Below are 144,179 nucleotides of genomic sequence, written 5' to 3'. Positions count from 1 at the left end.
ACATATGCGTCTCTCTATATATAGAACTTACAGTGGGTATATATATGTGTGTGTGTGTGTATTTATACATATACATACGGCTGATCTGGAGAGGGAGGGAGGGACAGATGTTTACTGACCACCTACAAGGTTTCTCAAACTTAATTTTTCCAACATTTGAAATGTCATTTTTTTAAACTTAATATATGTTTCAATAATACATTTGTATTTTAATGTGTTATACCAGTATAATCCCAGCATTTTTAATTTGTTCATTAACGGCAGAATTCTCCAGCTTGTATGCATTCTCTTGATGCTGTGATGTAATAGGCTGGGCGCTGACAGCCTCCCTTTTGTATTCCAGAGGTTGTGTGAAACCTCAAGTTTGTGGTCTCTCTCTGGCCTGCGGATTTGGACCAAGTTTCTGCACGTGCTCACTAGCTGTCCTCCAAAATTCACTCTAACCACCACTGTTGGGAGCATACACAGGGAAGAAGCCCTAGGGTGGAGGTGTGTGTATGTGGGGCACGCAGAGCACTGGGGGTGCCTAAAGGCCAGCTGGGGAGATCCATGGGTGAGGTATACCCCACAAGTCGTGGGAGACTTCTTGATGGAGTGCTCAGTGCAGTTACAGGATCCACATCCTTTAAAGCCCTCTAAGAGTACCTATCTGCCAATGCCCCCAAACTCTTCAACCCATCCACACTCATATTTTTGTGCTCCAACAGAGGGCTGGAACTTCTCTTCTTGAAACCTGGACTTCCACAAAGGCCCTCTCCTCTGTGTGTCATGATCTAAGACAGTGTTTTCAGGGGTTTCCATGCAGCAGCTGAAAGGAGCTTGAGCTGCTTCACGGGCCACTGCAGGGTCCAGAGCTGGGACCGAGGTCTGTCTGCCTATTACCAGATGCATGGCTGGGTGAGACTCCCTCTGGGTCCCTTGCCATATGGTGCTGGATCCCACTTCTCCCACAAAGGCACTTTTGTCTATGGATGGATGCCAAAGCATTGTTAGTGCAGGAGTAGAAAAACAGGAGGTGTCTTCTTCCACCATGATGCTGATATCACTCTCCTTCTTTGAATTACAGAGATTCCAATTTGACTCAGTTTTTCAGAAGCCTGCTATTTGCCTACAATTCTCTACAACCTCAGACCCTCCCAGACCCACTCTATGAAGAACATAGAAAGAATGTTCTCAGATCTACTTACAAGGGGCAGGCAAATAAAAGCCAACAAATTGGTTCTGGTCATTCTGCTGGGAACAGAGGGCAGTGGACGTCTCATACATTCTGGTTTGGAAGCAAGACTTCTTGTTCTCTGTGGATGAATAAACAACAAGAAAAGAGAGCCTGTGGTAGGTAAATACATGCTTGATTCATCTGAAAAGATGATCTCCTCCCCTTCAACTTGAAGGTTAGTGTAGGGAGAGAGCATGGGTAGTTCCCACTGTTCACCTTCTCCCTTAATATTCAGAACAGAGAATCAGTTTTATTTCGGGTGGCAATTCAAGAAACTAAAAGATAAAATTCCTAACCCCTCTTGCACATAAGAGTGACCAGACCAAATTCATGCCAATGATGTCTGACAAGAAGTATGGAGTGGGGGTTTGTGGAGGCTGCACAGATGGAACTGACATAGATGGGAGGTTCAGCATTAGACACATGTGACAGCAATCCACAGGTGTTGTAGGTATTATCTCATATACACCTGACGATGTTCCTAGAAAGCTGTTTTGAGCACCATCCCCATTGTGCAGGTTGGGAGACTGGGGAGATATTGAGAGGCACAGTGGCTTTTCCAGGACACAGAACTGGTAGGATAAAAGAGGTGTGACTTCAGCTCTGTCTCCTCAAAGCTGGCCACTGGTTCCGCTCCCAAGGAGCTGTGGGGAGGGTGGTGATGGATATTTGTGTACAGTGATGGAGATGACATGGGCAAGGAGGGAGAGTAGCCAACAGCCTAGCAGGGTCTTTGGGTGGGTCTGATTGAAGGAAGGGGCCAAGTAATAGAACCTTGAAGAAGTGACCTCACTTCCTCGGTGACAGCCCCCAACAGAACTTAGAACTCTGGTTACCAGGCACCCACATTGTAACCACAGCCTCCTGTCCAGTTCATTTGAGTGGAGACACTGGACACAGCAGGATGTTCTCGTGTTGTCCCGTGACTTTCCGAGGCTCTGGCCCCCGGAAAGCCAAGAATGAGAGCATGTTAAGTCGCTTTAGACATTGGCTCAGCCCTCACCTCGAATGTCTGTGGCCTTTTGGCAGGAGGAACCATCAGGTAACAGCATAGCCCAGGGCAGGCCACTCTAGGTCAGGCCACAACTGTGATCCCAAATGGACAGCCCCACACCCCTTGACCCTCATTGTGTGTGTGTGTGTGTGTGTGTGTGTGTGTGTGTATGTATGTGGGAGGTGGAGTTAGAGAAGGTAGTATGAGGAGGAACCACCCTGAGCAGGAGCAGGTAGCTAAATGGTGGAGATCTGGTGGTGTGTCATGTTCATACTGAAGATTTGGCTGCAGGAGAGGATGGTGAGTGCTGGGGACCAAGCTCTTCTACCCACATGTGAATCCCAGGCCATCGAGGTGTCATCACATTCCTTCCCTCATGGAGACTATGCAGATGCCCCTCTGTGCCTGAACTGTGGTGGGGTTTCCCTCTGTGGCAAAGTCCAGGCAGGCCCCTGATGCCTCCTGGCCTGACTTCTGGGCACTGTCACTGCAGAGCTGCACCAAAGTGATGGTTGAGGAGCTGGTAGATAGTTTCCAGTTCGCCATCTCCCTGGAGAGGACACAGGTGCACCAGTCCATCAATGAAGAGGGCTGGTCTGAGGTGAGTGTGGGTGCAGAGGGGTCTTCATACCCAGGACTCTGAGATGACCAAGGCACTACTAGAATGCAGACTCAAATCTGAGTCTCCCCTGGAACCCCCCAGGGTTTTCTCATTAGAGTGTTCCACAGTCTCACTCCCAAAGGAATCTGGACCTCCACTCCTTCCCACCAGCTACACAGGAGGGTAGAAAGTCACCTCAATCCTCCCGGTGGTTCACCATGATGTCATTGAGTGTATGTACCTCCTCCTCTCCCTCAGTGTGAGCATGAGTCCACCGTGAATTTCAATGAGGCCTGCAGGATGCGGGCCCTCCAGACAGGCATGATGGAGAAGCTGACAGAGTCCATCGCACCAGCTTTCCTGAGGAGGAACATCTCTAGCTTCACCACCTTCATGGTCAACTACTCGGCCTTAGACACATCCCACCAGGTCCTGGACCAGCTGTTTACTAGGTGAGTGGCCACTCCCTCCTCAGCACAGTGGTGACTCTGCCCCCTGCCAGCTGTGTGTCCTGGGAGTGTCACCAAATCTCTCTGAGCCTCAGTTTGCTCCTCTGAAAAGTAGGTTGGGAGAGGATAAATTTCATGGGGATCTTGTAGGAACTAATGGGATCAGCCATGGCGGGTGCTTACCTGGTGCCTGGCTCTGCAGAGAGGGCTGTGGACGTGCTGTGGTTGTTCATGTTGTTTATTTCTCTCTTCCCCGTGAAAAGTAGTCTGCCTCACCCATCTCTGAGATGCGGCCTTTCTGAATTTGGAAAAGCACATGGAAACCACCCTGTCAAGGAGTTGGAGAGTCCATCCAGCTGGTCCTGGTCCTTTTCCTTGGGGCAGCCAGTCAAGGATCTCTGGGGCAGCAGAGAGGCCCTAGGCCCACTCAGGTGTCTGGGATGGTTCTGGGTGGACTACATTCATTCAACCATGTAGATTAAGCACCTACTGCATGCAGGACATTTGGAGACAGTAAACTCAGTGAATGAAGGAGACACAATGCGTGGCCTCAATTTCCGTCTGAGAGTCAGACATTGACATTAGACATCATTCGCAGGTCTTGTCATCCACCGTCCGTCCCAAGGGATGCCCTCATAGCCTCCTTGACATCTGGAGGCATCTCCCCTTATTCCAGCCAGGAGGGCAGAGCGCAGGACCACCTAAAAAAGTGAGTGGTCTTTGGGTCCAGAAGGGTGGCCTCCTGTCTCTGAAGAACAAGCTGTGGGGGGAGAGATGGAGGCTGTGGCTGAGGGGAGCCTGTCAGAAGCCGCATCTCACGCATCTTTTGATTCCCACGGGAAGGCAGAGGCCCGGTGGCTTCCACTCCAGGAGGACAGGAGTCAAAGAGCTATGGATGGGTGCCAGGACCCCTGGGAACCAGAGGGGTGGCTGGGCTGAGTTCTCCCCTAGAAACCCATTCCCACCACAGACCCATTTGAATCTGCCTCCCCTTCTCCACATCTACCTCTTCTGACCACCGCCTCCAGGCCCAGAACAGGAGGTGTGTGAGGAACCTGGTCACAAATCTGTCTCAGTGCTCAATCCAGTTGCACAAGTGCATGGAGGGCTGGGGTGGGCTGTGTCCCAGACCTTCAGGAGAAGAGTGTCCGTGGGAAGAGAGTCACAACAGACTCTGTGTCAACCTGCTGGATAAGCAGGCCTGCCACTGCCAGGACAGCCTCACAGGGGTCAGGGCTGCCAGGTGGCTCTCACCTGGATGGAGCGGGGCAGGCATAGGGCCCAGACCCAAGCCAGGGTGCCTTGGGTGAGAAGTGTGGAGGGAAAGGCCAGGCCTCTGACTCTCTTGCCCCATTGTTTCCCCCAGTGCCATCTCTTCTCTGGTGGAAACCTGCCTGGACCCATTGCAGGATTTCTGGGAGCTCCTGCACTATCCCTGCTTCAGCATGAAGCTGGCCTCTCTGCATCTCAGCTTGCCTGGCTCGGGGCTGCAGGGCCACGCCTACCTTCTCCAGGTCCAGCTGGAGCATCCACGGCCCATTGAGGCAGAGCTGGAAGGTGAGGCGACTGCAGTCTTGGAAGACAAGTTGCAGAGTGTTCAGAGGCTTGGTTCACTTCAGGGCAGTGGGGTCTTTCCTGGCTTTGACAGGAACAGGGGAAGTCAGCTACTTGAGTGACACTGTTTCTTTCTCCTGCTGCAGTACCATCTCCAGAACTCCCTCCAGCTCCAGAGCCAGAGCAAGGGCCAGCTCCACGGCTAGATCCAGCTCCAGCTCTAGTTCCACCACCTGTGCTAGAGCTGGAGCCAGTGTCACCTCCATCAGTCCTTCCAGGGCCAGAGCCACCACCAACCTCAGCTCCAGCCCCAGTGTCAGCTCCTGAACTGGAGCCAGCTGGACCATTGGCTCCAGGGAGAATCCTCCCTCCACCTGGAGAGATAACAGCAGAGCCAGATCCAGCCCCAGAGCCCACCTGCCCCTGGGATGTGACCACCAAGAACCTGCTGAGGGAGGAGAAGCCTGACTTCTTGGAGTTCCCTCCCCGGCTGGTGGCAGAGCAGTTGACACTGATGGATGTGGTGAGCAGCGGGGCTCTCAGGGCAGGTGGGGCCGGCCTTCCCTGTGCCATCAGCTGCCCCCGACCTGCCATTTCCTCATCCAGAATCCCATGATCTCGGTCCAACCTCTTGCTTCCCCACTTACCCTCATGTGACCTGAGCAGCCTTCTTAACTCCCAAGCCTTTGCTGTCCTCATGTGGACAGTAGGGATGGACTGTGAGAGCAGCTGCCATGCAGAGTGGCTGTGCAGGTGGAAGAGGTGGAGCAGAGAGGAAGTTGGGCAGAGTCTGCGCTTTGGTGGGGGAGGGGAGCACACGAAGTGCTGTCTCGTCCTTGGGTAGTTCACTCATTTGCCCAGGAGGCCTCAACAGCCTCAGCACTAATTGGGCACCTCATGTGTACATGACTACAAGGCAGACAAACAAAGCCCGTAGTTGTTGCTGCCTTGCGGGAATGTGCATCTGAAAGAGGAGTCAGACCCCAGGATGGTCAGAATGGGTGGAAGATGCCCCTAGAGATGGTCAAGCAGGAGCCGAGTTCTGGTGCTTGGAGGAAGTGAGACTGGGCGGCGAGCAAATGCCACTTCCCTGCGCCACAGTATCGGTTCCTGGGTCATCCTGTGCTGGGTGCCCTCAGGGCACACAGGCAACACCCAGGGACTCCACAAGCCTCAGGCCACATTCTCAGCTTCCTGAGCTCCAGCTCTCACCACTGACCCGGCCTGGGACTGGGGGCTGCGGAAGCTGACCTGGGCTGTGGCAGGGCTGGGTGACACTCCCTGTCCTCCCCAGGAGCTCTTCAAGACAGTGAGGCCCCACGAATTCCTGGACTCCATCTGGTCCCAGTGTGACAACAGGGGCATTGAGCACCTGGCACCGACCATCCATGCCACCATGACCCACTTTAACAGAGTGGTCGAATGTATTGTCACCACCTGCATTGGGGACCCGAGCATGACAGCCCAGGACAGGGCCAGGGTGGTGGAGCTCTGGATCCAGGTGGCCAAGGTAAGATGTGGGAGGCCCTGGGAGCCCCTCTCTGGAGTCGGTGGAACTGCCCCTTCTGCTTTCTCAGCTCTCATGTTTGAAGTCCGTGGTCTGAGCCTTTGCACAATCCTTAGGCCCCTCCTGCCAGGCCTCGATGACCTGACTCCTGGTCCCAGTGGTGGGAAGCTCACCCCTTCCTGGGCTCCTCTCTTGGCTTGAGCTGAAATCCTCCTCCCTGGAAGTATTCCTCATCAGGTTCCAGCTGTGCCTTTCCCAGGTTCCCTGAGCCACTGTCTCATCCAGGACAGGAGACGTCAATGAGGCGACAGAAGCCAGAGGAAGCAGGGCTCCAGCTCCCCCTCACAGCTCATTCTCTTCCCTTCCCCAGGAATGCCACGGCCTGAGGAACCTTTCCTCTCTCCATGCGATCTTGTGGGCTCTGGAGGGCCCCTCCATTAAACGTTTAAAAGAGACGTGGAGACAGGTGTCCAGGTGGGTAGGCCTCTCTCCATGCGAGCACCACCTGGGTGGACCAGACACCCCCCACAGGGCTGGCATTGCCCTTCAGTCAGTTGGGACCCCCTGGCAGACAGCAAACCCTGGGGATAGGGTCTGACCTGGTTGGCAGGCTTCAAGTCTTTCTGAAAACTTAGGCCAGTCGTTCTGCCTCAGGAATCAGTTTCCCTAAGTGACAGATCATGGCTTGAACCAAATTGAAGATTTTCAAGTGTTTGCAGCAACAGAACTCTCTGTCCACATGAAATTAAGACTGTTTAAAACACATCTGCTGAGAAAATAAGAGAATGGAGGCCCCAGGTGACAATAGGAGAGCCCCCTCCTCAGTCCCAGACACCTCAGGGCTCAGACGACACAGTGAAAATGCTCATCCAGGCTGTCTGGATCTTCTGGGTTTTCAAACAAAAGGGATTTACCCTCAAACCACTCCACAGTGTTTCTTTCCTTTTTTCCCTCCTCAGGAAGAACTGTCAAATAGTTAAAAAGATCTTCCAAACATGCCACCGGGAGAGCAGGAAGCTTCTCAAGGAGGTGAGTGGAGTCTGGAGATCTGGAAGGATGGGAGGTGAGGTGGGGAGGGACCAGGCAGGATGTGCTTTGGTAAGTTTTTCACTTAAGGTTCCCCGAGAAATAATGGTCTGTCTTATCCAGCTGGACAGGAAGCGGGGGTGTGAGCTGCAGGGTCAGGTGGGGACTGTTTGGGGCAGGAGGCCTTGGTCACGGGATACAGTGGTGTCGCCTGGACTGTTGCAAGAGGTGAGGAGGTGGCAGAATGAGCAGGTGTCTGGCTTCCATGCAGACCCATCAGCTGGCCCTCACCATCCTTCAGGCTGGCGGGTGGATGGAGTGGGTGGGGGTTCCTTTCTTCCTAAAGCAGCCCAGTCTGTCCTCAGGAAGCCAGGCCCCTGCTGCTCCTTCTGTCTTCACTGCAGCTCGCAGGGGAGGGCACTCAGGCCTTGTCGACAGAGGGGCTGCACAGCCTTGGGCCAAATGGTGGATCTGGGACAGAACTGTGTGCTCTCTGGGACTGTGCACTCTAGCCCGATAGTGGTCACTGCTGACAAACCAGTGAGTCTCCCCCGGTGCCTTGTCGACAAGGATACGCCCCAGATGGCAATGAGAATTATCAGGGAACCTACAGATTCTTAATGGACCTTCCTGACAGATTCTTAATGGCCTCCATCGAGGCCCTGGCAGGAGGGGCCTAAGGATTGTACAAAGGCTCAGACCACAGACTTCAAACATGAGAGCTGAGAAAGAAGAAGGGACATTAGAAGTTTCCAAGTGAAAAAGGATGCAAATGTCACCATTACCCAGTGCCGTGGTCAACTCCTACACTGTCACTCAGATGTGGCACACGGGGGTCCCCTTCCTGAGTGAGTGAAGGAGGAGTTCTGTGCAGGGAGATCCTGAGGGGATCCTAGGGAGCTAAGGACTTTGGCATGGCCTCAGGGCCAGCCTGGTCTCAGAGAATCCCAGGGGGCTGGAAAACACAGAAGCCACTTGCATGGGACCCCGAGACACCTTGTGCCTCTCCATCCATGGCTCAGGTTGACTGAGGGCCTCAACAAACCCCGAGAGTCCAGAGGACAGGACATTGGTCCGAGGTGTGTCTGGAGGAAGAGTGAAGGCCGGGGGCCAGGGCCTCTGGCTGGGAGGGGGAGCGGTCTCTTCTGTGGGCCCCTGAGCAAGTCACTGCCCCTCTGTGGGCCTCGGTCTCCTCATCTGGGAAATGGAGAGAGATGATCTGTGGTGCAGGCCTCACAGGGGTGATGAGGTACAAGGGGGAGAGGAACGTGCAGGAGCTTTGTGCTCCTCCTCCTCGATGGGGGAGGGGACAGCACTGGTGACAGTCAGATGATACTGAGTCCTCAGGGGACCCTGGGATGCATGGGGAGTCCTCCTCACACTTTCCTGATGAGGAGAGAGGCTTAGGGGCCTGGGCAGGCCTGAGGGCACAGAGAAGGGAGTGTTGGAGCTGGGAGTGATCTAGCATCAGGGCACCCTGGAATGGGAGCAGCCATAGATACCAGATGGCCAGGGTCCAAGATCAGGGGCCTGGGAGCCATGGGGAAGGGAACATGGCCTCCCTGAGCCTGTCCTTGACCCCGCAGGAGGTGATATCTGTGAGGGCCACCCTGCAGATGGACCCCCAGGGAGCCCAGGAGAGACAGCAGCAGCAGGTGAGGTGGCCTGAGGGGGAGGGTCTTAGGTGTCAGAGGAGAGGTCACTCACCTCACGGCTGGAGGCCTCCCTAAGAGAGGGGTCCCTCCTCCTGCAGCCCAGCTCCAGGAGCCCAAGAGCCTGAAAGGCCTGCCCTGGAAGTGACCAGGAGGAGGCCTGGAAGGGCTGGGCCCAGGATGGGTTAGGGTGGGGAGGGGCAGGGACCACATACCCTGGGATTTGCCAAAAGCCGCCCCTGGGAGGTGACTGGGGAAGTTGGGTGGCCCTGGAGGGGGCAACTGGGGGGAGGCCGCTGAGGGTCCTAGGCTGTTCTCTGTGGGAGTCTGTGGTGGGCAGGAGGCTGGGGTGAAGGGATTTGGGGGAGGGTCCATGGGGGCACCTGAGAGGAGGGACTCATCTCACCACTCCCACCCTGATTTCACAGGGTGTTGTCCCCTTCCTGGGCATGTTCCTCTATCACCTGAAGCTGCTGGACATTGGGATGGAGGATGATCTGGAAGTGAGTGAGTCTGGAGGTGGGGCCAGGGAGCAGGATCCTGAGGTTTGGGAGGCGAGAGCCCTGCACTGGGACCTGAGCTCTCAGTACCTGGCAAACCTCCTCTCATGAGAGCCCCATGGCCACCCCTGGGAGTTGGGCAGTCAGACCCATCTTAGCAATGTGTCAATAGACGCTCCGCATAAGCCCCCCACCAGTCTACCTGGGCTGGGGAAGCTCATAGCTGCCTGCCTGCAGAGCTGCAGGATGCTGTGTCTGAGATGGATTCAGCCTCCCCCTCAGGCCCTGCCCCTGGGGGAGTGCCATCAGCCCCTGCAAGTGAGGAAGCACTTCTGTGTTCCAGCTGTCCCTTCCTCCCTGAGGCCTCAGTCTCCCCGTCTGTCATGAGAGAGGGTGTGCTACATAAGGTCTCTGGCCTCAGCTCCCCTGTCCCTCCTGCTCTGGAGCCCAGAGCCTGGCCCAGTGTCAAGTTCTCTTTGTGGAAGGTCTGCCCTCTGCTGGGCCCTCACATTCCTGCAGCCTGAGAAGGGGTGGGATGGGGGTTGGTTCTGGGCTTAGGGGGCTGTTTCTGATGGACATTGGCTGTCTCCCTTCCAGGGAAATCGGGTCAACTTTCAGAAATGGTGTGACGTGAGCAGCTACGGGGAGGGTGGGGATGTGGAAATCAGAGACCTCCCCTGGCAAGACTTTCTCTGGCCTCATCCCTTGGGTCTAACATTTATTGGGAGAGTCAGATCCACAAAGCTGGGGATCCCATCACGTTGGCGGGTGTGGGAGGGACTGGCATCAAGGACACCTTCCTGGATGAGGAACTAATTCAAGCCAAGCCAACTGTGAGGACAGGCAAGTCCTGAATGGAGTGGGAAGGAAGGAGGGTTCCCGAGTGAGCACAGACCCCAGACCAGATCCTCACTCCACACAAGTCCCTGGCAGCGTTCCCCACCCAAGCCCTGTCTGCATCCTGTCCTTCCTCCCAGAAATTCAAACTCATCCGGAGGATCCAGCTGCTCCAGCAGGCTGCAAATGCATATGACCTGGAGCCCGACGAGCGATTTGGGGCCTGGTTCCAGGCCATGGAGCCCATCAGTGTCCATGAGAGGTGAGGGGGACAGGAGTTGGGTGAGGGCAGGACAGACTATCTCTGATGGCCAGCTCCAGAGCCTGTGGCCTGGCTCGCTGATCAGCCTCAGAACTCGTAGCGTGGTGACCCATGGGGCACCAGGACTCAGCTGCTGGCAGGCTCTGGGAGGGGCACCTGAGGTGTGGCTCCTGGTAGCTCACAGGTCCACTCTGTCCTGTAGCTACTGGGTCTCCTGCCGGCTGGAGCCCGCACACCAGAAGGCGAGCAAAATGCGGCTCTTCAGGAGAAAGAGGAACCGGACATCCTCCAGTTCAGGGCCGAGTGAGTGTTGGGACCAGGAGCGACTGAATCCAGGGGCTCAGTACAGCTTCGGGCTAAGCATGGGCCTCGATCCCAGCTCCACTGCTGAGCAGGCCTGGGACAGGCCGCTCCCCTCTCCTCTCTGGGATTCAGTTGCATCCACTGAAATGGGTGATGCTAAATGATGCCTCCTGCATCAGGGACAAACGGGGTGCTGTTGATGGACTGAGCACTCGGTACAGGGTTTGAATCAGAGTGCAGTGGGGCAGGGAGTTGTGCCATGAATCACAGGGAGGGACCTCAAAATAGTCTGTTTCTTCTCTTCAGCCACCATGCCCTTGGTGATGAGCCGTCACACTCTGGAGACCACAAGTGCAGCTCCTCCTGACCAGCAGGGACACTGGGACCCTCGGGGTGCACCGGGCCAGCTCTTGCCACCCTGAGTGAACGAGGACATCCTAAGACTTTCCCTGGTTTCCCCTAAAGACCCAGAGGGAGGGCACCACCCCCTCCAATTCCCTGACATCTCCATGCCAGCCACTGTTAACCCATTGGGGAGGAGTGATATTATTTCTTTAATAGTAAATGGTAGATTTGACTCTTACGTTATATCCTGTTTCTGTCACAGCCTGGGTGTTGTGGTGTGGTTCTTTCACTTCTTATGCTCATGTAAATGAGACACAGAATCTCACTTTCCTCCTTGAATTAACTTGTGTATGGTCACAGCTTATTGTATGTGGGAGAAGGGAGGAGGGCCAGCCTCCTCCCTGGCTACTGAATGTAACCCTCAAGTCCCCCTTCCTCAGAGGACAGGTGGATTTCAGTGTGGTTCACCTGGGCCAGGAGAAGAGACAGCCCCTCAGATCTCCCTGGATGCAGAGGTTGGAGGGACTTTCCCAGGCAAAGCAATAACCACTGAAATGTGGGTGTCTTTCAAATAGCACTTACCAGGACCATGTCCTTCCCCAGGACAGCGGCTGTCTTTCTACAGCTTTCCAGGAAGAAGGAATGTTTTTTGCTTCTCTTGTTGAGGTTTCTTTGATCAGATATTGGAACTTGCCGTTTTCTAATCAGTGTCTGGATTCGCATCAACACTAAATGAGGAAAAAATGTAAAAAGATAAAAGTTTGCATGTGGAACGGACAAGGACAGAGGAAGACCATGTGCAGATGGACTAAGGGCCAACAGGACATCCCCATCAGGCCGCCTCTAGGGCTCCCTGTTCACCCTTCGCCTAGACTGGAATCCTCCTGGGATCCTGGCCCATGCCATGGAAGTCCTTTTCCCGCTTGTTTCATGTCTAGAGGGAAAGACTCATGATGCAGCTTTTAAACCTACAACAAGACTTTGTTCTATAAACGTCACTGCTCCCTGTGAATTAGGAGTTCCAGCATCCCTGCACTTCACTGTAGGATTCTTTTAGGGTAGAAATTCCCTAGAAGGCCCCCAGCCTCTCTGTCAGGTACATCGTGGCCATTCCTCCCCAGTTGGGCCTGATGGATCAGGGGTGAGCTCTGGTTTGCCAGGACAATAGACCTTAATCTTGTCCACGGAATGACCCACACCAGCCCTTGCTGCCCTGGGTGACATCTGGGCCCATGAGGTTCTCAGGTCCATGGTCTCAGACAATCACTAGTTTACACACTCAGTCGTGTTGTTACTGACTTGTCCCAAAGGGGCAGCTTGGCCTGAGCGCATAGAGCACGTAACCCCTGGGACGGCTGTGTTCTTTTCCCCAGTCTGTGCTGTGGTTATATGGATTTGTGTTACAGGGATGTGAAACTTTCCTGTTGGGAGTTTTGAAAGATGAGGCAGGAGAGGGGCAGGTATAGAAGTGGGTCCAGCAGGGGAATGCCACGAATCTTAGACACCACAGACACAACAGACATAACCTTACCAATTAAAATACTGAAATGCTCCCCACGTGGGTGGTTAACAAACACTGCTCAGAGCTCATGCCGAGAACCCACCCGACGACCTGGACCTAAAGTGTTAGCACCCGGCATTTTGAACATCATGCCCTGGAAACACCCTGTAAGACAAGGGCCATTGTCTTGAATTCCTTGGTACTTCTTCCCCCTCCTTTCTGAAGGCTGCAAGTGTCACCCAGGGAGGCCTTTTCAGTTCAGCCAGAAGCAGAGTAGAAATCCTGGTTCCCACAGCCCAGGTCCTTCCTTTCAGGGCATTCCCATCCAGGAAAGAAAGAATTCACACATCGGTGTAGACACACAAACACACACACTCATATTCCACCCAAATCCCAAGATGCATGAACCAACAAGAGATTAAAAGTGACTTCAGAAACAGATCAACCAATTGCAAAAGAAGGGTTTCATTAAGATCCTGACTCAAAGAAAATGTAAAACCAGGAAATAACCTTGAGAAAACTGGGAGACTTTGGATACTGACTAGATAGTTGATTATCCGAATGACATTTTTATTTTTGTGTGTGATAATGTTATTTTGTTTGTGTTCCAAAATTCCCTCATCTGTACCAGAAACGGAAATATTTACAGCTGAAATGATGTGCTCTCAGCCATCTCAGCTGGTTAATTCTTGGGGTCTTGGTGTGAGGATAAACAAAGCCAGATGGTATATGAGTTGACAATCTTTGAAGCAAGTAACAGATTCACAGAGATTGATTTTTCTCTACTCTGAGATTTAGAGATTTTTGAAAACCTTCAGAACACAATTTTGATAAAAATAGTATACTTGCTGTTCACATTACAATGTTACAAATTAAAACCTCACAAATATAAAGGAATGCTTCTCCTTCCTGACCTAAGGAAGCTCTCTCTCAGTCTGGCTTCTGTGAATGACCTGATGATGCCACCAATTATTCACTTATCACGTGTTTGTGGAGTAATTCCTATGTGCTCTGTGCTGTGTGCAAGGCGAACCCATTTCCACGACTCTGGATCTCGTGTGGGAAGGAAGGCAATGAGCCTGCTGCAAGCTTCTCTAAGTGGAAAATAATGCCCGCAGGGGGTGTGCTCATTCTGGAGATTCCAAAATCAAAGCTACACAAGTTTGCCAGGTAACAGATAAGAGATACTTAATTCATGATATAGAAATCACCTATGTCTGAATTAACATGTGGCAGTGAAGAGAAAGATTGATGCATTTTATGTTATAATTAGATGCAAATTCATAATGCTGGCCCCTGGCCGAGTGGTTAGTTTGGCATGTTCTGCTTTGGTGGCCCAGGTTCAGTTACCAGGCACGGACCTACAATACTCATTAGCAGCCATGCCGTGACGGTGACCCACACACAAGGTAGAGGAAGACTGGCAACAGATGTTAGCTCACGGTGAATCTTTCTCAGCAAAAAAGAAAAAAACCAAATTAGATGCAAAATCGTAATAAACATTTATGGCATCAGATTTAATATACATTAAAAGACAAATCTCATTCAAGTAGGTATCATCTCTTCATTGAGTGTCAGTTCTAGAAAAAACAAATCTAAGTTCAAAACACTAATTCCTCAGCTACAATTATCCTATCAATTTTAATATAAAAAGGAGAAAACTCATGGTAAATAAAAATTGAGGTTTAACATGAAATGTCAAGATCACGATGGATGTTACAAAGAGATGCTGTGAGAGTCAAGCCTGTCTCATGGGGAATCTCTCAATGGCACCACTCTCCTTTTCTTCAGCACCAATGTTGCCTTCCTCACTGTGTTTTCAGGATGCCTTTCTTGGCTCCTTGCTCTCTCTGCCTCCCCGGCAATCTCGTCTGTCCTCGAGGCCACAGTCAGTCTCTCCCATGCTTTTCTTCACTTTCTGTGTCTGTCTCCTGATATCTCTAGAAGATGCCCGTTGCCTGCAGAGGGGCTGTGAGTGGCCCAGACCCATTCCTGGACTCATCTCTGCCCAATATGGACAGTGGCCCGGGTGGGCTCAGGGCTGGTGTGCAGATCCCTCGGCCCCAGCATGGTCCAGAGATTCACATGGACCAGCCTGTGCCACTGTTTCAAAGGTATTTGCGACTCCAAAGAACTTAAGAGTTCTCCTTCACTGCTGCAGGCCTGGAGTCCCTGCAGTCTACTGTATCCACAGACTTGCTGGGGCTTCTCCAAGTTCTCCTCCCACTGACTGCATCTGACCTCACCGCCAGGATGGGCAGTTAGTCCAGTAACTGGCCTCTGGAATATGCAGCTACTTAGGATTCAGGGTGCGTAGAACTTCAGTTTTCTGATTGGGTTTAGTTTCATGGTCTTACTGTTTCCACTATGAAGCCTGGGCATATTTTTTGAGCTTTCTCTTTCAGAACAAAATAAAATGTGAAATTTGAACAAAATGGATGATGAAGACTACCATCCACGGAAAACATCCTCAGCTCACGTGGATATTCCACCCTCCTTCTCTCCCTGGACACAAGTGTCTCAAATCGCACTGTGCATCACAATCATTGGAGGGTTTTTAAAACTCAGAGTGCTGGATCTCAACCCAAGTAGGTCTGGGGAAGAAATGGAGAATTTTCATTTCTAAGAGGTGATGTTGATGTTGCTGGTACAGGGACCACATGTGGAGAACAGGCTTCAGTGACACCATCAACTGATGTGAGACAAGGACAGAAAGCTCAAGGTCATTATCCAGTGTCAAATCCAGACCAACTTCCCTCCGCCATCTTGCTTCAGGACTTTCCTCTCCTCCTCTCTCTGTCATGGTCAAATACACACATGCTGGTGCCCCACAGCCCACTGTTATTGGGACACAGAGTTCCAAGGACTCCACAGCTCCTTTACGGCCTCATCTCTAATGAAATTATTCACTATTCCATCCTTAGTCATTCACTTCCACACCCTGATCCTATCTTCACCCAAAATTCTCCTGCTCCCAAATCAGTAACTCAGAAACACCATATTCCCACCACAAATTTCCACATTTCTACTTTTGGCACAAAGAACTCCCCTCTAAGTAACCATTCTTCGAGAAAGTATATTACTCCAGTAAGCAGATCTTCACAACCATTTTGCTTCTCTTCTCCTACTCCTCTCTATTAATCCTGCATTCCACAGTCCATCATTTCAAGCACCCACTGACCATACTCGCAGATTCCTTATTGCCATTATATCTGCCTTGCAAGCCGCCCACTTCAGATGATTTCAAATACCTGCCATGCCATGTTGACACTTGCACTGAAGAGAGAATGCACCAGGAGCCTGTGGATCCCAACAGAAAATCACAGCAACCAATGGACCTATATGCATTTCTCTAATGCTCCCTAACGCTCTGCTCATTTCTTTCCATTTCTTGAGTTCCATAAATCTCTATTCCGACCTCCTCCATTTTTCACAGATAAATTGTTAACCATCAAACAAGAACTATTTGACTCTCTAGTCATCAGATCTACAAATATTCCTCATAAGGAATTGATTTATCACACCTTTTCTGTTGCTATATCCAAAGAAATTTCTTTCTTGTGGAAACCACTCTGATTTTTATCTCATTCTTCAATTTCAATGACATTATGCCCTCCACATTTGTTGCACTTTCCATCACTTCCCTACTGCAATCATCCCTCAGGTTTCAAATATGCACAAATCTCTACCATCTACAAACCAATCCCTCATCCAGCATTCCTAACAGTCCTCACCCCCCATGCCCCTCCTCTTGTCCTCCTGCCAGGGATCCGCTGTGAAAAGTTCACATATATCCAAATGCCTCTGTTTGCACAGTGCACACTCAAGCCCATCCCCATTCTGTGGATTTTTCTCTTACTAACCTTACAAGCCATGTCTCTTACCAATCCACTGGGGACTTTTCATGATTTGTCTGACATGCTCTGCAGTAGCATGTGACCTTGTGGACTTCAACGTCATTTTAAAAGCCTATTTGTCCTTGGGATCCACCACCTTACACTGTCCTGCTCTTGCCTGTCTGAACTTCCTGAGCCACTTTCTGGCTTCTCTTTATGACCACCCCACAATGACTGATCCTTCCCGGAAGTCAGCCCTGCTCAGACACCTGTTGCCCATCTGCACCCTCCTGGGGCAACACCATACATTTCCCTTGCTTCAAATACCACTAATGAGCCAAATATGTCCAAAGAATCAGCAGAGACCTAACTCTGACCCCCAGACCCATTTATCTACCTGCACACTCACGGCATCAGTGATGACTCAACTCACAATGACCAGGTCCCAAGTTGAGCAAACCACTTCCCCAAAATAATTTGCTTCTCTCTCAGTGTTCCCAAACTCACTTGTTTGTGCTAATAATGCGTCTAGCCCTGGGTGTCACTCTGGACACCCTGGCACCCCACACTCAGATATCAATAAACCACCCATCCACCCTCCTGAATCTACGTACAGGTTTTCCACTTTTGAATTATTTCTAATCATCTTTCAGATCTCATACAAAATATCATTTCCACACAGTGAACTCTTCTACTCTAGTAAGCCAATTTATAAAACTCCATTTTTCCTCTTTGTTGATTTTTTTTTCTATTTTAGTTATATGTGCATTATTATCTATTTCTTTCAAGATTTAGTTCTTTCTCACTAAACTGGATACTCCATGAAGACAAGACCAATATGGATTTTCCAAATTTTCCCACAAGAGTGTTCACATATGGCTTTGCACACATAAAGGGGTCACATATATTATGTGTACAATATATATTTTATATTTATATACATATAAAATTGAAACATTAAAAATTCACTTCCTGAAATATTTTAAATCCATCCACTTAACTACTCTTATGCAAAGACACCACCTTTAGAGTGGTACACTGCAGTAAATTAGCAAGAATAGTTTAAGATTCCAAATCCTTTCTCCTCGTAATAAAATCATGAGATTCTAGTCACAGTGATCTGTTTAAAATGCAAAAGTGATCAGTTCATCTTAACTTTTAAATCCCCCATTTCTGTCTTCAGCACATATTTCTCCTGTTGTCTTATCATAATTATTAATACTACCCTTTTCATTCCCTGATATGTTCCAGTTTGGAGGGAAAACTATTTGGTCATTCTATTTTTAGAGCACTTACTACATGCAAAGCTCTGGTATAAAACCTGTGATCTACAAAATAACTCAACAGACAGACTGCCTCTGTTTGATTTAGTCTTAGTGGGAGGAAAGAGATAATAAATGGCAAAGGATGTATAACATGCCATGTAGAAATCACTGCTGTGATGAACAATAAGGCAGAGAGTGAAAGTTTGAGCTTGAGCACATTTTCAAATTACTTGTGTTTGTGTGTGTGTGTGTGAGCGCTCATGTGTGTTGCCTGGATGGGAAGAGTTGCTTCCTCCTGCGGGGTTGGAGGAGCCTCCTATGCCTTGGGAAATGTCCTCCATGTGCACTTAATATGCATTTTGTTATCCATGTGTATTAGTCAGGATTCTCTAGAGAAATAGAACCATAGAATATATATAAATATATAGAAGTGGAGATTTATTGTAGGAATTGGCTCACAAGGTTATGGAGTTGAGAAGTCCCACAATCTGCCATCTGCAAGCTGGAGAACAGGAAAAACCAGTGATATAATTCAGTCAAAGTCTGAAGGCCTGACAGCCAAGACCTTTGATGTCCAAGTGCAGGAAAAGATGGATATCCCACGTCAGGAAGAGACAGTGGACTCAGCCTTTCTTTGCTTTTTGTTCTATTGAGCCCTCAACAGATTAGATGATGCCCACCCACACTAGTGAGGGTGGGTTTGTTTATGTAGACCATGGAATCAAATGCTAATCTCTTCAGAAACCTCCTCACAGACACACCCAGAAATAATGCTTCACAGTCCAGCTGGGCACCCCTGCAGCCAGTCAAGCTGACACCTAAAATTAATCATCACATCATGGCTTTATCCAACCAAGACCAACAGAGATATCACAATGTGACCTATGTCATTTCAATTTTCCAGAACACATGTTAAAGAAAGTAAATACAAACAGATGAAACTGGATTTTATAACATTTTTATTTAACCCAAGAAATCTAAATATTATCATTTCAAAAGGTAGTCCACATCAGTACAAAGAACAAGATACTCAGGTTTTATGCTCCCTCTGTCTTACTGTTGAATTTCAATGAATACTGGCTCCTCATATAACTTAATATGATCCAATTTATAATTTTCTCCTACCTATTTTAGCTTTATTGTATCAAAAGGAAATCATTTTCTCCTTATTGTCAAACTGCTCCGCTATCTCTTTTTTAAAAAATTAAAGCTGTATATTGTGTTTATGTTAGAAATGAAATTAAAAAATTAAGTAATTAAGAAGGATTTGATTCCAGCAAAAGGCTGGTTTATTAAAACAGCAGACTGTTCAAGAGCAAATCTTCCAAGAAAACCACAGGGTCAATGACATTGGAAAATTCAGGGTAGAATTAGAATACACATGGGATGTGATTAAAAGGGGAGTAGTGAGAATGTGGAGAGGAATTGATATCAGAAGTGAAAATACACAAGCATGTTCCAAGTTGATGAAAGACATCAATCTACAGATTCAATTAATTCAACATTCCCTAAGCAGAGTGACTACACAGGAAATATTAATGAACTGAACTATGGTCTAAAAACCAAAGTTAACGTAAAGGATTTTAGGGACTATAGATGCCAAATAAGCAAGAAAAAGGCCAACTGGTGATTTCTAACCATAAATAAAATAAGATAGACATCAACAGAGCAGTATTTTTTAAATGCTAAACGAAATCTCATGTCAAACCAGAATTCTACACCCAGCAGCAACAGTGCCCCAAATAAAGATGTCCTAGAAAAACTTAAAGTGAAACTTTTGATTGTCAGCAGCCTTGAATTAGACAAAATACTGGAGTGAGTTATCACACCCAAAGGAATATAATCTCAGGTAGAAAACCAGGAACGGAGGAAGGACTGAAGAGGAAAGGAAAGGATAATTTATAGATAAATATAAATGAATTTTATTTTGTGAAGTAATTCTAGCAATCTCTCATGGAGATTAAAATATATGTAGAATAAAATGCATGAAAACAGTAATACAAATGTCAGGAAGGTCAAAAATAGAATTGAAAGTGTTTAAGTTATTAGCATTTGAGGGAGGTGGTAAAAGTAATTATTCTCATTAGACTGTATTAAGGATTCAGGATTTAGCCATTAGTGCCATTAAACAAAGATTTCTATATGATTTCAACTAATAATTTTATAGACAAAATAACGGAATAATAAAAGAGTTAAGTCAACATCAGTGAAGTAAAGAGAGTAAAGGAACGTTAATTATTCAGGTCAAAGGGAAGGGAAAGAGTAAGATGGTTGAAATAATTACAAGTTTACTGGTAATTACCTGAGATGTAAATGCACAAAGTACTAATTTATTTTTAATGGCTGTGTGATCTATTCTAGAGACTTATTAATAAATATTTTGGACATTCTTTTATTGATAAATGTTTACACATTCTCTATTTTTTCCTATTAAAACATATGTTGTATGGACATTTTTGTACATATAAACTTCCATTCCTATTTTTACAGAAAATATCAATAGTGGAAGACAAAGGAAATATTAAAATGTTGATAGAAACTGCAAATACCACCTCCCCACACAACTGTATTAAATTTTTTCATCTACCAACAGTATCTGACAGTGTCAATAACCCCACATTTCTCTGTTTATGTATAAAGCTTTAGGAATCGCTCAAATCCCATTGATAAGAGACAGGAAGTCTCCTCTGGATTATCCACTGATTGGATTATCCACTCCCTCCATAAAAGGGGAATCAGAGGCAGAACTCACTGCATTTTCCAGCAATCCACGGGCTGTCTGCACATCAGGAGTGGGGTCAGCAGGACAACTCTGCAGCCATGGAGGAACCTGCATCGGCCTATTTTCCAAGCCAGCCTGTTCTGGTGAGTGTGGAATCCATACGGACAGCAAGAGTGTCCATTTGTACACTTGGTCCTTCTGTGAAACCTCTTTAAGTGAGCAGGCAGTAGCTGTTAAAACAAGAAGATACCTTATTGAAAGTTGTTTCCCAGGTGTCAATGTTTGTTAAGTAATGTTCAAGGTATTGCACTTATTTGTACAGAGAGCTTTCTTGGGATAATAGGCCAGACCTTTTTTTTTGTTTTGTTTTTACCCAACAACATCACTGGGAAGTGGAAGTAGTATTCGGCTCTGCACTGTTTACATTGTTCCCTTCTCTGGAAAAATTTTTACCCACAATGTGATTGGTCTTTTTTAAAAAATATTCAGTTCTGTGCTCAAATATCACCTCATCAGTTAGTCCTTCCCTAAACTCTTCATCATCAATAATTGTAGGTGGGCCGGGCCCGTGGTGTAGGGGTTAAGTTCGAGCACTCTGCTGCTGGTGGTCTGGGTTTGGATCCCGGGCGCGCACCAAGGCCCCACTTGCCAGGCCATGCTGTGGCGGCGTCCCATATAAAGTTGAGGAAGATGGGCACAGATGATGGCACAGGGCTAGTCCTCCTCAGCAAAAAAAAAAAAAAGAGAGAGAGAGAGAAGGATTGGCATAGATCTTAGCTCAGGGCTGATCTTCCTCACAAAAAAATAAATAAAATAATTGTAGATAATTTCCTTCCCCTTTATCCCTCCTTACTGTTCTTCCTCCATCTCTCCCTGTCTCTCTATCTCTGCGTAGCCCTTCCTGTTTATCACAGGATCTAATTATACCTAACACTGTATTAGACATTCATTAGTCTCTTTATTAACTCATTCCTCTCACCAAGATTAAAATAAACAGAGGCAGTCATGTTTTTAAGTTAAATTCTGGATCATGGGTTTTAGTACATAACTTGGCTTATAATAGGTGCTCTATAAATGGGAGGATCAAATAATTTTTCCTCCAAACTGGGACATGTTGGATAGTGAAAGGGATGGTATTAATAATTATGGCAGGACAATAGGAATGAAGTGAGATTTATGACTTCACTTTTAAAAAGTATCTGAAGACAGAAATGAGTGATTGTAAAGGAAAGGTGTACTGATTAGGTTTACATTTCAAATAGATTATTGTGACTAGAGTTTTATAATGGATTACAGAGAGAAAGGATTTGCAATCGTAGTGATAATTTATTGCAGTATATCACAAAAGAGATTATATGCTTGTATAATTGTAGTTGAGGGAATTTATTTGAAAACTTTAGAAAGTATCTTTTGGAGTTTGAATAATTTCTTTCGATAAATATATTGAGCACCTTTCAAGGGCAAAGCAATGAGTGAATACGGCAGTGTAACACATTACAGTCCACATTAGTCTTCAGTTCATGGAGTATCCAATTTAGTGAGAAAAACACTATGAGAGAAATAGATGATAATACACATACAATTAAAAATTTTAAAAATTAACACAGAGAAAATGTGACATTAATTTTGATGGCTGGATCAGGAAAGGTCACTCTGTGGAAATGTATTTTGTAGGAATCTGAAAGGTGCTCAGGAATTATTCAAAAGCGGAGAATATTTAGCTGGATTTAGGAGGGTGGATGGATGGTTCATTGATGTACGAGTGTTGGGTGGCAGGGTGTCCAGAATGACACTCAGGTGTAGACAGGATATTAACACCAACAAGTGAGATTAGGGGACCCTGAGATATGGGTGATTATTTGGAGAACTGCTTGGATCAACTTGGTACCTGCTCATTGCAAGCTGGTCATCGAGTTATCACTGATGTGGTGAGTGGGCAGATGGGTATTTGGGTCTCAGGGTTCAAGCCAGATCTGTCTGATTCTATGGGCATTTCGAGTTCATTAATGGTATGTGAAGCCAGGGAAATTGATGGGCTGGCCTAGAAGAGGGTGTGGATGTGTAACAAATGTGAGAGCAGGATTGACTTCTAAGAAGCATCAATTGTGTTAAGTCCGATGGTGGAGACCAGATTAACAGGGAGGAGTAGGAGGAGAGAGGAAGAGTCAGGGGAGGAAAAATGGTTATTTACAGTGGATAGAACTATGTGATGGGAATATGGCGTGTGTGAGTTATTTACGTATGTACAGGAGAATATTTGAGTGAAGATGGGACATGGGTGTGCAAGTGAAGTGAGCATCAAATTGTTGAGAGAAACACGATTTCATTAGAGATGAGGAACTAAATTACTATGCTCTGGGCACACAATCATCTAAAAATAGTCCTTTCTGTCCGTGACTCATCAGTTTGGCGTCCCAGAATCTACATCTCAGTGTGTGGTGCCTGTGCCGGCAGCATCAGCATCATGCGGGAACACTTAGAAGTGCAAATTCTTGGCCCTCCGCAGGCCTACTTGGGTTGAGGTCCAGCAATCTGTGTTTTAACAACCCTCCAGATGATTGTGATGCACAGGGCAGTTTGAGAGATATTTCTCCAGGATACAGGAGGGTGGAAGACCCAAATGAGGTGAGAAAATTCATGACTGGCAGTCTGCATCCCACATTTTATTCAAATTTCACATTTCATTTTGTTTTCAAAGGGAAAGCTCAAAAGAAATATGATTCCCCAGACAGCAGAGAAGAAAAGACAGGTTCATTTAGCCAAGACCAAGCGGAGACAGCGGGAAAGGTCTGCACTTCCTATAAGACTCACCAGCTGCATTTTCAAGAGGCCAGTTACAAGGATGACTTCCCACCCTGGCAATGAGGTCAGGTACAGTCAACGGGAGCAGACCTTGCAGAAGCCCCAGCAAATCTGTGCATACAGGAGACTGCAGGGTCTCCAGGCCCGCAGCAGTGAAGGAGAACTTTTAAGTACTTTTGATATCACAAATACCTTAAATATAATTGCACCAGGTGGTCCAGGTGAATCCCTGGGCTGTGTTGGTGCTGGGTCTCTAGACCCCAGCCTCAAGCCAACGGCCACACAGTCTTCAGACTGGGCAGAGACAATACCAGGAGTGGGTCTCGGTCTCTCCCACCCACTCTACAGACAGCCCGTAACTTATGGAGACATCCGCAAACAGAGTCAGAAAGTGAAAAAAGCAAGGGAGAGACTGGCTGAGGCCCTGAGGGCAGACAGGTTTGCCAGGGAGGCAGAGAGAGCAAGGAGCCAAGAATGATGTTCTGAGACCTGATGGAAAATAGGAGAAGGTCATGTGGAAGAAGCCAAGAAGTGTGGCCCTGGGGAAGTGGTTCCCCATGAACAGCCCCCAGTTTCACTCGCCTCATTTAATGTCAACCCCACTTCTTGCTCTGGACTGTGATGCTTTGTCATTTTATAATTGTACTTCATTAAACTCTTTTGAGAGACATAAATGTGAAGAGTAGACTGTTGTGTGGGTGAGAGATCGTGTTTCATGTGACAGGAAAGAAGATCTTTACTTGTCCTGGTTTACTGCAATTTCTGCTTACCATGATTTTTATTCACTTCTATATTAAAGGTAATTTGGCCTAAGGGATCATTTAGTGTTTTTAGTTATATTTGTTTAGAATACTTGTACTCAGGAAAAGAGGATACCTACTGTAAAGAGCTTATTTTTTAACATTAAATTAATTTGATTCCATAAAAGTCTTACTTTACTAAGCTTGATTTTATATCTCATTCTAACATAAGTTCTATCCTTTTATTTCCAAATACTAACTCAAATATAAGACATTTTTATATAATTTAAGTAGTCCTTAGACTACCTGTTACAGCCTTATCTGTTACCTAAAATTACCTCGGTGATTTTTTAAAATAGAGTTCACCTTAGATTCCTAACAAGGACAATGCTGTGTGGGAGCATTCAGCGCTGAGAGAATCTTGGCAGCAGGCTTGCTGCCTTCGCCTTGACACTAGGTCCTGAGTCAACGAAGCTTGTCCATCTGCCCACAGAGTCGGGCACATCGTAATTATTCAACAAATATGTGATGAACAATATTTGGTGGAAAAAAGGGTCAAGTTACAGTAGTCAGATGGTAGGAATCTTACTGGGTCAGGAGGGGAAAGGACTGATGTGGTTTTGGAAGGATCTGGAATTTTCTGGACTTTCTTGAAGAGCTTTGATAGAGCAGTCTTAGCAGTCATGGGGAAGGAAGCCTATTTCAGAGGGTCAAAGAGTGACTGAGAAACAGAAGGGCAGAGAGGGAGTGGAGGTGGACAGCTGTGCCTTGTGCCTCCTAACAATGGCCTCTGGATTTAACACAGTGATGTCTCCCTCCCAGAGCCCACAGCTTGGTGTGGGGCTGACTCCTCACTAGGACTAGGGTGTTCTAATTCCTCAGTGTGAGCTACTCTGCGTATTCAAAACCCCCGATGTCCTAGGACAGGGAGTGTCAAATGGCCCTCTCTGACCCTACAGGATCCAGGCACAGGACCCTTTATGGAACAGGAAGAGGATCTGGGTATACACGGGGTTCTTACTTGCCAGACCTGGAGTTATGGGGAGTGGAGCTGAGTGAGGTCACAGCGTAGGAGTCGCTGACAGGGTCTGAGTCCACCTGGGAGGAGAACAGAGTAAGAGTGGCTGAGGGGGATGGTCAGGACAAGACCTGCCCCCTCATTTGTATGCTGCATCTCTGTGCTTGGTCACAATCTACTCCTCAAGTCTCATTAACATGAGCTGATCTCTTCCCTCATTGCATCATTTCTTCCCTCGTACATTCTGTTAAATTGTTTTAGGTTAACGTCAGTTGGGTTTTTGCTCCAATATCTTTAAATTATTCCTGACGAATTCGTAGATGTAGACCATGATTTCAGTGAGTTACATTGAAAAATGAAGGTGTTCACATGTGATAATTGTAGACCTGAGAAATTTAAATGATGGCATCGGGCGTGGTCCATGATCTTCAGGACATCCATATGAGCCATGTGACAATCAGAATTTTTAAGACAAGGGACCATTAGGTTTTGATGGTTTGAGTGAGAACAAAGGGGAGCCCTACAATTGCTTCACAGTTTATCAGCAGCAGAGAATCCTCCCTCACCTCTTCCAGCTCCTGGGGGTTCCTGCTTCCCTGTCTGGTGGCAGCAGATCTCCAATCTCTGCCTACGTTTTTCACGTAATCTTCTTCCCTCCATGTCTCTGTGTCCTCTCTTCTTCTTATAAAGACACCAGTCGTTGAATTGAGGGCCCCCCCTAAATCCAGGATGAGTTCATCTGCGGATATTTAATCACATCTGCAAAGACCCTGTTTCCAAATAAGGTCACATTCTAAGGTTCTGGGTGAACTTGAATCTTTGGGAGACATTATTCAACCGACTACATCACCTACCCTCAAGTTGAGGTTGGGAGCTGGCTCAGGCAGATCTGAACATTAACAATATTAAAGGAGTTGTTTTCACCAACAATATTGGAGTTGTTTTCCTCAAAAGTACTTGATTCAATGTAATAAACTTAAAAATCATAATTATTTGAAATCGTGATGGTGATTCTTAAATCATATGCAAGAGAAAGTTTACAAAATGAAAGAAGAATTTTTGAGAACCAACCACCAAACAAAATAAACAAGATTGAGAAAAAGGACAAAGTGACATATCAAAACATTTCCCCAGTTCCGTTAAGAAAATCGGCAAATTAACTTACACACAGAACCAGTCTCTCCACTGAAGCAACCATTCAGTTGAACAAAACTTGACAGAATCAAGTGTTTCAGAAATCGGAAATATAATAAAAAACTTACAGCATCCAGAGGAGTGATTAATGATGGAAAATGGGGCTGAATTTGGGTAAGAAAGCACTGTGGTGTTTTTGGTTAATGCCTACCCGCTGACATTCTCTGGTACCGCGGAAGATGTGAAGATGGGAGCCAGAATCCTTGCACGGCTCCCTCATGCCAGGAGACAAATACTAACCTGCTTCTTCAAATAGGGTGATTCTGTGACTGGGTGGTAGTGATCTGTCTTTTGGGTCCCTGAGGGACCAGCACAGAAGTTGACAGGTATTTCTCCCCCTCAGGGTGGAGGGACTTTCCAAGTGGTGTCAATGTCTGATGAAAGACTTAAAGATCTATGCTACCGGTAGATGCCTGGGCCAATGGCTGGGGGAGGAGACAGACATAAAAATCTGGAAAGGAGGCATCTGAGGAGGAAGTTTTTTGGGGAACGAAAGCTTAGAAGGGCCACTGCATCTACCAGGGAAGGTGGAGTGCAATGTGCATGCCCAGGATTGGACATGTGCTCAGACAAGACCTGAGAAGACCTGGGGTTGCACCTCTGGCAGATTTGTGGGCTCCATGCAGGTAGGGGGTGAAGTCTAAGGTAGAGCTACAGGGGACCAGCTGCAAACACTGGAGAAATTTTAATTTTTTCTTTTTTTAAAATGTGTTCTTTTGGATACTTGCATTTAAAGACATCTCTGTCAGTTCACTTGCTGATTGTTAAGATAACTGAAAAGAGATTTCAGTGACCACACACATCAAAAAACATAGTCTTTGTAAAAATAGTTTGAAAAGTCACTAAACAAAAGGATGATTGCAGCTCATAAAAAGCCACAACAGCAACACCTGGGGAGCGAGGAGAATCTGATTCTCACAACAACAACATTGTAATACGGAAAATGTCCAGTTACCACTACAAAATTACAAACGATATGAAGCTACAGGAAAGTATAGCTGGTTCATATGGAATAGAAGGAATTTGACAGAAGTTTTTCCTGAGGAAGCCCAGGCATCAGACTCATGAGACAAGGACTTTAAAACAACTCTCTTATATATGCTCAAAGGGCTAATGGAAAGTAGGGATAAAGGACCAAGGAAAATAAAGAGAATGATGTCTCAATTCAGACAGAATATCAATAAAGAGATAGAAATTGTAAAAAGAACCAAATAGAAATAATTGAGTATTACCCCTGCACTTCTCCCACCTCCAACCTTAAACAACCACGAATTTACTTGCCTGTATTTGACATTCCATGTAAATGGAATCATATAATAAGTAGTCTTCTTTGACTAGATGCTTTCACTTCGCAGAAGGTCTTCAAGGTGCATCCGTGGTCTAGCACGTGTCCTTCATATCTTTATGGCTGAAGAACATGCAATGTACAGAAACACGGATCACATTGTGTTTATACATTCATCAGATGATGGATATTTGGGTTGCTCTGGTCCAGCTTTTGCTGGTCCCACTCTCACCTTCAGTGGCCCAACATCAATGTCTTGGCATTTGTGTTGGAAGTGGGGAGACGGTCAGGAGGGGCCCACAGTTCGCATTCCAGCCTCCGTCTAGGATGGGGGCCTCTTCCCAGACCCCCGGTCATCCGGCGTGGTCACTGCCCCCCAGCGGCTTCCCCACCGGCTGGGTCCGCGGGCTCAGCGCGGGTCAGAGGCTGCACCCCCGGGGTCAGTCCCCGCGCGGACACCGGCGCCAGACTCCACGCGGCCATCACGTCCGGAGGACGCAGCCGCGGGGACACGCGGGTCCTCGTCGTGGGCGGAGGACACGCCGCTGTCCGGCCAGAGCGCCCCGCGCCGTGGGCAGCGGCGGGGCCGGGGGGAGCGGGGAGGAGGGCAGCGGGGACCGCGTCCACGACCCTCCGTGGGGGCGCTCGGGGCGGCTCGGGCGCGTGGAAGGCTCCGGACTTTACATCCAGGGCCCCATGCAGCGCGGTCCCCTTCATCGTCGCCGTCCTCGCCTCCGCTTCCTTCTGAGGCGCCAACCGCCTGTTCTCGCTTCACCGCCCACGACCTGACAGCTCTTCCCAGCGGCCCCGGGGCTCGGCTCTCTCCGCCGCCTCTCGCCGCTTTTCGGCTGGGCTCGGCTCTTCTAACCAGGCGTCGGGCCCTTCCGCCTGGCCTCCGCTGTGTCTTCACATCTTCGGCTCTTTCCGTTTATCTTCGTCTTTCTCCGCCTGGTTTCGGCTCCCTCCGCCTGTCCCCGCCGCTCCTCGGCTCAGTGGTTCGGGATCGTCTCTCTCCGTCTGGTTTCGGCTTTCTCCGATTTCACTGCCACAGTTCGGCTCTTTCCGTCTCTCCCCGCCAAGTCCCGGGCTTCGCTGGTTGTTCAAGTTCACCCCGTCTTCACTGTGCTGTCGGAGTGTCACTTTCTCTACATCCTAATAGATCAACATATTAAACAAACAGTAAGTGTTCCTAATCTGATAAATAAAAACAAGAATTTTGGTGTTTTACTTATCTTTCCTTTGGTGGGCGAAGTTGAGAATCATCTCTTATACTGAGAGCATTCTCTATTTTCTGTGAACTGTTCTTCGCCATTTGTCCATTTCTCCAACGGATTCTTGGTCTTTTTTGGTTGGTAAGAGTTCCTTAATATTAAAAAATTAGCTTTTTGTGATGAGTTGCCAACATCCTCCTCTTTTCCTTTTTTTGTTTTTGCCTCTAGTTGTTGCTGCCATGCAGATTTTTTGAAAGGAAATCAAACGTGTTAATTTCGGTTCTTGTTTTGTTATAGTTTTAAAAGACCATCTCTTCTCTGAGATTATATATAAAATACTTATCCTTTGGTTTTTTATAGGACTTTCACAGCTTTAATCTTTAAGCCACCCTGTCTGTGGTACTTTAAATCTATGATAATCCCTATTCCACAGAACAACTGGGGGTTCCAACATGATTTTTTTGTTAACAATTCATTTTTTCTTTCCTGCCTTAGCACACCACCTGCACCCACTTTATTAGGAAAAATGTTCAGGCAGGGAGATAATTTGAAAGAGTTTTGCAGTGAACAGTCACGTTATGGACAGAATTCTGTCCCCTCAACAGTCATGTGTTGAAGCCCAAATCCCTAGTACCTCTTATTGTAACTTTATTTGGAGTTTGTGACTTAAAGAAAGTAACTGAGATAAAATAGGGCCATTAGGGTGGACCCTAATCCAATTTGACCAGCGTCCTTATAAGATGAGATTAGGACACACAGACCAAGAGACGCCAGGGGCACGCATGCACAGAGGGATGACAACGTGAAGAGGCAGCTAGACGATGGTCATCTGGAAGCCAAAGAGAGAGGACTTAGGGGAAACCAATCCTGCAGGCACCTTGATCTTGGACTTCCAGCCTCCAGAATTATGAGAAAGTAAATTTCTGCTGTTTAAGCCACCCTGTCTGTGGTACTTTACTACAGCAGCCCTAATGAAGACAGTCCACCACCTAGATTCCATCAGTTACAATTTACTATGTTTACTTTGCCACCTCCATCCATTTATCACCCAAGAATCCATCTCTGTTTAATGCATTTTGAAGTACGTTGCAAACAACAGTAGACTTCACTCCTAAACATGTTAGCATACATAGTCATTAAAGTTCAAAATTTGGCTGAGGCTGGAAGATCTTCCCAGGTGGCTCACTGAATGGTGAGCACTTGGTGCTGGCAAGTTGGTTCCTCTCCACGTGGACCTCTCCACAGGGCTACTGGAGCATCCTCATGGCATGGTGGATGGCTTCCCCTAGAGAGGGAGCAATCTAAGAGACCAAGGAGGCAGCTTCAGTGTGGTTTATGATGTAGCCTCAGATGTCAGACACTGTCATTTCTGCAGCACTGTATTGACCACTTGTGTTCATGACAATTCACGGCTAATCGAATGTAGGAGGGGGCTGCACAGGGCATAAACACAGGTGGAAGTTACCATTGGTGGCTATCTTGGCTGCTAGCCTACACACCCCCCTTTCCTCCAGGCCGCCTCTCCTCATAAGCCCAGAATTCCTTTTCTTCTGCTCCTGCTCACCCCTGAGAACCTGGTTTGATTGGAGCTGTTTGGGGCCTCTGGAATTCATGGCTGTGTTTGGGACAACATGGAAGGTCTCATCTTTCCCTTTACTCTTACTCCTCTCCCCTCTCTATCCTTCTCAGCCTCTCCCCCAGCTCCAGCCTTTCTTGGCTCCTAGTGACTCTTTTAGCAGTAGAAGTTATTCTGAAGGTCAGCAGGATGTGCAACAGATAAGAGGGGTTTGGTGGAGCAGGAAATGTTGGGGGAAAGTTTGTTTCCTGGGCTCCTGTCACCTTCTGTAGAAGGGGAGCTTGGGGGTTGTTGGTGGCTTGTCAGGACAACTACTGTGTTTCTTATTCTGAGACTGGGTCCTCAACATTCCCCAGGGCAGGGGATTTTAGGTTGAATGGGGTTCTATCTATCCACTACAGTTGGGGACAGAGACATCTACACAGCAAGAGGAAGCTGACGAGTTGCCAGCTGGGGCTCAGAATGTTCCTTGTGTTTGGGATTAGGGAGGATTCCCCACAGGGGCAGTCATCTCCTGTTGGGAGGGACTTGAGGGACTTGCATTGTGGTCTCCTCTCATTTGTGTTGAGTACTGCTTGCTGATGCTTCTATAGACTCTTATCTTTTGATAATGGGAAGAGAGGGAGTTTTCTGAGGATCTGTTTGACACTTACACTGGAGAACCTGGTGTGTTGCCTAGTGAGACTCTGGTCATTGCTTTTCTGGGGGGAGACTGGGTTACTCCTTGCTGGGTATACTCATATCTAGTCTTAGTAGTCAAGAGGCGAGCTGGGCTTTGTGTTGGGTGAAAATGGTGTGGTATTGGTTGGGGCTCCTTTCTTCTTGGTGTAGAGGGGGTTGTAAGTTGGTTTTTGGGGTTTCCAACATCTCTAATCTTGCAGGAATATGAGGGAGCACTTGCTGAAGCTTCCGTCATTTGATGGAGCCCTCGTTATTTTGGGGATAACTGGGAGGCATGAGACTGAGGTTCCTGTTGTATCTGGTGCTTGGAGACTGGAGGACCACTGCTTGTACGAGGATCCCACCTTTCAAGTGTTGGGGTGACAGGGAGGGGTCACTTCATGGAGGGCCATTGTCTCTAATTCAGGGAGAGGATTGGGTTAATTGCATGAGATTCCATGTATCTTTAGTCAGGGGGCTCTGGAGAGGTCTTTATAGAACTTTTTTCTAGTGTTGGGGGAGATCGGAAGTCTACTTTCCGGGTCTGCCCTTGTCTGTACTGTTGGCATAGACTGGGTGGGTCACTGGGCTGGGCCTTCCCATTGTCTAGTGTTGAGGAGCAGCTAAGGGTGTTACTTATGGGACTGCTGTCATTTCTAGAATTGGAAGTGACTAGGGGGTGCTTGCTGGAGTCCCATAATTTCTAGTTTTGGGGGAATGGAGGTCTTGATGCTCAGACCCCAGCATTTGTGTTTGTGGATGACAGTTGTTATCTGAGGTCTGGTTGCCTCTAATTTTGGAAGGAACTGGTGATGTCTCTCTAGGGCTTCTGTCACATCTGCTGTTGGATGCAGACTGTGAGCACCATTTGCTGGGGCTTCATAATCTCTAGTCTTGCGAGGTGGAGTGAAGATTTTCTTGGAGGTGCTTCCATCATCGCTATTTTTTGGGTATCAGTTCAACATGTTTTTAAAAGCATTATATTTTGAAAATGTTTAAACTTACATAAAAGTTGTAAAAGTATACAGGGTTATTTTATTCAGTCAATATTCATTATATTTACATACATTTCCTTCCTGCTGATGATCATTCCTAACATTATGTGTCTTTGTGTGGAATTCTTTTCCTTCAGCCTAAAAATTCTCTTTAGAGTTTCTTGAATTTCAGTTCTGCTGCTGTTTAATTGTTCTAGCTTGTTTTTTTTAAACCCCATTTGAAAAATATCTTTAATTTGTCTGCATTTTTGAAGAATATTTTACTTAAGTCAGAGAATTTTAAATTGGCAGCTTTTTCCCCCCTCCCATTCAACCCTTTAGCTGTCAGATGTCATTCATGTCTTCTGCTTCCAAAGTTTCTTTTGAAAAGTTTCCAGACTTACTATTGCTCTTTTGAAAGAAACATGTCCTTTTTCTTTGGTTGCTGTAAAGATTTCTAGTTTGTCTTTCATTTTCTACAATTGTTCATGTTTCTTTCCTTTTATTCATAGTTATTTTGAAGTCCTTGTCTGCTAACTCAGGTATCTGGATTGTCTCTGCGTCTGCTTCTACTGATTTATATATTCATAATTGAGAGCATTTTCCTGCTGCTCTGCATGTCTGTTAAGCTTTTATTGTGTGCTGGATCTTGTGAACAATACCTCGTAGAAGGTCTTAATCATGTTGCCTTCCTCTAATGATTAGGTTTCTAGTACGAATGGATCACCCTGAGCCTCTGAAGCCTAGGTTTTAGACCCTAAAAGGACATATATATTTCAGTTTTGCACTGACTCCCAAGATGTAGTCCTTACTCTTAGTGTGTGGCACTGACTCTCAGGCTGTGACATTTCTAGGGTCATAATTGAAAGCTAGGGCTTTTTTTTCTTTTATCAAGGTCGTTCCACTCCAGATGAATCCAAAAGCCAACCTCCCACTCCTGACATGTGTGATCTCTGAAATTTCTGCACAATATTCCGTTTTCAGTGGCTTTTCTCTTCTAAGTCTCCTAGATTCGTTCCCTGCACGTGCGCAAGTTAGGTGTTATTCAAGGACCTGAAGGGGGATTTTTAGTCAGATTTTGGGGGTTTCCTTTTGTGAATCTTTATTTTACACTAGAATATCCTTCAGAGATATTTCAGGGTCAGGTTGTGTTTCCTCTACTATAGCCCTGGAATCCAGTGTTCCTCAAGAGAGCCCTGGTTCCTTCCTTTTTCTTTAGAATAGTATCTTAGTAACCAGTTTCTGGGTGGTTTATAGGTATTCTCATTATTACTGGTGTATCGTTCTTCTAGGCCTTCTGAGCTGTCAGGCCTTGGAAAAATATGAATCTATACTGTCCTCTACATACACACATTAACTATCTATCTCTCTATCTATCTATGTATCTATGTATCTATCTATTATCTATCTATGTATCTATCTATCTATCTATCTACCCATCCATCCGTGAAAAGCATGAACTGATAATGGTAGCTCTTATTCCAATCCAACACCTCAGTTGGATTGGAATAAGAGCCAGCCTTCTCTCTTTCCTTGTTTATAACATCTTTCTTTGACTGTGATACACTGGCTCTCATCATCTACAATATATTTACTTAGTTGTTCATGTCTAGTGTATGCATAAATTAGTTTCAGAATTGCTAACTGATATCCTTCTGAGAAACATTTTTTATGAACTAGACTGCAGGATTTCTGGTCAGTTCTTTTGATCCAGGCTTACAGCATCTGGTAAAACATAAGTTTCCAAAGTAATTTTGGTTTCCTTTTCATAGCCTTCATTGTGGCTATGTTATTCATTTGCAATACATTTAGATTCATTTGTTATAGCTTGTTTTCCATTTTATGTTCCCTTCACTAGCTGGTGCATTAATTTTTTTAACCTACAGTAATATCCACTCTGGGATGTACTGTTCTATGGGTCTTGGCAAATGCATAGAGTTGTGTATCTGTCAACACAGTCATGATCTAACATGATACACACATGAACAGTCTTGATAGGACAGTTCCATCACTCCCAAATTCCTTTGTGCTGTCCCTTTGTAGTCATCCCCCTCTCTTACTCTTTGCCCCACAAACCATTGATTTCTTGTCCTTCCCTACAGTTTTGCTTTTCCCCAAATGGCGTACAATGGAATTTACAATAAATGGCTTTTCATCTCTGGCTTCTTTCACTTAGGAAAATGAATCTGATTTTAATGGAGGCATATGTTACACATAGCACAAAGCATAGATCTTAGGTGTAGAACTGAATGCATTTTGACAAATGCATACACCTATATAACCTATACTCCTTTCAAGATATAGAACATTCTCCTCAACCCATAAAGTTCCTCCATGTCCTTTCTCAGTCAATCCTTGCTCCTGCCTCACCCCTTCTCCACAATCGGAGGTTAGATGCAACCACTGTTCTGATTATTTTTCCTACCACAGATTATTTTTTGACTGTTCTTGGAATTCATACAAATAGAATCATACAATATTTACTCTTTTTTGTGTGTGGCTCATTTTGCTCAGTATAATCCTGCAATGGATTTTAATTAATTCACAATAAAAGATGAAATATATAATGTTTCCTATATACTGGGAGTCTCATAAATGTTTTACATATATTAGCTGATTGAATCCTTAATACAAGTCTGTGAAGTAGTCAATCTCATTGTTCTCATTATACAGATGAAGAAACTTTGGCATAAAAAGTTTGTTACTTGCTTGAGGTAACCATCTCTAAAGAAGAGAACTGAGATTAGGCAGAAGAAATTGAACTGTGATAAGTTAAAAATGGAGACCACAGTTGATCCCAATGGGAGCACTGGAGCTGAGGTGGCCCTTCTGGAGTCTCTCAAATTGAGGCCAAGGAATTAGGCCTTTGTATCCACCCCTCTCCCCCCATGAACCAGTGATTGGAAGCGGGCTGCTATTCGGAGTGGTCACAATCTTAGGTGTGGCACTTTCCTTTGGCCCAAGGAAATTCCCAGAGAGGTTGGCAGTATGAGCCCTTAGAATAATTTCTGCAGCTACAAGAGCGAGTGACTTAGTCCTGAAATAAGAATCTAGAACATATACCACTGTCTCCATTATGGTCCACCACTTATGCCACTCAGATGCACTTGCTTCTTACAGTCAGTGCACTAGGATTCTGGTTGGTCTTCTTGACTGGGGAAACTTAGAACAGGAAGATCAGTGGGACAAATTACAGACAGCTCTTGACTGCACCTTTTATTCATGCTACAATTGATACTTACAATCCCACTTCTCCTACTGTCCCATTTAGATTCCCCTCACCCTTGACATGCACCTCTGGTGGTCTGGGTGGCTTACCTGGAGAGAGGATCCAGATCCTCATCCCTGAGTCATCTGAACACCTGATAACCACATCCTTCACAGGATAGAGCTCCTACACTTAATTATTGGGGAAAGAATATCAAAAGACATCCCAATGGATTACTTGAAGGCCAAATGTCTTCTTTGCCCTCACTGTATAACAGAAGCCCCTTGTCCTCTGGATGAATTACTTGTGCCAGAGGCCATAGTGACTTCTTTCATTCTGTTGGCGTCATAAGCAGTAGTAAAGTTCAATGGGACTCTGACTTTGTCTCCTGGTAGAAGTGTCCACCTCTGGGAACCAGGACCTGTTGGTTAATTATGGTTTGCAATTCTTCCCAAGAACCTCATAACCCATCTTACATGAAGAACACCTGCAATGGCAACTATTTTAGACTACACATGGGAATCTCAATGCTTGGATTGCACCTAGGACAGGACAGTAGCTGATGGGATTCCTGGGCAGGGGTATGAACTTCCCACCCAGGTGATTGACAAGAGTACATTCTCAGGCAAAAAAGGGCTGCACAGTTCAGAATATCTTCCATTTGCCCCAGTAGATCCACCTTCTCTATCTTGCTGTACCCAGGAAGGTTAGTGAAGATGAACTACGTCAGCGGGCTTTCTTGCTTTATGGCTTTTGGCTGGGTTTGGTCAATGGGGAGCCTAGATATGAAATCAGAAGGATGAAAGAGAGTGACATCTGTTCCTGGCTATTTCTTGCAGGAGAACCTGGGGCTGGATGCTACCCCTGACCTCCTTTCAGCTTCTGGAATGCATTACCTCATCTCTTGTTTCTAGAATTGATAATTTTTCACTATCCTTACGCCTTCAGGCTTAGGGGTGTTAGTAGAGCCCTACACTTACCATCTCACTGGGTACCAACCACCTTTTGTGGTCTTCTTACATCCTGTCTGCAACTCCGAGAAGCCCCTTTATGAAAACTCTACTTGAATCATCCTAGTCTCAGTGTGTCCTTTGTTTCCTGCTGAGATTCCAACTGATATGTCAACTCATTGATAGCAGAAGGAAAAGACCTAATAGTGAACCATAAAACCCAACAACATCAGGACCGACCAAGTCTCTGACCACATCACCTTCTACCACTCCCTCACTGTCCCCAACTTGATCTACTCCAGTCACACTGGCCTCTGTCTTCCAGACCTTTGCATGAATATATTGCTTTAGTCACACAAATTCGTATGACTCACTGTCCCAACTTGTTATGCTATCTGTTCAAGTGCTCCTTAACTAAGAGTTTATCCCTTCCTATTCTATGCAAATAAGCAAGATCTCAATCCCTCTTAACTATCTTAAAATGCTTTCTACATTTTCTACATGACACTTATAATAACATGTTTTCTTGATTTCTCTATAGTCTGTCTTTCCCCAATTAGAACCTAGGCGCTCCAATAGCAAAAGTGGAATTTCATTCATTGCTACAGACACCAGTGTCTCCAAAAGTGCTAGACATATAGAATGTACTCAAGGAATATGCTGGTGGTTAAGAGTGTCTACTGTCTGGGCTCAAATTCAGGCTGTACCATTTTCTAGCCAAAGAGCTCAGGCAAGTAACATGCCAGTTTTCTCACATCTGAAGTGGGAATGATAGTACTGGACACTTCTTAAGTTTATATTTAGTACTCTGTAAGTTAATATTCATAAGGCATTTAGAAGAGTGGTCTATCAGAAAAAATGTTTGATCATTTATTAATGTAGTGAAATACTTCGCTATGAAAAAATAAGACCCCTTCATGAAAAGGAACAATTCACAAGAAAAGACCTAATCCTGTATGTACTTATTTACATTACACCCAAATATATAACGAAAAAATGACAGAATAACAAATAAGAATCTGTTTCTCTATAACCGTAGTAGAAGACTTCAGTACACCTCTATCACTAGATAAGTTTGAGAAAATAATCTGAATGTAATACTATATTCAAAAACAAAATTAGCTTGAGTTTATGAGAAAGTAGTGTCCTAAGGATAGAGCAGTCAGCCGGGTCAAATGATGCTGCGTGCTGAAGTAAAAAAAAGAGTAAAGAATGACCACTGGATTGGGCCTCGTAGAAGCTGCTGATGTTCTTGACGAGAACAGATTGAGTGACATACGTGGACAGACCTGATTGAAGTGGGTTGAAAAGAATGGGAATTGAGGAAGAGGAATATTTGAATACTAACAACACTTGCAAATGTTTGCCTTGAAGATTAGCAGAGAAATGGCAAAAGAGTTGTTGAGAGAGACTTTGGGTTTAGGAGAGACAGACTTTAAATGGAATGTACTGGAACATGTAGTAACTAAGTACTGGAGTCCCAGCACAGGACATAGGTCTAAGGAAGAGGTTAGGTGTAAATATATGTGAATTTAGACTTCATTTCATGGGAAACTGATATGAACTGGATAATGGATATCCATTTCCTGAACTGTGCATGAGACCAGTTCTTCAGACATTGGTCAGATAGACCTAAGGGTGAGGTTGGTGATATAGGCTGTAAAGTACCATTGAGGCTTACCCAAGGCATGGTCAATGACCTCATCCTTGGGTATCACAGGAATCATGCTGGGCTATTTTTGCCGATTGCAATACCAGCCCTTTCTGATGTTGTGTTTTGATGGTTGCAACACCACTCAGTCAATTGCAAGAAACAGAATGTTTGCCTGGGAAAGAAAAAATCCAATCTCAGAATGGGGTAGTTCCCAGAGCCTTGCTGACCCCCATCCCTGATGAAATCTCTGGCACCTTCAGTGGAAGATGTTGCCCAAACGTATTTTTCACCTTTGTCTTTACCAGGGCACAGCGTGCCAGGTGCAGAGCCCCAGGGCAGGGAGGACCCCAGAGCTCCTTACTGAGAGCAGTGAGCAGTTAGGCCTGGACTGGGGGAGTGACAGAAAGAGGACACCGGAAGCAACTCTGACCCACAGTGACATTGAGGGAAGATCTGAGCCAGTATATATTGCTCTTGAAAATGCCCTAGTTCTGATTAATAACAAATCTTCTTTCCATGGTCTTGAATGGCAGAGCACTTTTAGACACGTGTACCATGCACAGGAGTAAAATTTCCCTGCAGAAGGCTACACTGCAGGTCTGTTTCCATCTCTGCTCCCTCAGTCACCACTGACTAGAGGCCTTGCCTCAAACTGTTAAGTCAGCTGAGATGTTCTTTCTGCTTCTTCTGCCCCTCTTTGGGAAATTTCCACATTCCATGTGCCTGATGAGTTATTCGAGCGGCTTTGATTACATAAGGCCCAGTGTCTACAAGGAAGGGAACTTGGTGGTCAGTGGGTTTTCCCCCTTCTATACATTGACCCAGGATTCAGAAATGCAATGGAAATTTCTTTGTGACTTGTCCAAGCAAAGATGTCACATTTTGCGTGTAAGTTCCTGTGTGTGTGTGAATCCCTCTGACAGTTATGAAAGTTGAATATAAAAGCTGTGTTGAGATTCTCCCGTAAACTATGAATCATCAGCTCCTTTCTTTTCCTTCAATAATTATTTGTGGCTTCCTTTCTTTTTCCCTTCTGGAATATTTTCCTTCCAAACAGAAGACAGAAATAAGCATCTTTTATTTTCCCCTGCCTTGGAATAATCTCCATTAGTGATTATTTTCTGAAAGCATAAAGGATGCAAATTGTAGGGAAAAAACACCAAGATCCTACTGCAGTGATCCACAAGCCACCCTGCTCCTGACCCATATTGTGGGAGGGGAGGGAATCTTTGGGCAAACCATACCTTGGCTAGAAGTTAGTACTAAGAGAAAGTCTCATCATAATGTATAGATTATTCAAAAACGAACTACTTATTGAAATGATATTTATTTTTCTTCAAAATGCATTTACTCAGTATCCTTTATGGTCTAAAATAATTTGGTGTATTCTCTGAAAAAGATGTGTTTTTTTTTCCAGTTTTATTGAGATATTATTGATGCTCATCACTGTATAAATTTAAGGTGTACTGCATAATGGTTTGACTTATATATTTGGTAAAATGATTACCACAATAAATTTAGTTAGCATCTATCATCTCATATAAATATAATAAAACAGAAAAAGCGAAAAAAGAAAAGAATATTTTTTTCCTCTTGATGAGAACTCAGGATTTAGTATCTTAACATTCATATGTATCATACAGCGGTGTTAACTATAGTCGTGTTGTACATTTGATCCCTAGTACTGGATCAAAGATCAAGTGTTTAACATATATATACATATATATGTATAAAATGGAATTTTCTAGATCTTTTTATTAATTGCTAGCCTAATGATACTGTGGTCAGAGAATGCATTGTGTATAATTTCAATGTTCAAAGGCTTACTTGATGGCCCAGTGTCTGGTCAAATGTATGTATATTCTTTGGGGTTCATAATATACCAGCCTTATTTACATTTATATGTAAATATCTGTTAAGCTTAAGTCTTCCATAACTTTGCATATTTTTTTTGTCTTTAATTTGACCATTTCTAAGAGGATATGTTAAATCTCCAAATCTGGTTGTTCATATATGTACTTATGCACATGGGTCTATAAATAATAGCTTTTTTTCACTTTGGGGGGATATATATAATGACTGTTAGTACTCAATCTTCTCTTCCTTTCACCACATATGGTCACCACATATGTCACATATGACATATGGTCACCACCTTTGATATTTCACATGATTTTTGCTTTCAACTCGGATTTTATCAGATATTAACAAGGATACCCATGCTTTCTTTTGGTTCATATTTAAATCGAATATCATTTCTACCTATTTTAACCTCTTCTGTGTTTTGCTTCAAGTATTGGAAAGCATGTAGTTGGGTCCTGTGGTAGGTGGAATGTGCCCCCAAAGGTGACCAATTCCTAATCCTTCGAATCTGTGAATATGTTACCTCACATAGAAAGGAGACTTTGCAAGTGTGAAGAAGTCAAGGATCTTGAGATGAGGAGATAATCCTGAATTATCTGGATGTGTCCAATATAATCACAAGGGTCCTTACAAGTGAAAGAATAAGTCAAGAGTCAGAGTCAGAGAAGGAGTTATGACAATGGAAACAGAGATTGAAGTGATATGAGGCTGTTACCTAGGAATGTGAGCAGCCTCTAGAAGCTAGAAAATGCAAGGAAATGGACTCTTCTCTAGAGCCTCCAGAAGGAATGCATTCCTGCTGACACCTGTATTTTAGCCAGTGAGACTCATTTTAGATTTCTCTCCTCCCAAAGTATAAGATAATAAATTTTGTGTTATTTTAGACCTCTAAATCTGTGGTAGTTTCTCAGAGTAGCAATAGGAAATGAATACAAGTCTTATTTGTAATCCAATCTGAGTGTTTCTGTGTGACTCAGAATTACAGCATCCCAACATTTTGGTTTTTAAAGCTGTATTCACCAATGAAAATAATATTTTAATGTTAGAGCACCAAAAGCCTATGTTCTGCTGTGCAATCTTCTGGAATTGCATGTTGTACCTTGTCAATTAAATTGTTTGAAAATTAACGTTAGACTGAACTTAGATGTGTAAGAGAGGAATCAACCCAAAGATAAGCTGTAAAGCCCACTGCTTATGATGGTTTTCTAATCTGTAAAGAAATAGATGAAAAGCTGCAAGTTTACACTGCTCCTCGGACTCTGAATTGTTTTTACTCTTTTAGAAAAACATAAAGTCATAAATTGCTTCTTCCTCTTTATTTTCTCCCTAAGACTATCTCCTTATTTATTATGGTACAATTTCCCTGCTTCTGGTAGTATGTGTTTCCTAAGTCTGTGAGGCAGGCAGTTTTAGAAAGGTATATTGCAGAAGTTTTGATGATACCATTCTGTACTCGACTTGCCCTTCCTTCAAGTTTTTCTTATGCACTTCCCTGTCCTACCTAGTTTCTTTAATGGATTATAAACTTTTGCTTCATCTCACTATACCTGCACATGCCCATGACCAACCTCATGTTGGTGCCACTGTATGAAATAGTGTTTGACTTGTAAACAAATATGCAAATGGGTTCTTTCCCCTTAAGCATCCTTTGCGCCTCTTCTTTCCACTAATTCATTTTAGGATATTGACCTATCTCTTTTGAGTCCAGAGTTGTAGGGCTTGATCTTCCAAGGCTTTGGGAACATCTTGTGCGTGTGCTCCAGGTTCCAAAGTCATGAAGAGACAGCCATTGCTCTGGAATGAACAAGTTGCTTAAGTCAAAATGCCACCCTTTACTCTTTTTTTTCCCCACATGAGTTATGCCTGAAGTGCATGACTTGATCTTTATTTTTAATACTATGGCTTGGTACAGGTTGAACTTCAAAAACTATCATTATGTCCTGGTCTTTGTTTTTGCCATCGAGGAGATCAACAGGAGCCCCCAGCTGCTCCCCACCCTGTCGCTGGGTTTCCATGTCTACAATTCCTTCCACAGTGATGTCAGCACCTTGGTGAGCACCCTGAGGTGGTTATCGGGATGGGGTCAGATGATCCCTAATTACACCTGCCAGGCACAGAACAAGAATGTGGCTGTCACTGCAGGAACCACACCAGCATTCTCTGCCCACATTGGGACACTGTTGGAGCTCTACAAAATACCACAGATATGAGCGTGGTGGAGGGATGGATCTGGAGGGACTGAAGTTTTCCTCCTTGGTGAAATTCTGTGGCCACTCATGTGGAAAAGAAGAAAGTGGTTTTGCATGTCTCCCTAAGGAAAAAACCTACCACAGATAGTTCTTGAAATGGTGGATTCATTATTTTGGTGTGTGAATCTGAGAGAGGGATGAAGTAGCCTGAGGCTAGCATCACTGTCTAAAGCAGACCACAGGAGCTTCTGGAAGTGTGGTTGCCCAAATTCTCTCAAAGGAGTGGAAGCTAGATATTCTGAAATAATCATACCCTAGTTATTTATCAAATAGTTAATAAAATTTTATATGTAAACATGTACTTAAAACCACTTTACACTCTTCAAATGCTTTACAAATAGTCACAAATTTAATCCTAATATAAGACAATGAATAGGTAACGTTATTATGGGACTTTTTAGAGATATAGAAACTAAGATGGATAGAGGTTATTTAACCTTCTCAAGTGCGTTAAGCTAGTCACATTAGAGTCAGGATTTGAACCCAGGCAGTCTGGCTTCAACGCCAAGCTTCCCCTCAATCACTTCTACCATCAGATAATATTGCTTCATACTCACAGTGTTAGCACCAAGAATGTAAGTTTAGCTAACTGATCATATGAATTTTGTTGAAATTCTGTTTATTTTTCTTCCAGAGAACTCAATATGGAACACTTTTTCTCTTTTGATTCAGACAACCTATGGAGATTTTGATCCTGTACTGAAAGGTAAGGACTAGTTTTCCTCTCTCTATCAGATAGCTCACAAGGACACATCTCTAGTCTTCAGAATGGTCTCATTGTTGACACATTTTGGCTGGACCTGGGTAGGAATCTTAGTATCAGTTGATAAAAAAGGTGAGCAGTTCCTCTGGGAACTTAGAAGAGAGATGACTATGAATGGTGCCTGCCTGTGACTAAGATACCTGTGAGCAAGAGGACGTACACTTCAAAAGATTGGACATGCATAGCCAGAAGCACAGACTCATCAGCCAACGTGTTTATCATTTATGGTGACACAAGTAGATTAATAAATGTGAGCATTGCAGGAAACCATTATTTAACCACTCAGAAGGTGTGGATCACTACACCACTGTGGGATGCTTCTTTTATTCCATGTCACCACTTTTTCGATACCTACCATGGGAGTCTTTCCTTTGCACACCAGAACTTTGACATATCTGGATTTAAACACTCTCTATGGACAGTTAGCCCCTCTAAATACCAAGAAGACTTTTTCTTTACCAAATGATGCCTTGAACATTTCAACTGCTCATTTGCAGGAACTGAATGTGGAAATTTTTGGAGTGTCCATTCAATGCCTCCCTGGAGTCTCTGCCAAAGGAAACATTAGACACGACTCTGTCTGGATCCAGCTACTACATCTATGATGCTGTGGATGTGGTGGCCTGAGCCCTCCATGAAATACTTTTTATAAAAGCAGAACAGGGGTCCATAATGGATGCAGGCCAGCTCATGTTTCTCCCTTAGCAGGTAAAATTCTCCCTTAAATAGGATTCTCATTATTGTTCTTTTAGGATCCGAGAGTTATTTTATTTGGGTATCGAATTGTGATTGTCACATTGTCACAGATCAGCAGTGACTTGTGCATAATGAATTACTGTTCTTTCTTACAGGTTGCAAGTAAACCTCTAATGATTGTAGGGTCTAATTAGCAACAGTGTCAACTCTTTTAACTAGAAATAATTGATTAAAAACTTTCACTGTGAGAGGTAAGTGTTCAAGAGAAAACAATGACAATTCATCCCAGGGAATTAAAAAATTCAGGGATTTCCAAAATCTAGTTCTGGCCCTATCCCTTGATATCTTAAATGCTTCTGGGGAAAGGACAATTTATTTGAACTTCCTGCATTTTTCTAGAAAGGCTACTGATAGCTAAATAAATATTTCCCCATTGAAATTTAAAATGACTTTTGGAAGCAAGGAGTTTGATCCCCTTTTTACAGATCAGAACCCCAATACTATGAAATATATTTTAATTCCCCAAGTCCTTATCAATTCTACTTAGATGAATTTGTACATGAACCTAGACTTATATAAATCCAAAACCTATGAATAATGTGTCATGAAACTCTTGCTTTCAGGTATGAGGAAGTGAATGTCATGTCAGATCTAAATACACACATTTGTTGTGAATATATATTTGTTCATGTATATATACAACCATATATATAGTTATGTATTATACAAATATCAGTTGTCCATTTATATAGAAATTATATCAATTAATGCGTGAAGATTCTGTACTAGGAGCTTTCATCTCTTCTCTCTCATTTAATAAAATATTTTGTTCAAAGGTAGGAAGAAGCAGGCTGTCTTTCTTTGTCTCTTCTTGAGCTCGAGGAAACTCCCTAGCACCCCTAAAGCAAACCTCATTGCTCAAGGTGCAGCTCAGGTTTAGCCCCACAGCACTCCCTGGACGTGGAATCTTCAGGAATGGTTTAAACCTCACCATGTGCTCTCTGAGGGCAGACAAGAATGCCTGCTTCCTTAAGCGTGCAGAATAGTAAACACTCCCCAAATTGAACTTATTCAGAGGATGACTAATATAGAGGGAAAAAAATCTAATTGCTGGGCAACTCAGTATCCCCACCAGTTCGAATCTGGGTTTTCTGCCTTCAATTTCCATGCTCATTTCATTTCCCAATTATGTCTCCCTTTTAGCTCCACCCATTCCTAAGAAACACCCAATTTTAAAAAAGCACTGGAGCTCACGTGTCACTGGATGAGAAAAGAAACTCTGTGTCACAGCATGTAATTCTGAACTATATGATTTTCCTAAAGGTCTTGGACTTCAGGTGAAAGTAAGGGAGTTTGTTCCCCAGGAACCACGTGGTCAAGGTTTCATCATACATGAGGAGCTGATAGACTGGGCCATGCGATTCAAAAAGGTTGCAGACAAGTCAATCTTGGATTAATCATCTACATCACAAGATAGAGAGCATATATGAAAATAATGGTGAAATCATTTAACTCATAACAAAATTCTCATTTGTTGATATAATTTTTCTTACTGTCCAAGAGATATTGAAAGGACACTTGTAATTAAAGAGATATTCCGGAATTTTGAAATGCTTTATACATTACAGCAGGACAGTGAGGCTACCAATTTAATAGGATGAGCTGATAAAAAATTGATTGAATTCCCATTTAAGCTGAAAAAGTGTCAATCTCACGTGCTTGCAAATTTATTGCTCTGCATGCATTGTGCCCTGAAGATATAACAGATGCTGACGACCTAGACTTTTTATGATTTAAAGATATGATTCAAATTGTCTTTTGCCATACGCTTTTCTTCCAGAAAACAAATTTTATTCTCTTTAACGAAAATCAAAAGAATTGACATTGAGGGTTTTTTTTAATATTTCAATATTTTATTAATTTTCCTTATATTTCCATCTCTTCATCCCAACTTTATACATTCTTGTAGAAAAATTCACCATCAGAAAAAAAGATTCTTTTGGCTCCCAAGGAACTGCCTTCTTCCTCTTCTTCAGATTTCCCTTTAGAACTCAGTCTTGTAAGCCATCCCTCAAGATGCTATATTATATCATTCAAGCCTGTCCCTGTGTCTTTGGTGTATAATCTACCTGACATTAAATACATTACTAAATAAATTCAATAATTACAATTTGTACTAATCAAACAATTCTCATATAAATGCATTGTATGAATTAAAATATTATTTTTTATTAAGGTAAAATCTGCTTATAGTTCAAAAAAGTAATCCTGGAATACCATATTCAGAATCACATTTGTTATTGCCAGATGCCCCATTCCATAAAACAAACAAGTGTCCTAGTCATTGAGATGGAAAATTTTTTAAATCAGTACGTATTTTCGTGTTGGGAACTCTTTTCTGCAGATTGACCTTGATTTTATTTTGCTTTCCCTGGGTGCATCAATCATGTCAAATCTTATAGGTGATCTCTAAGATAAGTTTTGAGATAATTTAAACAATATTATCAATTATTCAATATTATTAAATAAAAAAATATTATCCAATTATATAGTATTGTTCAGTATCATCAATAATTCTCTTCTTTCAAACTCCCCACTCTGGGTGTAGGACGTTCTGTCAGCCAGGATTCAGGAACATCCCTCAGGAAGAGAGAGCTACCTGCTGCTTTGTCTGTGTATTGTGCCCAGAGAGAGAAATATGTAATCAGACAGGTATGAACTGGCAAAATTACACAATCACTTTCTCTCACCTCTTCTTTGTCTCCAAATAAAATGTAAAGGATCTGAGAGTAACCAATAGCATCACATTTCTTCATTATTTTCTATTATTTCATTCACTCATTCAATACATTCATTTAGGAAATCAATACATCGTTTCCATGTTGGGAGTTACCTTGATCTGGCTTCCTTATACTCACATTGTTAGGTTCTGCTGAAGCAGCTCTTCTCAAGGGAATACAACCCTTAAACCACATGATGTGTTAGGCAAACACTTAGAGATTCCGTAGCACCGTATACTCATCTTGATCACAGAATAACACACATGGAATTATGATGGAAGTAAGTGTGGGTGTCTTTAGCACATGCCTCCTATTCATATCTTTACACCCAAGGTGGCGAGCACTATGCCTTACACATAGTAGGTGTGCAAAAACCAGAACTAAAGATTCAATAAATGAATGGACATATTATATTATTATTACTCTAGTAGAAGACATAAACAATGAACTGAGCATGCAAACTTGATAAGATAAAGGCTCTGCTTTCCAAGAAATCATAGTGAGGTACATGTGAAAAAGAATAGCAGGGCAATTTGAAAAGTGCCAAAATAAAGGTAGTTAGAGGTTAGCAGAGTCAACAAGAGTAGATAGTGTTACTTGGATAAATCAGATAATTCTTCATGGAAAGCTTATGTTTGAGTTGAGCTTTTAAAAATATGGGGGGATTTTTCAGTTAAAGATGAAGAGGGCCTCTTGGCAATAGATGTTTGAGCAACAAAAGTTATGCAAGATTAATAAGTTCTGGAGACCTACCATCCAACATGGGCCGATAGTTCACAATACTGTACTGTAGACTTAAAAATTTACTAGGAGGGTAGATTTATGTTAAGTATTCCTACCTCAAAAGAAAAAAAGTATTTTAAAAAAGGAAGTTAAATAAAAAAATTAAAGAGGACAGGAGGAAACATTTGGGGGTGATGAATAGGTTAAGGACTTGAGTAGTGATGGTTTCACGGGTGTATATTATCTCCGAACACATTAAGTTGTATACATTAAATATGTACAGCTTTTTGTATGTCAGTCATACCTCAATAAAGTTTTTTTTAAATGTTTTCATGTGGCATATTCAGACATTCAGAATATGACTAATATGACTGGAATGAGATGATAAAAGACTGATCATGGATGATGATGGAATAGGTAAATAATGAAAAAAAATCCCATCATATTTAAAGTACAATATTCCAGTCTTACCAAACAAAACAGCAAACAATTCATATATACTTATTACCAAAGTTGTCTCTACATTGCTAAATGTTCTGTCCAGTAAGATAATTCATGAAATAACATATTACAGAAATAATAATGGGCTGGAGGAGAGAGCATGTTTACAAGTTATGTTTGTTGTTAGAATGCATCTGGCTATAAATTAAAAAGAAAAAAATCTAAAAGTGTCTTTTAAAAAATATTTATTATATCCCATAAAAAAGACCAGAGTAATTTACTACGATGATTCTTTGTGCCAGAAAAAATAAAAGCACAATTGTTGCATTATAAAGATGGAGAAGGAAATAGGTTTCATTCCATTTGTTATTTACTTGATGAATGATGTCATAGATATCACTTTTTACAAAAAAATAGTGAAAGAATTAAAAAAAAGGCCATGATAGAATGACTCCAGGTTTAGGGAAAGGAATGAAGAAAAGCTATTCAACATCCAGCTACCTGTACAGTCTAGGGGTGCACGGAAAGCATCGCCTCCAGCCCCGCCCCTGGAGCTGACTTCCTCCCACTGTGAAGTCGGCCAGACTTATTCCAGCCCCACCCCCGCCTCTTCCCGCCCCTGGAACTGGTCTCCGCGGACAACCTCCTGGCCTGGTTCCGCCCGCAGCCTGGTCCCGGCTCATTGCCCCGCCCGCACCCTTGTCCCCCCCCACCCCCGGGCCTGGTGTCACTCACACCCTTGTGCCCGCCCACAGCCCGCCCCTAGAACTGGTTCCCGCCCCTAGATTTCGTCCCTGTCCTTGGTGCTGACCCAGCCCGCGTCCCAGCTTCGCACTCACTCTAGACACTGGAGACCTCCCCCGAGGCTGGGGTGCGCGGCCCCGCCCCGCCCGCCGCCTCAACCCGGAGCCCCCAAACGTCCGTCCTCCCTGAACGCCCGCCCGAGACCGGAAGCGGAAGCGCGGGCGGCGCCGTGGATGGAGCGGGAGGTCTGCGCGGTGTGTCCAGTCTTCTCGGCGCGGACGGCATTCCCGTGGACCTTCGGCCAAAGGGGCGACGCGCGGTAAGCGGCGGGCGGTCCCGGCTCCGGTCGCGGTCCAGGGAGGGGCCTGGGCCGCGGGCAGCCCCGTCCCGGCCCGGCGTCCCTCCGTCCCCCCGGAGCCTCGTTTCCCCCGGGCTGTTCGCTCAGGGCGCCCGAGGCTGCTGTTCCTCCCGGCTCCGGGCGCCGCCGGCCCCTCCTCAGAGTCCCCGTCACCGTCCTCCGTGTGATTTTGTCCCCAGGGGGCTTATCCGCGTCTGGAGGCGGTGTTTGGGTTGTTACTAATGGGGGCGCTCCTGGCATCTAGAGGGGGAGGCAGGGATGCTGCTCAGCGTCCTCCAGGGCCCAGGACAGCCCGACAGAGAATCATCCGGCCCCAGATGTCAATGGTGCGGAGGTTGGGAGACCTGCTCCAGGGCCTGAAAATCTCCTGAGCCCTGAATGAAGTGTGGGAATTGTTTACCAGTCAGCGAGCCACTTACAGGGGCCATAAATGACAAGCTTGTTTAAAGGGTCCGGAGTCACCAAAAAGTCTCTGTCCAGCCAAGTGAGTTGAGCGACTCAAGTGCACACAGCACGGAGCTGCTTCTCCCATCTTGGGGAGCAGGTGACTGGACAGGAATCGGGAAAATCCAGTCTCAGCCAACAGTTACAGTTAAATCAGTAAATACGAAAAAGAAAAGTAAGTGGGTTGGGCTTTCCTTCCATCACCTGTATTACTCCCTGTAAAAGGCCTCAAAAGCAGTCTTTGTTTTTTTTTCCGTTAGAAAAGAAAAGTGTCTGTGGGGCTCAAGTTTGAGTTGAAACCAGGCTCAGGGTCCACCTGTCCTCGCTGATCCGTGGATTTCTGTGTGACCAGGTGAGTACCCTGTGGACCTGGTACCAACAGGTTCCAGCAGCCTCCGCTGTGCAGAAGACCTGCCAGTGGGCTTTCCTGGGCTCAGGTTGTCAGCACAAGGACTCACTGAGAGTGAGGGTATCATGAGGAAAATTATTTATGTTTGATGGATTATATTCAAGGGAAAGATGGTAAGGTTTGTGAGGCTCTGTGTGTGTAAATAATTCAGAAAATACAGTTATTTGCAAAGAAGAACACATTAAACAAATATATGTAAATAAGTGTAAATATGTGTAACAGTAAAGAAATATAGACTTACCTGCATTCCGAATTCTCAAAAGTCAGGATTTCATATATAAATATAAATATATAAATGTTTTACGTGTATATGTAGTATTACAAGACATCTCATTAAATATTAGCAGGGATGCTCAGCAACATTCCTCAGGTCTATTCAATTTGACTTCTAAAGACCTGTAAATGCTCCACAAAGATTCAAAATCTTACAGACACCTGGAGAAAAATATGATTTGAACTTCTTTATGTTAGTAACAGAAATGTAAAGTTAAATTGACCAGCAGCCGGATTTATTTTCAGCATATTGTTGTTGTTTATGAGATTTCAAATCATTTGGAGGAATATTAAGCAACACCTTTTAGATAGAAGGGTAGGGCACTAGTCTCCAAAAAGATTGTCCTCTCCACCTCACATTCTAAAGGGAATTAACTTTGCTTCTTGAATCCTTTCTGAAATAACAGTCTGGTGATTCACGTTGAAGACAATCTTGTTAAGTAATTTTATATATAATTGTTGGCCTCTCCTAATTGTGTGTGTATGTCTGTGTGCCTTTTTCATTCTAGCATTCCTGGGACGTTCTTGAGGGAATGTGTGCTTGTCATGCAGTAGATATTCTTTGAGTGCACAATTTATGGTGACCCACCATCCTCATTTATTCAGAACAGAGGGGTTTTCCAGGACACAGGACATTTAGCGTTCAGACCAGGATGGTTCCTCATCTGATGAGCCAGGCCCTGGGCGAGATGCGTGGGGACCTGGAGAACCAAACAGACCTTGTCCCACCTCCATGGGATTTATATTCTGTTAGGGAATTTGGATTGTAGACAGTTAATGATGAGAGTGATTTGGGAGTTTGGCACAAGGGGACTAAACCGGAGGGGACAGGGAAGCGCTCTTGAGAAGGACTGATATTTAGCTTGAGAGCTGGAGTTGGGACTGGATTTAGGTGGTTGGAGGGTTAGACTGGAGTGAGGGTGTGGGAGTGTGTTCAAGAGAGCGTTTCAGACAGAGGGACCCGCATGAGGACACCCCTGAAGCAGAGAGCCTGGTGTGTCCATGAACTGAGAAGAGGGATGGCTGAGCCGAGTCAACACAGGGGGAGGGGTGTGAGCCAGACCAGCGAGGGGAACAGGCTGGACCAGGTCAGGCGTGACTTTGGACTCTGTTCTAAGACCAATGGGAAGACACTGGAGAGGTGCGAGCAGATGGGTGATGTGATTGGCGTTTGGTCTAAGCACGTGGGTTAAAATGGACTTGAGACTTAAGAATGAAGACTTAAGAGGCAGATAGGAGGTGTTGGGAAGAAGGTTACGAATAAGGTGATTGTTCCCTAGGCCTGGGTGATGGCTGTGGAGTAGGAAAGAAGTAGAAAGAGAAGACCTTGGAGTGTAGAACTGCGAGAAGGTAACGGTACTTTCTTGCCTGGATGTGTCAGATGGCACAGGGCACTGACTGTGCTCCTCGCTGCTGTCCGTGCAGACCTGCAGGCGCCCCCTCACCCAGGTCTGTGTGTTCACCCCACTTAGCCACTCACAGGCCTCCCTCCACATCTTAAAGGAAGTCAGGCCTTACTTGTGAGGGGGTTGTCTCAGACGGGAGACACCGAGGAGAGCCCCTCCAGGCATCAGGGCAGCCCCTTCAGCCTCTCGCTCAGGCTCCTCCCCCTCCACTCTCTCGCTTTCCACCCTCAGAAGGACCCCTGCTCAATATTCCACGTCCCCATGTTCTACCTCCCTTAGGCTTGAGAAGGTTGGGCAGCCAGTGGGGTGGACATTGTCTGTACCTTCCACTCTGACCCCCGCAGGTCCCGGGCTGAACAGAGAGCGACTCTACTGGGAGCTGAGCCATGAGAGCCAGGGCGTCCCCCACCTGGGCTCCTTCATCCTGGATGGGGACAGCCTCTACGTCAGTGTTGAGGGGCTTGGCTACAGCCGTGCTTTCTGTCCCTATCATAGTTCTGTGTTGCCTCCATTGCTCTAAAGTGAGCTGTGATCCATCTCTGTCTCCTTCTGGTCGGGGTGCAGTCTTCTGGGGTGATGACTGGGGCCAGCCACCTTCCATCTCGTTTCATCCCCCCTGAACACCCCTCCCCTCTTCCCCTCTGCTTTTCCCTCTGCTTCCCCACAAAGCTCCCTATATCCTCCCTCTCCCTTAATCCTTTATGTTCACCCAAGCTCTTGCTCAGCTCCTCTCACCTTCTCTCCACAGCTGACACCTATGGAGCTGTGGCCCTGACTACTACCAGTGAGTATTCCTGGCCCTCATCTCCTGGGTTCCATCCCCATTTAGGGTTGGGGAGCAGTGGTTCTCCTGCACCCACTGTCCTTGGTGAGAGAAGGACCTGGAAGGGCCCTAACTCATCCCTTCTCTCTCTCCCGTGTTCTGGTGGAGAGTTCCAGCCCAGGGTGAGAAAACCTTAGTGACAGACGTGTTCTCCACCACATTTAAACCAATTAAAGTGGTTTTCACTTTAATTCTCCTAAAGCCTCGCGCTTGGTCCTCCTTTTCCAGGTATCCCGTATGTCTGTCCAGTGTTCTGCCCGTCCATGTGTCTCTCCTCTGTGTTCAGTCTCTCTTGTTCACCTATCTCTCTCTCTTGGGCTCCTCTCATCCACAGGCTTGCTCATCCCTCTACTCACACAGTCACCCCTCCCCTCACTCTCATGTATGCTTCACCTGTGAATGGTGGTCCTGGGACAGCCACTGCTGGAGCCTGGGTGAGCCTGGGGGCTCCTCCCACTCTGTCCCTCCCTGAGACAGCCCTCGCCACAGCTCCCGAGCCAGCCACCACGTCCCTGCATACTTCATCATCACCTGTGCCACCAGAAGCCACCACAGGTATCTGGGGGCCCCTTTTCCTTCCCAAGAGAAGCTCTCCGGCCCCACTCCTCCACCAGCCAGTTGTGATCCAGGAGCTGGGAAGCCAGGGTGTGAAATTCTGGTTTTGAGGAAATGGTGCTGATCACAAAGATTATACCAATGATTCAGTCTGAGGCCAGCCCTCAGAGAGCCCCTAGCCTTGTGAAATTAACACACCAATATAACACTGTGTGGGAGGTTTCGGGGAGAGGCACCTGGCATAGTTTGCAGAGGAAGAGCTTGCTAGAGAAAGTTTCACCTGAACAGAGTCTTTAAGAATGAGCAGGAGAGACCCAGGCAGGTAGAGGATGAAGAGTTTTTCTGGCAGAGAGGATTCCATGAGCAAAGGCTTGCACCAGAAACAACATGCCCTATGCGGAGAATTGAAACGAATTTGGGTTGCGTGAAGCATAAAGTTTAACCCGCAGTAGATGGATAAAATGAGACTGAAAGGTCAGCAGGAGCCAGATTGAGTAGAGCCTTGAGTGCCAGGTCAAGAAGGTTGAACTAAACACTGAAGGCCATAGGGAGCCATGGGTGGTACTGGAGCAGTGGTGGCCCTAGTGAGGTATTAATTTCAGAAAGATTCTTCTAGTGGTGCATGTAGAACATCCTTTAGACAGAGCATCCAGTGAGCCTGCTGGGGTGTTGGTCCGGGTGAAGGAAGTTAAGTCCCCTGAGCTGGGACAGGGATGGAGAGGGAGTGTATGTGAGGACCAGTGTTCAAGGTGAATGGGTGTTACTGGGAGGGAGGAGGAGCTGAGCAGATATGCTGGTTCTGACTTGGGTGACCACACGGGTGGGTGGTGGTGCCCCTGGGAGAGAAGACGCCAGATGATAATAAGTGCAGGACTCTGGTGTGGTCTCAGGCCAGCTCTCAGTGATGGCCATCGCTCTCCCTCTCGTCTTGCAGCTTTGGGGCACAACCTGAAGACCCTCACAGTCACCTTCCCCATCTCCACCCTCCAGTATTCATCAGACAGGAGCAATGGCTCAGCCACGTTCCACTCCACTGAGAGGGTCCTGCAGAGCCTGGGGAGACCCTGGTCCCAGCAGCTCCTGGTGGGTTAAATCCCACCCAGCCCCTCCCCCACTCCCTGTCCCTCCTGCTCCTCCTCCTCCTCCTTCCTCCCCAGCTGGATCCTTGTTCAAGGAGAGCAGCCGGGGCCCCTTCTACACGTTTCAGACCGGTCTCCCTCAGGTAAGACCCTCCCCTGAGCATTTGCCCCTAATGACCACTTTTGTGACCACCCCTCTCTCAGTCTCCCCACTGTCCTCCCATTTCCTCCTTCCTGTTCTGGCCCCCACTCCAGAGGTTTCAGGACCTCTCTCTAGAGTCCCCACGTACCTCTCTCCCCAGGCCTGAGAAGGATGGGGGAGCCACCTGAGTGGACGCTGTCTGCACCCACCGCCGTGACCCCGTGGGCCACCATGCCTCTGTGCTGGGAGCTGAGAGTCTCCACGTGTCTGCTCTTCCTCTCGGTGGCTCCAGGCTCTGCACCCTGGAGTTTATGCATGCAGAGAGAACACCAGCTGCATTTCCCCAGCATCAGCTGGAACCTCAGCAACCCGGAGCCCACATCCTCGGAGTACACCGCCCTGCTGAGGGACACCCAGGACCAGGTGGGTTCTCCCCTGTCCCATCTCTCCTTGCCCTGAAGGCACCCTCATTCCTCCATCTGACTTACATCTGTTACATGGTTGTTTCAGTCCTTCACTTTCCCTGCGTGTCTGGGTTCTCTCAGTTTCCAGAGGTGATGTCCTAGCTGCCTTCCCCATTTCTCACATGGGTAAACTGAAACTCAGAAAAGGGAGTATTGTGCCTAAGGTCACACAATGAGTTAGGGGCAGAGCCAGGATTTGAAGTCAGGTCTCCCTTGCCCCAAGGTCTGTGATCTTTCACCGGCTCCAGTGGCCCCCTGCGTCTCCAGGAGACCTCCATCTCTCCCATTCTCCCTCGCGTTTGTTCTAGGTCACCAAGCTCTACAGAGGCAGCCAGCTGTGAGACATATTCCACTCCTGCCTGGTCACCGACTTGATGTAGGTTGAGGATATTGGAAGCATTGGCTGAGCTGGTGGCTGATGGCTCTGAGCTCCCGTGACACATCCTTGATCTGGAAGTCACTGACATGGTGCCCATTCTGCCCCACATCCCTGTCAGCTAATCCTACCATCTCCTTCCATAGGTTTTCGGGGGTTGAGAAAAGCATTAACATTTGGGGCCACCAACCTCCAGCATCCTCCTCCTCCTCCTCTTTTGGAGACTTTCAACAAATATCAGCAGTCTAACTGTGCTCTCCAATAGTGGAGCCACTAACCACATGGGGCAATTTAAATTTTTTATACACCTCTTGGGATACGATTCACATATTGTGTGTTGGGGGGGGCTGTATTTTTTAGGTTTTTCTATATACAATATCTTCACCTCTGCAAAACAAATAGTTTTACCATTTCCCTTCCAATCTGGGTTTCTTTTATTCCTTTTTCTTGCCTAATTGCCCTCATTAGAAACTCTAGTACCTGTGATTAACATATCAGATGAGGGAAGACATCATGGTCTTGTCCCTGGTCTTAGGGGGAAATTTTCAGTCTTTCCGCATTGCATATGGTGTTAGCTGTGGGTTTTTCATTGACGCTATTTATAGGTTGAGAAAGTTTTTTTCTATTCCTAATTTGTTGAGTGTTTTCTTTTTTAGACATGAAGGGTGTTGTATTTTGTGAAATTCTTTTCTATGTATATGGTCGAGATTACGTGGTATTGGCCGTTATTCTATTAATATGGTGTATTACATAATCAAGTTTTCAGATATTAAGCCACCGCTCCAACTAGAGGTGAGAGATTCAGACGTTCTCAAGTCTGTCCTGGGCATGCCACATCCCTGAGCCCTTGTGGCCTTCTAGATGCCCGCAAATACCCTGGAGATTTTCAAAGCCCCCTGTGGACATCTCATTCCCCCAATTTTTCTTCTAAGTTGTTGGCTCACCTCTTGCCTGCCTCTCCTGGTGTCACTCCCTCAGGCAACTACAATAGAAAACAATTAGCCCTGATTGTTTTTAGCAAGTGCCCTGGGGACAGACTTTCCTCCCTGGGCAAGCTCTGAGTCTAGTAACAACAAGCCCTGAACATGGGGCGTTTTCGGGGAGCTGCCAGGCAGGTCAGCTAGTTGCAGTTGGGTGGGGAGAGGTCTTTTCAGAGCTCCACACCCATTATGGCTGCTGTGCTGCGGGTTGTCTCAGCCACCATGGTTCTGAGACTGACGGTTTTCAAAGTTATGGAGGATATTGTGAGAGCAGGATGGGAATAGTGCAAGTTATAGTGCCACGAAGTTTGCTCCCTTTATCAAGATTCCACCGTGTGTCTTCACTAAACCCTCCTCAGAGTCTTACAAGCCTTTGATTAATTTCTAGACTTCTGAAAAGTTGATTTCGACCATTTTTACCAGTGTTCTCATTGTTTTTATGCATTTGCAGAAGTCCTTACTCCAAAGTTTCAAAAATGTTCTCCCTGTGGTTATTTATTTATAAATTAATTACTTGAAATGAAATTACATGGGAAATTCAGTTCCTCACTCACACACACTAGCCACATTTTAAGTGCTCAATAACAACATGGGGCTAATAATGAGTGTATTTGGTAGTGCAGGCAAATGTTTACATTATTGCAGAAAGTTCTCTTGAACAGGACCCAGAAGCAGGGAATCTAGATTCAGGGTAGAATTCCAGACACCCTTGTTCATCCCTTGTGTCCTTCCAGGTCTGTCCCCCACAGTAACCACACTGGAGTGGACTCCCTGTGTACCTTGTCACCTTGGCACAGAGACTGGACAGAGTTGCCATCTATGAGGAATTCCTGCAGCTGAGCCAGAATGGTACCCAGCTGCAGAACTTGACCCTGGACAGGAAGAGTGTCCTTGGGGATGGTAAGGCTCCCTGGTCATTGGGAAAGGAAGTGAGGCCTTTCTGGGGACTCTGGATGCCTGGGGCTGAGAGAGCATTGAACCTTCTCAGGCTGGCAGGAGGTGGCATAGTCCCCCAGTCTTTACCCACCGTTGAGAGAGAGAAAAGGACACCAGTGTAATATAGGAGGCCCTCACTTTCTCCTAGACAGCTCTGTGACCTCATAGTAGTCACCTCCCTTCTCTGGACTTTTGTTTCCTCATCTCTGCACTGAAAACCACTGGGCCAGATGGTCAGTGAGGGCCTCCAGCTGTGTGTGAAACAGACTTACAGGTTTGGGGGTCATGTGGTTACTGATCCACAGGCTATAGTTTGCCAAGTCCCGCTCTAGATGAGCACCAATGTGCTAGAACTTTCTGCAGTGGTGGAATGTTCTATATCTGTGCTGTCCAGTGCATAGCCACATATTGCTGTTGAGTGCTCGAAGGACGGTATTGGGACTGGTCTTTATTGTTACTGAGTTTTAATATTACTGAGGTACCAGAATTTTTATTTTATTTAACTAAAATTAATTTTAATTCAAAAAGAGACTTGTTGCTGCTCCATATCAGACAGCACACCTCTAAGAGGTTGTCTGGCTAGAGGTACAAGAAGGGGGACATGCACCCTCCCCCCAAGCCCACTGGGTGCTGTGTGTCCTACCCTCCTGGAGTTTATGTTGTAGCTGGCAATAACAAGAATAGAGAATTGAAAATTATCAATTAATTGATGTGAAAAAACTCATACTTGCAGGCGGAAATAAGAGAAGTCTTCCCGCAGGATATTACATTGTAGGTTAATCCTAGAAAATGAATATTAAGCAAATAGATAAAGGAGAAGGGGATGAATGTGTTTCTAGGCAGGGAAGAACACTTTTGAGTGGGAATTTACAAATTTAGAGAGATCCCATAGGCTTGCCAACTGTGATGACCCATTCTCCCCCCGGCCATCATAAGAAAGTCCAGCTCAAATTCAATCCTCTGTGCCCAGAGTTATGAATTTGGTTTAATTTACTAAACTTTTGTTCTGTGATAATGGTCTTGGATTTTGTAGGAATGTGTGGTCACGTTTTAGAGATGGAAACTAAAATGGGGTGAAACATGATGATGTCTACTTGACTTTAATATTTCATTGAAAACATGGGATGAATCAAGGTTGGCAAGTGTTAATAATTTATACATTGATAAAATATTGTTTTAATTGGATGGAATATACATGGTTAAATCTAGATGATGAATGTTTATGAGACTGTTCCCTTTATTTTTCTGTGTCTAAAAAGTTCTGTTAAAAAGAGTGAACCACACTCACATGCATTCTCCATTTGATTCACTTCCAGAATATTCTCCCAACAGAGATGACACCTTGACTGAGAAGCCTGGTAAACCTGCAGGAAGCCCCAGCCCACGGTAGGGGGCGAGTATCTTGATGCTGTGCCTCATTGAAGAGAACCATGCGCACAGGGTCTTGGATGATGAGGAAAGTTGGCCAACCCTTGTCAAGGACAGTTGAGGCACAGTGGGGTCAGCAGGAGCCCTGGGGCGATGACAGGAGGTGGCTCACCCCACCATTTGTCTCCCCAGACCTCCCCTTCTGGGCCCTCATCCTCATCTGCCTCCCGGGAATCCTGGTGCTCATCACAGGCCTGATCTGCTGTCTCCTGGTAAGCCATGACGTGCTGCTTGTCTTCTTACTATTGGGTTATAAGAGCTCTTTATATATTATAAATACACGTCCTTTTCTAGGGATATGTTTTGCAGATGTTTTCTCTCAGTCTGTGCGTGGCTCGCCTTCTCCTTCACAACATGAGTCATTGGGGAAATGAAAGTGACAGTCATCATGAGATTCCACCACACTTGAGGATGGCTAAAAGTAAAAAGACTGACTATAGCAAGTGTTGTTGAAGATTTCAAGTCACTGAAACTCTCATCGAGTGCTGGTGAAAAATAGCTTGGATGCGTCTTTAATAATTACATAAGTCTACCCAGCCATTCCTGCCCTAGGAATCTATCCAAGGGAAATAAACCCGTAGGTCTATACACAGACTTGTACACACATGTAGATAACAACCTATTTATAGTATACAAAAACTGAAAACAACCCAAATGTCCATCTACTGGTGAACGGATACACAAAGTGTGGTATTTCCCCACAGTGGAATACTATATAACCATAAAAACGGATGAATTATTATTTTTTTCTTTTTTAATTATTTTATTGAAATTATAAAGGGTTTTAACATTGTGTAATTTCAGGTGTTCATTATTATTTGTGAATTTCTGTATAGACTGCATGGTGCTCACCAACAGTAGTCTAACTTTTATCCATCACCATGCATATGTGCCCCTTTAACTCTTTCACTCAACCCCCAGCCACCATCCCCTCTGGTAACCACTAATCTGTTCTCTTTATCCCTGTGTATGTTTATCTTCTACATATGAGTGAAATAATGCATATTTGTCTTTGTCTGGCTTATTTCATTTAACATCTTACCCTCCATGTCCATCCAGGTTGTTGCAAACAGGACGATCTTGTCTTTTGTTTCTGGCTGAGTTGTATTCCATTGTATATAATACATACCACATCTTCTTTATCCATTCATCTGTAGCAGGGCACTTGGGTTGCTTCCATGTCTTGGCTATTGTGAATAATGCCTCAGTGAACACAGGGGTGCATAAATCTCTTTGAATTGTTGATTTCAATTTCTTTTGGTGAATACCCAGTAGTGGGATAGCTCAAAAGTATGGTATTTCTATTTTTAATTTTTTGAGAAATCTCCATACTGTTTTCCCTGGTGGCTGCACCAGTTTGCATTCCCACCAGCAGTGTGTGAGGGTGCCCTTTTCTCCTTATCCTCTCCAACGTTTGTTATTTTTTGTCTTGGGAATTATAGCCATTCTGATAGGTGTAAGGTGATCTCTCATTATAGTTTTGATTTGAATATCCCTAATAATTAGTGATGTTATACATCTTTTCATGTGTCTGTTGGCCTTCTCTATATCTTCTTTGGAAAAATGTCTGTTCATATCCTCTGCCCATTTTTAGATTGGATTGTCTGTTTGTTTCTTGTTGGGTTGTATGAGTTGTTTATATATTTTGGAAATCAATCCCTTGTCAGATATGTGATTTGCAAATATTTTCTCCCAGTTGGTGGGTTTTCTTTTCATTTTTTTTTTTTGTGAGGAAGATCAGCCCTGTGCTAACATCCGTGCTAATCCTCCTCTTTTTTTTCTGAGGAAGACCGGCTCTGAGCTAACATCTATTGCCAATCCTCCTCCTTTTTTTTTCCCCCAAAGTCCTAGTTGATGGTTGTATGTCATAATTGCAGATCCTTCTAGTTGCTGTATGTGGGACGCAGCCTCAGCATGGCCGGACAAGGGGTGCGTCTGTGCGCGTCCAGGATCCGAACCTGGGCCGCCAGTAGCGGAGCGCACGCAATTAACCACTAAGCCATAGGGCTGGCCCTGTCTTTTCATTTTGTTCATTGTTTCTTTTGCCTTGCAGAAGCCTTTTAGTCTCATGTAGTCCCATTTGTATATTTTTTATTTTCTTTCCCTTGCCTGAGTAGACATGGTATTGGGAAGGGTGCTGCTAAGACCGATGTCAAAGACTGTACTGCGTATATTTTCTTCTAGGAGTTTTATGGTTTCAAGTGTTAGATTCAAGTCTTTTATCCATTTCGAGTTAATTTTTGTGTATGGTGGAAGATAATGATCTACTTTCATTCTTTTGCATGTGGCTGTCCAGTTTTCCCAATAGCATTTATTGAAGAGACTTTCCTTTCTCCATTGTATGATCTTGGCTCCTTTGTCAGAGATTAACTGACCACAGATGTGTGGTTTTCTTTCTGGGCTTTCAGTTCTGTTCCATTGATCTATGAGTCTGCTTTTGTGCCAGTACTATGCCATTTTGATTACTGTAGCTATGTAATATATTTTCAAGTTAGGATTGTGATGCCTCCAGCTTTGTTCTTTCTTCTCAGAATTGCTTTGGTTGTTCGAGGTCTTTTGTTATTCCATGTATATTTTAGGATTCTGTGTTCTATTTCTATGAAGAAGGTCATTGAGATTCTGATTGGGATTGCATTGAATCTGTAGATTACTTTAGGTAATATGGACATTTTAACTGTGTTTATTCTTCCAATCCATGTGCATGGAATATCTTCCAATTACTTCAGGTCATCATTGATTTCTTTCAATCATGTCTTATAGTTTTCATTGTATAGGTCTTTAACCTCTTTGGTTAAATTTATCCCTAGACACTTTTTTCTTTTTGTTGCAATTGTAAATGGGATTGTATTCTTGAGTTCTCTATCTGTTAGTTCATTATTAAAGTATAGAATTGCAACTGATTTGGTAAGTTGATTTTGTATGCTGCAACTTTGCTGTAGTTGTTGATTATTTCTAATAGTTTTCTGATGGATTCTTTAGGGTTTTCTGTAATTACAATCATGTCATCTGCAAACAGCAAGAGTTTCATTTCTTCCTTTCCAATTTGGATTCCTTTTATTTCTTTTTCCGGCCTAATTGCTCTGGCCAAAACCTCCAGTACTATGTTGAATGGGAGTGGCGATAATGGGCACCTTTGTCTTCTTCCTGTTCTCAGAGGAATGGCTTTAAGTTTTTCACCATTAAGTATGATGTTGGCTGTGGGTTTGTGATATATGGCCTTTATTGTGTTGAGGTACTTTCCTTCTATACCCATTTTATTGAGAGTTATTATCATAAATGTATGTTGGATCTTGTCAAATCCTTTCTCTGCATCTGTGGAGAGGATCATGTGACTTTTATTCCTCATTTTGTTAATGTGGTGTATCACATTGATTGATTTGCGGATGTTGAACCATCCCTGCATCCTTGGTATAATTTCCACTTGATCATGGTATATGATCCTTTTAATACATTGCTGTGTTCGATTTGCTGATATTTAGTTGAGTATTTTTGCATCTGTGTTCATCAGTGATATTGGCCTGTAATATTCCTTCTTTGTGCTATCCTTATCTGCTTTTGCTGTCAGGGTGATGTTGGCCTCATAGAATGAATTAGGAAGTGTTCCATCTTCTTCAACTGTTTGGAATAGTTTGAGAAGCATGGGTATTAAATCTTGTTTGAATATTTGGTACAATTCTCCAGAGATGCCATCTGGTCCTGGACTTTTGTTTTTTGGGAGGTTTTTGATGAGCATTTTGATCTCTTTACTTGTGATTGGTCTGTTCATTTACTCTATTTCTTCTTGATTCAGTTTTGGGAGGTTGTAGGAATCTAAGAATTTATCTATTTCTTTTAGGTTATCCTGTTTGGTGGCATGTAAGTTGTTCAGTGTATTCTCTTACTGTCTTTGGATTTCTGTGGTATCTGTTGTAATTTCTCCTCTTTCATTTCTAATTTTATGTCTTTGAGCCTTTTCTCTTTTTTTCTTAGTGAGTCTGGCTAAGGGTCTGTCAATTTTGTTTCAATCTTCTCAAAGAACCAGCTCTTTGTTTCATTGATCCTTTCTACTGTTTTTTTAGTCTTTATTTCATTTATTTCTGCTCTAATTTTTATTATTTCCCTCATTCTGCTGACTTTGGACTTCATTTGTTCTTCATTTTCTGGTTCTATTAGGTGTAGTTTAAGGTTACTTATTTGGTATTTTTCTTGTTTGTTGAGGTGCGCTTGTATTGCTATGAATTTCCTTCTTACAACTGCTTTTGCTGCATCCTGTAAGAGTTCTTTTGTTGTCTTTTCATTTTCATTTGTCTTCAGGTATTTTTTGATTTCTCCTTTGATTTGTTCATTGATCCAATGGTTCTTCAGTCACGTGTTCTTTAGTCTCCACATATTTGTGACTTCCCCATCTTTTTTCTTGTAGTTGATTTCTAGTGTCATAGCATTGTGGTCAGAAAAGAGGCTTGATATGATTTCAATCTTAAATTTATTCAGGCTTGCCTTGTTTCACAACATATGGTCTATCTTTGAGAATGTTCCATGTGCACTTAAGAAGAACATGTATTCTGCTGTTTTAGGAGGGTATGCCCTATATATATCAATTAAGTTCATCTGATCATATGTTTCATTTAATTCCACTATTTACTTGTTGCCTTTCTCTGCATGATCTATCCATGGATGTAAGTGGGTTGTTCAGGTCCCCTGTTATTATTGTGTTGCTGTTAATTTCTCCCTTTAGGTCTATTAATAGTTGCTTTATATTCTTTTGTGCTGCTGTGTTAGGTGCATATATCTTTATAAGTGTTATGTCCTCTGGGTGGAAAGTCCCCTTTATCATTATATACTGCCCCTCTTTGTCTCTCATAGTCTTTTTTATCTTGAAGTCTGCTTTGTCTGGTATAAGTATGGCAACACCTAGTTTCTTTTATTTGCCATTTGCCTGGAGTATTGTCTCCCATCCCTTCATTCTGAGCCTGTTTGTTTTTAGAGCTGAGATGTGTTTCCTGGAGGCAGCATATTGTTGGGTCTTGTTTTCTAATCCACCCCAGCACTCTGTGTCTGTTGATTGGAGAATGCAATCAATTTACATTTAGAGTGATTATTGATACATGAGGGCTTAATCCCACCTAATCTATATTTCCATTGTTTCTCTTCCTTTGTGTTTCTGACTACCATTTCATTTTGGGGGTTTTCTGTGGAGGTTTCTCTCTCTTTTTTTTTTTAATTGATGTTTTAATGGTTTCTAAAATTGTGAAATATTGGGTTGTACATTTTTGTTTGTCGATCACCATATATATGACTCCCTTCACCCCTTGTGCCCACCCCCCACCCCCACTGCCCCTGGTAACCACAGTCCAGTTTTCTCTGTCCATGTGTTGGTTTATATTCCACATATGAGTGAGATCATACAGTGTTTGTCTTTCTCTTTCTGGCTTATTTCACTTAACATATTACGCTCCAGGCCCATCCATGTTGTTGCAAATGGGACGATTTTGTCTTTTTTTATGGCTGAGTAGTATTCCATTGTATATATATACCACATTTTCTTAATCCAATTGTCAGTCGAGGGACACTTAGGTTGCTTCCACTTCTTGGCTATGGTGAATAATGCTGCAATGAACATAGGGGTGCATAAGCCTCTTTGGATTGTTGATTTCAGGTGCGTTGGATAGATTCCCAGTAGTGGGATGGCTGGATCATAGGGCATCTCTATTTTTAATTCTTTGAGGAATCTCCATACCGTTTTCCATAGAGGTTGCACCAATTTGCATTCCCACCAGCTGTGTATGAGGGTTCCTGTTTCTCCACATCCTCTCCAACATTTGTTGTTTTTTGTCTTGGTGATTAGACAGAGTTTTTTGAAATGCCTAAAACCAGTAAGTTTCACAGTCTTTGCCAAGGGGCTTTGAGTGTGTCTTCGGGCACACCTTCAGCCCTCATCCAGGCAGTTTACAATTCCACCTTGACCTTTACTAAGTGCTTGCACAGAGCCTCCGGGCAAGCCTGAGGTGAGAGCTTAGGCCCTTTTCAGGACTTTTCCTGAGCATGCCCAAGGCCTGAGCGTGCAGGTGGCCATCTGGATTTCCAGGAGTGTGTTGGAGCTTTTCAAAGCCCCCTGTGGACATCTTGTTAACCAGCTTTTCCTTTTAAGGTTTTTAGTTAGCCTGTTGTTTGCCCAACTGTTATCTACTGCCCAACTTTTATATACAGCCTTGATGTTAAACAATTGTCTCTGATTTTTTTTTTTTTTTTTTTTTTTTTTGTGAGGGAGATCAGCCCTGAGCTAACATCTGATGCCAATCCTCCTCTTTTTTCTGAGGAAGACTGGCGCTGAGCTAACATCCGTGCTCATCTTCCTCCACTTTATATGGGACGCCGCCACAGCATGGCTCGACAAGCAGTGTGTCGGTGCATGCTGGGGATCCGAACCGGCGAACCCCGGGCTGCCGCAGCAGAGTGCGTGCACTTAACCGCCTGCGCCACTGGGCCGGCCCCTGTCTCTGATTATTTTTGACAAATACCCCCAAGGAGAAGGCTTTTTGCACTGTGTGAGCTTCAAGTCAAGTCAAAAAAAGACAGTCTTGTGAGTGTAGCCTTCCAGGAAACCACCAGATAAGTCACGTAATGACAGTTCTCTGAGAATGGGGTGTTGAAGGAATTCCATCTCTTTTCCACTCTTTCCAGTAGCTGTTAGACTGCTGGGTTACAGGCTGTGGATTTTCAAAGTTACCGCAGACCTGAAGAGGGGGAAATGAGAATAGGACAAGATAAAGCACCATAAAGTGTACTGTTCCTACCAAGATTCAGTTGTTTTTCTTGAGTAAATGCTCCCCTGATTGCTGCAAGCCTGTGGTTAATCTCCAGAATTCTAAGTTATTTTCCAGTGTCGAAGATGTTTTCCAGTGTCACTGTTTCTTTTATGAAACATAGAATTTTGAGAGGTTCTTATTCTACCATTTTCTCTGACATCTCTGTTCATTTGTTTTTAACATCAAAGTTGTTTCTTTTATTTTTTGGAATAGAAGAGATGGTATATTTGAAGAGAAGCAACACCTGATTCTGTTTCAGCTGTGTTTATGGCATTTTCTGTCTGAACATTTGGGCCTCAGTTTTTCCATATGCAGAAAAGGGGTGCAAATATGTCTCCCCATCTATTCTGTAGGGCTCTGTGAACTAAATGCTACTGTATATGTGGAGATGCTTTGGTCTCTTTGGAAGAAAAGCACTTAAATTCCTCAAGGCTTCAGGGTTGTTACTTCCAGTTCTGCTTCCCACTGTGCGTCCTTGATCAAGCCACTGAACCAATTGCTTCTGTTTCTTTTTCCACCTCTCCCCTCCCCTCTCTCTTTTCAAGGAAGAGACAATGTTCATTCTCCTGATAGACGTGCCAGTAAATTTAAATTGCTTTAAATGTATTTAAAATTATTTGAAAATGTTCAGGAAAAACTGTTGTTGTTATTTGAGGTTGACTAGAAATTATGGCTGTTTGCACATATGCAGAATATTATAATGCAATCTTGAATGTTATTATTGGAGGGTTTTTTATATTACACATATTACCAGAAATAGAGTTTTGAAACCTCTGGTAGTCCTTTGTATGCATCTCTTTCTCTCCCTCTCCCTTTTTTTTTTTTTCCATCAGGTACCTTCCTAGCTCCATCAAATCTGAGCATCTCTGAGGAAAGTGGCTAGAACTCACAGCTTTTTTTTTTTTGCTTGTGCTAAAATATACATAACATAAAATTTACCATCTTAACCACATTTAAGTGTACAATTCAGTGGCGTTAAGTACATTCACATAGTTGTGCAATGTATGCATTTCTTTTTGAAAAATATAGATTCCATAGTTCCTTGACAATATTTGCTTTGTGAACCAACACTGTTTTTAAAATTAAAGAGTATGGACTATACCAGTTTTTTGCTCATTCATTTTGTAGGAAGCCATGAGTTTTATAAACATGGTAGCTGTTGATTTCAATGGTGATGCTTCCTTTTCCTCATTTCATTTCTGAAAACAACCTAAACAACCTAATTGTTCATACACAATACATTTAACTCACGTCTCTTTTGGTGCTGCAGGTTGCAATGCAGGCAGGGATTAACTTGGGGACAGCTGTGTCAAGAGGATTGTATCAACCAGCAACAATCTTTATGGGCCGCCAGATGTCAGCCATCTCAAGCGCTGGAGATGTTAGTACAGAGCAGAAATCTCCCCAACCCACGAAGAACTTCAGAACAATTCTTGACCCACGTTCACAGCAACAGACAGCCCAGAGCAGTGATGTGACAGACAGCTATGTAGTCTGCACTAATAGTGGCACACAGTGCTTAAATAAGTCTGACAAAATAGATGGAAGGACATCTCTTCAGATTGGTGAGAAAACGCCAGTCACAGCCAGCCCATTGTCTGAGGAGGAACAGACTCATTGCTTGGAGATAGGAAGCAACTCACGTCACGGCAAGAGTAATTTATCTGAAAGCAAAAAGTCTGCTGAACTCCATTCCCTGTTACGGGGAAGATTACGTCCAGGAAGCAGAACCACTGATTTAAAGTGTGACAGTTCCAGCAGATCAGGGGCATCAGAGGGAGAAATACTGACACGGGAACATATTGAAGTCAAGGAAGACAGTGCCAGACTACCAGTCGCTCCGATATCAGTCTCAGAATACTGTGCATCTGAAAGTAAGTGTTCTCAAGAGAAGCATTCTGCTCAGGAAGGTTTCTCAGGTGGGGTGAGAGGCTGAGATTGTTTGCTGATTTTTGTTGGTATTTAGTTTTTCTGGGTGGTAGTGGTCTTATGTAAGAACAAAGTGTACTCTCTAATTTTATCTTTTGTCAAAAAACAAAGTACAGTGGTGACTTTGCCAACAAATTCCATTCTAATGAATTCTTAAATATGTATGTGGAAATATTCTTACAAGCGAATTCTCTGATTTTTAAACTCATTGTTATATTTTTAATATATTTAATAAAATATTTTTAATGAGTTTTTAAATACTGTAATTAATCATGTATTGTTTCTACATGTTTTAACTGATGAATAATCCCATTCTGTGAGGTGGAACGTCTTACCTCGCTTCTCCCTGCACTTAGTGATCAGTAGTCTCTTCATATCCCCTCTTCCAGATCATCCTCCTCACGGGGACCCCGAGGCACAGAAGCCCTTCAGGAAAATGCAGCAACAGCAGGAAGAGGAAAGTCTGAGCAGCAGCAGTGACCTCACAGTTGCCGTAAGTGAAGATGGTCTGATTTTAGAGAGTCCAGAACCACAGCCAGATCCGAGTGACAAGATGGAGGGAGAAGATGGAATAGAGGCCTTAAAATTAATCCACTCTGAGCAAGAAAGAGGTGCCCTATCCACCGAAAAACATAATTGTATTTTGCAAACTCTAAGCTCTCCTGATTCAAAAAAGGAATCCTCCACTAACTCACCAACAAGAGAGTAAGCCATTGAATTTTTTTTTACTATTCTGTTTTTAATTATAGACGTTTTTAGAGATCATTCCACTGGGAATGTATTGTCGAACACTCAGTCATGAATGTATAAGTTCCTTACTCATAAATAATCTCTTAGCAAAGGTCTAATTTGCTTTCTTTTCTTTTTTTATAAAATAGCTTTAAAAGTCTGAATATCATTGAAATCATGGTGATTTGCAGTTTATAATTATATCCAAACAATCCCTGGTTAATTCATAAGTCATTCCCCCCACCCCTACCCTCCAGCCTTTTAAGAAAACAAATCATTTTGAAGTTGTGGTAACACAGAAGGTGACAAACGGTTAAACTTACTAGGAATTCAGCTTTAGAGGCTAGGAACTTTGTATCTAATTAATTTGCTTAATCCTAATATCCCTTGTCATGGTGTCATTTTTGTCATACGATTAAATATGAGTTAATAAGTTCTTCTAAGTGTATATCTAAGCCAGCTTTCCTTTTCTGAATGTAAATATGAGGACACTGGAATCTTTAATGTTAAATAGGAACAACATCAGTGTTATACATTTTGAGCACTTATTATAATATCCAACTCATGAAAGCTCATGTATAATTTTTTATTATTGATTGGAGGTACTAGGTGGAATTGTGTAGAAAACATGGAAACTGTTGAAAACCAATTCTGCAATGAAAAATAACTCTAATAGCATCAAATCTCTTTTAGGAGTGGAAGGAACCTACGTAACAAACTAAGGTAGATCTCACCTTTTAAAAATGAGGAAATCAAGGCTAGGGGCATAGGAATGACACGGAGGCCGTTGGGGCAGACCTTCCATACAGCCTGCCTCCCCAACCCACATGCCACCACTAGAATTTTCTGTTACACTGTGATGCCATCACTCTTTCTTTCCAACAGTCCCAGCAACAGTGAAAAGCCAAGTGGGCATCCTTGTATATGAGGGGATATGTTCTCTTTTAGAGCAGCGTTGCACCTTTAATGTATTGCCTCTTACCATTCATTATCTACTTATGGTGAAAATTTTAATTTATAGTCTGATTGACTTTAAAGTGATGTTCAAGAAATATTTATTAATAGCACATCCAAGTACAAAGTACTTGTACTGTGGATGGAAGAACCAACATGGTTCCTGTCATTGGGAAATTTGATTTATTAGAGTGGCAAGCCAAATGGATTTTTTTGTGTGTGTGTGAGGAAGATCGGCCCTGAGGTAACATCTGCCAATCCTCCTCTTTTTGCTGAGGAAGACTAGCCCTGGGCTAACATCCATGGCCATCTTCCTCCACTTTATATGGGACGCCGCCACAGCATGGCTTGACAAGTGGTGCGTCAGTGCGCGCCCGGGATCCAAACCAGCGAACCCCGGGCCGCCGCAGCGGAGCGCATGCACTTAACCGCTTGTGCCCCCGGGCTGGCCCCCCATTGGATTTTTCTAGTAAGAATACTTCTCTCGTCAAAGAGGTACAGGTATTATATACTACATCATCAGAAACTTTATCACTAGAGATAGAATGTATCTGTTTTGGGTTTCGTATTTGTAGGCTTCTTTTTATAGCAATTCATTGGACAAGTAAGTAGTTTGGTGGATTAACTGGGGGACTAGCGTACTTACCCAGGACTCAGGCTTTTTCTGAGATGAAAAAAGTTGGGTATGTGTATAGAATTAAGAATGTTCTCTCTCTCCTTCTCCTATATGACTGACTTTTTCCTATGATCTTAAAGCCAAGTTCCTCAGAATTTTGGGATATAGTTTTCCAAAATTTGTTAGAAAATATGGGCATTTGGGGAATTTTTGAATAGTTTGTCCTAATGGAATGGTCCCAGGATGAAAGGTCAGTCAGCAATGGTTGTTTTCTGTCTGTTACCAAATTTGAGCCCATTGATTTTTCTGTGGTAAAAGTACTACCCAGGGGCCGGCCCTGTGGCTTAGCGGTTAAGTGCGCGCACTCCGCTGCTGGCGGCCCAGGTTCGGATCCCAGGCGCACACTGACGCACCGCTTCTCGGGCCATGCTGAGGCCGTGTCCCACATACAGCAACTAGAAGGATTTGCATCTATGACATACAGCTATCTACTGGGGCTTTGGGGGAAAAAATAAATAAATAAATAAACAAAACAAAAAAAAAAGTACTACCCAGGAATAGGTTGAAGGTGGTTTAAATGATCCTGGTTAAACTGCTGACATCCTCACCGCTTTTGAGGCGCTGCGTTCTCTTATTTCCTCTTTAGCATGAGCTCTTCTCCTTGCTCTGAGGGTTAATTATTCATCTGAGACTATAGTGTCATATTTACAGAGCTAATACTATGACCTCAAAGGTTCATTATCTCAGTTTACTTTAGGGTCTGTTGGGGGCCTGGAGAAAAGTCACTTGAATGAATTTTAGTTAACAAAGATCGAGAGATGGGACAAAGGAAGACACATAGAAGGATCTGAACAGGAAAGCGGAACCTCTGATTTGATGAGAATGATGATAGATACTATGTTTGAGCACATCTATGTGCCAGCTGAGTTGCTGACCTTGAACATAAAACTTGGTCTTAAGCTTCCTGGCAGTGAAGGGAAAATAGATGTGCAGTATGCAGCGTAGTTTCCATCTGAGGAGAAAAGTGAAATCAAGGGTGACTTTTGGTGGTGTTTTCTCTTGTTTTTTGTTTGTTTTATTTAAAAAAACTTTTTAACAGCTTTATTGAGATATAATTCACGTACCATACAATCCACCCATTTAAAGTGTATAATTCAAGAGTTTTTGGCATATTATATTATTAATATTTAAATGCTGTGTTAAAATGTATATAACATAAAATTTTCCATTTTTAAGTGTACAATTTAGTGACGTTAATTATGTTCATGATATTGTACAACCATCACCACTACCTATTTCCAAAACTTTTTTGTCCCCCTTATATATTTGTCCTTTTGGTCTATTTCAATTCACATAACATTTTCAAGATTCATCCATGTTGTAGCAGGTATCAGAACTTCATTCCTTTTTAGGCTAAATAATATTCCAGTGTATGGATATACCACATTTTGTTTATCCATTCATCTGTTGATGGACATATGGATTGCTTCTCTGTTTAAAAGCCAAGCATCTTTGAGAAGGTTCATGACCCACCCCCATGGATATTTCCAGATAATTGAAGACCAGCTTGTGCTTCCTGCACAGTTCCTTCATTGCAAGCTATAATTCACATTTCTCACAAGGAAGCATATTAGAATGAAGCTGAGTAAAAGCAATGTTGTTAAAAAGGAGGACCTTGAATCTCATTGTTAAAGAGTAGTTTGCTGCAAACATTGGTACAAAGCTTCATGACCTAAAACACCAGACATTTATTATTTTTCAGGTGCCAGGTGGTTGGCCCAGTGTCATTTGGGGCTACAAGAATTATTTGGCCAGGTGTCCCTTATCGTCCAGTAGAGTAGTCCAACCTCAGTCACCTGGTGGTGGTAGCAGGGTTCCCAGCACAGCAAGAGGGCAAGCCCCAGTGCACAAATGCTTTAAAGTGTCTGCTTGTGTCAGGTTTGCTCATGTCCCATTGGCTAAAGAAAGTCACAGGACCCAGCCTAGAGTCAAGAGGTGAAAAAATATAATCCACCTCTTGATGGGATGAGTGGCAAAGTCACATTGCAAATGATTGCACACAGGAATGGGAAGATTACGGTTGCTTTTTGCAATCCACCACAGTACTTGAGGACAAATTCAAATGAAGATAACCTCAGTGTGAGTCAAAAGGGTCAGGAAAGGTTTTATCCCGGGGTGTTGATGCAGCATCTTGAAGGCTGTAAAGGCTTGAATAAGAAGGAGGAGGGAAAGGAGTGAATGAGGTCTGGAGGAAGAGTGCAAGAAGGAATGCAGATACAGAGAACACAAAGGGCGTGGGAGGGCAGAGCAAAGCGTGTGACTAAGGGCTCATTGAGCAGGGCTTGTTGGAGTAAAGGTTTAAAATGTTGCCTGGGTCATGTTTGAGAAAGACCTTGAATATCAGGGTAAAGAATTTAAAGTTCCTTCTCTGTGTTTTCCAGAACTATTGAAGGTTATTTTAAGAGAAGAGTGGTATGGTGAGTAACTTGATTTAGGAGAATTAATCTGACATCATTAGTTTCATCAGGATTAATTGTATACACTGGTGGGCAGAATTCTGAGATGGCCCCTGAGGTTCCTGCCCCCTGATGTACACTCTGTATAATCCCCTCACTTTGCGTGTGGGCAGGACTGTGAGTTTGAAGGATTTCCTTTCTGTGATTAGGCTATGTTACGTGACAGAGGTAAAGAATTTTGCAAACATAATGAAAGTCCCCAAATCAGTTGACTTTGAGGTAATCAAAAAGGAATTGTTCGGGGTGGGCCAGACCTAAACAGATCAACCTTTAAAAGGGACTGGGCACTTACTGAAATCAGATTCAAAGCAGCTGAGATACTCTCCTGTTCACCTGAAGAAGCAAACTTGCCATCTTATGATGAAGGCCACGTGGCAGACGATGGTATGTGCCCTGTGGGAGCTGAGGGCCTCAGTCCTATAGCCACGAGGACCTGAATTCTGCCAACAACCAGTGAACTTGGAAGAGGACCCTGAGCTTTAAATGAGATTGCCTATGAGGAGATGATAAAGATTAAATGAGATCATAAGGGTGAAGCCGTTATCCAATAGGGCTGGTCTCTTAAAAGAAGAGGAAGAGACACCAGAGCTTTCTTTCTCTGCCATGTGAGGACACAGTGAGAGGTGGCCATCTGCAGGTCTCACTAGGAACCAAATCAGCTGACACCTTGATCTTGGACTTCCCTGCCTCTAGAATTGCAAAAAATAAATTTTTGTTGTCTAAATCACCCAATTTGTGATATTTTGTTATGGCAACCTGAGCAGACTAATAAACCTGGCTAGAGGTTTATCCATTTTGTTGGGTTTTTCCCCAAAGAACCAGCTTTTTGTCTTTTGATTTTCTTTATTGTTTGCCTATTTTCAATTTCATTGGTTTCTGCTCTAAATTTTATTACTTCTTTTCTTCTGCTCACTTTGAATTTAATTTGCTCTTCTCTTTTCTAGTTTCCTAAGGTGGGAGCTTTGATTATTGACTTTTAGAGCTTTCTTCTTTTCTAATGTGTGCATTCAGTGCTATAAATTTCCCTGGAAGCACTGCTTTCACTGCATCCCACAAATTTTGATAAGTTGTATTTTCATTTTCGTTCAGTTCAAAATATTTTTAAATTTCTTCTGAGACTTCCTCTTTTACCCATGTGTTTAGGAGTGTGTTGTTTAATCTCCAAATATTTTGAGATTTCCTAGCTATATTTCTGTTATTGATCTCAGTTTAATTCTGTTGTGGTCTGAGAACATACTTTCTATGACTTCTGTTCTTGTAACTTTGTTGAGGTGTGTTTTATGGCCCAGAATGTGGTTTGTCTTAGCAAACGTTCCATGTGACCATGTGTATTTTGCTGTTGTTGGATGAAGTATCTTATAAATGTCGATTAGATCCAATTTAATGGTGCTATTCAGTTGAGCTATATCCTTGCTGCTTTTTACCTGCTGGATATGTTAGTCACCGACAGAGGTGACTAAATATTCAACTATAATAGTGGCTTTATCTATTTCTCCTTGCAGTTCTATCACTTTTTGCCTGTGTATTTCAATGCTCTGTTGTTAGGTGCATACACTTTAAGGATTTTTGTGATATTCCTAGGTGTAGATTTTTTGGGTAATTATCCTACTTGGTGTTCTCTGAGCTTCCTGGATCTGTAGTTTGGTGGTATATGTTGTTAACTTCGGAAAATTCTTAGCCATTATTACTTCAAATATTCCTTCTGCTCCTTTCTCTCTTTCTCCTCCTTCTGGTATTCCCATTACTTGTATGTTACACCCTTTGTAATTATCCTACAATTCTTGGATGTTCTGTCCCATTTTTTTTTCATTCTTCCTTCTCTTCGCATTTCAGTTTGGGAAATTTGTACTGACATATCCTCAAGCTCACTGATTCTTTCCTCAGCTATGTCCAGTCTATTGGTGAGCCCCTCATAGATGGTCTGTTTTGAGTTTGATGTTTAGTTTTTTGGTTTTGAAATTATGTAGACCATTTAAAATTAATTATTTTTTATAAACCCCTGTATTAAAGAACCAAACTGTTCTCTCTTCTAGTTATAGTACCTTAGTTGAAAATCCCATTTTGTAATTCCATTTTGAGTCAACCAAAGTTTCCTGAATACCTAGTAGGCCCAAAGCTCTGTACTGTGAGGTATGGGGTTGTAGCAATCTGAAATATGGCTGCAAATTCTTCAACACTCCTCTTATTAAAAGATGGGATCTCTCTCCCCTTCCCTTGAATATGGATGGGCTTATGACTGCTTCAACCAAATAGAGCATGGTAGAATTGATCCTCTATGACTTCCAAAGTTGAGTTATAAAAGGCCGTGCAGTTGCCACTCTTTTTGCTGGAACATGTGTTCTTGGAACCCTGAACCACCATGTAAGAAGTCTGACTATTCTGAGACTGCTGTGGTAAAGAAATTATGTGTAGGTGCTCTAGACTGTGGTCCCAGCTGTGCCCATCCTTGCAGCTATCCCCTCCAAAGTACCAGACATGTAGGCGAAGCCTTCTTGGACCCTCTACCAAGTGCATCCACCAGCTGATATCACTGAATAACCTCTCTCAATAATACCTAAAACAGAAGAATCCACTCAGCCAAGCCCTGACTGATTTTCTGATCCACAAAGTCATTAGATAGAATAAAATGGTGGTGTTTTTTTTTTTTATTATTGTTTTGTGTGTGTGTGTGTGTGTGTGTGTAAGGAAGATCAGCCCTGAGCTAACATCCATGCCAATCCTCCTCTTTTTGCTGAGGAAGACTGGCCCTGAGCTAACATGCATGCCCATCTTCCTCTACTTTATATGGGATGCCGCCACAGCATGGCCTGACAAGTGGTGCGTGGTGCCCACCCGGGATCCAAACCCAGGCTGCCAGCAGCGGAGAGCGCACACTTAACCACTACACCACGGGGCCGGCCCCAAAATGGTTGTTGTTTTAAGCTACAAAGCTTTGGGGTAGTTTGTTACGAGTCTATAGATAGCTAGTATAGGACTTTGTTCATTTAACATTAAATATTTACTGAGTGCCTACTCTGTCCCAGGCACTACTCTTGCTCTTATGGTATTTATGATCATGCGTGTGGAGGGGAGGAAGAAAACACAAACCAATAAACAATCTGTGTGAAAATATTATGACAAAGAACGAGCAGGTTAAGTGCATAGAGAATGCATAGATGCAATTTAGTGTAGGATACTCAGGGAAAGTCTCTGTGGTGATTTGACATTTGAGAGGAGATCTAAAGTGAGTGAGAGTAAGCCACATTAAATTGTACCCATGCCTTCTCTGTCTATTTAACCTGCTTTATTCTTTGTTACCTTAATTTTCACCCTGGTATATTTGTTTGTTTATCAATTTATGTTTCATTTCTCTCCTTCAGTGTCTTGGAGATGAGTGGGATATATCTTGAGGACGAGAATACCATGCAGCAGGAACAGCAAGTACAGAGGCCCTCTAGTGGCAGCATACGTGGTGTTTCTAGGAACAGCAAAGAAGCCAGTGCAGCTGGACCACAACAGGTGAGTGAGGAAGGTAGGAGATGGAGTGAGAGAAATATCAGTGGGCCACATCACAAAGGGTCTTGTAGGCTGTAGGAAGAACTTTGGATTGTGCTTCAAGGGAGGTGAAGAACCACTCTGGCTGCTTAATGGAAAATGAACTGTAGGGGACAGGGTGGGAGCAAGGAGACCTGTTTAGAGAATATTACAGTAATCTAGGGAGTAGGTGGTGGTGCCTTGGGCCAGGGTGGCAGCAGTGAGAAGTGTCAAATTCTGGATATACATATATTTTTTGTGTTTAAAAAAAAACACAGGGCCGGCCCCGTGGCTTAGCGGTTAAGTGCGCGCGCTCCGCTGCTGGCGGCCCAGGTTCAGATCCCGGGCACGCACCGACGCACCGCTTCTCCGGCCATGCTGAGGCCGCGTCCCACGTACAGCAACTAGAAGGATGTGCAACTATGACATACAACTATCTACTGGGGCTTAGGGGGGGAAAAATAAATAAATAAAATAAAATAAAATAATACATAACATGAGATCTATCCTCTTAACATTTTTTAAGACTTTATTTTTTGGAACAGTTTTAGGTTCACAATAAAATTAAGAATTAGGTACAGAGATTTCCTATATACCGCCTGCCCCTACACATACATAGCCTCCCCCATCATCAATATCCTACACCAGAGTGGTACATTTGTTACAACTGATGAACCTGCATTGACACATCATAATCACCCAAAGTCCACAATTTATATTACAATTCACCCTTGGTATTGTACATTCTATGAGTTTGAACAATGTATAATGACATGTATCCATCATTATAGTATCATAAAGAGTATTTTCACTGCCCTAAAAATCCTGTGTGCTCTACCTATTCATACCCCCACCCCCACCCCCTGCTAACTACTGATCCTTTTACAGTTTATAGTTTTGGCTTTTCCAGAATGTCATATTCTTGAAATCGTATAGTATGTAGCCTTTTCAGATTGGGTTCTTTCACTTAGTAATATGCCTTTGAGGTTCCTCCATGTCTTTTTGCGGCTTGATAGATCATTTCTTTTTAGTGCTGAATAATATTATGTTGTCTTGATGTACTGCAGTTTATCCATTCAGCTACTGAAGGACATCTTTGTGCCTTCCACATTGTTGGCAATTGTGAATAAAGCTGCTGTAGACATCCATGTGCAGGTTTTTGTGTGGATGTAAGTTTTCAGTTCATTTGGGTAAATACCGAAGAGTGCAATTGCTGGATTGTTTGGTAAGACTATGTTTAGTTTTATAAGAGGCTCCCAAACTGTCTCCCAAAGTGGCTGTACCATTTTGCATTCCCATCAGCAATGAATGAGAGTTCTTGTTTCTATAATCCTTGTTAGCATTTGTTATTGTCAGTTTTTTTGGATTTTAGCCATTCTAATAGGTATGTAATGATATCTTCTTGTTTTAATTTGCTGTTCCCTAATGACATATGATGTTGAGTATCTTTTCATATGCTTATTTACCATCTGTATATCTTCTTTGGTGAGGTGTCTGTTCAGATCTTTTCCCGTTTTTTAATTGGGTTATTCGTTTTCTTATTGTTGAGTTTTAAAGAGCTCTTTGTATATTTTGGATATAAGTCCTTTATCAGATGTGTCTTTTGCAAATATTTTCTCCCAGTCTGTGGCTTGTCTTCTCATTCTCTTGATGTTATCTTTTGCAGAGCATAAGTTTTTTAATTTTAACGAAGTCTAGCTTATTAGTTATTTTGTTCGTGGATCATGTCTTTAGTGTTGTGTCTAAAAAGTCATCACCAGGGCCGGGCCCGTGGCTTAGCGGTTAAGTGCGCGCACTCCGCTACTGGCGGCCCGGGTTCAGATCCCGGGCGTGCACTGACGCACTGCTTCTCTGGCCATGCTGAGGCTGCGTCCCACATACAGCAACTAGAAGGATGTGCAACTATAACATACAACTATCTACTGGGGCTTTGGGGAAAAAAAAAAAAAAAAGGAGGAGGATTGGCAATAGACGTTAGCGCAGAGCCGGTCGTCCTCAGCAAAAAGAGGAGGATTAGCGTGGATGTTAGCTCAGGGTTGATCTTCCTCAGAAAAAAATAAAAAATAAATAAACAAATAAAAAGTTATCACCATACCCAAAGTCATCTAGACTTTCTCCTATGTTATCTTCTAGGAGTTTTATAGTTTTATATTTTACATTTAGGTCTGTGATCCATTTTGAGTTAATTTTTGTGAAAGGTATAAGATCTGTGTCTAGATTCATTTTTGTTCATGTGGATATCCCGTTCCAGCACCATTTATTGAAAAGTTAACATTTTTACATGTACAGTACAATATTGTTAACTGTAAGCACACTGTTGTATACCATATCCCTAGAACTTTTTCATCTTGAACGACTGAAACGTCATACTCATTGAACAGTAAATCCTCATTTCCCTCTTCCCCCAGCCCCTGGCAACCACCATTCTACTTTCTACTTCTATGAATTTGACTACTTCAGATATCTCATATAAGTGGAACCAACCAGTGTTTGTCCTTCTGTGACTGACTTATTTCGTGTAGCATGATGTCCTCAAGGTTCATCCATGTTGTAGCATCTGACAGGATTTCCTTCTTTTTATGGCTAAATAATATTCCATTGCATGTATATACTACATTTTCTTTATCCATTCATCTGTCGATGACATTTAGTTTGTTTCCCCCTCTTGGCTATAATGCTGCAGTGAATAATGCTGCAGTGAACATGGGAGTGCGGCTATGTCTCTGAGATCCTGATTTCAGTTCTTTTGGATAAATACCCAGAGTGAGATTGCTGGATCATATGGTAGTTCTATTTTTAATTTTTTGAGGAACTTCCATGCTGTTTTCCATAGCGGCTGCAACATTTTACACTCCCACTAATAGTGCACAGGGTTCCAGTTTTTCCACATCCTCAACAATACTTGTTCTTTTCTTTTCTTTCCTTTTTTTTTTAATAATGGCCATCCTAACAAGTATGAAGTGATATCTCATTGTGGTTTTGATTTGCATTTCCCCGATGATAAGTAATGTTAAGCATCTTTTCATATACCTGTTGGCCATTTATATATCGTCTTTTGAGAAATATCTATTCAAATCCTTTCTCCATTTTTTAATCAGGTTATTTGGTTTTTTGCAGTTGAGTTGTTAGAGTTCCTTTTGTATTTTGGATGTTAACCTCTTATCAGATATATGGTTTGCAGATATTTTTCCCATTCTGTAGGTTGCCTTTTCACTCTGTTGATTGTTTCCTTTGCTGTGTAGAAATTTTCTAGTTTGATGTAGGCCCACTTATCTATTTTTGCTTTTGTTGCCTGTGCTTTTGATGTCATATTTAAGAAATCATTGCTAAGACCAATGTCAGGCAGCTTTTCCCCTATGTTTTCTTCTAGGAGTTTTACAGTTTCAGGTCTTACGTTTAAGTTGATTTTTAAGTCTATTTTGAGTTGATTTTTGTGTATAGTGTAAGATAAGGGTCCAGTTTTATTCTTTTGCACGTGAATAACAGCACCATTTGTTGAAGAGACTATCTTTTCCCCATTGTGCCTCCTTGATGCCTTTGTCAAAGATCAGTTGACTATATATATGTGGATTTATTTCTGGGTTTCTATTCTGTTCCATTTGTCTGTGTGTCTGTGTTTATGCCAGTACCATACTGTTTTGATTATTGTAGCTTTGTAATATGTTTTGCAATCAGTAGATGTGACTCCTCCAGCTTTGTTCATTTTCTCCATGTTATTTTGGCTATTCAGAGTCCTTTGTGGTTCCATATGAATTTTAGGATTGGTTTTTCTATTTCTGTGAAAAATGCCATTGGGATTTTGATAGGGATTGCATTGAATGTGTAGCTCACTTTGGATAGTGTGAACATTTTAACAATATTAAATCTTCCAATCCATGAATATGAGATATCTTTCCATTTGTCTGTCTCTCCTTTAATTTCTTTCAGCTATGTTTTGTAGTTTTTAATGTACAAGTCTTTTGCCTCCTTGGTTAAATTTATTCCTAAGTATTTTATTCTTTTTGATACTATTGTAAATGGGATTGTTTTCTTTGGATTGTTATATAGAAATGCAACTGATTTTTGTATGTTGATTTTGTATCCTGCAACTTTACTGAATCATCAGAGTATAAATGCACTTTAAAGCCGTGGACCCTGAGAAGAACATTAGGCAATGAGTGTGAATAGGAAAGCAGCCCAAGGCCTGGCTCCACATTCAAGGTCAGGAAAATGAGAAGGAAACAGCAAAGGAGTTTGAGGCGAAGCTGCAGGGAAGAATCAAGAGAACCAAGAAGAAGTTGTGCTGCAGATGCCAAGTGGAGTATTTCAAGTGAGGTTTAGAAGGATTAAATAACCTTAGAGGTGCAGCTAGCGTTCGAACTGACCGCCGGATGCCAGAATTCATGCTCTTAATTTCTGTGCTCTACCATGCAAATCACAATCATAATGGTGATATACCCTTCAATAGCACCCACTCTGTGCCAGGCACTGTTGTGAAGAGCTTTGTTTATAATAATCCATTTATTCCTATCATCATTACCCTTTTACAAAGGAGAAAACTGAGACACAGAGAAGTTATGTTCAAAGTCACAAAGTGGCTCAGTGTACTTTGAGCTCGGCCGTCTGGGTCCAGAGTCTGTATTCTTAACTGATACCCTGGGCTGGTTCCCAGTAACTCTCTACTGCCTAAAAAACTGGAATATCAGAGATAATATTTCATTAGGTTGAATAAGGAAGCTCCAGAAGCAAATGAGATTATTTAATTAGGAAAAGAAAAGAAAACTAAGCGGTGGCAATTTGACCTTTTGCTCTGTCCGTATTGATTTTTGTGCCTTCCAGCCTCAAATAAGCTGAGGAAGTGCTGTGTGCCCTTCTTCAAGCTGAGCAAAGCACTCGCAGAGTTGCTTTGTTCCTTCCCCCCTTGGAGTATGGCTGACAGCAAAACGTAATGCTGCCTTTTACACTAAATAAATGAAAGCCTTGGTTTCTCAGGGTCATAAAAATGTGATCACATGAAGTGAATCTCCTCTAGTGATTTTAATTTAGCCCCTCTTCAAAGTTAAATATGGGAAGGAAGTTCTTGCATCTGAAATTCTTGCATAAAACTGTGTTTCTTGTAGCATTTACCCGCAAGTCACTCTAAGCGGAGCTGGCAGCATGTTTATGGATTCAGTGTTCCTTCAGATGTGATGATGCCTTCAGGTGTCTGCTTCACTTGCTTTTTTTCTTCACCACTGTCTCTTGTTTTTCCTGGACCTGACCTCTGCCCCTCAACAAGTGGCCCCCTGAGCTTTTTCTTGCTGCCCCACAAATGATCGCTTTTGTTCCCAAAGTAAGGTTGTGCATTACACTTTTGAAAAGATAACCTGGTGCCAGCAGGTGGGGCTGTCAGTGTATCCCCTTCCTGTTCTGCCTGGCACTTCATGCCCCAGTCTTGCCTGTGCCTCTCCTGTTAGCTCACCTACTTTGATCTGAAAAATCTAAGACTTTCCTTATCTTTATTTTGGTTTACATTTTTAAAAGTCCAGAACCAGGCTTCCAAGAGGGCAGCAGTCCTCAGACCAGATGGTCAGCGAAGTAGGCATTAATTGTCACTCAGTGTCTGTACGGGAGATGTTAAAAGAAGTCTCCATTGACCGACCTGAACCTGGTTCCCCAGCCTTTCCCACCCTTCTCACCATAGGCTTCTGGCCTCAGTCAGAAGAGGTGGGTGCCCTAGAGCAAAGGCAGGAGTCGGGGATACCGAGAACACCTGCAGAGGTTAAACCAGAGGGACTTTTAACATTTCTTGCAAGACAGGTGCACTGATGAAAATTCTCTCAATTTTTGTCTACTTTTTGCATTTCTTAAATGCTTATACGTATATTGATGTTTTCATTCATCTTGAGTCAATTTTGAAAATGTAGAGTGTACTAGAAAAATTTTCTAGTTTCTTAATACTTTTTTAAGTTTTCAAATTTGTGGGCAGCTTTTATATTTTACAATTTTTTTTCTTTTTTTCTTTTTTTTTTTTTTTCTGAGGAAGATCATCCCTGAGCTAACATCTGTTGCCAGTCTTCCTGTATCTTGGGTGTGGGTCACCACCACAGCATGGCTGCCGACAAGTGGTGTAGGTCCACGCCCGGGAACTGAACCTGGGCCGCCAAAGCAGAGCATGCCAAACTTAACCACTAGGGCACGGGGCTGGACCCTATATTTTAGAATTTTTACCGTGTCAATAATTATGTTTCTTTTTCATTCATAATTTTATGTCTGCCCAACTTTTTTCATCAATCAATCCTGCATGAGATTTGTCTATTTTATTAATTTCTCCAAATAATCAGATTTCATCCTGTCTGTTGCTTTTTAAAAATCTCGTTTGTTTCTGTTATTATCTTTATTATTCCCTTTTTACTTTGCTTGGTTTTACCATGTGGTTTTTTTCTAACTGAGTTGAATGCCTAATTTTCAATCTTTCCCATTTTAGAACATATACTTCTGAGGCTTTAAATTTCCATGTAAGTACTGCTTGACTTGCACCCCACTGGTTTTGACAAATAATGCTATCACTCCCATTCAGTTTTAAGTATTTTAACATAATTATCTAAATGTTTATAATTATTATATCTTTTTCTTTGACATAGGTATTATGTAAAATGATTTTTGGTTGTTTCTAAACATATTAGGGGAAAAGAGGATTCTCTTTTCATTATAGATTTCCAATTTTATCACATTGTTGGCAGAGAATGTGTTCTGAACAACATCTGTCCTTTGGTCTTTGTTGATTGGCCATAGTAATGGCCAATTTTTATAAATGCCCATAATGCAAAAACATGTATATTCACTCTTCATTGGGTAGGGTTCTGTATGTTTCTGTTAGCTCGAGCTTAATAATTACATGATTCTAATCACCTATATATTTACTAATTTTTGTTTCATCTATAAGTTTCTGACCTTTCAAAATCTGTTGTTAATTAATATTTTTACTTTCTTTCCAGACAGTATAAGTACCTTAGAGACTGGATCTCCATTTCTTCCCCATGGGTCTGCTTCTGTTTTCTTTTCTTTCTCTCGCTTTTTAATCACTCTTGTCTTGTTTTTCTCAAATCTCTGGCAATTTTTGAATGGATATTGTGTAGGAGCATTTTGGGAGTGATTTGAGGACAAGGAAGTTTTCCTCCTCTAAAGAGGATTTGCATTTGTTTCTGGCAGGTGCCTGGGGCAGAAGTGATCCTGGGTCCCTTTCATCCAGGTTGAAGAATTGATACAGTGTGAAGCCAGGCCTTGGTCCCTTTGAGGGCCAGACTCAGTTTCACCGTTATCCACAGGAAGCAGCCCTTTGAAGTTCCAGTTCAAAGTGTGGGTGATTTATTAAGTTTCCCCTTCGTTGGTAGACCTGGACTTCAGTTTTTATTCTCCCACTCTGTGGGATTGCCTGGAGCTCCACTCAGCTTCTCAGACTCTCAGCTGCCTTTTCTGGAATTGGCACATGCCCTTCAAAGAAAAATTGCCCCAGATGTTAGGCTTATCTCTCTGAATTTCCTTTTTTTCTAGGTTTTGATCCTGTAATTCATCACTGCCTTATCTCTCTAAGCTATCAAAGAGATATTTTTTATACTTTTTTTTGTTCTTAGTGCAAGGATTGGCCTGCATTACCTAGGATGCCTTTACAAGAAGCAGAAGTCCTTGTCATGTGCTCTTTTTAAAATGAATTTTATTATTGAAGTATAGCCTACATACTAGTGAACAAATCATGAGTATACTGCTCCATTAATTATCACAGAGTGAACACAGCTGGTAACCCCCACCCAGTCAAGAAATAGTATCAGCACCCTGAAGCCTACCTGGTGTCTCTTCTTCCCTTCTCCCTCATAGTCGCTTCCACTTGGCTGCTGCTTCCTTTCTGAAGGCCGGGGAAACCAGATATCGTTTGGCCACTTTCAGTTTTAGTTATGAAATGCATAGCTTTGACAAAGTCATTTCTAATTTAGTTTTTCTTTTACCTTTTAAATCTATTGGTGGAACAGTTTTCTCCCCTTCCATTTCATCTTTCTTTCCTTGTGATGAGCCCTCCCAAGTCTTTTAACAATTTGTCCTTTTAAATTATACACAGTACTTTCTTATTTTATTATGTGTGGTTACTAGAAAGCCTTCCAAACTCATAACCGTCTGCTGACATGGAGAATATGTGATTTCAGAATATTATGTTTTGTACACATTTATGAAAAATTATCCAGAATATGAACCTGTTCCCTTTTATTTCTCCTGTCAGGCTAGCCCTGTCCCTAATTCCCTTTCTTTAACTAGAGATGATCACAAGAAACAAATCAGGAACTTAGTGATTTGTTTGGAATGTTCTCTTTCTCTTTCCCTGCTCTAGACCACAGGAAGACTGGCAGAGCCATGACCTTTTTGTGATTATAGTCTTGGATCTCCTTTTGACCAGTATCATCTTTTGACTAATTAAATTTGACTTCAAAGTTCTAGTTTACTATCTTCATCAGATTGATTTTTTCAGCTAAAGCACCTGGTACAGTGACTGGCACATGTTGGCATTTGATAGTTAATGGTAATCTGATAGTGTGGTTCTGGAAGTCAAGATGCAGGGACATACATGACATATAAAGGGAATGGCCAACCTCTTTTTTTTTTTTTAAGTCAGAAATGAACTTGGCTTCTGTCTCTCCTACTCTGACTCTTAGCAATTTGATAAATTTAATTTCTAGCATCAATGAATCAGAATCCTGACAAAATGGACAGTTTGTTTTATTTAGCCCTTTTCACTGAGAAGTGTTGGGTATGATGCACCGTAAGTAGAGCTTGTGCTTAGCATCAGTACATGAGGTCACCAGCGAGGCTCCAGAACTCTGCGAGTTCAACCAGGAAATCATCATCCAATTGGGTGTGATCAGAAGTTTTCCTAAAACCTGAGATACCTTCCAGAAACAAGATAATCAGGGCGGAAAATTGATCATAAAGGAAAATCGTAGACCAGGGAGCTGTAAGAGGCTCTCTGAAGCAAGGATGTGTGAGCAGCTGGAAAAGGGTCAGCCTGCAGCTGGGGAAAGGGAAGGCGAGAGGCAGAATTGAGCAATTATGTACTGGGTAGTACTGTTCTGCGGAGAAGGGTGCTGAGTCCGGGGTGGACAACTTGGGAAATGTCCTCTGGAGTGGGACAGTGGTGTTTTACCACACTTCACTGTGGCCTAACTGAAATCTTTAATCTTTTGTTAGAGTTAGGCTTAAGGTTGTTATATAAACTTGATATGCTAATGTTTATAATAATGGTAATAATTTCGATCATCTTTGAGTGCTTACTGTGTACCCGATGCTGTGCCAGCTGCTTTACATACATTATCTCATCTGCTGCCGCAGCCCTATGCAGTGGAGGTGTCGTTACCTGCGCTTTACTGATAAAGAGACCTGGAATCTTTTCTGGGCCTATGTCTGGTGAGAGGAGTTCTCCTGCACTCAGGAGGGGCAGGTGGGCCAGGCTGGCTTTCCTAGTTTTATGGCTCCAGAGCTCCCTCTTCTGTTGTTCTCCCAGAATGTTTGTATGTGGCCTCTTACTTTCTTAGATCCCTTGGCTCTTTTCCCCTCCTCCACTTGAAATGGAAAGATTCTTCCTCTGCCGTTATTGTCCCAGTTAAGTTCAATTTAGAGTTCACTCCCAGCAGCTTCTCCTCAGTGCAGAGCTCTGCTGAAAGGGCACTTAGACTGGTAAGGTTCTGGAGTGGTAGGGCCCGGATTGCTCCTGCACCTACCGCAGTCCCTCTGTTCTAACCCTTGAAATGGACCTGCAGCCCCCTTCCAGATGGGCTGCCCTTCTCACCTCAGCCTGCCAGTGAGTACCGCTTGACGATGTGGAGGTTCTTGCATTCTCAGGAACGTCATTCATACTTTTGCTGTCCCTCCACTTCCTTCTGTACAATTGCAGATATAATGGGGGTTTAGTTGCTATCAGTAGTTTGTTCCACTCACTCATATTTTGTCAAATAATTTTGTCATAGATATTATGCATGAATTTTTGGTTTGCTCTCCTAGTTGTGCTATCTTTTTTTTATATTTATATAAGGGAATTCAGGGAGATTTTTAAAAATAAAGGCTGTGCTGCCACTGTTTTCCTAGAATCCCTCTTATCATTTGATATTTAAGTGAGTTACAACATTTTGGGGGAGACATCTCAATGGAGTGTTAAGAGGCCCTATCCCAGCACTCCGGGAGCCAAATAAGAGATGTAGAGGGAGGGGAGGGAGGAGGCGATTGGGGAGAGGGAGAAAGGGAGGGCAGGGGGAAAGAGAGACTAGGGAGGCTGATGAGAGAATATAGCAGGCCTGCACTCTGCTAGGGAGGGAACCAGCAGGCCAAATTCCACGAGGGCTGCAGAAAAATTAGACCTCTTTCAATACAAATTTGAGATCTAAAAGTAGTTTATTCTGAGTGGAACAAGTTTACCTATGGTTTCAAAAGTTGGAGAGGAGACTCTAGGGGTCAAGTCTTGGTTGTTTAAGATTCAAGTAAGGTAGGAGAGACTGGAATATGGCCAGGTTTCCAAGAAAGTGGGGCTAACAGCAAACAAGCCTCAGGGAGAGGCTATGTTTCAGTGTTGCAGTCAGCAGGCCCAGCTGAGCCTGAATTTAGTCCAGCCCAGGCCCCAGATGTGAGTGTAGAAGCCTCCAGATATTTCCAGTCACCTGCGTTCCAGATCACCCCATGATATTCAGACTGAGGTCCCTGACATTGCAGAGCAGAGACAAGCCACCTGCCCTGTGCCCTGTCCAAATTCCTGACCCGCAGAAGCCATGAGCATAACAAAAAGTTGTCGATTGTTGTTTTACACCACTAAATTCAGGTTAGCTATTACAAGCAATAGAAAACCAGAATAGCCATGGTGATTGGTTTGGCTGATTAAAGGAGATTAGCCATTCCAGATTTTAAGAGAGGAATGGCTGGAGCACAGGCCTGGAGACAGACCAGCATGGCCCATGTCTAGGGAACTGTTGGTCACTCCAGCTGAAGGAGTGGCTCATGTGGCAGAGTATAGCACCACTGCAGGCCAGGGGAACACATTCAGGGGCTACAGGGGTCTTTTTCTTATCCCTCCACACCCAGCACATGAACAGCCCCTCGATCCTGCTTTGTGCTGGCCCAGCCACACCAAGAGCAAAGATTCTGCTGTTACTGGTATTTATAAAAAGGAGACATGGTAGGGGAGCAGAGTGACAGGGGTAGGATCGTCATTTTAAGATACCTCCCTTAAATTCTTTTCAATGAAATGTAAATTTGAATTATGGAAAAGCCATCCATCAGAGTTCTTTTTTCAAACTTGGCTTTCTGGCCTTGTTGAACGTTTACCTATTAATTATCTTGATATACCAGGCTGCAAATAACGGGAACACTGTCTCGAACTGCCTTAAACAATAAACACATTTTTTTTTATTTCTGGAAGTCCGGGAGTAAAGCAGGCCCTGGGATTGGTTGATACTGCCCTTCACTTTTGTCATCAAAGACACAGGTCCTTTCCGTTTCCCTGCTCTGTCATCCTCAGTGCTGACCTCATCCTTAGGCCAGGAACAAGATGGTGGCAGCGGTGTTCTTATGGACTGAATTGTGTCCCTGCAGAATTCATATGTTGAAGCCTGAACCCCCAATGTGATGGTATTTGGAGATGGGCCCTTAGTGGGTAATTAAGGTTAGATGAGGTTATGAGGGTCAGGCCCTCGTGATGGGATTAGTGCCCTTATGAGAAGAGACCTGAGAGAACTCTCCTCCTCTCTCTGCCCTGTGAGGACACAACAAGAAGGCAGCCGTCTGCAAGCTAGGAAGTGGGCCCTCACCAGGAACCAAGCCAGCCAGCGCCTTGATCTTAGACTTGATCAGTTCCTTATGGCTCATCTTCCCTTTTATTCTCTTAAACTTATATTTCTCACCTTTTGAAGAGCAGTTGTTGAGCTATTGGTGATAGGCTTCTAGAAAAACGAAACTTATTTTAAGGTGGGATTTGATAAGGAACATTTGAGCTTGATAACTGAGTGGGAAAGCTTCCATTCAGTGATGGCTTTTGTGAGGGAATCTGTGCAGATAGGCCAAGCAGATAAGAAAAACTCAAAAAGCAATAAGTGAGACCTTGATATGTTTTCTTGTGCTTTTGTACTGAATCTCACTATTTTGAGTCCCAGTTAGGAGACTTACAGTATTCCTTTAACCTACAAGAGAGATGTGAGGAGCACTTCTGAACACCTTGTGTTTAATGGCCTTCAACTAGTTGTCTAACTTTTTTCTATTTTCCTTTGTCAGTGTAAATTCATTTTAATTTGCTTGTCATTTTTGTGGACTGGAAGTGTGTTTGAATCTGCTGCTTAAAACAATGCTAGATTCGTTTTCTTTAGTGCAGTGATTCTCAGATATATTCTAGTAGAATTCTCCTGCGATTGAGTCAAGTGGTCTTTTCCAATTTTTAGGAAAATAAATCTTTGTAATTTTGAGAACTTCCTCAAAATTATTTTAATAAAACTTTGGTTACCTGCTATAGCTTGCCTACTGGAAGAGAAAATGAATGAGAGTACCAAATGAATAATAATGAAAAATGTGAAATCAGCTGATCCTGTTAGGTTTGATAGATTGGTTTTTCATCATGGGTATTTGTGTTAGTGGTTTGATTTTTATATTGTATACATATATTCATTGTCCGCTAGTAAAAATGTTCCTAATTTGTGTGATGAAATGACGTATATCAGTACTTCATGATATTTTACAGAAAGTTCTAAGAATTCCAGGTGTTCTGCCACCTTAAACATTGAAAAGCACTACTTTCTAGGATAATTGAATCCCTAAAAGAATTTCCAGTGCTGGGTCTGGGATTGATGGTGCTTGCTGATCAGATGTTATATATTACATGGATGTATGCTGGACATGGTTGTTTTGGAGCATTATTACATCTGTAATCATGGGCGCAGCTGAAACTGGTTTCTGCTGTTTTGAAAGGTGTACTTACCTGGAATTGGGGATGTGCTTGTCTTACATCCCCTGAACTTCCACACTGACGAGAAGCCTTTTCACCTGGCTCCCAGGGTCTACCCAGGAGGGCATTATTTCCTAGCTTGCATCCCGCCTGCCTTTCCTCCCGGTTAATCCCCTTTATTCATTCATAATGATGGTTTGTTATCATTCACTTTCTTGTTTCTTTTGGCTTCCTTTTAGCAGCTTCTTAGGTGAATGAGCATTTGAATAATAAATTGATTCAGCTTCTTCATTTTAATACAGTATTGGCCCTCTGAAGGAGCCAGCAGAAAACCAGCACAATTTTGTCAGTAATTCTGTCTTTGATTTCTACCATACTCACATAGCAGGAGGCAATCGTTAATAGCCAAGTGTTCAGTCTCCTTCCTGCTGGTGCCCTCCCAGGGTGCTGCCACTCCCATCTCATTGTCATCATGGAGGTGGGCCCCGAACAATGAACAATGAGTCAGAACCCAGGGAGGGACCTGCCCTACAGGTCTGAGCTCTCCCTCAGTGGAGGGTGACTGCCCTAGACCCCATTCTCATTCATCAGAGTTAATTGGCTTCTAAGGAGACTCACTTATCCCAGAGAAGTGACATACTAACTTATTTCAGAGTCTGAACGTTGCCTGAGCCCTCGGTAAGCCCATCCACCATCCCATCATGCCTTCTGATTTGCCTTCTCCCTGGATCCCCTCACGTAGCATAATCTTTGCCAGCCCAGTCTGGTCCTCCTTGTCTCTTCTCTTACAGACGCACGTACACCTGCACATGCACATACACACATGTGGAGACAGATGGAGAGCCGTGTAACAGCAAAAGTCTGGTGTTTTGTTTTATGATCCTCTGTTAGTCCTTAAGCTCCAGCAAAGATGATTCTACCCTGAAAATATCAGATGCCCTTTTACAAAAAGCGCCCTCTAGAGTTTAATTATAGAACCAATTATGATAATGTCTAATAAAAAAATTTATTATGTTCATAGTATTCTTTAAATTTAGTCAAAATACAAGGCCTGATTGTATTACATTTCTGAAAGGTGTCGGGGGAAGAGGGGGAATCTCCCTCTGCCCTTTTCCTTAAGGTTCTTATGGCTGACCAAATAACAAGACAGGTTAGCAGGAGAAAATAATACCAAGTTTAATAACATGTATACATGGGAGAAAGCAGGGACACTGCGTTTCTCAACACAATAGCAGAGATTCTCGTCTTAAATACCATGTCCAACCAAAGACAAGGAGGATGTTGGGGGCGGGGGTGTTAGTTACAGGAGATTATCACTAAAGCACTGTAAACAAGAGTAAGGTTTATTATGCAGTTTTAAGGCCTCACCTTCTACGTTGATAAGTCTCTAGAAATGAGGTCATTCCCTCTCTTCCCAATACAGAGAGGGAGATACCTTTACAAATGGAGACTTCCCTTGTAAATGATTGTCTGGTAACCCCTCGCAGGGCCATCTAGAGCATGTGGCCAGAGAGACAGAACTTCCGATAAGATGGGCTTGTTGGTGCCTTTTCTATTGTAACCTCTATCCTACATTATCTTTATAGCAGTCATGATAATAACTCCTTCCTGAAACAGATCTTTTGTTTTAAATTCTTTAGGCAGTTTGGGAGGGGCAACTCAAATATTCTTCCTGAGTTCTCTGAGTCCTTATTGTCTTCAGCTTGAAATAATCTGCATACCAGAGTGGTGCTTCCTGGGGTAGCTTGCCCTGAGCACTATCAAAGGCATAAAGTTGTATGATAAGACATTTACCCTCCATGTTCTTTTTTGCAGCAGATATTTAAAGCCAGGTCACTTTAGGTGACTGGCTCCATAAATCTGTTGTGTGCACCTCAGATTGGAGGGTGCAGCCAGCACCCTAATGACAACACCCCTCTGGCGACACATCTGTGCTGATTTAAAGGAAATCCAGGGAGCAAGAGTAAATGTTTCCAGTGTTCACCTTCCCAGCAAAGAGGATTTTTATCAACTCAGGTGTTAAGTTTGGGATCCACAGACCTATCAAAGAGCAAATTAAGAACACATCCATTTCAGGGCCAGCCCCGTGGCTTGGCGGTTAAGTGCTCACGCTCCGCTGCTGGTGGCCTGGGTTCGGATCCCGGGCGCGCACCGACGCACCGCTTCTCTGGCCATGCTGAGGCCGTGTCCCACGTACAGCAACTAGAGGGATGTGCATCTATGACATGCAACTATCTACTGGGGCTTTGGGGTAAAAAATAAATAATAAAAAAAAAAAAAGAACACATCCGTTTCATAAAGGAACCATCCTTTATGCAGCCATCGCTAATGACTCGGCTGCTAAAATCTCATTATGGGTTCAGGCTGGTTATCTCTGTTTAAGGGTAGAGGGAAACACCCTATTATAAATTCTCTCAGGCCTCCCAGCACCTCATTAAGCAACTTAAAAAACAAAAAAAGGAAAGGTGATATGGGAGAAGGAGTAGTTCTGAAAATTAAAATGGAACAGAATGATGTTTTGAAGCCAAAGAGGGGGAAAAGGCAAGGGTTTTGCTTGTGAGGCCTCTGCTACAATAAAGAGGACCTTAACGCAGACAGACCGTACCCTACAAAATGCAGCCCATAATTCAAGCTGTCAGCTTAATCACGCTGTTTCCAGGTATGGAGAAGGAGCCCTTGTTTCCTGGGTCCAGAGAGAGAGCCTTGTTTGCTGACCCCTAGCTGCAGCCTGCCGCTGCAGACCGCCCCGCTCTGTTGGCCTTTGTGTTGCTGTCCCCTCCTTCCCTCATTTTTGGCATTGTGTTCCCTTCAAGTGGCCCCCTGGAAGGGACCACCCAGGGGGCTGCACAATGGGGACCAAGGGAGCCACCAAAACATAGGTTTTGTAAGACAGCCCGTTAAAAGAAAAATACTCTTTAACTATGTATGTGTTTGTCCTTTCTACAACTGTTTTGTGTGGCAAACAAAACCCCGTATACAGACTTCTCTGTGGCCGCACATACAGCTGTTCCAGCCATTGGGTGTCAGGCTTGAGATAGTTCCTCCCAGTTTATTTTCCCAGGGCACTAATTCTTGATGTGGTTTATATTTACATGTTTGGATTTATGGTCAGGAAACTTGATATCAGAGTAAACAAATTGCACTGGCTTTATGAAACTATTTTATCAATAGTCTTCAGAATTGGTGGCATTACTCTTGGGTGAAACTTGTCTGTAATGCTACTTAACAAAAGCTAGCAGCCGGAATTCAGTTCTCAATAGCCATTTACACCTCTGTAAAAGGATTAGCTCTCGCCAATTGTTACACTGTTTAAATCTTAATTTGCATCTTTATGGAGGTAGGGCTTCTACAGACCTCTCTGGTTCTCTGATGTATTTGTGTACCTGTGGGTGGGTGGTCACTGGAGGTTTTCTCTTATTGGTGAAGGTGCTAAATTGCTTCAGGATGACCAGTAAGCTACACAAATTGAATTAGCATATCAGGGTTTGACTGACAACAGCCCGCTTTGGTTCATTAGTTATATTTTGTAGCAGTTGTGGTCTTTGAGTGTTGGGTGCATGAATGCATTCTGTTACTTCTGTTTAGACTTAACAATTCTCATGGGTCTTAGGAGGATTTTAAATGTTGTTGATTGTAATCAACAAATTTCCTTGGGAATTAAATGTGAAAAACAGAACCAGAACATGATCAAGTGATGGTTTTATTTATTTATTTTTTTAATAGAGATAAAATATGCGACTAAGACTTTATTTATTTATTTATTTATTTATTTATTTATTTATTGGGAGGAAGATTGTTCCTGAGCTAACATCTGTGCCAGTCTTCCTCTATGTTGTATGTGGGATGCCACCACAGCATGGCTTGATGAGCGGTGTGTAGGTCCGTACCTGGGATCAGAACCTGAGAACCCTGGGCTGCCGAAGCAGAGCGCTCCAACTTAACTACTATGCCACCGGGCCAGCCCCAAAGTGATGGTTTTAAAAGTAATCTTTTCTATCCAGGCCATGTGTTCTTAGTTTAAAGATCAAAACCTTCTTATGTTTTGGAAGGAGGGTAGGGTCAAACCCATGAGAAGGAAGAAGTTGAGTGTGCAGGCCAGTGTTCTGCAGGCACTGGAATGGGAAGCAAAGGCCGGTCGTGTTGCCCTTTGCCCACCGTTCTGTATATGGGCTGTTCCTAAACCCCACACTCAGAACTACAGACCACCTCTGCAGATGATGCCTTTTTGTCGTTGCTCATTTAGCAATACAATTTCCTTCCCCAAAACGTTGTTCTGGATGTGACCAACTGTGGTGCTTTATTATTCTTCAGTCTCATTAAAAATACAGTAAATGTATTTTATAAAACTTTTTAAAACTAACATTATATTATGTAAATTATGAAGTAAACTCATTACTAGTTATGGGCAGTGATTACCACACCATTTTGAGACTGTTGTTCCCTAGAGAAAATAAAACCTGAAAGTCATGCCTTTAGTGCTGCAACTGAAACATGTCCACTCTGATAGAACACCCACGGGAATGTGTGGAAGTTACCTGGTGGGGTTAAGGAAAAGTTTATTTTCTACAGCCCTCATACAGGGTCATTTTTGCCAAAAAGTAATTCTCAGTTTGCAGTACTGAAAGGAAAAGCATGGCACTTTTTCTCTCTTCCTTGCTTCCAAAAAAAATTGTACCTTCCTTTGAGTGTTCCCATTAGCCTGGAGTGGAGTTGTTTTCTTTTAAATTATCTCTTAAATTCTGTGTGACTGAAAGATGAAAATGAAGCTAGAAAGCAATTACTTTAAATTTGGCCAAAAATATTTATTTATTATCTGCCTGCACTGTTGGGTAAAATAAAATATACCTCTTTAAAGTGCCTTTCGTGCTTCTAGAGATTACTTGTCATCCATCACGTTTGTCCACTTGCTGGAGTTCACAGAGACAAACTGATGGTAAGGCCCAGTGTGTTAGTGCCAGGTCCGTCTACATATTCCCCAGGAAGGACTGGGCATGGGCTGGTCAGACTGATGCCCCTCCAGTTGGAATTATTTTGATGGGAATGCAAATAGAAGACATGAAAGAAATTGAGGTCTTGAATTCTAGGATAGTGTTTTTTATAACACACAGTCTTTAATCTTTAGCTCCATAGTGTTTGAATTCTTTAATAGAGATTTTTTCAGCAAAGGACTGATGAATATTTTGTAAGCTAAAGTCAGGTATCACGTGGAGAAATAACTACTAGAAACCCTAAGCACAGACCAACTTGTCTTTTAGCCAGAGAAGGTTCTGAGTTAATCGAGAGTAGACCATAAGCTCTGTGCAGACAGTACTTGTGGCCGTCTTATTGATCGCTCGTTGCCAAGCCATGGACGCCATGGAAGCCCTGGACTGGTCTAACAGCAACCATATAAAAACATACTGTAAAAATAGGTGTCATGGATTTCTCTAATCTAGGTTTAAATCTTGGCCTGTCATTCAACTCGTGGTGTTAAGTATGTCTTCAGTATTGTGCTGAGTGCGACATGAAACTTCAAGTAAGATAAAAATTCAGAAGTCCAATTGTTGTTCTCAACAAGCTTTTGGTCTTGTTGAGAAGACTAGACAGACATGACATAACTAGAGAACAGTACAATGTAGGATGTTGTCTGTATTGTGCTAAAGGAATTCAGGGATAAGAAAGATCCCTGTGAATGAGGTAGTCAGAGAAGCTCCTAGACAAGTATGAGAAGAGCTAGTCTAAGTAAGCCTGATATTTGGATTGATCAGATTGGAAAAGAACAAAGGTTATCTGGCATCTGTCCTGACTGGACAATCAGGTATTATTTAGCACTGGCATACCGTGGTGGGGTGGGGGGTGGGCATACAGGCAACAAAGGGTGCATTGTCTGTAGAGCATTTATAAACAGTAATAAAACCACTAAAACTGTTTTCTCTTATCACCATTCCTAAGAATGGCGGAGATAAAATACTCCTCCCTGGAGGGAGGCTGCTCCCACCCGAACACCCTGCCTATACCCCACTGTGGTACCCCAGCATTGGTGAGCATCTGCTAACTTCCGCCATTGTACCAGCATTTCAGAGGAGGTGCAGAAACATCAAGCCCTGGTCCTTGCTCAGGGTCTACCACCTGGGGTGGGAGGTGAGACTAGAGGCAGTCTAAGCTGGAGACCCCAAGCCTGCAGACCAGCTCTGTTTGTCCAGCATAGTATTTAACCTCCTTTTGAATTAGCTGCCAGATTTTTAAATTTGAGAGATGTCACGTAAAAATAAAACTAGCAATTGTGAATTTCCAGCTTCTCTTGAAAACTAGGAAGATCGACGTCACTGAGACACATTCCGCTGCGGGAGCTGAGAGTGACTGGCCCTTTGAGTGAGGCACACACCCCAGTTTTTCGCGAGCCCACCCCACCAGCTGTGGGCGTTGACTTCCCCCCAGCTGAGCCGTGAATGACTGTTCTCCCTCTCTGCCACCCCCACCACTGCTCTCCCACTTACACACTCTTCCCCTGCCATCTAGAGCACAAGTTCAGTCTCCTGGCTCTGGTCTGGGTCTCGTGTCTGTCCCCTCACCAACTGCATCTGTGCACGGCTGCCAGGCTAACCCTCTCAAAAACACTGCTTTCAAGAAACCAGCCATAGCTCAGAAATCCGCAAGATTTATTACTATTTTCTCACCCGAGTTTCATATTGAATTTTATTTCCCATTACTATCTTATCACCACAAACAGCAACCCCCACCTGGCCAGACTTGTGTCCTTGCTGGTCCCGACACCCCTCCTACCCTGGCATTTCCTCACATCTTTGCCTGTGCCACCCCTTAGCTTAAAGGGTCATCTCCCCTTCTGTCTAAATCTTGCCCAGCTGAAGTTCCTCCTCCATAGTCAAGCCCTTGTGATGCCAAGGAGCTCTCTGTCTCTCTACTGCCTCACAACTCCTGATTGCCTTCCCAGTGATTATGTGCTCTCCTTTACTGCTCTGAAATTGGCTTACCTCCGATGGGCCTGTCTTCCTTTTCTTAAGGGCAGGTGTTATTTTGTGAATTGAGTGGTGACGAGATAAAGCCTTCCAGGAAGAATTAGGACCCAGATTTTGCCAAAGGAAAAAGAAGTATTATAGGTACTATAAGTCATATAGGCCAGGAGTCTGGAAGGTTTTTTGTTTGTTTGTTTTTTAATTTATTTTTTAAATTATTTTATTGAGGTCATATTGGCATATAACATTGTATAAATTTCAGGTATACAATATCATATATCAGTTTCTGTATAGATTGCTTTGTGTTCACCACCAATAGTCTAGTTTTTATCTGTGACCATACATATGTGCCCCTTTACTCCTTTCACTTTCCGCCTACTCCCTTCCTCTCTGGTAACCACTAATCTGTTCTCCTTATCCACGTGTTTATCTTCCACATATGAGTGAAATCATACGGTGTTTATCTTTCTCTGTCTGGCTTATTTTGCCTGGTGTAATACCCTCAAGGTCCATCTATTTTGTCACAAATGGCATGATTTTGTCTTTTTTATGGCTGAGTAGTATTCCACTGTATCTATATACCATGTCTTCTTTATCCATTCATCCGTTGATGGGCACTTGGGTTGCTTCCATGTCTTGGCTGTTGTGAATATTGCTGTGATGAACGTAGGGATGCATAAATCTCTTTGAATTGTTGCTTTCATGTTTTTGGATGAACACTCAGTAGTGGGATATCTGGATCATATGGTATTTCTATTTTTAATTTTATAAGAAATCTCCATACTGTTTCCCATAGTGGCTGCACCAGTTTGCATTTGCACCAGTTATGTATGAGGGTTCCCTTTTCTCCACATCCTCTCCAATATTTGTTATTTCTTGTCTTGTTAATTACAGCCATTCTGATGGATGTAAGGTGAAATCGCATTGTAGTTTTGATTTGCATTTCCCTGATAATTAGTGATGTTGAACATCTTGTCATATGCCTGTTGGCCATTCATGAACAAAATGAAAAAACAACCCACCAACTAGGAGAAAATATTTGCAAATCATATATCCAACAGAGGGTTAATTTCCGAAATATATAAAGAACTCATACAACTCAACAACAAAAAACAAAACAACCCCATCAAAAAATGGAAGGTTTTTGGCAGCAGAGCTCAGAGGTGAAGGATCCAACACAGGATGTAGCCCAGAGGGACTAAGAATCTTAGGCTTAGAGTTTAGACAAGAGCTTGAGACACGGCAAGGAACTGGAGCGCCCATAGGGTGGCCTAGGGTCCAGAATAGGGCTTGAATGAGAGGTGGGGGGGTGGGGGGGGGGTGGACATGACACGACATTTATATTTCCTGCCCAGGATAAAAGCCTGCTTCAGAGTCAGGGTGCCTGAGCCTACACTTGTCACTCGCCCTCTAATAGACAAACAGAGCACATCTCTTTCATCCTTTTGATATTAGGCACATGGCCATCAAATGGATCCAGTAACTTAACCCACTGTTGTACTAACTACAAGTTAGTAAGACGTTGCTAATTAACACATTGCTTTACAAGTTGCTTCATTTTCTTTTTGGAGTACATGTTGAATATTCCCAACTACGTATGTCATCAGCTTCTTTAAAGTAGAAATACTGTTTTGTCTTTGATATCTTCTCCTATAGCTTTTTAGAATCATGCTTTCCCCCAAATGGACATGTTTTTAAAGGAAGTTTCTAACCAGTCTCTTTGGAAGCTACTATGATACCGTGACAGACCTAACCTAAAACAGTGGCCAAATTGTTAGACTAGACCAGTCCCCCAGTAGACTGGAAATAGATAATGAAGGCTAAATCCCTCTTTCCCTCCCTTCCTCTTCTTACTAAAAATAAAGAAAATTGTATTGCAGTGGGATCTGAATGGAGAAATAATAGTCATTTTTCTGCGTTCAGAAATAGAGGACGTAACCAATATCCAGCCAGCAGTTTTCGATTTCTTAGCAGTGACGATTTAAGTAAATTTCACATGAGTTGTGGAGATCTAACTTTGTTATGATTGACAATAGAAAATTAGCCTTTTCTGCCGTTAAGATTATCTAGCATTCCTATCAGTCAGGTGGAATGTGGAATGAGATGGCACAGCTGTCGATTTGAAGGTCATTAAAGTCTTCAAAGGGTTAAAAGTTACTTCCACTGATGGATTTAAAACTGCCACATACACACAAACAAGGTTTTCAAAATGCCCCATTTTACATCTTTGTCGAGAGATAGTCTAGTTGCTGCATTTTTGTGTCTAGATTATATTACAGATATATTTCAATAAACCACGAAGAACCTCCGTAGATTCTAGAAGCTGGGCCATCTGTGCTTAAATAAACATCTCATGCAGCACCTGTTTTATTTTATAGGCTCTATAATCACAGTGACATTCTGAAAGAAGACCTTGAAGCCTGTGGAACAGCTGTCCTTCACCAGCCTCCGAGACTCTTCCCTGGAGGTGGCAGCCATGAAAAGCAAGTCAGGTATTATTGGGATGAAATTGCTGCTGTGGAAGGATGGCCATTCTTGTTCCCAGATGCTTCCAAATGAAAACAAAACACTAGTCCACACGGTCACCACTGGGATAGACACTTGTAGTTGTCAGTTTAACTGTTTTATGGACTTGACCATTTACTTCTTTGTAAATGTATTTGTTTCTAATTGTTAATTGGATATATCCACTCAATCCCTACTCATAACAATGTTTTAAGGGCTTACTTGGGGGGAGGGAGCACAGGTAGCCTTCATCTGGTATATTAGCATACCTTCGTGAACAACCCAGGATATAATCTAGTCTAGCCACCACCCTAGAGGGATGTCATTGGCAAGTCCAAACCCCAGATGGATTCCTCAATTTCCAAGGTCATGCTGGTGATACAGGCCCCCAATCTAGAAGATACAGGCCCCCAATCTGCAAGTATGGTCTCTGGACCAGCAGCATCAACAAGACCTGGGAACACGTTTTCCCCTCCCAGGCCTCACTGAATCAGGAATCTGGGGGTAAGACCCAGCCACCTGGGTTTTAATGAGCCCTTAAGGGAACTACCCTCCCTCAGGTTTGAGAGCCACCACTTCAAGGATATCCCTTAAAGGCCATAAAGCTAGGATGAGAGAGAGAGGGGGTTAATTATTTGCAGGGTAGTTGGCCATGTGAACCATGATTCTTGTACATCCTTCCTGAGTCAATCAGAAATCTGTTCTGTACCCTCTACCCACCTTTTAGGTAGTGTGGGTTTCTTTTCATGGCCCCAGAAGCTTTGTGGCATCTGAGCGACTTATTGAGGTCATAGAATTACATATGTGTAATTTGTGTAATGGTTTGTCCAGTGTTGGCACCTGGTCGGTGCCTAATTCATGTTGCATAATTGTTGCCAGTGACCTAACTCTGATTTTTATTTTGGGGACTGACTATATTTCCTTTTATTAAAATATATCCCCACTATTTACTAGCAGAGAACAAATTATTTCTCGAGCATGGTCAGCAGATGAGTGTCTGTGAAAGCCCACCTGAAAGGACCTTGTTTCGCTGAGAGTGAGAGGGGCTTTGGGTCTGGTTATCTTATATCTAACATCATTTTCTCTACCTTCAGTGTGCCACATAGGCTGTTTTATGTTAATGATTTTCTTCAGAGTAGAATTCAGCATAAATCCCACGAAAGCGTGAGAAGTCAAGATGATGGTTTCTAAAAGGACCTTGGCACAAGAAGACTTGGCCAATCATATGTTCCATTTAACAGAGCACAAGATGAGGTTCACAAGTCCTGAAAGTGTATACATTACCTTCTGCATCTGTACTAGTGATCTCCAAACTGTGGAAAATGCTGGAAATGACCTTCCTGGTCAGTAACTTTTCAACCTGAAGCAGTAAAGGGCAATGCAAGAAAATCCTTTTTCCTGTTTTTTGTTCTTTGTTTTTTTTGTGAGGAAGATCAGCCCTGAGCTAACATTCATGCCAATCCTCCTCTTTTTGCTGAGGAAGACCAGCTCTGAGCTAACATCTATTGCCAATCCTCCTCCGTTTTTTCCCCAAAGCCCCAGTAGATAGTTGTATTTCATAGTTGCACATCCTTCTAGTTGCTGTATGTGGTACGCAGCCTCAGCATGGCCGTTCAAGCGGTACGTCAGTGGGCGCCGGGATCCGAACCTGGGCCGCCAGTAGCGGAGCGCGCGCACTTAACTGCTAACCCACGGGGCCGGCTCCCCCTCTTTCCTGTTGTTTTATCATGCAAGATAAAAAACAGCAGTCTTAAATACTCCTTTACAAGGCGGTGGAAGAAGCTGTCTGGGGCGGAGTCTTTCTGCACTCTGTAGGTCATTTGGTGATTATGTGTTGTGAGGCTCTGTAACCAGGCCCCTGTTTCTTTCTCACTGCTTTTTGTATCTGTTGATATACTATTTTGCATAAACCACAGTTGTGGTATGTGGCATAGAAAGCATATATGCATTTATAATTCTCTGTGCAAACTGACTTGTTAGACTAAATGATTCATTGTGTGACTCTCTCAGCCTACGCTGCCAAACTGTGATTGTGGGTGATGAGATAAAATATCTACATCTACTAGACTAGAGATTTGTATAGTTTCTCAACATGCATAATAGAGCATTGATTTCCATTATGAAAGGTTGCATTTTGCATGACTGTTGGTCTACAGTTATGTATAAATCAGCTTTCCCTAAGAAATGATCCTTCTTTATGACCAACACAAATTTTAAAATTAATATCTGGAGGCTGCAAGACTGCTTCTTTACCACAATCATTTTTTTAAGCCAGATAAAGAAGTCAGGAATGATTACTAATGTCAGTGTTATGTTCTGTTACGATTAGGATTGCCCTTTTATGCCCCATTGTGTGTTGTGACTGGGGGTGCTGTTTAATGCACACTGATTGTCACTGGTTCACTGTCTAGCCTTGGAAAAAGTGCCAAGTGTTTATATGACCTTTGAGAGATAAGCAGTCAGGTCTTTAAATACAGATTCTTTTTAAAGAGTTTTATTTATTTATTTATTTTTGCTGAAGAAGATTAGCCCTGAGCTAACATCTGTTGCCAGTCTTCCTCTTTTTTTGCTTGAGGAAGTTTAGCCCTGAGCTAACATCTGTGCTAATCCGCCTCTATTTTGTATGTGGGTCACTGCCACAGCATGGCTGATGAGTGAGTGGTGTGGATTCACACCTGGGATCCGAACCCGTGAAGCAGGGCTGCCAAAGTGGAGCACGCCAAACTCAACCACTAGGTCACCAGGCCAGCCCCTCTAACAAGTTTTAATCATGGCATCGGGCTCCTTGCTGCTCTTCTTGCTCTAGCCACCCTCTGTGCCCCTCAGCGCCCAGGAATTATTGTTGGACACTCCCCTAAGTGATATATTCCCATCTGCTTTGAGATCTCCCCTGGACCAAAGCAGTCAACTGGTCAACTTGATAAACTATTTCAGAAACACAGATTTGGAGAGAATGATCTACTTTTGTTCCTTAATTGTTAATGACACTGATGTCATTAGAATTCTAAGCCAGGCAGAGTAGGAAGGCTCTAATGGGTTATGAACTCCTTAAAGCCTGTTGAAGAGAACTGTGTTTGGTGTGGCGGCAGCCCTGCTTGTGCCCCTGACCCAACCATGGCTGTCGAGGTCTATCTCTTTACTATAATCTCATCTGCAAAATGGGGTACCTGCCCCACAGCGTACTCTAAAAGATAGTGAGAAGACTTCTGAATTCCTGCTCACAAAGTGAAGCATCTTAAAAGGAAAAAGAACAAAACCGTTCCTATCATCATTATTGATTTTTGTTATATCAGGGATTAAGTGTTCAAAGACCTTCATATGAAAGGTTTACGTTATTAGGTGGAAGACCAAGTTGTTATTTTAGACAATCGTGAATTATTAAAATATAATTCATGTCATTTGGGGTAATTGATAAAAAATTTGTTCATTATTGCCTTCTGGAAAACATATTTTAACATAAAAATGATTACTTAAGTAATTTTATCTTATATGAAATCCATATTGAGAGTACTCATTATTTTATTTTTTTTCCAGGTGCAACTAATTAATTGTCTCTTGTTAGTGGCTACTTTCAGATACAGTTGCCCAATTGTGCTCTCAAACTCATGCTGAAAAATTGAGTCAGCTTTATATTATTTGGATTATAGTATGTAAAAACCTCTTTATTTTATTCTGCCTATTATGTTCAGAATAAAATTCAGGGTACTTACTATTTTGTCTGCATTTAAAACTTTGGTCAAGTTACCAATCTGTTGTAAATCAGTTGTAATTAGGAAATGTTGGTACATTTACTTAAATTGCAGTTTTCTGATTGGAAGCCATTCCAAGTGTATGAAGTTAATTATAGACTGTTTAAAGTCTATTCTTTTATTATCTTTTTAATTAAAGGAGTATATAATTTAGCTGACATTGAACTTTGTTTTTTCTCTGTGGCATTGATGTTATAAATTTTCCAATGTAAAGTAGACGAAAGAGAAAAAAAAAACTCCTTTAAATCCTTTGTACCTTGGGCCGGCCCAGTGGCACAAGCGGTTAAGTGCTCGCGCTCCTCTGTGGCAGCCCGGGGTTCGCTGGCCCGGATCCCAGGTGCACACCAGCGCACCGCTTGTCAGGCCATGCTGTGGCGGTGTCCCATATAAAGTAGAGGAAGATGGGCACAGATGTTAGCTGAGGGCCAGTCTTCCTCAGCAAAAAAGAGGAGGATTGGCATTGGATGTTAGCTCAGGGCTGGTCTTCCTCACACACACACACAAAATCCTTTGTACCACTTTGCAAATTTTCTGATTTGGTGTGTTTATGTAGAAACATGGGCAAGACTCCATGCAAGGAGAGCCATGGCTGTTGTACTCCTCACCCAATTTGTCCTGAAATCAATCTGCATGAAAGCCTGGTTTTGTGCTGTAAGTGTTGGCTTAACTGTTCAGAAGTCACAGAGTCTAGATGCTGTACCTCCTTCCATAGCTCATTTGCTATTTGACCCCATGCAAGTCAATTAATGGGTTTTGTCCTTTTGTGAGGTATGTATAATAATTATAGGAAACCTTAGCTAGTTCTTTCATACCAGAGCCCAAAGGATGGTTACAATTGGTGGGGACATTAGTAGCCTCTTGCCTTGGCTTTGCCTCTGCAGAAGTCACGTGTATCAGTCACCAGCGAGACGGTCTCTGATAATTCAGTCCATCCCAACTACTTGAACTAACTTAATTCACCCTACTTCAACTTGTTTCCAGGTTTAACTCAACCTAAGTAAACATCTTTTCAGACCAGAAGCACAATTGATTTACTCATTATGAGAAATGAAACGGCTGAATGGACTAGAATTTGCTGGTAGCCTGTGATTGCATTTTCCCGGTAGGGAAATCTCTTGTGAAACCAAATGTAGAAAAAGGTTGCTTCATTTACATAGAAACAGAACAAAGGAATTGGGTGCATTATGACATTGGTGAGGTCTAGACAGAACCAAGAAAGGCAAGTTGCTGAAGGGGCTTTCTACCAAACCAGCCAGAAACCTTAGAATCATTCTGGGAAGTTTTTAAATAAGTTCAAGGATTCCGATGACCCATCCCACTTTATTCAACTCTTGGGAAAAACTAGAGTTAGGTCAGGCAAAGATTATAACAATTAAGATTTATTAAAGAAGGTTCTGAATTGTACCTAGACTTATTTTTTTTCCAAATATTTTCTTATGAAAATTTCCAAACATACAGAAAAGTAAAAGGAACTGTGTAATGAGCATCCATATACCCACCACCCAGATTCTACCATTGACATTTGATTGCACTCCCATATGTGTGTCTCTTCATATTTCCATCCATCCATCAGTCACAATCTCTTATTTTTATGCATTTCCAAGTAAGTTGCAGACATTAGTATACTGTTTTTTAACTTTTTACTTTGAAATTTTTAAAACATTCACAAAAGCCGCTATAATAACATAATGAAGTCCCATGTACCCCTCACCCAGATCCACCAGTTGTCAACATTTTGCTAGTCTTGTTTTATCTTTCCCTCATCCACACTTTTTTCTTTGAGTAGTTTAAAAGAGACAACATATTTTACTTATAAATACTCACAAATACTTATATCTCTAACATATAAGGATGTAATACATTACCATTTACCAAGATTCTTTACTTTATCTGATACCTATTTCTTGTGAGTTTGTCTTGATTATCTCAAAAAAGTCATTTTACATTTGCTTTGTTTGTATCAGGATCGAAATGCTATCACCTGTAAACTGCTGGTTCAATCCAGATACATGATGATACTCCAGCCCAGTTATTTTGGCAAGACAATGTCATAGGTGGTGCTTGTACTTCGTTTTTTTTTTGTGTGTGTGTGAGGAAGATCAGCGCTGAGCTAACATCCGATGCCAGTCCTCCTCTTTTTTTTTTCTTTGCTGAGGAAGATTGGCCTTGAGCTAACATCCATGCCCATCTTCCTCTACTTTATACGGGATGCCGCCACAGCATGGCTTGACAAGCGGTGCGTTGGTGCACGCCCGGGATCCGAACCTGCGAACCCCAGGCCACCAAAGCGGAGTGCGTGCACTTAACTACTGCGCCACCAGGCTGCCCCAGTGCTTGTACTTCTTATTACACCCCCCTCAGGCCGCATGTGATGTCTGGTTGTCATGTTGTTAGGAAGACTGGTCTGTGGGTTTGAACATTGATAGACTGATGCTTCAGTATAAAATTTACTGTTATGCATTTTCCACAAAATTATGATCATTTCCTAGATGCATTCATTAATTTGGACTTACAAAATGGTGACTTTTCTAATTTGTTAATTTCTTCTGCATTTATTAGTTGGAAGAACTTTTCCCATCAACTACTTGTTAATTGTGAAATGCATTTTTTGACCACAAAGGCAGGATAAATGCTTGATTCTCTCCCTTTACTTACCAATTTTCAGAATATCAAGTTGTTTCCCTAGCAGCCTCCAAAGGTTTGTTTATTTGTTTATATTTTTAATTTTGGTGAAACACACATGACATAAAATTTACCATCTTAACCATTTTTGAGTGTACAGCTCAGTAGTGTTAAGTACATTCACATTGTTCTGCAACAGATCTCTAGAACTTTTTCGTCTTACAAAACTGAAACTCATATCCATTAAATAGCTCTCCATTTCTCCCTCTCCCAGCACCTAGCATCACCATTCTGCTTTCTGTTTCTGTGAATGTGACTGCTCTAGGTGTCTTATGTAAGTGGAATCATGCAGTCTTTGTCTTTTTGTGACTGGCTTATTGTACTTAGCATAGTGTCCTTAAGATTCATCCATGTTGTAGAATGTGACAGGATTTCCTTCCTTTTTGAGGCTGAATCCAAAGATTTTTTATTATTTTTAAAACTTTTTATTATTTATTTTTTAAATGAACTTGTAGATTTTTATATATTTGCTGTGTTTAAGTCCATTGCACTCATTGTTCTTTTTGGTGCTCAAATTGTCCCGTCCTTGGCCAGCAGGAACCCTTTCAAGATGGCCTCTGAGGCCTTTTGACATGACTCAGTGGTCTTTGATAGCTTCCGTACTTTCTGGTATGACAAGGTTTTCCAGGCTCGTCTTGTACATTTCCTGCCCCAGAACTAGAACAGGGCATTTCCCTAAGGGAACCTGGTTCCTTTTAGTATCTAAATACCGTAGTCTAGGCAGCAATATAGGCTTCCCTTTAACTCTTTCCTAATAATACCTTAATTTTTAAAAAATTTCATAGTAAGTATATAACAGGAATCAACTGTTGTTGAGATGGAAATGTGATCTGTTTCTCTTAACTACACTTAAGAGGAGGGTGACTATCTGTGCAGTGATTTGAAACCATGGCTGCGCATTAGAATCGCTCTGTGAGCCTTAAAAAATCCCAATGGCTGGACCACACCTCAGGCCAATTTTACTAGACTCTGTAGGGGTGGCATTAGGCACCTGGATTTTGCAAACCTCCCCAGGTAGTTCCAGTATGCAGCCAAAGTTGAGAATGCTCATCTAGCAATGAAATCATAACCAAAATAAAATTAAAAAAGAAATACCAAGACTCTGGAAATTCCCTTAGTCCAGAATATATTAGGTTCTAGACTTTTCTGGATGAACTATCTTCTACCAACTTGATTAAGGGGCCTTTGAAAATATGGGAATCTCATAAGTAACCCAATACTACAAATTTCTAATGTGTCTCCTATTTCTGTGTTATAGATCTGAACAAGCGTCAGCCTCAGGCTTGTTGAGGGCACAGTTGGGTCAGCACATGGCCACCTTGAAAGAACGTGATAATTCTATCACAGAAGAGGTAGCTAAGAAGTCTGAAGTTTTCCAGTCAAAAACGTGGACCAGAGGACAGGGGTTAGTAATTTTTATTTTTTTTAATAAGTTTCAAGATGTACAAATTATTCATTTAAGGAAATAGTCATGTTCTTAACAATGGTTAACATAGTTGAAAAAAGATTAAATAATAGTGAGGTTTTATGGTTGGTTTTAACTTTCTGCTCTCAGGCCTTTTGCATAGTGTTTTATGTAGGAATCTCAACTCCTTACATAACGTTGATTCAGGTTTTGGAGCTAACCTAATTAAGCATATCTACCACAGCATTTTCCAAGGAACTTAGAAGCCTCTTGTGGCATCCTGGTTTTCTTTCTCCACTCCATCCAGACCCGGGAAACAGAGCCGTCTTCCGTGGCTGGTGTGTGGGCTGGGGGCGAGAAGGTCCGAGGGAGTGGAGCCTTGCTGTGCCGGGTCCAGCCTAGGCCAAGGAGTTGGTGTTTATTGAGTAGATTCTGAAAAGCCGGTAGAGCTTTGCGAGCGGGGCTGTAATGAGGTCTCTGCTGCGCCTTGGGGAGTTCTGTCTGCTTGGAGTGGGACTGAGGCGGGGAGGAGCGGGCCCTGCTGTGGGCCAGACAAGACAGCGAGGGGCCTGACTCAGGAGCTGGCGCAGAGGGGAGCGTGAGCTGCTGAAGAGACCGGGGAACCCATGGAGCAGACTCCCAAGGAAGGCAGGAGGGGCCTGACTCAGGAGCTGGCGCAGAGGGGAGCGTGAGCTGCTGAAGAGACCAGGGAACCCATGGAGCAGACTCCCAAGGAAGGCAGGAGGGGCCTGACTCAGGAGCTGGCGCAGAGGGGAGCGTGAGCTGCTGAAGAGACCGGGGAACCCATGGAGCAGACTCCCAAGGAAGGCAGGAGGGGCCTGACTCAGGAGCTGGCGCAGAGGGGAGCGTGAGCTGCTGAAGAGACCAGGGAACCCATGGAGCAGACTCCCAAGGAAGGCAGGAGGGGCCTGACTCAGGAGCTGGCGCAGAGGGGAGCGTGAGCTGCTGAAGAGACCAGGGAACCCATGGAGCAGACTCCCAAGGAAGGCAGGAGGGGCCTGACTCAGGAGCTGGCGCAGAGGGGAGCGTGAGCTGCTGAAGAGACCAGGGAACCCATGGAGCAGACTCCCAAGGAAGGCAGGAGGGCTCCCACCCAGGAGCCAGATTTAGAGCGTTCCCGTCGTGGTCCTCGTCATTCCCTGGAGAAGCCATACACTCAGAGAGATGGCCTTTCCTTTCCTAAATTTAATGTCTTGTGAACGTGTCTAGTTTCATGTATGTTTTCTCATCCTTATATGTAATATAGGGTTTTCTGGCTTTGATGCTTTTTATTTTTATCGTGCGCAAAGTTCGAGGATTCTGCATGTGCCCCTCCCGGAGGCGCGGCTTGCCATCTCTGCACTGAAGTGACACACCTGTGTGGCTGTGCGGTCCAGAGCCTCGGCCATCACCCCTCAAGCCTCTCAGAGCACCTTCAGTCCTTCTCAAGCCCCCCTTTCTTTGCCCCTTTGATTAAAAGAGAGTAGAAGTACTTTTTTTAAGCATTTCAAACATACAAACATAGAGTGATAAAATGAACCCAGGAATCCCATGCCTACCAGCCCAGACTCACATGTGTTGTTACCATTGCACCCTATTTATTTCAGACCTGCTCCTCCTCTTCCTTCTCCTCATCTTCCTACCCGTCCTCCTTTTCCCCCTCCCTCTTGGCTTCTCTCTCTCCCCCTTTCACGCACCTTCCCTCCCTTCTTCTGCTCTTTCTCTCCTCTTCTTCTCCCCTCCTTTTCTCCTTCTCCTCCTCTCCCTCCTCTAACCTCCTTCCTCCCCAATTTCTTTCTCCTGAAATAAATTATTACGGAGATACAGCCCCTGTGCGCTTCTCCTCAAGCCCATGCCCCTTTTCAGAGGTAATCTTGTGCTATCCTTCCCACACATATTTTCATTTCACTGCACTTCCTGTGACTCAATAAATAACCTATAGTTTTGTTTTGTTTGAGGTATGATACCACTTGTGTGAATGTTCTTTGAGAAAGAACCATGTTCTTGAGGAAAAACAGAACCTGTGTTTTTTAGATCCGTTCCACACCTATGGATAAATGTAGATCTTTTTTTTTTTTTTAGGTCAGGAAGATTATCCCTGAGCTAACATCTGTTGCCAATCCTCCTCTGTTTACTGAGGAAGATTGGCCCTGGGCTAACATCCGTGCCCATCTTCCTCTACTTTATATGTAGGATGCCTGCCACAGGATGGCTTGATGCACCTGCCATGCGTATGTCCACGCCTGGGATCCCAACTTGTGAACCCTGGGCCGCTGAAGCGGAGCAGGGGAACTTAACCACTCTGCCACTGGGCTGGCCCAATAAATGTAGATCCTAAGAAGGATTTGTTTTCCGGTTTTGTTGTCCATTTTCTCTAGTACCATTTTGTAACAACATTGTATTCCATTCTTGTTCACTCGAGTAGGTCACATCTCAGCCGTGTCGAGGCTGAAATAAGCAGTGGTCCACTGCCCTTTCCTATCTAGTCATCTTCTTTTAAAAAGGTGTTGTTTATATTAGAAAACATATTCCCAGTTCCAGACAACCAATCCACTCATAATTTTTCAAATAATAACTCCATTATTTTTTTTTTAAAGGATCTCTCAGTGTTGCTTGGTTTTTTGTTTTTTTTTTTTAATTTTATTTATTTATTTTTTCCCCCAAAGCCCCAGTAGATAGTTGTGTCATAGTTGCACATCCTTCTAGTTGCTGTATGTGGGACGCGGCCTCAGCATGGCCGGAGAAGCCGTGCGTCGGTGCGCGCCCGGGATCTGAACCCGGGCCGCCAGCAGCGGAGCGCGCGCACCCAACCGCCAAGCCACGGGGCCGGCCCAATAACTCCATTATTAATGAGAAGGGGCTGCCCAATTAATAACTTATGAATCAAGTGCTATTCTGCCTCCCCTCGTAGGTTTTTTGTTCCCTTTTAAATCATCCTGATCTCATCTTAGTGACAATCATAAAAATTACCAATAAATTAATCACAAAATCTGTCCTTAAAAATCGAAGTAAGCAGGCAGTTTCTGAAACGGTTAGGTTGTGACTGAAGAAATGCACAGCCGTAAAGAACAATGTTACCAAAATGACGTGGGCAGGGCAAGCCTTGCGAACTTTAGAACAAAATGCTTTTGTGAGTTCTAGGACTGCTTTGATTTACATGTCATGCTTTTACTATTAGCAAAATCAAGTATCTTTGGTTGTTTCCCTGTATTGAAACAATATACACCTTTAGTAAATAGCATGAGTTACATATTTCTCTGTAGATAAAAATCTTAAAAATAAGAGATTTTCAAAATTTAAGAAAGTTCTACTAAAAATTACTTGGCTAAGAGTCTAATGCAGCTCAGAAATATTTACTTTGATCTCTTGGGTAAATGGCTAATTAAACAGTCACGTGTAAATGATGTTTACCTGTGGGTCCCCTTGCTGTCAGCTAGAGTCAGTCCTGTCTCTTGAGTAAATACATCATTAAAGCCGCTGAAACTCAGATTATGTCCCCTTGAGACCAGATAAGATCCACAGCATCCGCATACCCTATTAGGCAATTACATAATTGAGCTGCAGGCTTTTAAATCAGAAAAATTTATAATTACTTTATGTGGAAAAAAAAATGAGTTGGGTGCTTCATTAAAACACAAAGTGCCTTAATACTCCTTCTCTCCTAAGTAATGTCTGTTTCCACCGAGGAGAACTTCTCCAGGGAAAGCAGAGTGGCTTACTGGTGGCACTCATAGAGTGCCCCCACCACACATACCAGAAAGACACATGACTAGTCACAGAAATACCTTCATCTCTCCCTAAGGATCGACTGTTCTCTTGGTCTTCTCTCTTGAATACTCATTTGCTGGCTCATATGAATACTTTCCCCTTTCTTTTAATTGCTGCACAGATAAAATCCCCTTCCTATAACTTAGACATACCTTAGGTGATGATGCTTGCATTTCTCTTTAAACATTGAAAAATTACTTCTGGTGTGCAAGAGGAAGGTTCTTGAGGAAAAAGTCAGTTAAATCTGTGTATTAGGGGAAATTGTCATCTGCTGTCTACATCCGTGGTTTTTAATTCTCCTGCTTTTCTGTCTCTGCATTAACAGCACTGATTTACATACAGAAGGAAATGTAATTTTATTAAATGCTTTCACATTCGCTTTCTGTTTGTATTTGTACCATCCATCGCAGAAATCAGATTCCTTTGGAGCTAGCATGTGTTTTTCTTAAAAAACTAGCAGGAAAAAAAGAAAACCAAACTTGGAATATTAAGGTAAACAAAAAGGAGAAAATAAAATTGCCCGTTGACGTTGTGGTGCATGGTTTTTAATATTTAATATATTGGCAAACATGGGTTGTACTGTTTGTGTCCATAGCTTCTTTTTTTCCCACTTGTCACAAGTGAACTTCCTTTCATACCATCACATGTTCTTCTACATCATTTCCAACAGCTGTGCAGAGACCCCTGTGTGGCTATTCCACTGTCCCTTTAACCAGCCTCTTGTTCAACATTTAAGTTGTTTTTAATTTTTCCTGTAGTAAAAAAATTTCAAAGAACATCTGAGCAATTCAGTTTGTACAAATATCCATGCTATTTCCTTAGAATGAATTCCTAGATGTAGAGTTGTTAGGTCGAAGGGAATGCGTGTCTTTCAGCCTTTTGCTCTGCACTGCCAGATCTCACTCTGGAGGGGTCATCAAAGTCACAAGGAATGGAGGAAAATATATATATATATAATCTGAGCTCTTTATGAAACTGGGTGCTATCAACCTTTTTTTTTTTGAGCACCAAATTGAGAAGTGCAAATGACATCCAATTTTTTTGTTCATTTGACCTTTATATTTACCATTGAGGTCAAACTTTTCCCCTACCTATTTGTGAGCCCTTTGTGGTTCTTCTTTTATAATTTGCCAGTTCGTGTCCTTTGCTCATTTTTCTATTAGGTTAGTAATGTTTTTCTTGTTGACTTGTAAGAATTGTTTTTATATAAATTCGTACAATTTGTTGCAATATTTTGAGCAGTTTGATTTTTGCCTTTCATTTTTCTTAATGATATTTTGGACACAAAGTCTTTTCCGTTATTATCTTCATCTGTCTATTTATGCATTTGAATATCACAGTTAAGTTTCTGGATATAAATTAAGAGGCAGCCTAGATGACTCTTGGGGTTCTAGACCTAGCAGGAACCGTAACTGACCTTTGAGAAAAATTCTGGTAGAATTGAGCCAGTAATTCTAAGTGTCCTGCTAAGTGTAAATCATAGGACGATTTGCCTTTCTAAGATGTCAAATATGACCATCAGTCATTCTACAAATAGTGTGTGCCTTGGCATTGAATTTCTAAGCCTTTTCTCCTGGCTCCTGGGAAGGCAGAAAAGTGAGGAACTAGTTTGTTCTATTGACTTAGGCTCCAGACTGCTGAGAACAGTGAGACAGTCCCCAGTCTCCCTCCTGGGCTCCAAATGTATGAAATCAAAGAGAGCCTTTATTAGCTAACAGATAAGTTGAGACCCAAGCATAGTCTATTCATAAGCACCATCAGGAGGCCCATGGTAAAAGTGTTGTCTGGTGGCATTTTTCAGATAGAGAGCTCCAATTTGCAGAGCCCATTCAGTCCCAGCATGAGCTGTGTAAAGCAGCTTGTTCCCTCTTCTCTGGGCTTTTGTTTCTTTGTAGGTATGGGTTAGTGTTGTCAGTTTCAGACTGCAAGCTCCTTCAAATTGGGGGCTTCCTTAGAAATATGCCTGGCTAAAGCATCTGCAAACAGTACATCCTGAGAATGTATTACAGATGTTTTTCCTGACTCTGCAGAAGTTGTTTTTGACTAGAAACCTCTAACCATTCCTTGTCTGAGATTGACTTTTGTTTCTGTCCCTGCTTATCATTATTACCTGCTTATTAGGGATTTATATTGTGGGTTCCCTTATGAATGACCCATTGGGCAGATCTGCTGCTCTCTTTCTTGGCTCTGTGGTCCAGTAAAGTGAAGCCAACCATTCTCATGTAATTTGACCATCCATCAAAATCCTTATAAAATAAAAGACTCATCTTTGAGAAATTATCTCTAGGATTATCTTAAAAGATGAGTCCTTTTATAAACATCTCTATCAAAAAAGTAAGAGAAATCCTAGAGATAAGAGTATTGAGTAGTGAAGATAAATGGGATAAAATATATGAAATAAGTGAAAACCTGCAGTATGCCCACTACTTTATTTACCTCACCATGGTAAAAAAAAAAAAAAGAGGGCAGAGTGTAGAACTAGTAGCAGTGGTGGTATTCTTATCAAGTATACAAGGACTTATTAGAAAGACATTTGCAGGATTATTATAGCATTTTATTGTGTTCTTTTGAAACCCAGTTGGAACCCAGCTAAAGCAAAAGAGGGTCTTAATATGAAAGAGGTGCACAAAACAGTGAGATAAATTGTGTGTCATCATTGAGGGCCCAGTTACAAGTAATCTGAGTCATTGACAATCCAAAACAGTTTCCATTATCTGCAAATTCTACAGTAAAAAGTGTAGAAAGTCCTTTAACAATTTTATTCTTAAAATATGTGTTAAAACAGTGGCTCTTACGAAGTCATGCCAAGAAATTATTAGTTACAGCTATTGCATAAGGTAATACGACGAAGAAATACATATTTGAGGCTCTCTCAGAATGTTTGAATTATTTTAGGAAAAGAAAATTATAACTTTCACTTCAGAATTTGGGTCAGTTCTTTTTGTTCATATTCTAAAATGCTTTTCATAGATCCAGGATGATTGGGCACACAGAATAGGAGCTTATCTCTCTGTGGAAGCAGACAGACTAGAGCAGGAGAGGTGGAGGTCTGGAAATGAGACAGGCCACAGTGGTCCAGCTTGCGCACTGACAGTTGAGAGATGGCAGGTCAAGGAGGTGACACTATTCTTCACACCTGTCTTCCTGGACAGATTCTGGAAGCAGGTGCAGTACAGTGGTCCATGTAGGCAGCTGGGATTGAGGCATTATGGCAGCCAGTGATGGGAACCAGCCCTGGCCTGAGCTTCGAGGGCAGGACTCTACACCTGAACCCCAGTATGCAGAAACAGGGATACAGTGCAGGTCATCCCAACAGAGAATTGTCACAACTCGAGTAAAATTCAGGGACTACTTTATGTAAATAGAGGAAGAGCTCCTGGTTACTAGAACTGGACCACAGACAGGTGCTGGCTACAAGGCTAACTTGACACCAAGTCCTTCGGCCGAGGAGACTAGAATTCCTTAAATCCCCTAAAATCAGCTGCTGCGGCCCCTAGGATAGGCCGTGGATCCAGGTGGCCAGCTGGTCCAGGGGAGGGCAGAGGGCAGGAGCCTTGCAGGGATATCAAGGCCGATGGCAGTGGCCTTGTATGTTCAAAGCCAAACTTACAAGGCAAGATCTTCCATATTCTGCCTCTGTGATTCTTCCTGTCAGGGCATCTTCATGAGAAGAGATGATTATCTTCCCCCTTGTTCACTAGAGAATTCTGTTGTTACCCCTTCGCTCTCAAACTAAAGATGACCTATGAGGCTTTGTCCAGTTTTGCTCTTCATATTAACTTGTAGAGTCTCGTGTCCATTCTACAGGTTGAGTTGGACATTTCCTTGTATTTACTACTGTTGCCAGAGACCAGGGAAAGGTCAGCACCACCACCGAGATTTCCTCTCCCAGCAGCCTGGGCAAATCACCACTTCCAAGTAGGAAATGAGAGAGAAACACACTCTGGCAGCGGGACAATGTCATCATTGGTTGTTTAACTCTTGTTACCAGTATAGTTTTATTTCTTGGGGGAAGAGTGTTGACCTAGAAATTAAGAGACATGGGTATTTACCTGTCCTGTTAATTTTTACTTTTTCTCTGCCTCTCAAGTTGGCTGTGATAAAATCTGTGCCCACCTCCCTGCCCAGGACACATGAGGCGATATGGGTAAGACAATTTGGTGCCCTTTGAAAACAGATAGGCAGTGTGGCTAGTAAGTTTCCTGAGCTCCCCAGCAGACTTAGCAGCAAAGTGCAGAGTGTGTTTATCCTTGATTGACAATTATGCTTTAAAATAAGGGCAATTCTCTTTTTGCTTAGTGTCTCCTTCTCAGCCACCAAGTTTTTCTACAGTCTTCTCATTTGAGGGAAGTTCAGGGGTCATTTCTGGAAGGATGGGGATACTGCAAGGTCACATTTTTCCACATCTCTTTCTCAATCCAAACCAACAGCATTCATGCAATGAGAGAGTCGATCTTGGATAAACCAGCCCAGGTTCACAAGAGTGGTCACATTTCACATACGTACTTCACAAGCAGAACACTTCAGCATGACATAAGATTCAGGCCACAAAAAAATGTATTATTACAAGTGTAAGTTGTTGTAAAGAATTAAATTATGCTGCAAAATAATCAGATGTTATTTTATCTTGAAGACATTTTAATTTCAATTAAATGTCAGGAAGCAAATTAAATCCAAAGTAAAGCTTAACCTAAAATTATGTCTGAAGGCTGGGTCTTTGAGACCAACGGGAATGTGGCTAGAGTTTATTTTTATTTCTTTTAAACACTGTAGGCAGCAGCGTTATTGAAAAAAGCCCCTACAGAAGAGTGTGACGATAGTTCGGCCGTTCACAGTAATGAATCATCTTGCAGCTTGCCATCTATTCTGAATGACAGTAGTGGAATAAAGGAAGCGAAACCCACTCTATGGCTCAACAGTGTTCTTACAAGGGAACAAGGTAACTGTTGTTAAAGGGTCTGTCCACAGCAAAAACGCATTCAGAGTCAACGCAAACACCCTTTCTCAAGGTGTACCTATAAAAAAGCAGACTCAAGAACACTTCTAATTTTAATATGTATAATATGTTATTTGTTTTATACCACCTTCCAATAAATATATGTTTTCATTCAGTCTAACAGGAATAGGAAACCTAATTGTAGATCTGCTGTCCTGCTGAATTTCCAATAAAATAAGTTTTTATAAATTGAAATCTTAACAGGACTAAGCACTTGGCAGTAGATAATTATTATCATCCCACAAAGATGAAGATGATTCTATGAAAATGAGTCCATCAAGTACTTCACATAGAGTACTGTGAAGTTTTTGATATCACTTAATAGAATTTACTCATAATTGGTAAACATTCTTTTTAATTATAATAGAACCTTTTATAAGTTTAAACAGATGATTAAGAATCAGAGTTTATGCCCCCCAAAACTTAATAACCAATTTTTAGTATCCAGAAGTTGTGATTATTATTTTTTTTTAAAGATTTTATTTATTTATTTTTCCCCCCAAAGCCCCAGTAGATAGTTGTCTGTCATAGCTGCACATCCTTCTAGTTGCTGTATGTGGGACGCGGCCTCAGCATGGCCGGAGAAGCGGTACGTCGGTGCGCGCCCAGAATCCGAACCCGGGCCGCCAGCAGCGGAGCGCGCGCACTTAACCGCTAAGCCACGGGGCCGGCCCGAAAATTGTGATTATTTTAACGTTATTGTTAAGACATGCCAATAAACCGCTATAATGTATTCCCAAGAGAGCTATGAGTTGCTCAGGATATATTCAGAAGCTGATACACATGCACAGGATTTGAGGCTCGCTTGTTTTAAGCCCCAGTCAAATTTGATAGATGTCAGGCTAAATCATTTTGCATGAAAGCAACATAGAGATACCTTAGTTTTAGAATAGGTTTCTTTTTAGGAACAGTACTATTTCAGACAAGAAATAAACTAAGCAAAGAAAGGAGGTGGGGAAGCAGTGAAAATAAAAGGAATGGCAGTTAAGAAAAAAAAAAAAGCAAAGGCCTATTCCGTAAATAAAACCTTGAAATACACTTTTATTATCTTGTGTTTGATTTTTAGACGTTTCAAGTGGCTGCGGAGACGAGAGCAAGGAAGAGAGCATGGCAGCAAAGATTCCAATCACAGGTAAAGTTATGGTTGCCTAAGAGTTTCAAACACAGGATTCAACCTTGTTTTATAATCAGAACATTCTAGGTTAGTGGTGTGTGGACTCTGCTAAGAGCAAGTATATTCAACTACTACGTGCTGGAGGGGACGATTAATTGTAAGAGCATGATGTGTGCGCTTACATTAGCAGAAACTGAGGTGGAAAATAAGCATGCCTATTGAATTCTTCATGATCATGTTACACAGTTACACGTGTGAGCACCCCATCACATAGCCTTTCAGCACCTGCGTCTGTGTGACAACGTCAGTCTCCGTGGGGAACACCAGTCAGTGTGTGGCCAACTACAGCTGTTTCTGATTTTACTCTTTTCTTTCCTGTGATAATTGAATGTGTCTCATTAAAATAAGAGCAGGAAAAAAAAAAATGCCAGACAAGAAGCTTGCTTGTGCCTCAGTTACAAAGCCCATGTGATAATTTAAAAATTTTAGCAGTAACGTTTCATCAAGACCTATTAAGATTTCTGCACATGTATTACGCTTGTTTAGCTGGAATCTGAATATCATTACATTTTTAGTTTTAGAATATCAACAGCAGCAATGAGTATTCTGAACAGAGTTCTATTTGTCATACGTCTAAATTTACTAGGATCTTATTTTGTAAAGTGGTACACTACTTCATTATAAATTCAAAGGTCTGACTTTAAATATTTATACAAGTAACCACACCACTGCACTGCGGTACTGAGGCATGCATCTGCATATGTGGTCGTTTTGTTGTTTATAAGCGGAAAAGAATAGCTTTCTTTTATGACAATACAATTCATAGCCTGATGATTAATTTTTTAAACTCATGTTTCTGTGATGAACTCTGGTTTTGAAAAAAGAGTTTATAATAGAGCAATTATTGTATATATTCTGCATCAGATAATATTTCATTCCGAAATACAGAGGTTTTCTTTTCTTTTAAACATTTTCCCAGTGATATGTTTATTGCATTTTTATTCTTCATTTTGAGAAAACTCTGGTAGCGTTCCCTCTTTATTTTTTTGTTAGTAGAAGTGTAGATGATCCCAAATTGCAGATAATCAAGAAGTCATTTGGAGACTTTTCTCTTGCATTTATCTTTGAATGCAGAAGTATCTAATGACCTCTGAATTTATTTCAGTTAAAATTATAAAGACTTATTGGAGAGAAACCAGGAAGTGATCTCGTTGCCCATTCTTGCTTCTCTTTTCAGTATTCTTTCCAGTCATTCCCTGCTGTGAGCAGATGACTGTCCTCAAAATTAGTGCAAACGTTATTTTCTCATAGACTTTCTTTATAAGAGAAGAGATAGTTAAGTACTGGAGTTTCAAATCTTTCTTTTTTTCTTGTAGAAAGAGGTGTGATGTGCCTAGAAATAATAAGGGCTATTTACCATTAAGATTTTTAAAGAAATTTTAATTCCAACAACCTACCATCAGTCAATTAATAGTTGGCAGTTTTAAAAAAATGCTTTGTGGGGCCAGCCCGGTGGCGTAGTGGTTAAGTTTGCACGCTCTGCTTTGGCGGCCCGGGGTTCATGGGTTCAGATCCTGGGCGCGGACCTACACCCTGCTCATCAAGCCATGCTATGGAGGCATCCTACATACAAAATAGAGGAAGATTGAGAAAGATGTTAGCTCAGAGACAATCTTCCTCAAACAAAAAGAGGAAGATTGGCAACAGATGTTAGCTCAGGGCCAATCTTCCTCACCAAAAAAAAAAAAAAAAGAAATAAAGAAAAAAATCCTTTGTGCCTGTTGCATGCCAAAGTTTTAGACATATAAAATAACTTGGGAGATATAAAAATAAACTTTCAAAGCCATTTACTTTGAGCATTTCCATTCTGTCCTCGCCACCATACTCTCTTTCTTCTTTGCTCCCCACCCGCTGGACTTCCCATGAAATTAATGTTTGAGGGCCTCATGTGCCTTGACTCTTTAATGCTGTTGTCATGTCTGTGATTGAAACTACTTTGCTCTCTAAGTTCTTTTTTCCCCAGTTTTTTAAATTGAGATATAATTGACATATAACATTGTAATAGTTTAATCTCTAAGTTCTTGACCATTATCTCTTTATTAAATCTTTGTGTCTTTGGCATAATTATTGGAGATTTGGCCTTGGTAGAGTAAAGCAGGTATATAGTTTGATTTAAGATAGAGTCTGGGGCCAGCCCAGTGGCGCAAGTGGTTAAGTACGCGCGCTCCACTGTGGCAGCCCAGGGTTCTCAGGCTCAGATACCGGGAGTGTACCGACGCACTGCTTGTCAAGCCATGCTGTGGCAGCATCCCATATAAAGTAGAGGAAGATGGGCATGGATGTTAGCTCAGGGCCAATCTTCCTCAGCAAAAAAAAGAGGAGGATTGGCATGGGATGTTAGCTCAGGGCTGAGCTTCCTCACAAAGAAAAAAAAAAAGATAGACTCTGCCTCCCCCTTTATAATAGTTTTATTGAGACTTTCCTGTTTTATGGGCTGCATTCCTTCTAGAATATTCCAAAGAAAAGGAATATTCCAGAGGCTGTTCTCAGGGTTGAGGGGATGTTGCAATTGAGCCTGGGCTTTGGCATCAGCCGTCAGTGTCAGCATTTTACTCCCTGCTCTATTTCTCCACCTCCCTGAGCCTCTGTACTGGGAAAGCAGACATACCACCTGGCAAGATGGTCTTAAAGTTTACATGAGATCGTGTGTGTGCAAGTGCCAGGCGTGTACTACACACTCAATACATGTAAGCTGCGATTTATAATAATAATATTCATGTGAATGTTAGTAGTAGTATTGATCTTCTGCACTGGCCCCACAGTCCCCAGTTTTTCAAACCAATGCCATCTAGTTAAAAGGAATCTCACAAAGCAAACTCAAAGAGGAAAAGAAGCAGGGGGCTGGGGGTACAGTGCCACAGAAAGCATAATCCTGAGACGAGTCTTGGAAAGGCATCTGAACACCATCTCCTGAATTGCGGTAGCCACTTGGGACCAAGACTCGCCCAAGCCCTGTGCTGCCATAATTCCTCCTAGACAGTGCTTCCCAGTGGTACCGCTAAATTAGTTTCTGCAAGAAATTTCCACTTAAGAACTCAATTGATGATTTGAATCCAGAAGGATATTTACCCCATCAAAAAGGAATCTTGAGGAGAGTTGCATGATATTTTTGGAACTTCTAATTAGTCCCGTGGAGAAACCCTTAGAGAAGAATCACAACAACGTGGTGCAGTGGCTCCTGGGGCTCTCACTGGTCAAGGCCCAGCATCTCTGCCTGTGAGTGCCTGTGTGCCATAACTCTTACAGGCTCACAGGTGAGGGCGTTGCAGGGCACACGGTTCCCAGGCGACAGTCCTCCCCTGCTGTGCCGCCTCACCGTGTGGATGGGCGGATGCAGCATTTCCCCAAGCGTGTTCTGTGCAGGCTCCACCCCGAAAATGCTTCAGGGAATACACATTCTCTGACCAAATCCCGCATAATCGCGCTCTCCCTCTGCAACATGCACAGTGCAGGGAGCACGTTGAAAACTTTTAGACTTTCAGTAAATGACCCATTTAAAGGTGTGAACTTAAAGTTTCAAATAATTATCTTCTATTTGAAAATGGAATCCTTCCTATGAACAGCCAACAGAATTAATATTCTGTGGAACATGTTTTGGGAAATATACACAGATATACACAGAATGTTTTTTAAAACCTTGAGTCTAATGAGGGCACCAGTATTCTTAATACCCTAAAATTATCGTCAACGTTTTCCCATGAGTCCTTTTTGTGGGAATCTCCCTTGTGGATGAGATTGCTTTATAATGAAGCTTTGGCTACTTTAGTGTAACTAAACCCAGTTGATGTTATGATTGAAAGTTACTTGTTAAAGCTGCTTCCTGAATTGACGAATTGACGACCAGCATGTTCCAGTAGTGAGTTTGGACAGTCCAGAAGTGCTCTTCTTTAGTGTGGGTCCTTCTGCGTGACTATTTGCTTTACAGCCGTCTCAGAGGAGATGTAGTAGAGAAAGACACCGAAGTGAACCCAGGCAGGCACCAGGAGTTTGGGCAGAATGGAGGGGAAGCTCTGAATGATGAGGGCCCTGGGGAAGTTTAACCTGAGAAGGGTACAAAAGCTATCTTTAAATATTTGCGAGGCCTCCACGTACAAGACAGAACGTTGATCAAGCTTAATTTTAGAGTCTCTCAGGGGGCTCTGTGTGTGAGTGGTGCAGGGAAGGAATTCACAGCTCAGTAATGGAAGAACTTTCTAGCTCTTCTTTGAGGCAAAACCAAGCTGAGTGTCTTCCAGGTATAAGATTCTGTGCTGGGTGCTTGAACCATGGCAGGAACCTACTCTCTAGAGGGACACTGTGGAAGGAATTCTTGTTTCTGGAACTGACGTTCCTTCTAATGCTAAGAGACTGTGATTCTCATTCCATATGAAAGAAGTCAAATGTGCCAATATTCTCATTTCTTTATTTCCCTTTCTTATTTGCTTATCACTTCCAAACATAGGTCTCCTTGGCAGAGGGGCTCATCCTTAAAGAGTTTGCTGTCACTCTGAAGGCATCTGCTTTGTTAATCATTTGCAGAGTGTTGGTTTCATAAGTTGAGCTCCTGCAATCTGTGCTAAGATTTACATAGAAACCCTCCCGTACACAGACCCACACACACAACCAGAATAAATATTCCCACAGCCTGTATGATCTGTTGTTGTTAACACAATCTACCCCTTTCATTAGTCTGGTTGTTCACAGTGAAGAATTAAGGTAGAAATCAAAGAATAATTTTGATATCTATGAATGTGTGGTTTTCTCCCTATAATAGATAGTATATCATTTGCATGTATATTACACCTTTACTTTGGCTAAGTCCTGGGAATAAGACTGGGTCCTTGCCCCTCCTAAGTCTTCATCATCTCTGATCCTCACAACAGTCCTGTGGGGTAAACATTAGGGACCCATTCTACAGTCAGTCCAACAGAAACTTAGGAAGGTTGAGTCCTGCTCAAGGCCATATAGCTAGTGTGTTGGATCTTGAATCGAACTCAAACTTCAAGATTTAATCCCTGAACTCCTTCTGTTCCACCAGCCTGCTGCTTTCGTTTTACAAGAGAGGCGACTGCATCAAGGTGTCTGGATTAATTAAACATCAGTGTATATCATCACAAAAGATGAGCTCCACAAGGATGCTTTGCGAGTGATGATGAGCGAAGCTATACCTTTCCTTTCTCTCGTGTTAGGCCTAGAGAGGTGGGCACTTGCAAGGATTTCCGAGTATGGATTTTGCCAGGAGGTGTGTGTGCCCTTTATACAGCGGGGCGAGCCTGAGTACACGTGCAGGACTAGAATACTCAGGTCAGTGCTTCCCTGGAACACTTAGACCAGGATTAAAGCCATGCTTATCTAGATTATGAGGGAAAATCTCATCTGAACTACTTATACCCCCAAGTGAAATTTCCCACGTTGGCAATTTTATTTGTATTCATACTGAATTTACCTCTGAGAGTGAAGTGAGTTTTAGTTTTAGCAAGTGACACAGGTTATGCTAAATGTCATAGAAACCCGTCACCTGACACGGTATCTGGCACACAACACAGTGGGCACTCAGTTTGTCAAACGAATGAATAAAAACGAGTTGGAATCCAAAGATTAAGGAGTTTCCTTAAATGCTTGTTGATTCAGGCCAGAACGCTGTCTCTTTCACTCAGTCACTCTACCAATACTTTCCCCACCCCACGTGCCCATCCTGGCAAAACTCATCTCCTTAAGCTCCGTGTGAAAAGGGCTCTCAGCTTTTATCTGAAGAGGATTAAGCCTCTAAGAATGTCCATTCAGCCTCTCATTCTTTTGACTCCTATTCTCTCGGTCAAGCTGTGTTGAAAGTGGTTGCCTGACAGTGCCGTTTCTCACTGATATTCTTTGGCAAGCTGAAATATTCAATGTCATACTAAGGTATGTCCATTTAGAAGCTGTGAGGGAGGTCAGCCACTTGGGGTTCTGGGCAGTGCTTCTCAAAACGTTATTGCTTGAGTTTTACATCAAATTGGAAAAGGCTGGGAACATACAATAGCCAGGTTGTCATTGGTGACTGGATTTACCCTGGGAGAGAAGACTGTGGTGACAACGTTGGACGCCAGAGTACAGTGGCGTAACACTCCACTAAGGAGACTTTACTAAGAATGTGTCTCACCTGTCCTGTCCCAGAAATGCACGAGGATCAGGAAAGACGTGTTACCTGCCAAGCCTGGGAGCCCCAACTCGTGCAAAACCAGGGGAACCATCTCATGCTGCTGGATTGTCCATTGCAGTCCCTGTGGCCCTGTCTCTGTGGTAGATGTCAGGCTGCTGGGGCTTCCCCTTTGCTGCTACAGCAAAGCGTCTTCACTCATGACATTACAGGGCGGTGGTGTTTGTTTAACATGGTCAGTAAAGAATGAAAGGCACCTTTCTGAAGAGTGTTTTCGATTGGTTGCTCCTGCATTCAAGGAAATTAATTCATAAATGCCTAGAGAAATTCTCCTTGGTCGTTGACAGTAGAATCCTGGGTGGATACCTATGCCCCAGCCACACCCTTGACCAGTTACATCAGAACCTCTAGGGGTGGGGCTCAGGCATCAGTCTTTTATAACACCCCCAGGTGACTCCCCAGGTTTGAGAACCATGGAGCAGGGGGTCTCAAAGCTGAAAGAGCCTTTGTAGGTCATGTTGTGAAACACCTTCATTTTATGCAAGAGACTCAAGTGGGGAGAGAAGAGGTTGGGCTTCAGATACTTTAATAAAATCGAGGATCACGAAGTGTATTATTTTCCTAGGGCTATTGTAACAAAGTACCACAAACTTAAAACAACAGAAATGTATTCTCTCCCAGTTCTGGATGCCAGAAGTCTAAACCAAAGGCCAGCAGTGCCGTGCTCCTGAAGGCTCTAGGGGAGAAGGCTTCCTTGCCTGTTGCAGCTTCTGGTGGCTCTCAGTTTGTGACAGCTTGACTTCAGTCTCTGCCTCCATCAGCACATCACCTTCTTTTCTGTCTCTGTGTCCACTCTTCCTGTCAGGATGCCTGTCATTGGATTTAGGGCCCACCACAAATCTAGGATGATTTCATCTTGAGATCCTTAACTAATTACATCTGCAAAGAACCTATTTCCAAATAAGGTCACATTCTGAGGTTCTGGGTGGACATGAATTTTAGGGGAGACATCATTCAACCCACTGTAGGGGGTGAAGAGAGATTTCTTCATATTTTACATTTCTAACATCTAGTTCATCTTATACATTGATTATTCCTGACCCTACTATAATGCTAATGATAATATTATTGTCTTTATTTCTGATTCTTCTCATTATATAAATCATTGAATGCAAATTGCTAAAAATATTGTTTTTAAAAATATTTAATTATGCCAATAAAATATAGCTTCCTGATCAAGATTACTCAATCTTTGAAAAGTTCAAGATTGCATGACTTGGAGAGTTAAAAATTCCCCTCCCATGGCTGAACAATGTTAAGTGGCAGGCACTATGGTTATAAATTTACATATGAAGTAATACCAGCGGAACTGTTCAGTTCAGTTTTGGAACATTCGTTAAAGTTCAGTTACAAGCCTGACATTTATTTTCAAGTGTAATTGTTGAATTACTCCGTAGAAATTAAGAATGTGATGTAAATTTTTTTTTTTAACTGAGGAAGATTCACCCTGAGCTAACATCTGTTGCCAATCTTCCTCTTGTTTTTGCTTGAGGAAGGCTAGCCCTAGGCTAACATCTGTGCCAGTCTTCCTCTATTTTGTATGTGGGTCGCCGCCACAGCATGGCTGACAAGTTGTATAGGTTGGTACCCAGGATCCGAGCCTGCGAACCCAGGCTGCCGAAGCGGAGCATGCCGAACTTAACCACTATGCCATAGGGCTGGCCCCTAAATATTTATTTTCTGAAGCAGCTTCAGGCAACTCATGTGAAGTAGGAGTTTCTCTTCTCTGTACATCAGCAGTCTCTGAGAGCACAGAGAAACCTTGGCAATAGATTTACAGGCCCACAACACTGGGGGAGTGGAGTTTATTGCAGAAAGTCTGGACATGAAAAGTGATTCTCGTCATGGATCCAACCTATGTATTTCAGGTTCACGTTGACTTATGGCCTTTGAAAAAAATCCTAAATATAGATGAGTTTTCTGTATTTTCAGAATTGTGAAGGCACCCATATCCTAATATTTTCTTGTTTTCATTTGAGCAGATTACTAGACAAATGACTTCTGGATTTTCAGTGATAATATTTATCTTTAGAATTAATTTTAGAAATATATGTCACAATTTTTATTTTATTTTACAAAAATGACTGTTTGCTGCATCAGCAACACATCTAGTAACAGTGTGGAAAAAAATTTGCATGGGTGTAGAAATATGTGAAAAGTAACAGCACTGGGAAACTCAGTGGACAGAAAATACTTTTCAAATTTAATTTTTAAATTTCTACATACTTCCTATAGGAATAGTAATTCCCCTTCCTTACTCAAAGATGCCCAGTTCTTTGTTGGTTCAAGGTTGTTTTTCTATTTGTAGTGATGGTATTGTTTGCATCTCCCTTTGTTACTCCTTTTCCGGGCCCAACTTTTCTTTCTTTCATTAGGGATTTCTGCGCAAGCCAGAGGCAGATTCTCTGCCTGGAGACACCCCTAGAGGCTGGTGAACCCTGCCTCTCTCTGGTTCTTGTAATGAGTTGTTAAAAGCACTTTTTCATCAAATATTTTCTTTTTCTTTTTCTTTCTAGATTTAGAAATATTTTAGCAGGTGTACATTTGCATATAAAAGAGAATAAAAGATAAGAAGTTGAGGCTTTTTCTTTCTTCCCTCCTCAACATCATCTCTCTCCTATCTCCCTTTATTCAGCATGTTTTCGCTTTCCTTCTCTGGCTGTTTCCATTTTCTAGACACGAAATGCATATCCAAAAAAAAAAAAAAAACAATCTCAGTGATTCTTCACCACTTTGTAGGAAGATAGATGATTGGGTTTGGCTGGCTTATGTAACAAAGTAGGGAAAAACATATTTATCTCTTTGTGTCATCAGTCTGGAATTAATAGCCAAGGATGGATTTTAACCCCCGGACTCCTTTATTTTATGTTTTAAATTGCAATATTTTCTACTTTTTAAATTAAATCTTGACACAGATTTGAGTGTATAATAGATGCTTGACTGAGAGATCCAGAACTGAAAGCTTGAGCATGCAGATATATTTGTTTCTGTGTGTACCAGAACATTCTAATTGACAATAATTGTATTCTTTAGAAATATTTGTTTTATCTAATTATACGCACTTCTCAATAATTTTCTGAGAGTTTGACATGACTAATGAGCGGAAACGTTTCTCTGGAGTTCTCAGTCACAGGCTGGAAAGTAAAGCCTTAAGGGGCTACCTAGTCCTCGAATTTGCAGACTTAGGGTTTACTTGCAGTTGAGAAGACTCAAGTCTTTTCTCCTTGGAACTGGAGGAACTCGGCCCCCACTTGTCTATAGCAGGCTGATTTGAACTCTAGACTTGTTACTTTTGCTCTTTTGTTCGTTCATTCATTTCGTAACTATAAATCTGCAGGGCAATACAGTGCAGCTTTGAACTGCTTGATTCTTCACTATCCTTCTTCCTTCTAGGAGAGCCTGGGCCTGAGTTACCAGAAACTTCATGCCCGTAGCTTTGCCTACTTGACTTATGAAGTTGGCGTCCTGGCCAAGACCTCTAGGCTTTTCCAGGAGGAGGTCTGAATTGTTCGAGTGCCCCTAGCAAGACGTAGACTCTTGCCTCCAAAGAGTCTGAAGCCTGGTCTATTTGATACAAGCAGCTACTTAAAAACCTCCACACAGCTCTTGCAGCCTGCCTTGATAGTGTGTTCCCGGGTCTCTCAGCTCTGTCAACTACGGAAGCTTTTGCTAACATCTAGCTTATATCCCTTGGCTGAAGTTTTTCTCCGAGTGTTCTTGTGCCACTTTTAGGGAACACAGAAAAAATTGCTCACCACCATCTAGTTTCGAGGTTTCCAATGTGTTCTGTTTGGCCTGTGCAGTGTTGCATTTTTTTTTTTTAAGAAAGGCAGGAGTCTGGCAAGACTAGGCCCACTTTCCCACCTGGCAGCAGTTGGCTGTAGCCGGAGAACAGCTGTCCCCCCTGGCCAGGCATGTGCTCTCCAGCTGGCCAGACTCACTTCTCTGTGCTACCTGCTTGGCCCCAGAGCATCTGCATTTATAATCCTGCCCTGTCCAATCTATGCAATTTCTGTTCTTAAACCCTCTTCCCTTGTTTCTACGCAGGCTATGTAGCCTTTATCCTCTCATTGTTATTTTTTAACCAAACCTTAATTTTGTTTTTCCTTTTTGGGTTGTTTCCCAGTCCTTCAAATGTTTTGTGCAGCTCTTCTGACTAAAACAGGGGTGACTGAGGGTGTGATACATGCCATGGGAGAATGACCACAGCTCTGAGCATCTGCTGCCCGACACAGACCTCCTGTTAGACAGCAGCACCTGCCGCCTGCTCCAACCCCTCTGGCTGGTTTGGTGTCTTGGTCCTGCCTCAGTTAGTGTTTCTTCCTCCAAGTGAATACACTTAATCCTTTCACCTTTTAAACTTCACTTTGCCCTTAAACCACACGAGGAAGCATGCATCGGGGATGGGAGCAGGCCATGTGCCCAGCAGTCCTCAGCTTGATTTTGCCAACCCTCTATTACTTAGGTCAGGGCGGCTATGTCCCAGATAAAAATTGTCCGGGTGAGCTTCACTGACTTTCCGCTTAGAGAAGGGCTACAGAAGGTTTAAAGATCAAATACCAGTAAGGAGCTATGGCTGGGAAGCGGGGTGGGCTCTGGGAGAACGAGACTGGAGAGACAAGCTACATCCCTCCAAAACTGTGTACGGTTGAAAGCAGACTCAGGGCAGCCTTGAAGGGAAAGGCCAGTTACAGAGTCCAAGTCCTTCAAGAAGCAAGGGAAGGGTAGATCCTACAATTCCTCACCCACAAGAAAAGAAACTTTGTAACTATGTATGGTGACTGATGTTAACTAACTGTGGTGATCATTTCACAATATGTACAAATATTGGATCATTATGTTGCATACCTGAAACTAATATAATGCTGTATGTTGATTATACTTCAATTAAAAAAAAAGAATAAGAGGAAGGAAGAGAAGGAAACCAGAATGGAAAGTGTGTGGAACATGGAAATGGCCTTTCTTTTCCAGAGTGGTAAAATAAAATGGTCCCTTGCTGCTAATGTGAATTCACTTCACATTCCTCCTTTGCTAGACTCAGACCAGTGATAATATCCGTACTGTCCTATATTTGGACAGAATACTTAATCCTCCCAAATGTGAAATTAACTCACAACTACTAGCTTTATATTTTTCACGAAAATCTTCTCCTAAAAATAAAAGGCACGTGTTTTCTGAGGAGCAGGAGAGCCAGCTCACTGGAGTCAGATGATTTACCTCACAACAATAGATGAGAGGAAAGCCTAACTCCAGCTTCCAGCTGCCAGGAGCCTTTGTTTACCAAGAAGCTACTCTTTTTTTCTTTTCCTATTCTTTTTTTTTTTTAACTTTTATCTTTGCTCTCTTTTCCTTGACCAAGTCAGTATAATTGAGTGCAGAAATAGCATATGGTCATTATGATCTGGACTTGTATCCTAAAAGCTGAAAAACTTTTTGGTTGATCTTTATAGAATAAAAACAAAACAGAACATTTTTACCTCTTTTACAGTGATTCCTTACCTTTTTAGAATTCTTTGATTTTATTGATACTTCTCCTCTCCCAAAAGTACCTTACCACAAATCTGAAGTAATATAGGTAGTAGGACTGACAGGAGAGTGTTATGATGCTGTCCTAGGACAGTGGGACTAATCTACAGCAAGAAACACTTTCTGTCCTAGGCCAGTACCCAACACATATACACAAGTTATGCAAAACAGTACTTTCCCCTTCTGCATGCATGACATCTGGTGTTTTCTTTATTAAATTTGTCAAAATACTAGTTCAGGTTTGCCCAACTAATATCACAATCCAGCAATGTTAAAAAGTGTTGCCTTAGGATTTATTATTTTCAGAGTTGAGTCCCTGATCTGTACATATTTTAACTATATAGCATTTAATATTTCAAAATATGATGCTCATTTTAAGTACTTATTTTTATCTTGATTGATTCTCAGTAGGGCAAGATAAGTTACATTTGTATTCGTCAGTGTGACGGTAGTTTTAATCCAGTAATAAGGGGCTCATGGTTAAGTTCTTAAATTGAACCAGCAAAAGCAGGAAAGCAGTGATTGCCAGCCTCCGGTGCTGACAGCAGGAGTCCTTTTGTTTGTGGCCATGTTGGAGATGTGGACGTGGATGCTGTTTTGTTATGTCTGTGCTAAAACTCTATTTCTCCAGCCTCTCTTTCATCCAGGCATCCTTGAGCCTTGAGGTAATGGGAAAGTTGTGTCTCTCAGGTTCTTTACGTGATCATTATTTATTGTTTTTCCCAACAGTCTTCCCCACTTTAACTTACAGCAGACACTGTTAACAGTCCTGCAGGGTAAGGGTGTCCTGTGGGTGCCCAGGCTGCTGCTGACCCCTCTGGGGCACCTGGCTTTGCTCCCTGCAGATGCTCTTCTCTGTCCCTACGATGAGCCTGGTTAGATTTTCTCAGCGGTGGGTCCCCCAGCTCATCCTGCTGCCGCCTCCCCTTCCTGACCTTCCCGCCCCTCACTCAGCCCAGAGACCCCACACTCGAATGTGCAAGCCTGAGGGCCAGGGCAGCGCGTGCTGCAGAGGACCAGCTGCCCAACCAAGGCAGTCAGTTATGTGTCTTCTGATTCATTCCTGTAGCCGCTTCTGCAAGGCCTGGACTGGAGAGAAACCATTTTACTGTGAGTTGAACCTATCCACAGACCCACTCAAAATAATGACTAGAATTTGGCCACCTCAAATACATTCATACAACTTGACTTCGAGTCTTGAAACCTGGGTTCAACTAAATTGTTTTTCGTTTGTTTGTTTTCAGAGTTTCTAAAAAGGGACAGTTCAAAAAACTAATTTGCATGCATTTGAAAAGTGTTAACATCGTAGGAGGAATTCAAGAAACTTGTTTCTAGGTAGTAGAAAATTCAGTATTTCTGTGTATTTTTTTCACACCTAAAGCAGTTAATAACAATTTAGCAATATCATATATCCAATCAGTGTTCAGTCAGGAGCCAAGCAGATATCTTTTCAGTTGATGTTTTTTGATGAGTAGCCAAACTGTGCCATTGCACTGCATTTGGCTCATATGTCTCTTAAGTAGCGTCACCATATAATTTATTGTCTAAATTAGGAAACTTTTGATTAACAAAAGACAACTCTATTAATTATTATGCTGGGACAACAGGCAGAAACCTGAATTGTCATGGACAAATTCTACTTTTTATTTTAATTGTGGTAAAAAATACATAACTTTAAATTTACCATCTTAACTGTTCTTAAGTGTGCAGCTCAGTAGTGTTAAGTATATTCACATTGTTGTGCAACAGATCTCTAGAACTTTTTCATCTTGCAATACTGAAACACTATACCCACTAAACACTAATACTCCCTCCCCCTTCTTCCCAGCCCTTAATAACCACCTTTCCACTTTCTGTTTCTATGATTTTGACCACTTTTGTTACTTCATATGAGTGGAATCATACAGTACTTGGCCTCTTGTGACTGGCTTATTTCGCTTAGTATAAGGTCCTCAGGGTTCATCTACACTGTAGTATGTGACAGGATTTCCTTCTTTTTAAAGGCTGCATAATATTCCATTGTATGTACATGCCACATTTTCTTTATCCATTCAACTACTGATGGACATTTGGGTTGCTTCCACCTCTTGGCCATTGTGGAAAATGCTGTGATGAACAAGGGTGTGCCAATAACTCTTTGAGATCCTGTTTTTAGTTCTTTTGGATATATACCCAGAGTGGATTGCTGGATCATATAGTAATTCTATTTTTAATTTGTTGAGGAAGCTCCATACTGTTTTCCCTAATAGCTACACCCACCAGCAGTGCACAAGAGTTCCGATTTGTCCACATCCTCCACAACGCTGATTTTCTGTTCTTTTGATAGTGGCCATCCTGATGGGTGTGAGGTGATATCTCATTGTGGTTTTGATTTACGTTTCCCTGGTGATTAGTGATTTTGAGCATCTTTTCATGTGCTTATTGACCATTTGTATATGGAGAAATGTCTATTCAAGCACTTTGCCCATTTTTAATCGGGTTATTTGATTTTTGTTATTGTTGTCGAGTGGTAGAAGTTCCTTATATATTCTGGATATTAACCCGTTTTCAAATATATGATTTCAGTTATTTTCTCCCATTGTGTAGGTTGCCTTTTCACTCTGTTGATTGTTTCCTTTGACATGCAAAAGTTAAGTTTGAGATAGTCCTGTGTGTCTATTTTTAATTTTGTTGACTGTGCTTTTGGTGTCATATCCAAGAAATCGTTGCCAAAACCAATGTCCTGAAGCTTTTCTCCTATGTTTTCTTCTGGGAATTTAATAGTTTTCAGTCTTATGTTTAAGTCTTTAACCCTTTTTGAGTTGATTTTGTGTATGGTATAAGGTAAGGGTCCAACTTCATTCTTTTGCATGTGGATATCCAGTTATCTGTGCCTTTTTTTAAATCTGTAGAAACAAAAGCCTACCAGTTGCTGAAGTGGTCTACCCTTCAGGATAATACAAATCAAACTGAAGACAGGTTCCAAAAGGCAGATGCTTCTGCATCACAACTGTCAGGTAAGTGAGCAGATTCAGCACTCACAGCCAGTGTCTAGGTGACCCAAGGCAGCAGCTAGTGCTGTGCTCAGGGAAGGGTGGTCATTCTTTGAAAGTTTCTGGAGTTTGCTTTGTAATAAGCTATCACTGGATCAGAATCAGCCAGTACTTTTTCAGTCCTTAACAAACAAGAATTTGGAAGAGTCTTCTCTCCTGGATATGTGCCAGCCCTGGCATGGCGATGGTCCTTACAGGCCCTTGGATTATACCTGGCATGTCATGATAGTAACTTGTCACTAAGTACCACAGGAGACACCCCAAATTCTTTCTTTTCCCACATCTTCCAGTTTCTTAATCATCAATGGGGAACATCATCCTGGGCTATTTTCCCTCACCAGAATGTTGGAAAACTTTGGGCTTTTTAAATGAAAAGACTGTAAATCCCAGTAAAGCTAAATTTTAAGCTTAAGTGTAGTTCCTTCAATCTAGGATTTTTGTTTTAATTGTAATTTTCTTTGTTTTCCTATACTTTATTGCATTTTTATTATTTTCATTGGTTTTTATTTTATTACACCTTTTTTTAGTATGTCACTTCAGCTCCCTTTGTGAAAATAAATGGATTCATACAGAAGGAAGTACACCTTAGTCACTTCCTTATCCTTACATAAACCACCATTCCATAATTTCACCCATCAGAATGAACAGTGATCTCTTAACATCACATAATTCCCAGGCCATATCCAGATTTCCCAATTGTCTCAAAGATGTCTATATCAGACAGGCATTTTTTCGAGGGACATATGGTGCATTAGACTTAGCTGTCTGTCTTCAGAGAGCTATTTCCTAGATAATATTAGTGTTAGAATTGGTTGCTGCAAAATTCTGTTATTTTGGTTGTTTTGAGGATTCAGTGAGCCACTGCAGGCGAAATGCCCAGCACAGGGCCTGTTAGAGAGCAGCCCTCAGCGACTGCTGGCCGCGGTGGTGCTGGGTGTTATGTGAACTCCGCGAATGTGAGACATTGTAGTTGGCTGAGGTATGAAGCAGGGCCTCTGCCCCGATGGAGGGCTTCATCACTTTGGAAAGATGTAGCACTCGTGAGCCCTTAACCGTTTGCTTTTCACCACTTTCTTCACATTTGAGTCACAGAATTAGAATCCAGAGAGATTTAGAAAGTATTTATCCAACCCCCTCATTTCACAAAAGGAGGCGACAAGAGAGTAGCACCTCCCTCAGAGCCTTACAGCCAGTTAGCAGACACACGTGGTTGGAAGGTGACTCCACACATCTATGTTTGGTAAGTTTATTTTATATGGATAGTTAATTGGACAAGTTCAAAGGATGAGTAAATTTGACATAAGTTGTAGTCCCTTGGATGTATATCAAAAATGTTGGGGGCCGGCCTCATGGCTTAGTGGTTAAGTGCGTGTGCTCCGCTACTGGCGGCCCGGTTCGCATCCCGGGCACACACCGACGCACCGCTTCTGCAGCCATGCTGAGGCCGCATCCCACATACAGTAACTAGAAGGATGCGCAACTATGACATACAACTATCTACTGGGGCTTTGGGGGAAAAAAAGAAGGAGGATTGGCAATAGATGTTAGCTCAGAGCCGGTTTTCCTCAGCAAAAAGAGGAGGATTAGCATGGATGTTAGCTCAGGGCTCATCTTCCTCACACACACAAAAAAATGTTGGTACTATTAATATACTAATGATTAATGTATTTGTTTATTAATTTATTCATAAGTGATACTTTATAGGTTGTATAATCAAGCACCCCTAGATTCAGTTCCCTCACTCCACACTCAAATTTACACTATGTGCTTTGCAAGATTCCACATTTTCCTGCGTTGGGATCATAGAAGTCCTTCTGGTGGTGTCAGCCATCTCTGAGGTCAGATACGGCCTCTGGCGTTTAGTTTACGTGTGGTCACACAATACTTTTCACTCTCACTCTCACTCTCTCGCTCTCACTCTGATCCTGGGGACTTCTCTGAGCTCCAAAGAGAAGCAGGAGGCAGGCTGGCAGGGTGGAGGGAAACGGAAGCCATGTACCCCGTGGTTAGCGTACCCCGCTACTGCTGTTACAGGTAGTGGTGAGGATGGGCACCCTGAACTCAGGAGCCACCCCAAATCTGACTATTGAAGAAGCAGTGCATGTTTCAGTTACTTTCTGCATCAGATGTGTTAGGTCTCTGCCTCTGGACCTGTCACTAAGGAAAGCCACTGCCACCTTGCGCCTTCCTTTCCATGTCTGAAAAGGCCTTATGCTGGTAAGCACATGGAAACCCTCTTCAGGCTGAGCACGGACACATTCTTAAGAGAATGGCTTGGCTGCAGAGGTTACATGCAGGCAAGCAGGTTACAGGATAGAAACTCAGCAAATGCCTTTTGCAGAGACACCCATGCACTCTCTATCCGTGATCTCAGGTGACTGCCAGTTAAGAATCAGACTTGAAGCAGAAACATCCAAGGCTGAAGTCACCCAGGGGGCAGAGGTCAAGGATTGCCCTGCACGCTGATAGCATCATGGGAACAGTCTGGTTCCCCTGGCTCCAGGAAAGAGGTGGATTGTGCATCTTCCCCATCAACTTTTTCAGGCTGGTTAAAGAGTGGCCTTGATGGTTTTCAATGGAGATTCAGTCTCTCCTGGGAGATGGAAAAACAGAGGATTTGGCAGAGGGCTTAAGGGTGGGTGGGGTGGGTAACTGTCATCCAGCGGTGTCAGTTATTTCTGAGACCTGGTTCCCACCACCCATTATTTTGATGATCCCTTGCTGCCCATGTGTTATAACAAGGTGAATTATCCAGTGCATGGTGCTGTAGTAGAGACCCATGTGCTCACATGTGCATCGTGGTCATTTGGAATAGAGCTCTTCGAATGATTTTATTTTTTATTTTTTGTGGCTTCTAAGTATCACCGGAAAACGCTCCACTTCCTTTCAGAGTTCTATCAACATGTTCCTTGCCTCAGAAGCTCCCTGCCTTCTGTGGCTTGAGCAGCATCTTCTCCTGTTGACATTTGTTTCACCAAAGTTATTGTGAGCCCTCTTCTTCACTCGTTGCTGCGTGGTGGCTGACACTCCCTCTCCATGTTTGTGCTTCTCACAGGTTTGAATATTGGCAGCGGTACATTCAGGACAAAGACAACTAACAAAATCGCTTCGGAAGCTAGTTTTTCATTTAGTGAAGGAAGTCGTTTGTCAAGGTAAAGTCGTGAAAGCCTGTCTAAATAGCGGCAACACGATAAGAAATGTCGCTACGCAATGAATTAAACTCCGGCCGCGTGTTCTTTTGTTTTGTGACTTGATGGAAGGTTATGGTTTGGGGTTTTGTTTATCTAAAATAACAGTTGAAACTTTAGTCTACCTTTGAAAATATTTGCACCAGAGTCAAGTATTGTTTTGCAGCTGTTGTTTCCTTGGTTTAAGACTCAATTGACACCTCAGTGAACCACGAATTAGCGTCTACAGCTGCTCACAGTAGGGCTGCTTAGAGACCACACAATGGAGGGTGTCGGAAAAGGGCAGAGAGAAAAATGTCAGGCCTTAAAGGAAATAAAGTGGCCTGTTTCTTCTTTCTGAGATGGCTGATACATATACTAGCAATTTCTGGTTATTTGTTTTTGTATTCCTATTTCTTACCAAGTACTTGAGCTAAATTATTCTTTCCTTTCCTGATACTTTCTTCCTTATTTTCCATAAAGGACAAAATATATTTTTTCAGTTTTGTTAAACAGTAGCACTTCTTGTAAGTTTTTCAAGCAATGATAAGTGAGTTGTGTGCGAGATTTGTCATCAACATAAAATACTGATCAGGCAAGGGCACTGAGTCACTGGGGAAGAATTTATAGATGGGAATGGAAGCAGTCACCTGCTGAAATACCTCCCTTGTTGCTTTGGGCTAAATATCATTTAAAACAGCCCAAGTCTCCTTTAGTAATAGCATTTCTCATTAAAAAGATGTCCTTTAGATGACTGCATTCCATTTGAATTAGTTGCTTGCCCCTGATGAAATTTTAAAGCAGGAACTTTACATTTCTCATGTTCCTTAATTTTGATGATGAAGTTTAACTTATTTATTCATTTATTTAGGTGCTTCTGCTTTTGGTGTCAGATCTAAGAGTCCATTGCCAAATACAAGGTCATGAAGATTTATGCCTGTGTGTTCTTCTAAGTGTTTTATAGTTTTAGCTCTTCAATTTAAGTGTATGATCCATTTTGAGTAAACTTTTGCTTATGGGATAAGGTTAGGGTCTAACTTCATTCTTTTGCATATAGCTATTCAATTGTCACAGCACCATGGGCACTCTTGTGAAAAATCAGTTGACCATAGGTGTATAGGTTTATTTCTGGTCTTTCAGTTCTGTTCCATTGATCTGTATGTTTGTCCTTGTACCAGTACCACACTGTCTTGACAACTGTTGCTTTGTAGTAACTTTTGCAATTGGGAAGTATGAGTCTTACACTATTTATTCTTCTTTTTCAGAATTGTTTTGTTAGCTGTAGCTTGTTGCCTTAGAATTCCGTATGAATTTAGAATGAACTTCAGAGTATAAGTTTTGCATTTCTTTGGTTAATTTATTCCTGGTTTTGGATACTATTGTGAATGGAATTGTTTTCTTAATTTTACTTTTGGGTTTTTCAATGCAAATGTATAGAAATTCAATTGGGTTTTGTATATTGATCTTGTATCCTGCAACCTTGCTGAACTCATTTATTACTTCTAATAGTTTTTTGGTAGACTCCTTAGGATTTTCTATATACAGGATCACTTCATGCAAATAGAGATAGTTTTACCTCCTCCTTTCCGATATAGATGCCTTTTATTTCTTTTTCTTGCCTAAATGCCCTGGTTAGAACCTCGGCTACAATTTAGAATAGAAATGGCAAGAGTGGAAATCTTTGTCTTGTTCCTAATCTTAAAGGGAAACCATCCAGTATGTCACCATTAAGTATGATGTTAACTGGAGATTTTTTGTAGATGCCCTTTATATTGAGGAACTTCCCTTCTGTTCCTAGTTTATTGAGTTTTTTTTAAATCATGAAAGCGTGTTGGATTTTGTCAAATGCTTTTTCCTACATCTGCTGAGTTGGTCTTGTGATTTTTTGTTTTTCATTCTATTTGTATGATGTATTACATTAATTGTTTTTGGACGTTAAACCAACTTTGCATCCCTAGGATAAATCCCACTTGGTCATGGTGTATAATTCTCTTTATATATTGCTAGATTCAGTTAGCTAGTATTTTGTTGAGGACTTTTACATCCATGTTGGTAAGAGATATTAGTCTGTAGTTTTGTTTTCTTTTTTTTTTTGGTGAGGAAGATTAGCCCTGAGCTAACATCCGTTGCCAATCTTCCTCTTCTTGCAGAGGACGATTGGCCCTGGGGTAACATCCGTGCCCATCTTCCTCTATTTATTTTTTTTTAATATGGGACACCGCCATAGCATGGCTTGACAAGCGGTCCATCAGTCCATACCCGGGATCCAAACCTGTGAACCCTGGGCCGCCACAGTGGAGCGTGCAAACTTAATCTCTACGCCACCAGGCTGGCCCCTGTAGTTTTGCTTTCTTGTGACATCTGTGTCTGACTTTGGTATCGGGGTAATATTAGCCCCATAAAATGTAGTGGAAAGTGTTTCTTCCTCTTCTTTTTTTTTTTTTTTTGTAAGAATTGGTGTTAATTCTTCCTTGAGTGTTTGGTAGATTTCAGCGGTGAAACCATTTATGCCTGGGCTTTTCTTTGTGCATAGTTTGTGGATTACTGATTCAATCTCTTCACTTATTATAGGTTTATTCAGATTATCTTGAGTCATTTTTGTAGTTTGTGTTTTTCTAGTAATTTGTGTATTTCATCTAAGTTATCTAATTTGTGTACTATTATTCATAGTATTTGTTTATAATCCTTTTTGTTTCTGTAAGGTTGGTAATCTTGTCCTGTCTTTTTTTTTTTTTCCTTCAGTTTTGTCTTTTTTTTAATTGATGTTTTAATAGTTTTTAACATTGTGAAATTTTGGGTTGTACATGTTTGTTTGTCCATCACCATATATATGTCTCCCTTCAACCCTTGTGCCCACCCCCCACCCCCATTGCCCCTGGTAACCACAATACAGTTTTCTCTGTCCATGTGTTGGTTTATATTCCACATATGAATGAGATCATACAGTGTTTGTCTTTCTCTTTCTGGCTTCCTTCATTTAACATAATACCCTCCAGGCCCATCCATGTTGTTGCAAATGGGACGATTTTGTCTTTTTTTATGGCTGAGTAGTATTCCATTGTATATATACACCACATTTTCTTGATCCAGTCATCAGTCGAGGGACACTTAGGTTGCTTCCACTTCTTGCTATGGTGAATAATGCTGCAATGAACATAGGGGTGCATAAGGCCCTTGGGATTTTTGATTTCAGATTCGTTGGATAGATTCCCAGTAGTGGGATAGCTGGATCATAGGGCATCTCTATTTTTAATTCTTTGAGGAATCTCCATACCGTTCTCCATAGAGGCTGCACCAGTTTGCATTCCCACCAGCTGTGTACGAGGGTTCCTGTTTCTCCACATCCTCTCCAGTGTTTGTTGTTTCTTGGCTTGGTGATTATAGCCATTCTAACGGGCGTGAGGTGATATCTTAGTGTTGTTTTCTCTCTTTTGTTTTTGATTCAAGTAATTTGAATCTTCTCTCTTTTTCTTGGTCAGACTGGACAGAGGTTTGTCAATTGTGTTGATCTCTTCAAAGAACCAGCGTTTTCTGATTTCCCTTTAGATTTCTTCTTCGACTCATTGGTTATTCATGAATGTGTTGTTTAATTCCCACATATTTATGAATTTGCCAGATTTATTCCTACTATTGATTTCTAATTTTATTTTATTATGGTTGGAGAACATACTTTGTATTATTTTTCTGCTTTTAAATTTATTGGGGTTTGTTCTATAGCCCAACATTTGATCTGTTCTGGAGAATGTTCCCTATGTACTTGAGAATGTATATTCTGTTGTTGGATGGAGTGCTCTGTAGAAGTCTGTTAGATCTGGTTGGTTTGTAGTGTTGTTCAAGTCGTCTATTTCCTTGTTGATCTTCTGTCTAATTGTTCTATACATTATTGAAAGTGGGGTATTGAAGTCTCCAACTATTGTTGAATTGTCTGTTTTCATTTCTATTAAAAGTTTCATGTATTTCAATGCTCCATTAATAGATGCATATATGTTTTTAATTGTTATGTCTTGAACTATTGACCATTTCATCATTATAAAATGTCACTGTCTCTAGTATTCTTGTTTTAAAGTCTATTTTGTCTGATGTTAGTCCAGCCAATCCAGCTTTCTTGTGGTTGCTGTTTGCATGATATTTGTCCCCATCTATTTACTTTCAGTGTTTTTGTCTCTGTGACTCTCGTGTGTCTCCTGTAGACAACATATAGTTGGATCATGTTTTTTTTAAATCCAATCTAACAATCTTTCCCTTTTGATTGTTCAATCTATTCACATTTAATGTTACTGATATAGTTGGATTTACATCGGCCATTTTAGTTTTTGTTTTCTATATGTATTTTCTAATGTAGCATTTTAATTTCATTAGTGATCTTTTTTTTAGTTTTTTTTTGGAATTTTTTTACGTAATTGCTCTAGGGTTTACTATACACGTCTCATCAGCTTTAGATTTGTACTAGCTGAATTTGGGTAATATGTAGAACCTTTACTGCTATGCAGCTTGATTCCCATTTTCCCTTTTTTTTTTGGTATTGTTGTTATATGTATTATATCTGTTAATGTTACAAACTCAACATTGCATTGTTATAATTATCATTTTACCATCTGCAGTCATTTCCTTAGCTCATTGCAACTTTGCTTCCATCCACCTCCTTTTGGGCTGTTACTAGGAAATATATTACACTTATATTAAATTGTGCGTTTTAAGCCATGATACGTTGTGTGATATTATTTTATACAATTGGTTTTTAAATCAGTTAAGAATAGAAAGGATAAAAAATATGTATAATTACCTTTACTGGGGTCACTTGTTTTCAGCCTGAAGAACTTTCTTTAGTATTTCTTGTAAATCAGGTCTACTAGCAATGAATTCTCTCAATTTTTGTTTATCTGGCAAAGTCTTTATTTTTTCTTCATTTTTGAACAGTACCTTTCCTGAATATAGAATTCTTAGTTAACAGTTTTTTCCTTCAGCACTTTATATGTGCTATCCCACTGCCTTCTGGCCTCCATTGTTTTGTCCCAAACTAGCGTGGGACAAAAGGAGAATTTACTGGCTCATAGAATTAAAGAATAGGTTTACCAACCAAACTGCAGGAAGAGGGATTTAGCTGTACTCAAAAACCACTGGAACCAGGGACTTAAATCTGCTTCTCTCATTGCGGACTGGCAGCAAGTCCCATTCTCTTTCAGCTTTCAGCTATCTGGGAGGGACTGCCTTACCACCTTCCTGTGGTTCTCAGTTCAAAAATGCTGGGCAAGGACTCTCAATGGCCCAATTTGCCCAGCTGTTCAATCACCTACCTTGTGTGTGGTCTTACAAGAACACAGCACCTCCTAGGGGAACCAAATACTTGACGAGGAGGGCCTGTTTCCAGAAGAAATGAGGGACTTCACAATAGACATAATACTCCGGAATAGTTCTGGCTGTCCTTAAGTGAAACATGGGCTAACCATTTCTCTTAATTTCCACACCAGCAGTTTAAACAGTTTAAAGAAGTTTAAAGTGGCATCAGACCACAGAGGAAGGGGCAGTAAATATTTGCACACCAGGTAGCAAGGAGAAATACTTTCATAAAGGCCTCTTGAGGTGAGCCTTTAGGACTGAGCGTGATTTGTCAAGCCAAGAGGGGAGTCCATGGAGAAACACTTCCAGGCTTGAACAAATGGACATAAATCTCTCTTCTTCCAGATCTCTTTGTATATGCTTAAAAAAAGGATTTGAAGCCATCAGAAAATAAAGGATAAAAGCATCCTGTTAGTGTAAGGACAGAGCATTAAATGATCTTTACTTGGACTGAAACACAGCAGTATGAATAAGCAAGTAACTTAACCCCTTTACAGCTTGGCTTTCTCATCTGTTCCATGAAGATGATAATATGTAACACTCTCAGAAGGTTCACGTGACAATTAAATGAGATAATCACTTAGCCAAAGCTTTAGTATGTGGTAAGCGCTCAAATAAATGCTGGAGAGTGATATCAGCAATTATTTTATACTCATAAATGTAGCTGGAAGGTTCAATTAGATGCTAAATGCCGGCTAGATCCCATTTTATAACTAAAGGGAGTTACGCAAACCAGCCATCATTCGTGTAAAATACCTAAAAATATTCCTTTTCATAGTCCAAGTATGTACTGTGGCACAAAACCGGGAGAAACCAGGACATAGAAATAATGAGTGTGTTTAGATGCTTTGATTCTACTCTGAATTGAGATGGGTGAGAAAAAGGAGGTGATCAAACCGGCAAGGAAGACCTACCTCCCCGGGCGCCTGCGGAGCACGGGGATCCCGCCCCAGTGGAACCCGAGGGCTGGGGAAGCAAGACGCCGGTGCAGCCCGGGATTCCCCGCGACTCACATGAGGTCGACCTCAGGCTTCAGGGCTGGCACCACTGAAAGCTAACGCCGCAAGCGAGGCCAGCCGCAGCCCCCACCACCCGGTCAGCCGTAGAACCCCGAATCCGACAACCAGCCCGGCCGCGAGCCTCCTTCCCGGCTTCCCCTGCGGCGGCGGCGCCGTGACATCACTTCCCGTCGACGGCGCGCACGTGGGAGGAAGTCCCGGTGCCGCGGCTGCCGCTCCCGCCTGTCTGTCTGGTTACGTTCGTCGAGGGCCGCGCCGCTGCTATGGGAGGCCCGGCTTTCTCTCGCTGGCTCAGCCGCAAGTCCCCGTCCATCATTGTCGACTGCGTGGAAGAGAAGGTGAGGAGGTGCGTGGCGGCAAGCTCAGAGCCCCAGCGCGTCTGGGCCGCGGCCCTCGGGACCCGCCGCCTGTCCCCGGGGTGCCGCGCCGGGGCCCGCGCTGCTCTGTGGGCCCCGCGGGCGGCCGCGGCCCGACACGCGGTTGGTCGCCGACACTCGTTGTCGGGGCCCTGGGAGAGCAGCCTCGGCGGGGCGAGGGCCGAGCGGGGTCTGTGCTCGCTGGAGGGCTGCTCCTCCCTGCCCGCTTTTTCCGGCCCGGAAGGCCCCGCCCACGGCTTTGTTTCCTCTCGGCGCAGCGCGTTTCGGGTTTCAGAACAGGCTCGAAGGTGTTGGGCTGCGCACGCCTGGCCCGCTGAGTTAGCTGGGGAGCGAGGCGCACGTGTTGATCCCAGCCTCTCACAACCTTGTAAAGTAACCCCCCCGCGGCGAGCTTTCTGTTGTTTACTGCCCGTGCTCGAAAGGTTTTCTCCTGGTGTGAAAGGACTGTTGTTGCTGTTTTAGATCCTACGGTGAAAGCAGCATCTTAGAAACGTCTAGGACGAGACAGAAGTCTCATAAGTGCCCCCTTCTCTAGGTGCCCCGACTACTGGACAGAAGGCTTGTTGAAATTTTCAGAATTCCTGGATGCACTTAAATACTTGGTTGGTTGTTTGTTAATGTATGTGTCGACTTCTGGCCATTATTGAGTTTTCTCTTTATCGTTCCGTGATCCCGTCCGAGTTCGATTTTGTGCTTGGAATTTCTGGATTGGGAAGGTTCAGCGGCGCTTCATGCCCCTCGCCCCTTCGTTTTTGAAGGAAGTGCCCATCAGTCACAGTGAACTGCATTCTTTTGCTGAGGTTGGTGAGATCTTGATTTTTACTTAGCTCCTATCCAGGAGGAACCGAAAGCCTGGTTTTGACGGCAGTTTCAGTATTCCTTGTGTTTTTCCCAAAGAGAAAGTGTTAAACTGAATGCTGGTTTCCTTTGTTTTTAAAACTTCCATCAAACTTGACTTGCATCTCATCCCATTTCTACTCTGTAGAGATAACCATTTTTAACTGTTTTGGTTCTGTCTCTAGATATCATGATTATGCCTGATTTATTGGTTTTGGATCTATCTATTGAATTCTAGCTATGATAGAAGAGGATTGCGTCACTTATGCGGCATCCCCTGCCCCATTCCTAATAGTAAATCACTGTCTTTATTTCTTCTCTTGGTAAGCTTTATAACTTTGAGTAATGTGTCTTTTTTATTACGTCTTCTATTTAAAGTATCCCTTGACTTCTCACTTTCTAAGGTTAGGTATTAGCTTTTCTACCTCTGCTGCTCTTACTCTTCACCCCAAGCTTGCCAGCTGTCCTTTTGCCTTGTTGGCATCCCAAATTAAATTGTCAGGGCTTTGGCTATATATGGGATTGTTTTAAAAGCTGAAAAATCAAATAGTATTGTAAATTCTTGTCACTTTCCAGATTCAAGTTATGCTGTGATACTGTTTCTTTTCTTGTGCTACTTTTGTCTTTTTCTTGGTGTTCTCTTTCTGTTTTCCTCTTTATACGGTTCCACATCCAAACTCGCTGTTTTATTAGGTATTCTATCAAGTCCTCTTTCTTCTTGGAGACTCCTTCTTGAGGTCTTTATTTCTGTTGCTGTCACACCTGGTTCTTTAGGCTTGCTGGAAAGCTGCTTCCTGAGATTTTTAAAAATTCCTTTCTTCGGGCCGGCCCCGTGGCTTAGCGGTTAAGTGCGTGCGCTCCGCTGCCAGCGGCCCGGGTTCGGATCCCGGGTGCGCACCGAGGCACCACTCCTCCAGCCATGCTGAGGCCGCGTCCCAAATACAGCAACTAGAAGGATGTGCAGCTAAGACAGACAACTATGTACTGGGGCTTTGGGGGAAAAATAAATAAATAAAATCTTTAAAAATTCCTTTCTTCAGTTGAGGGTACTATTTTCTGATCATCTTTCTTGGCCTAAATCCTTCCTTGGTTTTTATTCTCAATTGAATTCTTAAGAAATGCTGTGCGGGGTGTGAGTTTTCTGAATCTGTTCTACCCTTGTACACATGAGTGGTCATTAGCTAGGCATCAAGTTTGATCTTGCAAATTAGTTTCCCTCAAATCTTTGAAAGTGCTGTTCTTTTGACTTATGTCATCCAGTATTTTTGATGAGTTTTTTTTTTTTTTGTGAGGAAGACCGGCCCTGAGCTAACATCTGCCAATCCTCCCCTTTTTGCTAAGGAAGACTGGCCCTGGGCTAACATCCGTGCCCATCTTCCTCCACTTTATATGGGACGCTGCCACGGCATGGCTTGCCAAGTGGTGCGTCAGTGCCTGCCCGGGATCCAAACCGGCGAACCCCGGGCCACCGCAGCGGAGTGCTAGCACTTAACTGGTTGCACCACCGGGCCGGCCCTTTGATGAGAAGTTGAATGTTAATGTGATTTATTTATTTAACCGATACTTATGTAGTATTTAACACATACCAGGCACTGTTCTAGGCACTTTATAGATTAGTTTATTAAATTCTCATAACAACCACATGACTACTACTACTTACTATTATTACTATTACAGATGAGAAAACTGAAGCACAGAGGGGTTAAGTAATGTACTCAGGGTCACTTGGCTAATACATGGCAGAGCCATTGTCAAAATCAGGAAGGCCATGCTCTTAATTTCTATGTTCTGCTTTCGTTCTTTTGTAGTTGATCTATTTTTCTTTCTGAACTTTTTCAAGATCTTTATCCTTGGTAGTGTAAGTGTTCATGATTATGTACTCAGGTATAGATTTTTTTAAAATTTCAGTTTATTTTGATCGGTGCTTGGCTGACTCTGAGGCTGAGGACTTGTGTTCTTCAGTTCTAGGGAATGCTCCTTGATTGTTTCTTGACCTCCTTTTTCACTGCCCTCTCTGAACTCTGGATCCTGGTCCTCCTAGAGTGATTTCTTTTTCTTTCGTCTCTCTGTTCTCCCCCTCCTCTCCTCCTCCTCTTGCAGCTTTATTGAGGTATTATTGACCTACAACAAACTGCACATATTTAAAGTGTACAGTTTAATACATTTTGAGATATGTGTACATCCATGAAACCGTCACCATAATCAAGATAATGAGCGTCACCTCTAAAACATTCCTTCTGGCCCTTTGTTATTCCTCCCTACAACTGTGTGCTGCCTGTCGTTAGTCAACCACTGATTTCTGACTCTGTAGATAAGTTTTCATTTTCTACAATTTTATATACATGAAATTATATAATATGTACTCTTTGTTTTACCTGGCTCAGTTACTTTCATTCAGAATAATTATTTTGAAATTCGCCCATGTTCTTACATATATCAATAGTTCATTTCTTGTTATTTTTGAGTAGTAGTCTGTGTTGTGCATGTATCACATTTTGTTTGTTCCTTCACCTGATTGAGGAACATTTGGATTGTTTCCAGTTTTGGGCTATTAAACAAAACACTTCTGTGAACATTGGTGTACAAGTCTTTGTGTGGACATGTGCTTTCATTTCTTTAGAGAAAATACTCAGGAGTGAAATGGTTGAATTGTGTGGTAGGTGTGTGATTAGTTAAAAACTTGCCAAGCTGTTTTCCAAAGTGGTTGTACGATTTTACATTGCCGCCAGCATGTGTGCAGGCTGTAGTTGCTCCACTCCCTCTCCAGCACTTAGTCTGGTTAGTCTTTTTGAGTTTTAGCCGTTCTAGTCTAGTGTTATCTCGTTGTCGTTTTAATTTTCATTTGCCTGATGACAGATGATGTTGACCATCTTTTCAGGTGCTCATTTGCGTGCTGTATATCTTCTCGAGCAAGGTGTCTATTCAGATCTTTTGCTCATTTTTAAGTTGGGTAGTTTGTCTTATTGAATTGTAGAGTTTCTTACGTGTTGATATATCTTTTGCAGGTATTTTCTCCTACTCTGGCTTACCTTTTTACTTCTTACCAGTGCACAGAACAGAAGTTTTTAATTTTAATGAAGTCTGTTTTATATATATTTTTTTATATTTCCGCTCTTTGTATTGTATTTAACGATCTTTGCCAAAGCCAAGGTCACTACGATTCTCTCTTGTGTTTTCTTAGAGATGTTTTATAGTTTTAATTCATCCCATGGTTTCTGTTTTAAGTTTTTTAATATGATGAATTACATTGATTTTGAAATGTTAAACTCGCCTTGCATTCCTTGGGTAAATCCCACTTGGTCATGGTATATTATTTTTATATACTGTTGGATTCAATTTGCTAAAGATTTCTTCATTTACATTTTTACATTTATGTTCAAAAAGGATATTTGTCTGTAGTGTTCTTGAAATGTCTTTGTCTAGTTTTAGTTTTTGAGTAACCTTGGCCTCAGATTGAGCTGTGCGGTATATACCCTCCCCAGTTTTCTGGAAGGGTGTGTCTAGAATTGGTGTTATTTCTTGCTTAAATATTTGGTAGAATTCACCAGTGAAGCTTTCTGGGCCTGAAGTTTTGGGGGAAGGTTTTTGTCTACAAATTCAATTTCTTTAGTAGATATAGAGCTATTCAGATTATCTATTTCTTTTTGAATGAGCTGTTGTAATTTTTAACTTTCACAGGTTTTGTCCATTTCATCTGAGTAGTCAAATGTGTTGACAAAAGTTGTTCATAGTATTCCTTATT

At 42.7% G+C, this 144,179-nt stretch overlaps 1 protein-coding gene and 2 long non-coding RNA genes across 10 annotated transcripts; all 3 read left to right on the top strand.

Moving 5' to 3' along the window:
* The first annotated feature begins 6,760 nt into the window (after positions 1 to 6,760).
* On the top strand, positions 6,761 to 9,015 carry LOC131402397 (uncharacterized). The gene is made up of 3 exons (XR_009218632.1): positions 6,761 to 6,795; positions 7,281 to 7,350; positions 8,934 to 9,015. It is a non-coding gene; the product is annotated as an uncharacterized LOC131402397 (long non-coding RNA).
* Positions 9,016 to 42,134: 33,119 nt separating this feature from the next.
* On the top strand, positions 42,135 to 53,772 carry LOC131402414 (uncharacterized). 8 transcript variants are annotated; one of them, XR_009218647.1, is made up of 9 exons: positions 42,135 to 42,660; positions 43,215 to 43,425; positions 43,569 to 43,664; positions 44,250 to 44,756; positions 46,022 to 46,125; positions 49,164 to 49,255; positions 51,740 to 51,775; positions 53,304 to 53,452; positions 53,751 to 53,772. It is a non-coding gene; the product is annotated as an uncharacterized LOC131402414 (long non-coding RNA). The 8 variants fall into 8 exon arrangements; XR_009218651.1 differs by lacking the exon at positions 53,751 to 53,772 and having other exon boundaries at positions 44,617 to 44,756; positions 53,304 to 53,532; XR_009218652.1 differs by lacking the exon at positions 53,751 to 53,772 and having other exon boundaries at positions 44,250 to 44,750; positions 53,304 to 53,532.
* An 11,341-nt stretch (positions 53,773 to 65,113) lies between these two features.
* On the top strand, positions 65,114 to 132,199 carry LOC131402404 (centrosomal protein kizuna-like). Its single transcript, XM_058537181.1, has 9 exons — positions 65,114 to 65,140; positions 65,830 to 66,478; positions 66,878 to 67,193; positions 85,416 to 85,438; positions 104,906 to 104,976; positions 113,571 to 113,736; positions 114,860 to 114,925; positions 129,560 to 129,664; positions 132,075 to 132,199. The coding sequence occupies exons 1-9, from the start codon at positions 65,114 to 65,116 to the stop codon at positions 132,164 to 132,166; spliced, it is 1,515 nt and encodes a 504-aa protein (XP_058393164.1). The 3' UTR covers positions 132,167 to 132,199.
* The last annotated feature ends 11,980 nt before the right edge of the window (positions 132,200 to 144,179 follow it).

This window comes from Diceros bicornis, unplaced genomic scaffold (genome assembly GCF_020826845.1).
Source record: "Diceros bicornis minor isolate mBicDic1 unplaced genomic scaffold, mDicBic1.mat.cur scaffold_100_ctg1, whole genome shotgun sequence".
In the NCBI taxonomy this organism is placed as follows: domain Eukaryota; kingdom Metazoa; phylum Chordata; class Mammalia; order Perissodactyla; family Rhinocerotidae; genus Diceros; species Diceros bicornis.
Note: the sequence above shows the minus strand (reverse complement) of the source record. Positions and strands in the feature narration are given on the sequence as shown.

What these genes read in the sequence shown, in the direction of transcription:
- LOC131402404 (XM_058537181.1), top strand. Translation starts at nt 65,114, where the DNA reads ATGTTCATTCTCCTGATAGACGTGCCA. An exon ending in ACTAACTCACCAACAAGAGA is followed by an intron (nt 67,194 to 85,415) that starts GTAAGCCATTGA and finishes GCCTGAATTTAG; the next exon opens with TCCAGCCCAGGCCCCAGATG. An exon ending in ATAATTCTATCACAGAAGAG is followed by an intron (nt 104,977 to 113,570) that starts GTAGCTAAGAAG and finishes TAAACACTGTAG; the next exon opens with GCAGCAGCGTTATTGAAAAA.